Source organism: Anolis sagrei, chromosome 8, assembly GCF_037176765.1.
Source record: "Anolis sagrei isolate rAnoSag1 chromosome 8, rAnoSag1.mat, whole genome shotgun sequence".
Classification (NCBI taxonomy): Eukaryota; Metazoa; Chordata; class Lepidosauria; order Squamata; family Dactyloidae; genus Anolis; species Anolis sagrei.
In genome coordinates, this window is record NC_090028.1 from 9,531,864 (window position 1) to 9,676,042 (window position 144,179).

General features: G+C 41.0%; 1 protein-coding gene across 3 annotated transcripts; it reads right to left on the reverse strand.

The window, feature by feature from the left end:
• Nucleotides 1-9,163: 9,163 nt before the first annotated feature.
• Nucleotides 9,164-95,249, reverse strand: NFATC3 (nuclear factor of activated T cells 3). 3 transcript variants are annotated; one of them, XM_060788498.2, is made up of 10 exons: nt 94,969-95,216; nt 79,373-80,495; nt 62,393-62,555; nt 47,112-47,311; nt 45,018-45,190; nt 42,227-42,367; nt 40,137-40,192; nt 37,114-37,240; nt 31,246-31,935; nt 9,164-19,020 (listed from the first exon to the last, which is right to left on the reverse strand). In XM_060788498.2, the coding sequence occupies exons 1-10, from the start codon at nt 95,123-95,125 to the stop codon at nt 18,896-18,898; spliced, it is 2,955 nt and encodes a 984-aa protein (XP_060644481.2). In that variant the 5' UTR covers nt 95,126-95,216; the 3' UTR covers nt 9,164-18,895. The 3 variants fall into 3 exon arrangements, with proteins under 3 accessions (XP_060644481.2, XP_060644480.2, XP_060644482.2); XM_060788497.2 differs by having other exon boundaries at nt 30,901-31,935; XM_060788499.2 differs by lacking the exon at nt 79,373-80,495 and having other exon boundaries at nt 30,901-31,935; nt 94,969-95,249.
• Nucleotides 95,250-144,179: the final 48,930 nt, after the last annotated feature.

Sequence of the window (144,179 nt, forward strand, 5' to 3'; positions counted from 1 at the left end):
ATGATGAGGCGATCCGGGGTGGGTTTTTGTGATAATTGTGTATTGAGGTTTGTTTAATGCTAGAAATGGAACTGTGTAGTTTAACTGTTTTGATATATTGATTACTGCTGTTTTTACTGTCTTTGTTGTTTGCTTTCTGGAAACCGCTGTGAGTCACCCTCAGGCTTGAGATACAGCGGTATACAAGAATAGTAAATAAATAAATAAATAAAACTCACAACCAGCCAGTGATTCCACTGGCTGGTTGTGAAAGCCTTCCACAACACATTCAAAACTTCAAGATTTTTGCACTCATCCTTGCCCTCCAGTAGGTGGCGCCCTTCACACTCAAATCACCAATAGAAAAAAGAAAGAACTTCACTTTTTGTTCTTCTTCCTTGACTTTTTCGAAGATAAGTATCCTTTGCCTAAATGTTGTATTTTTGCATATGGAGGTAGTTAACATCATCATACACACATATACCTGTTCGTATGGGCAATTCCTTTAAGGGATCATGGATCAGAAAAAAACTACTTTGGTTTTTTCCCCCTTTTTTCCGTGTCAGGAGCGACTTGAGAAACTGCAAGTCGCTTCTGGTGTGAAAGAATTGGCCTTCTGCAGTGATGTTGCCCAGGGGACACCTGGATGTTTTGATGTTTTACCATCCTTGTAGGAGGCTTCTCTTGTGTCCCCGCATGGGAAGCTGGAGCTAACAGCTGGAGCTCTGAGAGTAGTTTGCCATGTTCATTTTTTATAACTTTTTCCAGCTTGTGATCCCACCAGTTCATTTGTCACACGAAGATGGTATTTGTGGCACAAGTTCCAATGAATCATCTGAGCAATGGTGGTGGGTTTTTTTTAATCGTGTCAGGAGTCGCTCCTGTTGTGAGAGAATTGGCCGTCTGCAAGGACGTTGCCCAGGGGACGCCCGGATGATTTGATGTTTTTATCATCCTTGTGGGAGGCTTCTCTCATGTCCCCGCATGAGGAGCTGGAGCTGATAGAGGGAGCTCATCTGCCTCTCCCTGGATTCGAACCTGCGACCTGTCGGTCTTCAATCCTGCCGACACAGGGCTTTAACCCACTGTGCCTCCGGGGGCTCCAGCAATGGTGTTATGCCTCTGCTTATAGTCTGTCTGTGCAATCTTCTTGCAGCAGCTCAGGATGTGATCTATTGTTTCATCTGCTTCCTTGTAGAGTCTACACTTGGGATCTGTCATCGACTTTTCAATTTTGGCTTTGCTGGCATTTCTAATGGCTTGTTCTTGGGCTGCCAGAATCAGGCCCTTTGTCTTCTATTACTTACTTACTTACTTACTTACTTAGGCGATCCCTCGTAGTCCGAGGATGATGGTCCTCAAAGGCCAGTGTTCTATTGGTGGGTCCGTAGGCGACTGTGGAGCCCCATTCTTGACCTGCATCATCTCCCGCAGTGAGGGCATTGGTTTCCAGGTGGAAGGCAGTCCCGGTCGGGGTTGGCTTGACGCGCCTTCCTCTTGGCACGTTTCTCTCTTTCGCCTTCCATTCGTGCCTCTTCAAATTCTACAGCACTGCTGGTCACAGCTGACCTCCAGTTAGAGTGCTCAAGGGCCAGGGCTTCCCAGTTCCCAGTGTCTTTGCCAGAGTTTTTAAGGTTGGCTTTGAGCCCATCTTTAAATCTCTTTTCCTGTCCTCCAACATTCCATTTTTCGTTCTTGAGTTCGGACAATCCACATCAAACCAACGATAAAGTCCGAACAGGAAATTACACATATGTAAGCAATGGCGCCTAAGGAAAACTGATGAAATGTAGCTTTTTGAAATCTTTGGGAAATATTATGTAAGTTTTATAGTTAGGAGCCCCCGGTGGTGCAGTGGGCTACAGCACTGAGCTGCTAAACTTGCTGACCAAAAGGTTGCAGGTTCGAATCCGAGGTGAGCTCCCGCTGTTAGCCCCAGCTTCTGCCAACCTAGCAGTTCGAAAACATGCAAATATGAGTAGATCAATAGGTACTGCTCCAGCGGGAAGATAACTCCATGAAGTCATGACCTTGGAGAAGTCTACAGACAATGCCGTCTCTTCGGCTTAGAAATGGAGATGAGCGCCAACCCCCAGAGTCGGACACGACTAGACTTAAAATCCGGGGAGCAGGGTGAGCTCCCGCTGTTAGCCCCAGCTTCTGCCAACCTAGCAGTTCGAAAACATGCAAATATGAGTAGATCAATAGGTACTGCTCCAGTGGCAAAGTAATGGTGCTCCATGAAGTCATGACCTTGAAGAGTCTATGGACAACGCCGGCTCTTCGGCTTAGAAATGGAGATGAGCACCAACCCCCAGAGTTGGACACGACTAGACTTAAAATCCGCGGAGCAGGGTGAGCTCCCGTTGTTAGCCTCAGCTTCTGCCAACCTAGCAGTTCAAAAACACGCAAACATGAGTAGATCAATAGGTACTGCTCCAGCGGGAAGGTAACAGTGTTCCATGAAGTCATGACCTTGGAGGACTCTACGGACAACGCTGGCTGTTTGGCTTAGAAATGGAGATGAGCACTCCTAGAGTTGGACACAACTGGACTTAATGTCAGGGTAAAACCTTTACACGACTAGACTTAAAATCCGGGGAGCAGGGTGAGCTCCCCCAGCTTCTGCCAGCCTAGCAGTTCAAAAACATGCAAATGTGAGTAGATCAATAGGTACCACTCCGGCGGGAAAGTAATGGTGCTCCATGCAGTTATGCTGGCCACATGACCTTGGAGGAGTCTACGGACAACGCCGGTTCTTCGGCTTAGAAATTGAGATGAGCGCCAACCCTTAGAGTCGGACACGACTGGACTTAATGTCAGGGTAAAACCTTTACCTATAGTTAGGTATACTACACGATGCAAGTAATATAGTTTAACACCACCCAAATTGCCATGATTCAGTGCTACGGCATCCTGAGAGATGCAGTTTGGGGAGGCAGAGAGACAAGAAAAATATGCATTTGGATGCATACTATTTAAAATTCAATGATTGCATTCATTTCCCCCCATTCGCCTCCCACTCCCACCCTGATCAAACCTTTCCTAATCCATCGAGCCTTTCCCCCTCTCTGCCAACCACAGGCGCATAATGCACTCTTTATAGCACAGTAAGCAGGGCATCTTTGCCTAGGTTTTGAGTGCCCTGGTATTTTATTTTATTGTGGGCACCATTTGTCCTAATGCATGTAGAGAAAAGAAGGGGGGCAGCCCTGCATGGCATGCTTGGAAATGTATAAATGGTGCCTCTGGCTCCCTACCTACCTGAAATAGCCATTTAATGGATGTTGCTGGCAGGCAGGAGCGGAGAGGCGTCAAGGGAGGGCGCAGAGGACCAAGGCGGCCCCTCGCTGACTTTTAATAGCTCTTTAATGAAGTCCAAGGCCAGGCCAACGCCTGCGTTTAATGGGGCAAAGAGGAGGTCCGAGGACCAAGAGACCCTTTCTCGGCGCAGCGAGAAAGGAAACGATTCCCACATTTGATCTTAAAGCAGTGAGATTAATTTCACTTCCAGAGCACACCGAGTTCCTGTAGCGAGGATGACATTATTTGGCTCTGTCACAAATACCTGATACGCCCAAATTTGAATACTGGACAAGTTAGAAATTAATTTTGTCATTTGGGAGTTGTAGTTGCTGGGATTTATAGTTCACCTACAATCAAAGAGCATTCTGAACTCCTCCACCACCACCACCACCACCACCAACAACAACAACAACGTATTGTCGAAGGCTTTCATGGCCGGAATCACTGGGTTGTTGTAGGTTTTTTTCGGGCTATATGGCCATGTTCTAGAGGCATTCTCTCCTGATGTTTCGCCTGCATCTATGGCAAGCATCCTCAGAGGTAGTAAGGTCTGTTGGAACTAGGAAAAAGGGTTTATATATCTGTGGAATGACCAGGGTGGGACAAAGGACTCTTGTCTGCTGGAGCTAGATGTGAATGTTTCAACTGACCACTTTGATTAGCATTTGATAGTTTAGCAGTGCCTGCAGCAATCCTTTGTTGAGAGGTGATTAGATGTCCCTGATTGTTTTCCCTCTGCTGTTTTAGACAGAGGTTGTATGGCCATCTGTCGAGAGTGCTTTGATTGTGCTTCTGCTGCCAGGTCTAGAACTTGGATATGATAGCGTTCTCAGCATCCTCAGAATTTATGATCGAAACCCCTTCCTTGAAGGTTTTTAAAAATAGGGTGGATGGCCATCTGTCAGGAGTGCTTTGATTGTGCTTCTGCTGCGGGTCTAGAACTTGGATATGATAGCCTTCCCAGCATCTCCTAAATTTATGATGGAAGCTCCTTCCTTGGAGGCTTTTAGACAGAGGTTGGATGGCCATCTGTTGAGAATGCTTTAATTGTGCTTCTGCTGCCAGGTCTAGAACTTGGATATGATAGCCTTCCCAGCATCCTCAGAATTTATGATCGAAACTCCTTCCTTGAAGGTTTTTAAAAATAGGGTGGATGGCCATCCGACAGGAGTGTTTTGATTGTGCTTGGATATGATAGCCTTCCCAGCATCCCCAGAAGTTATGATGGACGTTCCTTCCTTGGAGGCTTTTAGACAGAGGTTGGATGGCCATCTGTTGAGAGTGCTTTGATTGTGCTTCTGCTGCTGGGTCTAGAACTTGGATATGATAGCCTTCCCAGCATCCCCAGAATTTATGATGGAAGTTCCTTCCTTGGAGGCTTTTAGACAGAGGTTGTATGGCCATCTCTTGGGAGTGCTTTGATTGTGCTTCTGCTGCCAGGTCTAGAACTTGGATATGATAGCCTTCCCAGCATCTCCTGAATTTATGGTGGAAGCTCCATCCTTGGAGGCTTTTAGACAGAGGTTGTATGGCCATCTGTTGAGAGTGCTTTGATTGTGCTTCTGCTGCCAGGTCTAGAACTTGGAGGTTGGATGGCCATGTTTCGAGGGTGCTTTGATTGTGCTTCTGCTGCCAGGTCTAGAACTTGGATATGATAGCCTTCCCAGCATCCCCAGAAGTTATGATGGACGTTCCTTCCTTGGAGGCTTTTAGACAGAGGTTGGATGGCCATCTGTTGAGAGTGCTTTGATTGTGCTTCTGCTGCTGGGTCTAGAACTTGGATATGATAGCCTTCCCAGCATCCCCAGAATTTATGATGGAAGTTCCTTCCTTGGAGGCTTTTAGACAGAGGTTGTATGGCCATCTCTTGGGAGTGCTTTGATTGTGCTTCTGCTGCCAGGTCTAGAACTTGGATATGATAGCCTTCCCAGCATCCCCAGAATTTATGATGGAAGCTCCTTCCTTGGAGCCTTTTAGACTGAGGTTGGATGGCCATCTGTTGAGAGTGCTTTGATTGTGCTTCTGCTGCTGGGTCTAGAACTTGGATATGATAGCCTTCCCAGCATCCCCAGAATTTATGATGGAAGTTCCTTCCTTGGAGGCTTTTAGACAGAGGTTGTATGGCCATCTCTTGGGAGTGCTTTGATTGTGCTTCTGCTGCCAGGTCTAGAACTTGGATATGATAGCCTTCCCAGCATCTCCTGAATTTATGGTGGAAGCTCCATCCTTGGAGGCTTTTAGACAGAGGTTGTATGGCCATCTGTTGAGAGTGCTTTGATTGTGCTTCTGCTGCCAGGTCTAGAACTTGGAGGTTGGATGGCCATGTTTCGAGGGTGCTTTGATTGTGCTTCTGCTGCCAGGTCTAGAACTTGGATATGATAGCCTTCCCAGCATCCCCAGAATTTATGATGGAAGCTCCTTCCTTGGAGCCTTTTAGACTGAGGTTGGATGGCCATCTGTTGAGAGTGCTTTGATTGTGCTTCTGCTGCTGGGTCTAGAACTTGGATATGATAGCCTTCCCAGCATCCCCAGAATTTATGATGGAAGTTCCTTCCTTGGAGGCTTTTAGACAGAGGTTGTATGGCCATCTCTTGGGAGTGCTTTGATTGTGCTTCTGCTGCCAGGTCTAGAACTTGGATATGATAGCCTTCCCAGCATCTCCTGAATTTATGGTGGAAGCTCCATCCTTGGAGGCTTTTAGACAGAGGTTGTATGGCCATCTGTTGAGAGTGCTTTGATTGTGCTTCTGCTGCCAGGTCTAGAACTTGGAGGTTGGATGGCCATGTTTCGAGGGTGCTTTGATTGTGCTTCTGCTGCCAGGTCTAGAACTTGGATATGATAGCCTTCCCAGCATCCCCAGAATTTATGATGGAAGCTCCTTCCTTGGAGCCTTTTAGACTGAGGTTGGATGGCCATGTGTTGGGAGTGCTTTGATTGTGCTTCTGCTGTTGGGTCTAGAACTTGGATATGATAACCTTCCCAGCACCCCCAGAATTTATGATGCAAGCTCCTTCCTTGGAGGCTTTTAGACAGAAGTTGGATGGCCATCTTTCGAGGGTGCTTTGATTGTGCTTCTGCTGTCTGGCTAGAGGCTGGACTGGATGGCCAATGTAATCTATTCCAACTCTATGATTCTAATCTCCACAATGGCCACGGAAATGCATACACATGTACAAAGTGGTCTTATAATAATTATATATAGTAATAATATAAAATAATAATTTAATAGTATTATTAAAATAATAATAAATAATTCAATAATCCAGGTATTATCGTCCTTCCACTCTACCTTAGAATAATATAATAACAATATAATATAAATTATTTCTGTGTGTGCAAGTAACCCAAACGGCAGAGCCAGGCCCGTAGCCAGGATTTCGTTTCGGAGGGGGGCTAAAAAATTTTCAGGGGGGTTTCAGGGGGGGCTGAGTTTCGGGGGGGGGGGCTGAGTCTGAGTGAAAGAGGGTCTAGTCTAGCAAACCTTTTGTACCATTACCCGAATACCCCCATGCATATGGGATATATTGAGTATGGTGATCAGATCATGATATGAATAAACATAACAGTTTAAATAATGCACCAGTAAGGCCTTTTCGCAAACCACCATGAGAATTTCGGGGGGGGGGGGGGCTGAAGCCCCCCGAGCCCCCCCCCCCCTGGCTACATGCCTGGGCAGAGCGACTAGCAAAATCTGGCTTGCAAAGGGCACATGCTGCCCTGTCACAGCGCCCTTCATCTTGAAGGTGCTGCTGACACCCCGGAATAATTTATGGAGTCAATGGCCCCCCGTGACACATGTGCCGTGGGAGGCAGGCGGGGTACACACCACATACATTGAATTCACACACGTACAGAGAGCTCCATCAGTTCAGCTGCTTCCACCAAAAGGAAACACCCGAACCAAACAAGCGAGCCAACTGATCCGTGATCCTGGTATTGCACTCTAGTTACAGCAAGGCAAACACATGGATCAGGGTTCAAGACTCCCCAACTATATTTAGAACGCCTCGGACATTGCTGCTTCCATGTCAAATCCTTGGCTTAGTTGTAACATGCCATGCTGATATGTATGGACCTTGAGAACCCATAGAAATACACAAAATCCCTGGGCTTTAGCATTTATCACTAGCTCAGGGGCACCTTCTACATCAATGTGTCAGGACCCTTGGGGGGTTGCAAGGGTGTTCACATTTGGGCTCATTTGAGTTTGGACCAGATCCATCAGTGTTTGAGTCCACAGTGCTCTCTGGATGTAGGTGAACTACAAGACCAAAACTCAAGATCGGTGCCCACCAAACCCTTTCAGTATTTTGTGTTGTCCATGGGAGTACTGTGTGCCAAGTTTGGTTGAATTCTATCGTTGGTGGATATCAGAATGCTCTTTGATTGTAGGTGAACTATAAATCTATAAATCCCAGCAACCACAATTCCCAAATGACAGAATCAATCCCCCCAACCCATCCAGTATTCAAATTTGGGTGTATTGGGTATTTGTGCCAAATTTGGTCCAGTGAATGAAAATAACATCCTGTATATCAGATATTTACATTACAATTCAAAACAGTAGCAAAATTAGTTATGATGTAACTCAGCTCCTCCTGGCTTTCGGCCATTAAAGTGGTGTCATCTGCATATCTGTTGGTCATGGGAGAGCTATCTATCTATTTATCTGTCTGTCTGTCTCTTTGTCAGGAGGGCTTTGATTACGTTTTCTTGCCCTAGTGAAGGGAGTTGGACTGGATAGCCTTGAGTATTTTCTGTTGGTCCTGGGGGTTCTGTGTGGGAAGTTTGGCTCAATTCTGTCGGTGGGGTTCAGAATGCTCTTTGATTGTAGGTGAACTATAAATCCCAGTAACTACAACTCCCAAATGTCAAGGTCTATTTCCCCCAAACTCTATCTGTGTTCATATGTGAGCATATGGAATATTTGTGCCAAGTTTGGTCCAGATCCATCATTGTTTGAGTCCATGGTAGTCTCTGGATGTAGGTGAACTACAACTCCCAAACTCAAGGTCAATGCTTACCAAACCCTTCTAGTGTTTTCTGTTGGTCATGGGTGTCCTGTATGCCTCGGTTGGTTCAATTATATCATGCTATTTGATTGTAGGTGAACTATAAATCCCAGCAACTACAACTCCCTATCTATCTATCTATCTATCTATCTATCTATCTATCTAGTATTTTCTGATGGTCATGGGGGTTCTGTGTGGGACGTTTGCCCCGATTCTGTCGTTCGTGGGGTTCAGAATGCTTTTTGATTGTTGGTGAACTGTGAATCCCAGTGACTACAAATATCAAGGTCTATTTCCCCCAAGCTCCATCTGTGTGCATACTTGGGCGTATTGAGTGCTTGCGCCAAGTTTGGTCCAGATCCATCATTGTTTGAGTCCACAGTGCTCTCTGGTTGTAGGTGAGCTACAACTCCCAAACTCAAGGTCAATGCTCACCAAACCCTTCCATTTTTTATGTTGGTCATGGGAGCCCTGTGTGCTAAGTTTGGCCCAATTCCATCATTGGTGGAGTTCAGAATGCTCTTTGATTGTCGGTAAACTATAAATCCCAGCAACGACAATTCCCAAATGACAAAATAATTTTTTTTTTTGAGTGGAGGACATAAATTGGACTGTTAAGGTGTCTTGTGTCCAAATTTGGTGCCAATTCCCCCAGTGGTTTTTGAGTTCTGATGGTAGCACGAACTAACATTACATTTTCATATATATATATATATATATATATATAATATTAACACGGTCCCAGTGAATCCTGGAAAGGGCTCCAGTTCCAGCTCAGACACCCCAATGTTCATTGTGAACCAAAATTATAGAGAATTTTACTTACAGCGACCTGCAAACCACTGCGGAGTGATGACTCCTACACATTTATGCATTTTCTCCTTTATTTCAACACTATGATTCAAGAGCCTAAAATGCATGTTTCCCTTTGTATTTCTGCTTGGAGCACTGCAATCATAACTTACAAAATGTTTAATACACAAATGTACATGAAATTACAATACAAGGCTCTGTAAACATCTAGAATGTAACCTTTTTTTAGTCTTTAAAATCATTATTGTCCCACATGGTTAAATATAAAAACGTCAATCTGAACAATCTCCAAACCTCAAGGAATGACATTCATTCTGTGTATCAAAAATAGAGCTTCCCAAGATTTGTTTGCATCCGAACAAAATTTTGCCATTGAATTTCTTTAATCTTTGGTTTATTAAAGGATGGCAGTTCCGTTTTTCTGACGAAGGGTTTCTTACAGATTGTGGCCGAACTCTGGTAAAACCAAGACCACTTTGAGAGCCCATCTCAAATGGGCCATACGCTGCCTCCTCGCTTGATTTACAAAAGCCTCTCTATTCTTTCTATAAAAGAGTTAATTAATGCTTTCTGCAATTTTTTTAATTATTAAAAATGGAGACAATCACAGAAAGCAACTATAGATTTGGAGGCAGAAGAGACTAGTAAGGTAAATGCTGAAAATTGTAAATTGCATAGTCCAATGGAGATTGTGTGCTTTAATATCCACTACAATACACAAAATTAACAGTCTTACCTACGGTATCACACAAGCAAAAAAGGATAAAATTAAGACCCTTGTACTGAAGCTTTTACAAGGCAAATACAACAATTTTTAGTACCCAAAGTCTACTTTTTTTCATTTTAAATAGGAAAGCATTTCTACATCTACAGGCATCAAGGTATTCAAAGGCATCAGAAGGTTCTGTGAACAACCCACCAACTCCACCACTGCGGGATCTTTCTCAAAGGGAGAAAGGCTGAAATGCCGCAGCAGCGCAGGGCAGACTGCGCACTTAGTGCATAGCAACATGGGATTGTCTGGGTTCCCCCATTTTATGTACAGCGTCGATCCAAATTCCTCAGGAGAAAGGGGTGGGACACAAGCATCACTCCAGTCTTGACTGCAAAGCAACTCCCCTCAGCCCTGAAGGACATGGCATGGCCTGCAAAGAAGGACGTTGGGGGCTGCAATGCAGTATCATATGGAAGGGTGCCCGATTCTCACCCCTGACCTCTAGGAGTGAATCATACACAGAAAACAGAAAGCTCTGGACAATGAAAACATTGGTTGCTGGAGACCCATCACAAGCAAGAAACCGGTAATACAGCCACCATCACAAAGGACACATGAAAAGGCGTGAAGTGCTACAAGTGCAACTATCCACATTTCTGGGTTGTTGTAGGTTTTTCCGGGCTATATGGCCATGTTGTAGAGGCATTTTCTCCTGGCGTTTCGCCTGCATCTATGGCAAGCATCCTCAGAGGTAGTGAAGTCTGTTGGAACTAGGAAAATGGGTTTATATATCTGTGGAATGACCAGGGTGGGACAAAGGACTTTTGTCTGCTGGAGCTAGGTGTGAATGTTTCAACTGACCACTTTGATTAGCATTTAATGGCCATAGCAGCAGAGGCGCCCCTAGGTAATTTTCAACGGCAAGCAAACAGTATTTTGTGTCCCCCCCCCCCAACCAATCATTGATATGGAGCAGGAATGAGAGGGGCTAGGTGAGGCTCAAAGGCCCAGCCCCTTCGGGAAGAGGATCGCCCTGCAGTGAGGCAAGGAAGCCAAGGCTCCCCCCGGACTGCTAGGGCTGTTGTGAGCCAAGGGGGCGCTCCTCAAGTCGTGGTCGAAGGGCATTTACATAGGTGCCTCTGCGCCCCTGGCAAAAAAAGTGTACTGCGACCGCTTACTTTGCGTAATGGACGAGCCGCCCCTGCATAGCTGAGCACCTGATGAACCAACCTGGACACAGCATTTTATTTGAGAACACAGAAATGCTGGACCACTCTCACAACCACCATGTCATACCAGACAGAGAAGCCATTGAAATCCACAAGCATGTGGACAATTTAAACAGAAAGGAAGAAACCATGAAAATGAACAAAATCTGGTTACTAGTATTTAAAAAATTATAAATTACAACAGCAAAACAACAGAGAGTAAACAATCAGGCACATCAAATCACCTCTCAAAAAAGATTCCCCCAGGCACTTCCAAGGCATTAAATGCTAATCAAGGTGGTCAGTTGAAACATTCACACCTAGCTCCAGCAGACAAAAGTCCTTTGTCCCACCCTGGTCATTCCACAGATATATAAACCCATTTTCCTACTTCCAACAGACCTCACTACCTCTGAGGATGCTTGCCATAGATGCAGACGAAACGTCAGGAGAAAATGCCTCTAGAACATGGCCATATAGCCTGAAAACACCTACAACAACCCAGTGATTCCGGCCATGAAAGCCTTCGACAATATATCCACATTTCGTTCCGCTTTTTTAAAAAAGACAGATTGGCTTGAAAAGAAATGCTAGAGGGGCTACTTTCTCCAAGTGCCAGAACTGCCCACTGATTTCTAATACGTGTTATTATACTTGGCAATCTAGTAACTGCAAAAGAAGTGAAGAGGCTACAACCCTCAGGGGCAAAGCAGAAGCAGTATTTGGGGAGGTAAGGGGAGTGCTACATCATTTTGGACACCTCTCAGATGCAGACCCACACAACGGCCACAGTCAAAGTAGCCGTTCTTAGGAAGGCAGCATCCTTTCCTCCTCTTAAAATACTGTTGTAAAAAAGAAAACTTCAAAAAAGCTTTATTGAAAGTTAACCATATTTAAAACATAACTCTAAACTTTGCTGTGAAGAAGAGGCATATGATTCTGCTGAAAGCCAATAAAATGTGCTTTAATATTTTATGCTACAAGAAGTGCTAGGGGTAATGGACCAATTTGGTTTGCGATTCCTGCCTCGGAGCTCAAGATCTTCTGGGGAGGCCCTGCTCTTGGCCCTGCCTTTGTCTCAAACACGCTTGGCGGGGACGAGGGACAGGGCCTTCTCGGTGGTGGCCCCCCGCCTGTGGAATTTGCTCCCTGGGGAAATTAGGTCATCGTCATCCCTCTTCACCTTTAGAAAAAAGGTTAAAATGTGGCTGTGGGACCAGGTCTTCAGGCAATCAGATTAAAGTACAATTGATAATGTTTGACTATGGCATGGAAAAGGATTTGGATAAGTTAAGCAGAGTAATCATTAGTAGATGGCTAGCTAAACAGTCACAAGACGGGCGATAGCTAATCAGAGTGTAAGTATACTGTTTTAATCTTTATGTTCATGTTTAATTGTTATATTTGTTATTCTGTATTTTATGATGCGGCATTGAATTATTGCCAATTGTAAGCTGCCCTGAGTCCCCCCAGGGGTTGAGAAGGGCAGGGTAAAAATGTTCGAAATAAATAAATAAAATAAAATTTTGCCTCACCAAAAGGAGACTTAAAGTACCGTATATTCTGGCATATAAGACTACTTTTTAACCCAAGAAAATCTTCTCAAAAGTCAGGCGTCGTCTTATACGTGGGAGTTATCTTATACGCGGGAGTTGTCTTATATGCTGGAGTAGCCTTATGCATGGGAGTCATCTTATACGCCAGGAGTTGTCTTATAGAGCGGGTGCTGAAACTTCCAATCTGGATTGGAGAATCTGTGGTTGCTGCATATGGTGGGGGGAGCTCAAAAATGGCACTGGCCGCCTCCCTGCCGTATGCAGCGACTGTATGAAAGCATTAAGGGCGACTCTGTACAAGAACAGTAGAAGAAAATCAATTCATCAGGATTCGTGGACTTAATGCAGTCCCGATGGTGAAGGGGTGCCTCACTGGGAAGGTGTAAGTGAAGGACCGAGCAAGCTGCAGGCGTCCGGGGCGCCCGGGGTATGGAAAAAAGAGATAGAGTGGCTCTGGGCCCAGAAAAAACACACTTCTTTTACCTATCTGGCCCGCCCTTGTATCCTATTACCGTACCTCCTCCTCTGCCTCTCAGATCTCGCTCCCAAAGAATGCAAGTGCGCATGTGCGAGATCTGAGAGGCAGAGAAGGAGGTACAGGAATAGGAAAATTATCATATTGAAATCAAATCTGATGCTTTTAAAAAAATTATTTGGTGTGTTGGAAATGGGGTAGTCTTATACGGCAAGTATATCCCAAACTCTGTATTTTAACTGGAAAAATTGGGGGTCGTCTTATACACTCAGTCGTCTTATATGCCGGAATATAGGGTAGGTTCTTTATTACAATAAACTCCCTAACGCTCACGGGGTTTCCTAATCAGGTTTTCTGGACAGATGTTACCGCCTCTGACAGCCAGAATCAAAACACTCACCTTGCTGCTAATCACTTTAAAAAGCATCAATATTTTATACACAATTAAGACTTCTCTTGCAATATAATTTTTTTAAAAGATCAACAGCTTTTTCGGAATCCAGTGGCACCCCAAGATCTTGCATTGGGGTCTTCCAGTGTGTTTGGCTAGCCAACATTCAATACACTTGATTTGTCAGATTTCTTAGGGGAAAACATTATCTAAACACAGACTAATGGAAATCAAGTGGGGATTATATGAAGTCCTGCACGTTTCAAATTAGTACGGCTTCTCTAAGTGACAGCTGTATGAAATATTAATATGGAGTGACGTCACTTGGCAGTTTGAGTGCTGGACTTAACTTTTTTTTGCTGTTTCTAACTAAAAACCTGAGATTCTACAAGAATGGTGTGAATGTTATTCCTTGACAGCGTTGGCTGCTGGAAATGCGAGGGGAAGTACAAAAATCACAACAAACACAAATCCACTACAAGTCGTAGTACATAAATCACAAAGGTAAATGTCCCCATTGGGGAGATGGTGGTGGGGTATAAATAAAGATGATGATGATTATTATTCAGCTTATATAATACAATATTAAACGTATAAGCAACTTATATGATGCAGCATTGAGCAATATACAATGAACAAAAAACTGTTGTTTATACAGTGATTTTACATCAGTAAAAAAATCAATTTTTAATAAACATTTTGCTGATTTAAATCATAATGCAGAATCACTCCGGGTGCTGGTTTTAGAGGTTGTCACACACCCCTCTAATTTGGATTTGAGTACTAAATTATTACAGCGTGAAGCCTTTTGGATGTTTACCCTAAAAACTGTACATCCCAATGGTCTAAATGAAACCATTTCATACCAATGTTTCCTGTAAACTATAGTGTATAGCTCTTTAACACTTTCATTACCTGCTCTGGGAGCCCCCGGTGGCGTAGTGGGTTAAACCCCTGTGCCGACAGGACTGAAGACCGACAGGTCGCAGGTTTGAATCCGGGGAGAGGTGGATGAGCTCCCTCTGTAAGCTCCAGCTCCCCAAACGGGGACATGAGAAAAGCCTCCCACAAGGATGATAAAAACATCAAATCATCCAGGCGTCCCCTGGGCAACGTCCTTGCAGACGGTCAATTCTCTCACACCAGAAGCAACTTGCAGTTTCTCAGGTCGCTCCTGACACGAAAAAAAAAATTACCTGCTTTACCTGGTTTGGGCCCCTTTAATTGCTTCACTTCATATACTAGTTTCTACGTGTTGGCCATGTGCTTGCTACAGAATCAAGGCATTGCAGAGCATGGTTTAGGAGAACCTAATAATAATAATAATAATAATAATAATAATAATAATAATATTTATTTCTACCCCGCCACCATTTGCCCGGTGGGGACTCGGAGCGGCTTACATGGGGTCAAGCCCGGACAACATATTACAGCAATAAAATCAGAGCATAAACGACAAATAACAACATCCAAAATTACATAAGAGAAAAAAAAAGCAGTCATAAAATAACATAACAATCACAATAATTATAACAATGGGTGGGCGACATATACAGGATAAAACAATTAAAAAACGAATGAGATAAAATAGGAGCAGGACATTAACAGGGAACTCATAAAACACAGAGTTGTGAGGCTAAACTTCCAATTTGGGGGACGTGAGCTCCAGTGGCAAAAAACGTTGAAGGGTGCAAAATGTCATGATGTGCACCGATTCACCAAAGGCGCAGCGGAAAAGCCAGGTTTTAAGGTTCTTTTTTAACATCTCTAGTGAAGGGGCTTTCCTGATCTCTCCAGGTGATGAGTTCCAAAGTCGAGGAGCCACAGAGGAGAAGGCTCTCTCCCTTGTACCCACAAGACGGGCTTGTGAGATTGGTAGGGGTGAAAGGAGGACCTCCCCCAAGGATCAAAGGGCCCAGGTTGGTACATGGAGAGAGATGCCTCTTTTACTTTGTACGCATTACATGTTAGCAACATATGGAAATATTTATCCCTTTCGGGACATGTTCTAGCCACCTGTGTATATTCCCTTTAGATCCACTGTTTCATTGTACCCTTATCCACCTGAGGAAGAATTATTATTTTGGAGAACTTGATGTCCACTTTATTGTACCCTTCACATTTATCCACCTGAGGAAGACATTAGTCTAAACCAGTCTGGAAATCCTCTACGTGGATATCCTCTTACAAGGGACTGGAAACTCCACTCAAGAGTATCTTTAGAGAAAGAAAAGGATCTTATGCCCTTAAGAGAAGTCTGCTTTACAACAAGAAAGACTCAACTTTTGTTACTGATGTAAAATCACTGTATAAACAACAGTTTTTTGTTCATTGTATATTGCTCCATGCTACATCATATAAGTTGGTTATACGTTTAATATTATATTATATAAGTTGGAAAAAAAAACATTTACCTTTGTGATTTATGTACTACGACTTGTAGTGGATTTGTGTTTGTTGTGATTTTGGGAATCCATTGTCTTTTGTGTGAAGTACAAAAAAACCCTTGGTGCTTGAACAAGAAGAGTTTGTGGAAGTCACTGCCCCTAAAGACTGCCTTTTGCAATATATTGCCTCTATCTAGCAAGAGTGAGCGCATCTTTGATAGCATGAGAACTCAGAATCTGTCAAGATCTACAATGGATTTCGCTGGTTTAATCAGTCTGTTACATGCTCCCTATACTAGACAGTGGGGTTTGTCCGACGTCTTCAGAGACTGGACGAACTTTTCATCACACTAGAGAAAAAAATCCACTTAAAATCAGGTTTCCGCCTCCTGCAGAATTATGGGGTGTATACAGCGGCTTATGATACTGTAAACCACTGCCTCCTCCTGAGAAAAATGTATAATATCACAAAGGACTACCACCTCACCCACCTGGTGAAACCTGCTACAAAACAGGAGCTTTTTTGTTGAGTTCCAGGGACAGAGAAGCAGATGGCGGAAACATAAGAACGGCCTGCCTCAGGGGAGCGTGCTTGCCCCATCCATGTTCAACATTTACACAAATGACCAGCCACTGCCAGAAGGGACAAAGTTTCATCTATGCTGATGATTGTACCATTACGGCTCAAGCAGGGAGCTTTGAGATGGTTGAACAGAAGCTCTCCAAAGCTCTAGGTGCTCTCACTGCCTACTACAGGGAAAAACAGCTGATTCCTAACCCATCTAAAACACAGACATGTGCTTTTCATCTTAAGAACAGACAAGCATCCTGAGCTCTGAGGATTACCTGGGAAGGAATCCCACTGGAGCATTGCAGTGCACCCAAATACCTGGGAGTTACCCTGGACCATTCTCTGCCCTACAAGAAGCACTGCCTGAATATTATGCAAAAAGTGGGTGCTAGAAACAATATCATACGAAAGCTGACTGGCACAACCTGGGGATCACAACCAGACACAGTGAAGACATCTGCTCTTGCACTATGCTACTCTGCTGCTGAGTATGCATGCCCAGTGTGGAACACACCATGCTAAAATAGTGGATGTGGCTCTTAATGAGACATGCCGCATCATCACGGAGTGTCTGCGCCCTACACCACTGGAGAAATTACACTGTCTAGCCGGTATTGCACCACCTGACATCCACCGGGAAGTAGCAGCCAATAGTGAAAGGACCAAGGCAGTGACATCTCCAGCTCATCCCTTGTTTGGGTATCAGCCAGCACGTCAACGACTTAAATCAAGAAACAGTTTTCTTAGATCTACAGAGACGCTTGCTGGAACACCCCAGCAAGCGAGAGTCCAAAAGTGGCAGGCTCAAACCCAGAACCTCAATCAATGGCTGATACCAAATGAGAGACTCCCCCCAGGGCACACAGAAAAATGGGCGACTTGGAAGGCGCTGAACAGACTGCCCTCTGGCACCAAGAGATGCAGAACCAACCTTAAGAAACGGGGCTACAAAGTGGAATCCACGACATGCGAGTGTGGAGAAGAGCAAACCACTGACCACCTGCTGCAATGCAACCTGAGCCCTGCCACATGCACAATGGAGGACCTTCTTGCAGCAACACCAGAGGCACTCCAAGTGGCCAGCCACTGGTCAAAGGACATTTAATCAACTACCAAGCTTGCAAAATCTATGTTTTGTCTATTTGTTTGTTTTGTTAAACATGTAATACAAATGTCTGGTTGCTCCTGACAAGATAAATAAATATGAGGTTTATAGTTTAGTGAGGCTGTTAAAGGCTCCTCCCTAAACTACAAACCCCAGAATTCTACAGAAGGCAGAAGCCAGATTTTAAGTGGATTTTTTCTCTAGTGTGATGAGGCCCAGCTGCAACTTTTAGCAATCTTCGGTGAGCAAAACCAATTGCGAAGTATGTTGACAGCTGCACGTCAACAGTATCTAGAGAGGCATATGACTATTGCCCAATAAACAGGAGAATCACAATGCCATCAAAAATATGCTAACAAGCACATCTGAGTCACAAGAGAGATAAATAATCAATCTAACATAAAAAGACACAGACTGAGTGAAAAACCCTACCTGAGGGATTTCGGAACAGTGGGGGAAACCCTTGCCTCCTTAGAGATTATGGCTTTTTTTTAAAAAAAAATCCAAAAATCTTAATTGTCTCTTTTAAAAAATGTGCATTTGTAGAAACTGTCCCAAAAAAAAGTCCAAGTGTTTTTGTCAGTAGGGGCCTGAACTGGTAAGGGCTATAAAGTTACAAACGTTAGACTTTGGAATGTCATTTTTCTTATCCCAATACTTCCACAACGGAATGGTCTCTTTGCAGCCTACCAAAGATTTTCAGTGTATAAAGAACACAGATTTACATTTGGCTTTGCTTCCTAAAAAACCTAAAGAAAATGCGCATCACCTTTCATACAACAAGACTTCCAAAGGCATTGGCTTAAGATGACAAGGACTTTTGTGCCTCTGAAATAATTCATTATAAAAAAATTCTCTTTCAAACCCTATAAGCTTAAAGGCTCTTCAAAAAGACCCCCCTCCCCAATATATAAATTTATATTACAATCCTAATATCACTCCTAAGGGAAAGCAGCATATAAGATGTGTATTTTTTTTAAAAAAATCCCCACATTCAGTACTGTGCATATTGAGAGCAAAACTATGTTTCTCCATACAATTAAGCACTTAATATAAAATAATTCTATTAAATGCGCAAAACAAAGAAAGCTCATTGGTATCTCTCTCGAAGGTTAAAGTATTTTGTGTCTCGTGTCCATTTTTTACAAAATTAATTTACAGCATCCTAAAAAGGTAGAATTAAATTGCTCCGTCTCTAAGAGAGAAGCATCAACCAAATCTGCCACCCAAATCTCCCAGAACGGCTCTGAAAGGATCCGTGTTCTATGTCATCAAGGCCACAAAGTCGGAAGCACAGAAATTCTAAGGAGGGGACGAAGCATTTGTAGAGGAAAAGTGCGAAGTTTTCTGGACTGCTTAGTTCCTAAGTGTAAATTGCTACTGAACTCCATCCGATAATCCTGCCTCCAAAGTTGCAGAGCATGTATGCGGAGAGTGGATGCTCGCTCCTGCTCCGTGGGACACAGAGATCTGAGACATGTCTCGTCCTATGATTTCATTCACTGGAAAAGAGAAAAGAAGAAAATAATTAATGTATTTCCCCAGTTTTCTGTTCATAGAATCATAGAGATGGAAGAGATCTTGTGGGCCATCCAAGCCAACCCCATTCTGCCAAAAGAAGGAAAATCACATTCAAAGCACCCCCAGTAGATGGCCATGCAGCCTCTGTATAAAGCTACCAAGGAAGAAACCACACTCCGGGGCAGAGAGTCCACTGCTGAACAGCTCTCACAATTAGGAAGTTCTTCCTAATGTTCAGGTAGAATCTCCTTTCCTATAGTTTGAAGCCATTGTTCTATTTCATCCTAGTCTCCAGGGAAGCAAAACAAAAAACAAAAACAAAAAAAACAAGCTTGCTCCCACCTCCCTATGACTTTCCCTCACATCTTGATACATGGCCCTCATCATGTCTCCTCTCGGCCTTCTCTACCGCAGGCTAAATACGCCCAGCTATTTAAGCTGCTCCACATAGGGCTTGTTCTCCAGACCCTTGCTCATTTTAGGTGCCTTCTTCTGGACACATTCCAGTTTGTCAACATATCCTTTCATTTGTGGTGCCCAGAACTGGACACAGTGTGATTCCAAGTGTGGACCTAGACACTATACACCTATTTATGCAAAATCCCATTGGCTTTTTTAGCTGCCGCATGACACTGTTTTCTTATGTTTGCCTTCCTGTCTACGAGGACTTCAAGATCATTTTCACACATACTGCTGTCGAGCCAGGCACCCCCATTCTATTTCTTTGCATTTATTTTTTTCTGCCAATGTATCTTGCATTCATCCCTCTTGAACTTCATTTTGTTGGTTTTGACCCATCTCTCTAATTTATTAAGATCGCTTTGAATTCTGCTCTTGTATTTGGAGTATTGGCTATATTGGTGTCATCTGCAAACTTGATGATCATCTGAGCTCTCTTGCTTTTATTGAAACCTTAGAAACCTTAACCTGTGAATATTTAACGAGGATGTATTTATGAAAGAGGATTAATGGACACAAATCTGACATTAATAGTTATAACCCAAAAACTGAAAAATATTTCACATTTTCTGGACATACTGTTAGCAATTTACATAGTAGTCCTTGAACAGGGAAGATTCCAATCCACTGGCAGAGGCACGGACCAAGATAATGGTTTCATGGCACACTACATAAATTAATTCAAGAGTTTTTGCTATAGCGCATATATAAAAAAGCAATCTTCTCAGCAAAGAAAACTGACATCTGGTAAGCAGACTGATCACTTTGACATATCAACACTAGCAGACCACCATAGGAAGACCTGTATCATTATGTGGCCCTCTGAAAATTTAGGGCAAAGAACATGCACTTTTCTGGATCCTATTCTACCCCACAGTCACAACCATACATTTCCTTTATGCCTGAAGCCTTAATACCATTTGGTACTGCATCCAAAGAAGTAGGTTTACAGTCATGAACCTACATGTAAACATCAAAACCAACCAGTCTTAACACATTTCTATTTTCTCCCTTCTCCTTTCCTTCCTTTTAAACCGACCCAGAAGTCGTTAGAATTGTGGATCTAAAGCGCATCTGATTTTTTAAATCCCTAAAGCCATATTTTGAACTATACTCTGAAGCAGACTGGGGCAAAAGTGCAGCTGATTCAAAGCCAGAGAGGTGGGATCTTTAAGCTCAGCCACAGTTCACAATTAGATGTCATTCTTTTAAACTAACTAGCATTTCCTAATAGCTCACTGCAAGGAGTTATTTCAAAATGTCAACTGCATTTTGCACAAGCCTTTTCTTTTAGATTAGCCTCACTGTGCAAAATAAATATACATCTGAGAAACAGCCCCTCTCTTAAGAGTTGTCCTCTCTCCTCCATAGTAGCAATACCAGATGCCTTCCACCAGCAAAAAGGAGGCACACAGGACTGCACAGGGGGATTTCTGTCTCAAAATAGAGACAGACAACACTCCAGTGGTCTAAGCTACACTTGGGCTCGGATGGATTTGTTCTGAGCTGCAGCACATATTACATTCCCTTCCGGAAAACGCTTCCATATCTGTCCACTTGTCATTGACTCCAAGCACAGCAATTGTGGCAACAGCTCACAGAAAGAGATGCCTTCAGGAGAACCTCAACAGAATGATGGACCTAAGGGTTTTAAGGTTGTCAGAACAAGTTTCTCTTTTCAGTCTCTTATACATGGCCTTCTCTACACTATTTCGAGTTTTAAAAAACCAAATCAAGAACTACAGCAATAGAAACTGCAACCTCCTGGAATGTTTGCTCCAACCCAAAGAAATCCTAACAATAATGTTGTTTAAAAAATCAACCCCCACCCTCTCCAAAATCAAGGTCAATGCCCACCAAACCCTTCCAGTATTTTCTGGTGGTCATGGGAGAACTGTGTGCCAATTTTGGTTCAATTCCATCGTTGGTGGGGTTCAGAATGTTCTTTGATTGTAGGTGAACCATAAATCCCATCAACTACAACTCCCAAATAACAAAAATCAATTTTTGAGTGAAGGACATACATTGGGTTGTTAGGTGTCTTGCGTCCAAATTTGGTGACAATTCATCCAGTGGTTTTTTAGTTTTGTTAATCCCACAAACGAACGTTACATTACATTACATTTATTTATTTATAAAAACAATGCCAAAGTGTTAGAGTTTGGCATTGTTATATATGTGTGTGTGTTTGTGTGTGTAAAGCACTGTGACAATTCATCTAATAAAGAATGCACTAACAGCAGGAGTACTAGTGGGGGGGGGGGGGGCACTGTTAAAAGCCCCTTATATTTTTTAAAGTTCTTGTTCTGGATATAAAAGCAATTCTCAATTTCATAAGCTCCTAAACTGTATGCATTTATGCTTGCTATCCCAAATAGCAAAGGGAGAAAAGCAACGCTACATATGTAGCTTGAGACCTTGGAACTGCAGGCTCCTTCATTACCTGCTGACTATTTAGAAATTATTTTGAGGCAGTTATAGTTGCAAGCTAAACAGGTGGCAACTGTCATTTGATAAAGTTGCTGGAACGCTCTGCTTTCTCTTTTGAACTTTTAACTAGAAGTCTACAGAAACTTGCCTTCAAACTACAGAAACATGACTACATTATAATATAGCCAATGTGCACAATTTTACATAGGATAAGAATTTCTTAGGATTGTTTGTTATATACTCTACTATTGCATGTTTTATTGTGAACCACTTTGGGTATGGGAAAGGCATGCATATCTCTTAGCATAAACGAACTATTTGATAGAGTAATTGTCAGACTATCAATGTATGCAATAATAACAACAAAAAATGAAAAAGTTCCTTCACCAGAATAACAACCAAATCTACTGACTATAAATATATTTTCTAACTAGCCGTCCCCTGCCATGCATTGCTGTGGCCCATCTGTGTGGGAGGTTTGGCCCAATTCTATCGTTGGTGGGGTTCAGAATGCTCTGATTGTAGGTGAACTATAAATCCCAGCTACCACAACCCCCAAATGTCAAGATTCTATTTCCCCCAAACTCCACCAGTGTTCACATTTGGGCATATTGAGTATTCGTGCCAAGTTTGGTCCAGATGTATCATTGTTTGAGTCCACAGTGCTCTCTGGATGTAGGTGAACTACAACTCCCAAACTCAAGTTCAATGCCCACCAGATCCTTCCAGTATTTTCAATTAGTCATGGGAGTTCCGTGTGCCATGTTTGGTTCAATTCCATCATTGGTGGGGTTCAGAATGCTCTTTGATTGTAGGTGAACTATCAATCCCAGCAACTACAACTCCCAAATGACAAAATCATTTTTTTTATTGAAGGACATACATTGGGTTGTTTGGTGTATGCTGTCCAAATTTGGTGTCAATTCGTCCAGTGGTTTTTGAGTTCTGTTAATCCAACAAACGAACATTACATTTTTATTTATATAGATTACTAGCCGTCCCCTGCCACGCGTTGCTGTGGCCCACATGGGGGTTCTGTGTGGGAGGTTTGGCCCAATTCCATCGTTGGTGGAGTTCAGAATGCTCTGTGATTGTAGGTGAACTATAAATCCCAGTAATTACAACTCCCAAATGTCAAGGTCTATTTCCCCCAAACTCCATCTGTGTTCATATTTGGGCATGTGGAATATTCATGTCAAGTTTGGTCCAGATCCTTCACTATTTGATTCCACAGTGCTCTCTGGATGTAGGTAAACAACAACTCCCAAACTCACAGCAAAGTCTGCTGATTTGGAACAAACAGCAGGACTTCAGCACAATTAATTTTATATATTTTCCTACATGAAAATTAGCTGCAACGAATAGATGCTAGCTGGAATTATTTGCAATTCATCTAAATAAAAGAACATTTGTTTCTACTGATTTATTAAAAAAACAGATCAAGATTATTTGAATATCCAATCTGCAATAGTTTAATGATTTTTTCCCCTTGGCCAGATCTAGATCAGATCTAACATTTCTCATATTTGAATAATGAAGACTGTTACACATCTGCAGTGCTCAGGTTATTGGGATCATTGTAGATGGTGCTTTCTATTTTACACATTACTTATTTGTATATGGTACTGATAAATTAGACATTAACGAAAGATGTACCATGCTCATGCACTGGCAAATATTTGTGTTAAAGAATGCTCATTTTAGGATTTCCGAAATGCATATTGTGATAATATCTTTATAAGTTTGCATATTGTGATAATATCTTTATAAGCCAATGAAAAGACCAAACCCTTCTAGTGTTTTCTGTTGGTCACGGGAGTCCTGTATGCACCGGTTGGTTCAATTCTATCATGCTATTTGATTTTAGATTAACTATAAATCCCAGCAACTACAACTCCCAAAAGACAAAATCAATTTTTGGAGTGAAGGACATACATTGGGTTGTTAGGTGTCTTGTAGGGCTGGGCGGTTTCGTTTTGTTAATTTGTAATTCGTTAAAAATTCGTTATTTTTTTGTTAACGAAGCGATAACGAACCATTCTGGAGCAACTTAAAAACGTAACGAATTTTTCAATTCGTTTCGTAAATGCTTCGTATTTCGTTATGTATTCGTTTCGTTATTGGTTTGAGGTCGTTTCGTTATTATTTCCGCATGTCTGGGGCAAGTTTTATAGTTGTTTTTTGTTTAATTAGTGAAAAAAAATTATAATATCACACCAACAGTCAACAACAGAGGGAGAGGGAAGCTTCAGAAGTTTTTTTAGCGTATTGCGCGATCGCGGCCGCCATTAACGAATCGATTCGTTATTGTTTTGTTATTGTTTTGTAATTTTTTTACCATTTACGAAATTTCGTAAATATCGAACTTTTTTTAAGGAAAATTTCGGAATTCTTTTAAATATCGAAATGCAAAAAACCTCAAAAAAACGAATCGATTTTAGAAACAAATTTTTCCGTTGTTACCCAGGCCTAGTGTCTTGTGTCCAAATTTGGTGTCAATTTGTCCAGTGGTTTTTGAGTTATGTTAATCCCACAAACGAACATTACATTTTTATTTATATAGATGAATGTCCATCCATTAAGCAGACTGGCATGAGCAACTGAAATATCCAAAAAAGCACAAAGGCAAAGCAAAATTAAGAGCATTCAAATTTATAAGCAGAGTGAAAGCCATTTAGATCCACTCACAGCAGAGAACACACACTAATTTCTCAGATATTGGTAATGACTGTACTGCAGTTCCTTCCCTAATGTTTGTATCTGTGATACATTAAAAAAGGAACCATATGTATTCGGCCGAACATACGTAAGCTGAATTTGCACACCCCAATTTTGTAGGCTTATGTGTGTCAGGCATATGCATGTAGACATCAATGCAAACAGGCACTCTAACTAGATGCTGGCAGGCACAACATCTGGGGTAAGGGGAGGGCATACAATCCAGATATAGTATCTCACGTATACTTTAAAGGCCACATGGGGTTATGCATTCCAGCCACAGCCTAAAGACTGAAGCAACTGAAGTCAGATGAAATAGACTCTGATTCTCAATGTAATATTTATTTATTTATTTAGGGTATTTTTACACCGCCCTTCTCAACCCCCTAGGAGGGACTCAGGGTGGCTTCCAACCGGCACAAATTTGATGCCTTCAATTCAATACAGTAAAATACAAACAACAGTAATTATAAATAATTAAAACATTAAATTCATATAATAAAATCTAATAGAAAAAAATCTAATAGAAAAAAGCCAGCCTGGTGGCCATCGTTTCTCCGAGTTCTGTAATTAGTGAGTCCATTCATCTTATCATAGTCCATTTCCAAAGCTTTTGTCGTCATTGTCCTTGTCAGTCTGCCAGATTACCCAAAGGCCTGATCCCATATCCATGTTTTTAATTTCCTTCTAAAAGAGAGGAGGGATGACGATGATCTAATTTCCCTGGGGAGTGAATTCGACAGGCAGGGGGCCACCACCGAGAAGGCCCTGTCCCTCGTTCCTGGCAATCTCGTTTGTAACAAGGGTGGAAGGGTGGGGCCAAGAGCAGGTCCCCCTCAGAAGATCTTAAATTCCTAGGCGGGACGTAGAAGGAGATACGTTCGGACAGGTACGCTGTCCTACCAAAAGCCCTCCCTTACTTGATTGGCCAGTCTCTTAGCCAAGGGGAGGGCTGCTTCTGAAACTCTAAACAGGGAGGGGAGAGCAAGCCTGCTCTCCCCTGAATCATTCAATTCCTTCCAGTATTTCCAATTGGTCATGGGGATAAAGTGTGGGAAGTTTGGCCCAATTTTATTGTTGGTGGGGTTCAGAATGCTCTTTGATTGTAAGTGAACTATAAATCTCAGCAACTACAACTCCCACATGTTAAGGTCTATATTCCCCATACTCCACCACTCCATACTCCCATACTCCATCTATGGCAAGCATCCTCAGAGGTAGTGAGGTCTGTTGGAACTAGGAATATTGGGTTTACATATCTGTGAAATGACCACGATGGGGCAAAAGAGTCTTGTCTGTTGGAGCTAGGTGTGAATGTTTCAACTGACCACCTTGATTAGCATTTGATGACCTGGCAGTAGTTTGGTGTGGCTTGTTAGTGCCTGGGGCAATCTTTTATTGAGAGGTGATTAGATGTCCCAGATTGTTTCCTCTCTGTTGTTTTGCTGTTGTAATTTTAGAGTTTTTAAATACTGGTAGCCAGATTTTGTTCATTTTCATGGTTTCCTCCTTTCTGTTGAAATTGTCCACATGCTTGTGGATTTCAATGGCTTTTCTGTGTAGCCTGACATGGTGGTTGTGAGAGTGGTCCAGCATTTCTGTGTTCTCAAATAATATGCTGTGTCCAGGTTGGTTCATCAGGTGCTCTGCTATGGCTGACTTCTCCGGTTGAAGTAGTCTGCAGTGACTTTCATGTCCCTTGATTCATGTTTGGGCAATGCTGCTGTGTTTGGTGGTCCCTATATAGACTTGTCCATAGCTGCATGGTAAACTCCTGCACAAGTGAGAGGATCCCTCTTGTCCTTTGCTGAATGTAGCATTTGTTGGATTTTCTTGGTGGGTCTGTAGGTAGTTTGTATGTTGTGTTTCCTCACCAGCTTCCCTATGCAGCCAGTGGTTCCCTTGATGTATGGCAAGAACACTTTTCCTCTGGGTAGATCTTTGTCTTGACTCTTGTGGCTTGTTCTTGGTCTTGCAGCTCTTCTGATGTCTGAGGTGGAGTCTCCCTTGGCCTGTAGAGCCCAGTTGAGGTGGTTCAGTTCATCTTGGAGGAGGTGAGCTTCGCAGATTCTTTTTGCACGGTCTGCCAAGGCTTTAGTGGTGATTCGTTTTTGACTTGGGTGATGGTTGGAGTTTTTATGTAGATATCTATCTGTGTGTGTGTGTGTGGGGGGGGGGGGAGATTCTGTAAACTGTGTGACCCAATTGTTGATCTGGTTTGCGGGTGACTAGAAAAAGCAGTTTTCCTTCATTTTCCTTTTCCATGGTGAATAGGATGTTTGGGTGGATGCTGTTAAGATGATCCAGGAACCTGTTTAGTTCTTCTTCTCCATGGCTCCAAATATTATTGTTTGAGTCCACAGTGCTCTCTGGATGTAGATGAACTACAGCTCCAAAACTCAAGGTCAATGCCCACCAAACCCTTCCAGTATTTTCTGTTGGTCATTGGAGTTTTGTTTGGTTTTAGTTCCATCATTGGTGGAGTTCAGAATGCTCTTTAATTGTAGGTGAACTATAAATCCCAGCAATTACAACTCCCAAGTGACAAAACCAATCCCCCCCCCCCCCCCCCTAATCCCACTAGTATTCAATTTTGGGCATATTTGGTATTTGTGCTAAATTTAGTCCAGTGAATGAAAATACATCCTGCATATTTACATTATTACTCTTAACAGCAGCAAAAATACAGTTATGAAGTAGCAACAAAAATAATGTTATGGTTAGGGGCCACCAACAACATCCAGAACTGTATTAAGGGTTTGCGGAATTAGGAAGGTTGAGAAACACTGATCTACTTTATAGTATTAAAATACTATTTGCCGTGTGTTGTTCCATAAAAGTATAACTGTGTTTGTTTGGTAGAGAAACTCACAATTACCGAAGGGAATTAGTTAATCCAGATGACTAGCAGGCATCAAGGGATATTAAGATCTTAGCCATCGACTTCCTCAAAACCCAAACAACTGTGATTTTGTTGCAAGCCTTTGCTATTATGAGTTTAGGTAGTGCAATATATTTCTCTTTGTTGCACAAAGACAGCAGATAGCATCATGTCAATCTTCACAATACAGAGCCAAGCCACAACAAAATTAATGCATCCTATTCTGTTCTGTGGTGTAGCCTCTGCAATTCAGCTCATTTGTCATCAAGGAAGATAGATATTTCAGGCTTAGCAAACACTCCCTTGAGAAGTGGCCTGCTTTTTAAATAACTACAGCATGCTGACAGGCACCTCCCAATATCCTATTAATTTCAAAATCAAGTTTTACTTTAAGTTGTCTTGCATTCCCATACAACTGCTCTATAACTTATCAACATTATACTCTGGGGATTTGTGGCACCGGAAAGCAGAATTTATCAGTTCCAATACTGAGTCGTAAGTAGTCACTTTGGATGACACAAAAGTATTTTTCAACCATCCTACCCAATCGGATATCATTTTCTTAATGCAAACCAACTTGGAGTCCTCTGGGACCAGACAGAATCTGGTGATAGGTAGTACTTCCCCTTGCCTTGGGTGGTCCAACTGCCTATTGCATTATGAGAGATCCTGGAGAAGATTCTATAGCTAACACTACAGAACAACATCTTCTTAGTTAGGAAAGAGAAACCAAACTGGAAGAAGCAGGAAAAAGGACTACTCTATGGGAAGGTTGCTAATAACCACGGGGTTATGTGCTAGATGATGAAGACAAAAAAAGTGGTGGTGTTTACCTATAAAGCCCTCTATGCGGTCCCAATTCAAGGTGCAGGTTTTGACCTACAAAGCCCTGTACAGTTTGAGACCCGCCTACCTGCGTGACCGCGACCGCATTTCTGTGTACAAACCCACATGACCTCTTTGATCTTCCGGAGAGGCCCTTCTCTCACCCTTATCGCAAGTGCGAATTGTGGGGACGAGAGAGAGAGGGCCTTCTCTGTGGTAGCCCCTCGGCTCTGGAATTCGCTCCCCAAAGATATTAGGCAAGCTCCCACCCTGGCAATCTTCAGGAGCGTGAAAACTTGGCTGTTCCAATGTGCCTTCAATGATTGAATGTATGATAATCCCTGACCAAACTCTGCATAAAATGCCCTCAGAAGCATTTTATTTTCTGGTCTATGCAATTAAATCCTACCTTATCCCCCAGATCCCCTTCCTGATATTTTACACTGCCCTATCTCCCAGTGTTTTAAAATCTTTATCTTGAATTTGGCCCTGCCCACTGTGATCATTTTTAGTGTTTTAATGTTTTGATTTTATATTGTCGTGCTGCTTATTTACATTGATTTTGTATTTTATGTTATCTTATTTTCTGATTTTCTGTTGTGTTTTTGTGTTATATTGTGTTTACTGTATTGATGGGCATGGCCTCATGTAAGCCACTCCCGAGTCCCCTCAGGGAGATAGTGGCGGGGTATAAATAAAGTATTATTATTATTATTATTATTATTATTATTGGGACAGGTTAGTTGAAGGACTGTATCTCTCTCTGTGAGCCTGCTAGAGTTCTGCCAAAAACTGGGGAGGATCTTCTCTCTGTCCCACCCTGTCCCACTTAAGCTTTGTTGATAGGAGTAAAGGCGAAAGCCTTCTCGGTGACTACCACCAGACCTTGGACCCCCCCCCCCCCCCCAAAGAGAACTGGATGGCTCCCAGATTGAAGTTTGCAGGCGAGGGAAACATATTTCTGCCTTCAAGCCTTTGGGAGAAGATAAATGCTGCTAGGGAAGTTGTGAGTGGGACTTCTGAGAGGATGTTTATTTTTTAAATATAATTTTTAATTGTATTTTAACTGTACTTTAATCTGTATTTTATCTTTTGTATCCTTCACACATTTTTTTTAACTTTTATGTTAGCCTTCCTTTAAAATTTTATTGGATTGTGTCATGTGGTCATTAGCTGCCCCGAGTCTCTAGAACTTCATATGGCCATGCAGGAATCACACTGAAATAAAGAGAATATAGCTGGCAGGAAAATGAATTCAGATCTTATTATGTGCTCATGGACTAGTCTCCAAGCAGATTCTTATTCTGTTGAGAAATCCAACAAGCAAGCTGGCTTTGATCTAGAATGAATGCCCAGCCCTATTATTTGGCTTTCTAATCCACCGCTTTATGTAACGGGAAATACAACGGATAAGGAAGTAAAAGAAGATTAGCAAAAGGTCATCATAATCTGATAGTGAACATAATTCAAGGTTAATGTAACTTCAAGATGATTAACAAGCTGGTCATTATTATAAAAAGAAATTTCAAACAAAAAATTTAAAAAGCTACATAATCGTGCTATTCATTCTATTATTTAAAAACCTTTTAGGAGTTAAGAGACATATTTATTTACTTCAGTGGCTCCCAACCTTTTTTTTTTTTTTTTTTTTTGACCAGGGACCACTCTCTAACATTAGTACCAAAAGGGTTATGAATGAGTTATCGGTCAAATTTAGATTCAGTTTGGTTATTTGGGGCACTGATTCAGAAAACTCTCACAACCACCATGTCAGACTACACAGGGAAGCCATTGAAATTCACAAGCATGTGGACAATTTCAACAGAAAGGAGGAAACCATGAAGATGAACAAAATCTGGCTACCAGTATTAAAAAACTCAAAAATTACAACAGCAAAACAACAGTCCACAGTGTTCTCTGGATGTAGGAGAACTACAACTCCAAAAACTCAAGGTCCACCAGACCTTCCCAGTATTTTCTCTTGGTCATGGGAATTCTGTGTGCCATGTTTGATTCAATTCCATCATTGATGGAGTTCAGAAGGCTAAGGTGAACTATAAATCCCAGCAACTCCAGAATTACCAAATGACAAAATCAATCACCCCCAATCCCACCAGTATTCCAATTTCAGTATTCAAATTTTGGACATATCGGATATTTGTGCTAAATTTGGTCCAGTGAATGAAAATACATCCTGCATATTTACATTATGACTCTTAACAGTAGCAAAATTACAGTTATGAAGTAGCAACGAAAATAACGTTATGGTTGGGGGTCAACACAATATGAGGACCTGTACTAAGGGGTCCTTAGGAAGGTTGAGAACCACTGATCTACATCTATTTGATGGAACAGCAATGCCCACAAATGGAAGCAAAAATTCCTTAACAGCATTTACTGCAGCCCCAATGATTGCAATGATAGGAAAGACCCTACCAATCTGAAAAGTGATGTGTGCAGAGTAATCAATGATAATGCTCTATTATATTATCTTTTTGAAAGAAACCTGCTATTCAAACCTTTCACTCTGGATGCAATTATCACTTACCATCATCTAGAGTGATGTCTTGCAGCCCCATTGTCTGAAAATTCAACTCTCGATCCTCTGGTTCAGGCTTAACGTTAACAGCTGACCCCTCTGATGAAAATGGAGATGTATCACAAATGGGATGGTGCATTAAAGATGACGCTGCGGCAATTCCTCCCAAACCTGGGCTATGTGCCTGTGGGGACTGCTGTCCAGAGTGACCAACAGCATTTGGAGGTGGAGATGAGGCAGGTCCTGAGCTAGGAGTCTGGTAAGGCATGGGTTGCAACTGTGGTGAAGATGGCCCAGACCGTGGTGAATGGACCAAAGAATGAGAAGAGTTTGGTGATGGTGATGGAGTATTACCTTGGTTTGAAGCACTGTAAGTGACCTGCTGCAACTGTGAAGAAGGGTGCCCAAGGGATGGAGTCATTGCGGATGAAGAGACTGAGCCTTGCTGAGAGTTTGGACAATGGTACCCCACTGGTTGAAGGTGGGGTGGGGGCTGCCTGGACTGGGCTGTCGCAGCCGGCGTTGACACGGACCCTGAAGAATGATACGGCATTGGTGGCAGAGATTGGCAGCTAAGGTTCATCAATGGAGATACAGTTGCATCTTGCTGAAATGGAATTGCATCATATCCTTGGCTGGAGGAGGCAGAGTTCATGGGAAGACCAGGCTGTCCATTGTATATAACGTTAGATTGCATAGGCTGGTAGGAAGGCCTCGTAGAAGGGGTTGCCGTGACCTGAAAAGACTGGTGAACTCCAGCTGGGGACAAAACAGAATGCTCTTCGCCTGGACTGATACTTCTACCCTGAATGTGGGACAACTGGGACACTGCTGAGGACACCATGGGGGTGTATGTCTGCTGAGCAGGGCATACAAGGCTCCTGGGTGAGGTTGAAAGTAAAGTCTCATGTGAGAGCCCTGGATCGGGGGAAGGCAGCTGAGTTTGGAGAGAAGAGAGTCCTTTCACACCTGGGCAATGAGTCAGGGATAGGGATGGAAGTGACGACAAATCCATTTCATCTCTGTTCTCTTGCTTCAGTACAACTGTGTAATAGAAGAGAAGCCAACTTAAATGTACTGATAGAACAACAAATATTAAAACGAATCACAGATGCGACATTATTTCAGATACGACATTATAAATATACTGATAGAACAACAAATATTAAAACGAATCACAGATGTGACATTATATGCTGTCAGAAGCATGGACAACTATAGAGGTTTGGAGAAGTGCAGAGAAAAGCCTGGAAATGGCTGTATCAACACTTGCGGGGATTAGAAATCCTGGCCTAAATCCAGCTAGAGCAGAACCACAAATCAATGGGAACGACGTGTCAAATTTACTATTTGGTCTTTCCTACTTTATTATCTAACCACATATTCTATTTTTATTTACTGCATTTTACCCTGCTCTATCCCAACCCTGAAGGGGAGTCAGAGCAGCTTCCAGACCGGCAATATTCAATGCCACATTAAATATAAAAACATACAAATACAAACTAGAATATACATTAAAATCATTGAAAAGTTACAAAAACAATGGCATATAAATATATTACATATATATATATATATATATCTCATATATAAATATATTAAATATATTTCAAATATATTACATATACTGTTAAACATTGCATGTAGACGCGAAATCTTAGTCATCATCATAATCATCTCATACTTTGTTGTACTTTGTTGACATCTGCCCTTGCGCTATGCTACTCTGCTGCTGAGTACGCATGCCCAGTGTGGAACACATCTCACTACACTAAAACAGGGGATGTGGCTGTTAATGAGACATGCCGCATTATCACGGGGTGTCTGCGCCCTGCCCCACTGGAGAAGTTACACTGTTTAGCCGGTATTGCACAACCTGACATCCGCCGGGAAGTAGCAGCCAATAGTGAAAAGACCAAGGCAGAGACATCTCCAGCTTAAATCTAGAAATAGTTTTCTAAGATCTACGGAGACACTCGCTGGAACACCTCAGCAAGCAAGAGTCCAAAAGTGGCAGGCTCAAACCCAGAACCTCAACCAATGGCTGATACCAAATGAGAGACTCCCCCCTGGGCACACAGAAGATGGGGCAACTTGGAAGGTGCTGAACAGACTGCGCTCTGGCACCACAAGATGCAGAGCCAACCTTGGGAAATGGGGCTACAAAGTGGAATCCACGACATGCGAGTGTGGAGAAGAGCAAACCACTGACCACCTGCTGCAATGCAACCTGAGCCCTGCCACATGCACCATGGAGGACCTTCTTGCGGCAACACCAGAGGCACTCCAAATAGCCAGCTACTAGTCAAAGGACATTTAATCAACTACCAAACTCACAAATTTTGTATTTTGCCTGTTTGTTTGCTTTGTTCTGTTAGAAATGTAATATAATTGACTGGTTGCCCTGACACGACAAATAAATAACTTTGTTGCTGTCTCATACTCTATGGCAGTGTTTCTCAACCTGGTGGTTGGGACCACTGGGAGGGCCATGAGGGGTTGTTAGAGGGGTCACCAAAGACAATCAGAAAAGACAGTATTTTCTGTTAGTCGTGGGGGTTCTGTGGGGGAAGTTTGGTCCAATTCTATCATTGGTGGGGTTCAGAATTTGATTGTAGGTGGACTATAAATCCCAGCAACTGCAACTCTATTTTCCCCCAAACTCCATCAGTGATCACATTTAGGCATATTGAGTATTCGTGCCCAATTTGGTCCAGATCCATCACTGTTTAAGTCCACTGTGCTCTCTGGGTATAGATGAACTACAACTCCAAAACTCAAGGTCAATGCCCATCCAATCCTTCCAGTATTCTCTGTTGGTCGTGGGAGTTCTGTGTGCCAAGTTTGGTTCAATTGTTGGTGGAGTTCCAATTGCTCTTTGATTGTAGGTTAACTATAAATCCCAGCAACTACAACTCCCAAATGATAAAATAAATCCCCTCAACCCCACCAGTATTCAAATTTGGGTGTATTGGGTATTTGTGCAAAATTTGGTTCAGTGAGTGAAAATACATCCTGCCTATCAGATATTTACATTACGATTCATAACAGTAGCAAAATGATAGTTATGAAGTAGAAACAAAAATAATGTTGTGGTTGGGGGTCACCACAACATGAGGAACTGTATTAAGGGATCGTGGCATTAGGAAGTTGAAAAACACTGCTCTTTGGCTTGCTCTTTGAGGTTGAAAATATATCATGTTGTTACCTGGAAACCGCTCTGAGTCCCCTCAGGGAGATGGAGCAGTATATAAATAACCATTATTATTATTATTATTAGTAGTAGTAGTAGTAGTAGTAGTAACAACAACAACAACAATAATAAAATTTAATAACGACAATACATTTATCTTGTTCTCTGATTTGTCTACACCCCCTATTCTACTGTAACTCTATAAGGGTTCTAACTGTAGAAAATATATAATAATTCAGTTATAGATCATATCCATTTCCTTTATCCAGTCAAGGGTTGCCTCCATCACAATTACTGGAATTATTGAAACACAAATAAAACCTTTGAAGACATTTTAAGGAAATCCAACCAACTAATAAAGGCAGAACAATTTCAATATTTCGTAACATAACATGGACCCACAACTGTTAAATAGATAACATACAGGAGTTAACAATGTCAATTCAAGATTAAGTTTGGGAACCCAAACTTTTTAATCAGGTTTAAGTTCAAGTTGTTTATTTATTGTGTGATTCTGCACATTTTACAGCAAAGATCATGATATTGTTGTTCATTCGTTCAGTCGTCTCCGACTCTTCGTGACCTCATGGACCAGCCCACGCCAGAGCTCCCTGTCGGCCGTTACCACCCCCAGCTCCTTCAAGGTCAGTCCAGTCACTTCAAGGATGCCATCCATCCATCTTGCCCTTGGTCGGCCCCTCTTCCTTTTGCCTTCCACTTTCCCCAGCATAATTGTCTTCTCTAGGCTTTCCTGTCTCCTCATGATGTGGCCAAAGTACTTCAACTTTGTCTCTAGTATCCTTCCCTCCAGTGAGCAGTCGGGCTTTATTTCCTGGAGGATGGACTGGTTGGATCTTCTCGCAGTCCAAGGCACTCTCAGAACTTTCCTCCAACACCACAGCTCAAAAGCATCGATCTTCCTTCGCTCAGCCTTCCCTAAGGTCCAGCTCTCACATCCGTAGGTGACTACAGGGAATACCATGGCTTTGACTAGGCGGATCTTTGTTGCCAGTCTGATGTCTCTACTCTTTACTATTTTATCGAGATTGGACATTGCTCTCCTCCCAAGAAGTAAGCGTCTTCTGATTTCCTGGCTACAGTCTGCATCTGCAGTAATCTTTGCACCTAGAAATACAAAGTCTGTCACGGCCTCCACGGTTTCTCCCTCTATTTTCCAGTTGTCAGTCATTCTTGTTGCCATAATCTTGTTTTTTTTGATGTTTAGCTGCAACCCGGCTTTTGCGCTGGAGCTTGAGCACCTTTGCCTTGTCGGGGCGCTGGAGCTTGAGCACCTCAATGATGTCATGAGCGAAACCGTGAAGGGACACCCAAGACGGGACGGTTGTGGCAGAGAGGTCAGACCAAGCGTGATCCCTGGGGAAGGCAATGGCAAACCACTCCAGTATCCTTGCCAAGAAAACTAAATGGACCAGTACAACCAGAGATATGTCGGTATGCCATTGGAAGATGGGACTCCCAGGTCGGAAGATGGCCAAAATGCTACTGGGGAGGAGCAGAGGATATGTTCAACTAGCCCCAGATGTGATGACGCAGCTAGCTCAAAGCCGAAAGGAAGGCTAGCGGCCGACGGTACTGGAGGTGAACGACGAATCCAATGCTCTAAAGATCAACACACCATAGGAACCTGGAATGTAAGATCTATGAGCCAGGGCAAATTGGATGTTGTTATTGGTGAGATGTCAAGACTAAAGATAGACATTCTGGGGGTCAGCGAACTGAAATGGACTGGAATGGGCCACTTCACATCAGATGACCACCAGATCTACTACTGCGGACAAGAGGAACATCGAAGAAATGGAGTAGCCTTCATAATTAATAAGAAATTCGCTAAAGCGGTGCTTGGATACAACCCAAAAAATGACAGAATGATCTCAATTCGAGTGCAAGGAAAGCCTTTCAACATTACAGTGATCCAAATATACGCCCCAACCACAGCTGCTGAAGAAGCAGAAGTAGATCAGTTCTATGAGGATCTGCAGGACCTACTGGATAATACAAGATCATGATAAGGTGGGCAAAAAATAATTCTCAAACTTTATTAAGCCTCAGTATATCGAAATATTATTTTACACGTTATACTTCTGGCAGGGCCCACTGGTGGAGCAGTGAGTTAAGCCATTGAGCTGTTAAACTTGCTGACCGAAAGGTCGGCAGTTTGAATCAGGGAGTGAGGTGAGATCCCACTGTTAGACCCAGCTTCTGCCAACCTTGCAGTTCGAAAACATGCAAATGTGAGTAGATCAATAGGTACCGCTTCTGCGGGAAGGTCAGGGCGCTCCATGCAGTCATGCCGGCCAAATGACCTTGGAGGTGTCTACGGACAATGCTGTCTCTTCGGCTTAGAAATGGAGATGAGCACCACCTCCCAGAGTCAGACATGAGTAGACAATGTCAAGGGAAAACCTTTACCTTTACTTATACTACTGGCATTACTATGCAACATTTTGAAATGTTTTTTTTTCTCACTACAATAACATAAACACCTAAGTAGAGCATATATTACTGGTGCCCTATGACATTCAAGGTAATTCTCTTACTCCTTCCAATGACTAGAGACGTGATTGTAGGCATCCATGATGCAGGATAGAAAGAAGCTTGCATGTAGCCAGACACAAATGCTTTTACTGTATCATCCATCAATAGATAAACAATAAACAATTTCTCCTTTAAGACCACCTTGCCTTCTCTCCTGAAGCTTAAATATTCGAATGTCTTCCTTTTCCTTTTGATGCAACTGATTAATAATAATAATAATAATAATAATAATAATAATCCTTTATTTATACCCCGCTAACATATCCCGAAGGACACGGTGCGGCTTACAAGAGGCCGAGGCCCAACACATCAATAAAACAAATTGTAGCATCTGGGCAAACACTCAAAATCCCATTCAAGCAGTTTCAAAAAAAATTCCCCTCACCCAAAACAATAGTGAAGAGCCATAGTAATGTGAAACTGAGTACATTTTTAACATCATCCATAATTCACACTCAGCAGATCATACATACCTGGAGTGTACGTAAAACGCTGAGACTGGCTTTTTTTCCTCTTGCCGTTGCAAACATAAAACTGCACCTGGACCGCAGCTGAAATCGATTTGTTGTGATACGGAGGAACTTCAAGAACAATTGTAGCCTGGAAAAAAATGAATGAAGTTACATATTAAAGGCAAAGTGTACCTTATAAACTCCTTCCACACAAGGTCACCTGATGAAGGATATGTTCTCTCTTCTAAAGTAAGATTTATTAAGATTGTGGCACTGATCCTCTAAAGTTTATTTATTTAGGGTGTCAGAAGTGAATTGAGGGTACAGTTATAATGTATTTTAAAACACAAACAAAGTTGCCATTATACTAAATGTCCTTTGACCAGAAGCTGGCCACTTGGAGTGCCTCTGGCGTCTCTGTTGGAAGGTCCTCTATCGTGCATGTGGCAAGGCTCAGGTTGCATTGTACTAAGTGGTTTGTGGTTTGCTCTTCTCCACTTTGTAGCCCCGTTTCTTAAAACTGGCTCTGCACCTTGCGGTGCCAGAGTGCAGTCTGTTCAACACCCTCCAAGTTGCCCAGTCTTCTGTGTGCCCAGAGGCGAGGCTCATCAGGGCATGCCCTGGGCAATGTCTTTGTAGATGGCTGATTCTCTCACACCAGAAGCAACTTGCAGCATGCAACCCTCTGAAGTAATAGTGTCTTCTTACAGAATAGCATTCTTACAGAGCACCACTTCCATGGTTATATAAAAACACAAGCAGAAGGTGGTTATAATACTTCCACCCATATTTGCTGCTGTGCCACTACCTTGGATTCCTCTTTCTACACAATTATCTATTTTGTCAGGAGCCCTCAGTGGCACAATGGGTTAAACCAGCGGTTCTCAACCTGGGGGTTGCGACCCCTGGGGGTTGCCTGGCTATTTCGGAGGGGTCGCGAGGTGAACTAAGCAGTTACAACTCCCAAATGGCAAAATCAATCCCCTGCAACTCCACCAGTGCTCAACTTTGAGTATATTGAGTATTTGTGCCAAATTTGGTTCAGATCCAGGGTTGTTTGGGTTCAGAGTGCTCTCCAAATGTAGGTGAACTATATCTCCCCTAACTCACTTTCAATTCCTCCCAAACTGCTCCAGTATTTTCTGTTGGTCATGGGAGTTCTGTATACCAAGTTTGGTCCAGATCTGTCATCCATGGGGGTCTCAGCTGTGGAAGTCAGAGCTGAATTGATTGAAGGTACTGCAAATACCATCATCTGTTGTCCATACTCCCCCAAACATATTGTTTTTGTGATTAATCACTATGCATTAATTATGTTCAATTTATGACAATGAAATTTATGACATCCTGCATACTGGATATTTACGTGACAATTCATAGCAGTAGCAAAAATACAGTTATGAAATAGCAACAAAAATAATTTTATGGTCGGGGGTCACCACAACATGAAGAACTGTATTTAGGGGCCATGGCATTAGAAAGGTTGAGAACCACTGCGTTAAACCCTTGAGCCGGCAGGACTGAAGACCAACAGGTCGGAGGTTTGAATTCGGGGAGAGCGCGGATGAGCTCCCTCTGTCAGCTCCAGCTCCCCATGTGAGGACTAACCTTCCACAAGGATAGTAAAACAGCAAAACATTCGGGTGTACCCTGGGCAACGGCCTTGTAGACGGCCAGTTCTCTTACACCAGAAGCAACTTGCAGCTTTTATTAAGTTGCTCCTGACATGAACAAAAACTATTTTGTCTACTTCTTTCATCTTCCTGAAGTCTCTCCACACATTTCTGTCCTTCTTATATTCCGCGGCCTCCAGATACATATAACGTAATATAAACCTGGCTTCTACAAGGTTTTATGTCAGAACTCTTTCAACCAGAAGCTCAGTTCTCACATATACTAGAGCAGTAAGGAGCAGTAGTCTTTCCCCACATCAGGAGGAATATAGGAAGTTGTCACATATACACTCAGACTGCTGATCTTAATACTATCAATATGGACTAGCAATATCGTTTCAACTTTTCATATCAGAAATATTTTTTCAGATCTACCTGCAGATGTTAAAAATTGAACCTCATACGATTTGTATACCCTGAGCTACAGATTTTCCTGAGTAACTGAAGGAATGGCATTGTATCAGAAATTACGATTTCCAGAAAAAAGAAAAGAAACTGACAGGAGTTCTCTGTCCCACTCTGGACATTATTCCACAGACATATAAACCTCACTTGCCTAGTTTCTAACAGGCCTCACAACCTCTAGATGTGGGCAAAATGTCAGGAGAGAATGCTTCTGGAACATGGCCATACAGCCTGGAAAACTCACAGCAACCTAAATTTGAAAAATATTATCTCAAATGTGACGACTAAGAATTTGCAAACTGATACACATATACGTTAAATATGAGGTTAAGGTGGTTACTGTGGTCAAACCCCTCATGCAAGAGAAACGGTGTACTAGATGGATAAAGATATATAGTAGACACAATAGATTTTTGGTTATGGAAAATATTACCATATATATAGGAAATGGCAGGCAAATCCTGCCGGGAGGGGAACCTCCACGGATAGCCCTTTAACTTGCTGAGGGGCAGAAAGGAGGAGGAGGAGGAAGAAGAAGATTAATTGGCTGAATTGTGGTTTTTGTGACCCTCAGAAACGGCCGAACAACGCATATGCTCTGTGTCGTCTTCCAACTTTATTGTCTTTGTTTTTTTTAATTTTCTGATTGTTGGTCACACCTTGGACTGTTTGGCCTTTTATGGCCAAATTTGGTGTGTTTTCGTTCAGTGTTTTTTGTGTGTTTGTTTGTTTTTAGCCTTCTCACAACGCACAGGTTTTTTATATATTAAAATATATGTTAGCGGAATGGAAAGTTTGATTTTGTATACACACACACATACACACACACACCAGGAAAATGAGAATCAAAAGAGTTGGAGATGGAAAATATAATTACTAATATGTTGTATGTGTATACTTGGGTTTAGTACAAAACACCCAAGACTGATTTTATTTTTTAAAAAATAGCTTTAAAAGGCTTCTTACCTCTTGACTTCTCTCCCTACTTATTTTTCCTTCCACCTCCCACTGAGGCCGTCCATCTATAAAAAGAAAAGTTTCAGTTCAAATCAGATTATTCAAACATAATTCAACTATTAAGGGTGGTTGCAACACAGACTAAAATCCTTAACAGCAGTTATGACTTGTGAACGAAGTGCCTCCTTAAAATACATTCTCAACATCATTGCCATGCACAGCACTGAAGTGAAGTTGCCTTGATTAACGATGCTTAGGAGCAGAATCTACCGGCTAGGGGAAAAGTCTATAAATGAAAATGCTGTGCAGACAAAGCTGGGATCAAGGAGAAATCTGAAAGAAGGGAAATCAGGTGATGTCTTGGCACAGGACCCATTCAAAATTAATTTGTGGAATAGACTGATATAATTGCAAAAAGAACAAACAGGACAAAGAGAAGGTGGATTCAGATATACATAGATAGAAATGGTGACTACATCAGGAGGAGAAAAATAGTGGCGAAGTGCTGACACAACTTCTTATTGTGAGAAAATCCTGCACTCATCTAAGCACCTCATGGACATGTGCCACATGAATTAGATATTGTGCCACTTTGGTTTTGTGGGATTTTCAGGCTCTGTTAATGCCAACAGAATGTAGTGGAAATGAAATATCTGAAGATGATACTAGTAATAGTTTATCTTCACTGTATACATAAATGCCTTAGACCAGAAAAAGAACTAAGATTCTCCCTAAAATTACCATATATACTCGAGTATAAGCAGACCCAAATGTAAGCCAAGGCACCTAATTTTACCACAAAAAACTGGGGAAACGTATTGACTTGAGTATAAGCCGAGGGTGAGAAATCCAGCAGCTACTGGTATATTTCAAAATAAAAATAAATACCCATAAAATTACATCAATTGAGGCATCAGTAGGTTCAATGTTTTTGAATGTTTACATAAAACTGTAGTTTAAGATAAGACTGTCCAACTCTGATTAAACCATTCTTCGATGTAAATGTGCTTACGTATCCTTCCAATAATAAGAGAGTAAAATAATAAATGTAATAATAATAATAATAATAATAATAATAGAGTAAAATAATGGAAATATAACGATAACAGTAATAACAGAGTAAAATAATAAATGTAATAAAATAATAATAATAATAATAATAATAATAATAACAGAATAAAATAATAAATAACCTTGACTCGAGTATAAGCCAAGGGGAACTTTTTCAGCCTAAAAAAGGGGCTGAAAAACTAGGCTTATACTCGAGTATATACAACAACAACAACAATAATAATAATAATAATAATAATAATAATAATAGTTAAATAATAAATGTAATAAAATAACAATAATAACAGAATAAAAAAATAAATAACCTTGACTCGAGTATAGGCCAAGGGGAACCTTTTCAGTCTAACTAGGCTTATACTCGAGTATATACAATAATAATAATAATAATAATAATAATAATAATAATAATAACAATAACAATAATTAAATAATAAATGTAATAAAATAACAATAATACCAGAGTAAAATAATAAATAACCTTGACTCGAGTATAAGCCAAGGGGAACGTTTTCAGCCTAAAAAGGAGCTGAAAAATTAGTCTTATACTCGAGTATATACAATAATAATAATAATAATAATAATAATAATAAAATAATAATAAATGCAATAAAATAACAATAATAACAGAGTAAAAAAATAAATAACCTTGACTCGAGTATAAGCCAAGGGGAACCTTTTCAGCCTAACTAGGCTTATACTCGAGTATATACAATAATAATAATAATAATAATAATAATAATAATAATAATAATAACAATAGTTAAATAATAAATGTAATTAAAAAATAATAACAGAGTAAAAAAGTAAATAACCTTGACTCGAGTATAAGCCAATGGGAACTTTTTCAGCCTAAAAAAGGGGCTGAAAAACTAGGCTTATACTCAAGTATATACAGTATGTTTCAGTTTAAAACCTCAATATGATCTTCTTAAACACCTGACAAGACCACATTTATTTACAATACACGCATCTTCGCTTTAGTTCTAAAATAAAACACTTTCCACGATGTCTAATGAAGAGTAACTTACCTTGCCCCTTTTCAAGAAAGATCACTTTTGATTCTGGAAGGAAGTTAGATCCACTTATAACCAGTTCGTGACCTCCATTTACTGAGGAACTGTTGATGCTGTATTTCTCAATCTGAGGAAGTTCTTGGGCTGATCTCTGGGCTTTGTGAAAAAGATATACAAAAATATGTCAGTATGTTGGAACTAGGAAAGTACAATACTAGGAACTAGGAAAGTACAATACTAAACGCCTTAGCGTATGAAGTACAACATATATTTTATGCATGCAGTCCCCAAGTTACAGGCTGTTTTCTTGACCTGATGAAGGGAGTTGGACTGAATGGCCTTTAGTATTTTCTGTTGGTCATGGGGGTTCTGAATGGTAAGTTTGCCCCAATTTTGTCATTGGTGGGGTTCAGAATGCTCTTTGATTGTAGGTGAACTATAAATCCCAGCAACTATAACTCCTAAATGTCAAGGTCTATGTCCCCCAAACTCCATTTGTGTGCATATTTGGGCATATAGAATATTTGTGCCAAGCTTGGTCCAGATCCATCATAGAATCATAGAATCAAAGAGTTGGAAGAGACCTCATGGGCCATCCAGTCCAACCCCCTGCCAAGAAGTCCAAAGTGCTCTCTGGATGTCGGTAAACTACAACACTTTGAGTCCAAAATGCTCTCTGGATGTAGGTAAACTACAACTCTCAAGGTCAATGCCCACCAAACCCTTCTAGTGTTTTCTGTTAGTCATGGAAGTCCTGAGTGCCACGTTTGGTTCAACTCCATCATTGGTGGAATTCAGAATGTTCTTTGATTGTAGGTGAACTATAAATCCCAGCAACTACAACTCCCAAATGACAGAATCAATTTTTTTGAGTGGTGGTCACTCTTTGGGTTAGTAGGTGTCTTGTGGTCAAATTTGGTGTCAATTCTCCCAGTGGTTTTTGAGTTCTGTTAAACCCACAAACAAACACTACATTTTTATTATATAGATATGGAAGTCACATGACTGTAACTTGGGGACTGCCTCTATGTGGATACTGTGGATTAGTTGTTACTGTGCAACTTTGAGTTATTTTTGAGTTATGGCAAACCTATCATGAGCAAGATTTGTTCGGAAGAGGTTTGCCTGATAAGTGCTGGTAATCACTCTCATTGTTCACTTACTGCTCAAGGAAGCTATTTCTCCAACACACGCTCATGTACGAGTAGCATCTAGTCCTTCTGTATTTCATATTAAAGCATGCATATATGTACACATGAACACACAAACACCTCTTGCTCCATATCAGCAAAGTAATAATAATAATTACTATTCATATTTAGGAATTACTTAGGGTGAACTAAGTTAGAAGGTAAATATGTTGTGATCCTGTTTTCCAAACAATGTGGCATATAAAAAACACATTAACTATAGACTTCATGACTCTTCTAAATCCTTACTAAACAATGCTAGCATTTACAAAGCAATATTTTAGAGTAAATAATTGTGCTTTCCTAAATGTTTTCTCTAAAGAAGCTGCATTTTAAAATACTACATTTAGCTATATTTTATTTTCAAACTGCAGTTTTCACATAGTAAGTAGTATGAACATTTTCTGTGAGTATTTACGTTTGGCTTTTCCAAGGCAGCTGACAAGAACAAAATAATAATAATAATAATAATAATAATAATAATAATGCTTTCCTAAATGTTTTCTCTAAAGAAGCAGTATCTTAAAATATTGCATTTAGCTATATTTTGTTTTTGAATTGCAGTTTTCATGTAGTAAGTAATATAAACATTTTCTATGGGTATTTACATTTGGCTTTTTCAAGATAGCTAACAAGAACAAAATAGGGTTGTTGTAGGTTTTTTCGGGCTATATGGCCATGGTCTAGAGGCATTCTCTCCTGACGTTTCGCCTGCATCTATGGCAAGCATCCTCAGAGTTAGTGAGGTCTGTTGGAACTAGGAAAAAGGGTTTATATATCTTTATATTCACTACCTCTGAGGATGCTTACCATAGATGCAGGCGAAACATCAGGAGAGAATGCCTCTAGACCATGGCCATATAGCCCGAAAAAACCTACAACAACCCAGTGATTCCGGCCATGAAAGCCTTCGACAATACAAGAACAAAATAATAATAATAATAATAATAATAATAATAATAACTATTATCATCACTTCTTTCAGATCAAAATATCAGCATTACATTAATATAGTAAACAATTCAACAACATCCCAAAGTTATAATGTCTAAGCTAACAAGAAGCATTTCAAAATGATGATGACAACAATATCAAATCTAATTTACTAATCTAATGCAATTCCAACAACCTACATCTTCTGACTGGAATTACCTTAGGGCCACATGCACAAGTAAGTTATTCTATGCAAGCGAGGCCCAAAAGTCATTGTGCAACAGGTGTATTCTGCCCACAGTGACAGAAGCAGAGTTGTACAGAAAGCATATACACGTGTTCCTTGCCTTAGTAAGTTGCATATTATGCATTGTGGTTATGCAAACTACATTTAGCATTCTGGCTGTGTGTTGTGCATTATGCAATGGCACACAGTCAGAGATATGTGTTGCTCAATATTGCTATCCTGCACAGGAGTTGTAAAGTGTTGTTGTGGCATGTAGGTATTTATTTAAAGGGGATGTTGAATTGAAGTCTCTATAACTAAAATCCATAAAAGAGGTCCTCCCAGAGCTGCAGCTCTAGGAAAGCCTTGCTTGAATTTTAAATCTGTAAGCATATGAGTTAACAGCACAGACTACTTTAGATAAAAAAAAACAATAATGAAAAAAGAAAGAACTTACAGCATTCAACAGGTATTGATGCAACTTGAAGGGACAAGACCTTTCCGCTAGGCTGGGGAATGTGTACTCGAAATACAAGCCGCACTCTGGTGTTTTTTCTTCCAATATCCGTCTCCCCCTTACGAAGTTCTATGTCTGAATTGCGAAGCTTCAAAATACCTGCGCAATCAATACTGTGGAGGAGAAGAGAGTTGAATGCAAACAAGAGGTAGCTATACATTATTTACTAAATAATTCAAATATATAGACTGCTTGGTCACTTATCTAAAATGGAAGCAACATCTGTAATACTAATAATAATAATAATAATTATTATTATTATTTAATTATTATTATTTTAAAATTATTTAAAAATTGAACTGCAAAGACTCTGGCACAAGCCAGTAAAGGTGGTCCCTGTGGTGATCGGCACACTGGGTACAGTGCCTAAAGACCTTGGCCTGCACTTAAACACAATCGGCACTGACAAAATTACCACCTGCCAGCTGCAAAAGGCCACCCTACTGGGATCTGTACGCATTATTCGCCAATACATCTTGTGAAGACAGGGGAGGCCAGGAGACAGTTCCACCTTGTCTCCTGTGCTATGCTAATTTATAATATAATATAATATAATATAATATAATATAATATAATATTATAATGTAATACAGTCTAATACTACTAATAATAATAATATATTATAATTCTATATTTTATATTACATGTAATATTACTAATAATATTACAATATAACTGTATAGTACAATGTAGTGATGTATAGCGCTGATATTGTACTGTGGTCATGGTATAATATATTGTATGTGTGTGTGTGTGTGTGTGTATATGTATATATATGCATACACACACACACACACACACACACACCGTATATACTTGAGTATAAGCCGATCCAAATATAAACCGAGACACCTAATTTTACCACAAAAACTGGGAAAATGTATTGACTCAAGTATAAACCGAGGGTGGAAAATGTAGCAGCGACTGGTAAATTTCAAAATAAAAACAGATACCAATAAAATTACATTAACTGAGTCATCAGAAGGTTAAATGTTTTGAATGTTTACATAACACTGTAATTTAAGATAAGACTGTCTAACTCTGATTCTAAGCATCTTCAATGTGCTTATGTATCCTTCCAATAATAATAAAGAGCGTAACATAATAAATATAATAAATATAATAATAATAATAATAATAAGAGTAAAATAATGGAAATGTAATAATAACAGTAATAATACAGTAAAATAATAAATGTAATAATAGCAATAATAAATATTGTAAAATAATACATGTAATAATAACATTAATAAAGTAAAATAACAATGGAATAATAATAGAGTAAAATGATAAATGTAATAATAATAGAGTAAAATACATGTAATAAAAATAATAATAACAGAGTAAAATAATAAATAACCTTGACTTGAGTATAAGCCGAGAGGAACATTTTCAGCCTATAAAGAGGGCTGAAAAACTAGGTTTATACTCGAGTATATACAGTATATATCTTGTAAGCCACTCTGAGTCCCCTTTGGGGTGAGAAGGGCAGCATATAAATGTTGCAAATAAATAAATCACACAGTCCTAGACACTTGGGAAGTGTCCGACGTGTAATCCAATACAACAGCCAGCATAGTGATCTTGTTTGCTGTGTACTAATCTTCTTGTGTTTCTAATAATAATAATAATAATAATAATAATAATAATAATAATAATCACAATACTCCTGGACCTCATGATCGTATGAAAGGACTCAGGGCAGTTTACAACAAAAGTAACAGAGTGACAAAGATTCAATGCTAAAATGAACAAAGAACAAATCAACTGGAGCTGCAACAGCCTGGTGGAGGGCGATGACAAGGCCCTCCTGGGTCTGGCTTGGAAGATGATGACGACATATCCTGACTAGCTCATAGCAGATTGTAGGCACCATATCATCTCCCACTATCATAAAAACAAGTTGCTGAACTGTTAACGAGTCTTTTGCTCTTGTCATCTATACACTCATGAAATCGGGATTCAACATATGAGCTCCCCCCCCCCCCCCCGCCCATGGATCTATAGCATACATAGGGCAATCATTTGACATACCTGGCTGTCATATTATTTTCAGGAAGAAGTGGAATTTCCAAAACCTTTGTGCTAGTAATTATTATTTCTTGACTAGCAGTAGCAACTGTTTTTCCTGTGATCCTGTGCACCTGGTAAAAGGCGTGAGGTCGTAAATAACGATCGTCTGCTGTTCCAATGAACATCTGTAGGTTTACTGGTTTTTCACTGTAACCCAAGAGCTGTCAGGAAGAGAGAGAAGAGGTACAATCCTCTAGAGTTAGCCTGCTTTAAATGATATTTCTACAAAGCCAACTTCTTTTCTATAGATGTGATTCTGAGGGCAAGTCACAGAAATTAATGCTTATCTACAGCGGCATAAAAGTCACACAGCCATTTACTTATTACTATTTATTTATTTTATTTATTTACAGGATTTATATTCTGTCCTTCCCACCCCAAAGGGGACTCAGGGCAGATTACAATGCGCATATACATGGCAAACATTCAATGCCAATTAGACATACAACATATATAAACAGAAACAGGGGCAATTTAACTTTCCAGCTATTCTGGCTTCATGAGGGTATGCTCAGTTCTGACTCGATTCCAGCCACAGGGGAAGCTGCCACTTCACCATTCATTTTTTGACACGCGAGACCTTTGATGGAGTACTTCCTCATTCTTCTGCATGCCGCTGGAGGGTTTTACAGCATCATAAATTAGTTATTTATTTATTTAGAACTTTTGTATACCGGTCTTCTCACCTCCGTAGAGGGACTCAGGCCGGTTTCCAACTACAGTATCACAAAGAATCGTTTAAAAACATCACATTCCATAAAACATTAAAATACAAAAATACAGTCGTATAATTACAATGGCCAAGTCGTCACAATAAAATCGAAGTTCATCGCCATCCGTCCATACAGTCACGAGTTATTAACTCACTGGTCAAATGCCAGTTTTCAGAGCCAGGTTTAAATTAGCCTCCCTGCACAAAGCGGCACCTAAATTTCCTACTTGGCAGATGCAACTGTCTTTCAGTCTGCAAAGTTCAATAGCAAGCTAGACTAATGGCCAGAAGCTCACTCCGACTCAGGTTGGCCTCGAACTCATGACCTCTCGGTTAGTAGTGATTTAATGCAGCTATCTATCAGCTAGTTGCGCCACAGCCCAGTATTATAAAATCTATAACTGGAATTAGCCATTCCAGTTGTAATATACATCACTGAGAACAACTGCAAATTGCAAAACAAAGCTAAAACTATTTTTCTATATATGTTATTAGTTACCTCCACAGACCATTTGTTTCAAATTGTAATTGCCACATGGTAGAGAACTATACAGAAGATATATATAGCAAAATGTGCATGAAAAGATGCTACTATTGAAACTACAGTCAGTCCTCCATATACACAGATTCTGTATCCACAGTTTGAAAACATCCTTCAAAAAATCCCATTTTGCCGCTTTACGTAGAAGATATCATCCTACGATGCCATTATATATAATGGGACTTGAGCAGCCTCAAACTTCGAAATCTATGCAGTCTCAAACCAAACCTTAGCGGATACCAGGAGCCATTGTATTTTAAAATCACACACATACAAACAAAATCTTGACGTTCCTTTTGAATGTGAATTGATCTTCATTCCTTTGCAAGTAGTTTATACAGAACATAAATAGCAGATCTTGGAGCAGGTATTTAGGCTTGTATGCATAAAACCTTGAATATTTATCTGGGCCAACTTGCATAAATGCCTATGTAAGCAGACCCTTTCCAGTGCAAGAAACTCTCCTGGCTCTTTGTCACATGTAGATTCCTCCTTCTGGAACTCATAAAACAGCTCAGCTTTCAGCTCACCATATTTAGAGGATATTTAGTAAAGAGGACAGCAGCTCCTGTCTGCTCCTTTTGTTTCCTATTTTAGTTTCTTAGCTGAAAAGAACAATTTTGCTATGTGATTTCAATTATTTTCTAGGGACTGAACCGACCGAAAAGGAGAAGTTTTCAAGAATATAAATATTAGTGCTTCTGAGACACAGAAAAGCTATAAATAAAATGAAGCAATGCTGTTTAAATAATCGTCTTGCCATTGCTTCGATGGTAATGCAACTTTGAAGTTATTTTTAAAATTATCTCACACTACTAACAAATATTTTTGTTAGGAAATCACTTTGCCCAAGACATTTTGGACTCTTTATCACCAATAAAATAGAGGACTCATAAAATAGAGGTTTCATTTAAAAATAGACTGCCAATGTGGGGGCTGAAAAAGCCCCCCTCAGCTTATACTTGAGTCAAAGTTATTTCTTATTTTAATCTGTTATTAGTATTAGTATTTTATTACATTTATTATTTTATTCTATTTACTATGATTATATATGCATTATTTCACTCTATTATTTTTATTACATTTGTTATTTTACTATTTATTATTATTACATTTATTAGTTTATCCTATTATTACTGTTAGTATTACATTTCCATTGTTTTAGTCTATTATTTTATTACATTTATTATTTATTCTCTTTATTATTATTGGTAGGATACGTAAGCACATTTACATTGAAGGAGGTTAGAATAATGGTTTAATCAGTTTTAGATGACAGTTTTATGTAAAGATTCAAAAACATTTAACCTGCTGATGCCTCAATTAAAGTAATTTTTTTGGTATCTATTTTTATTTTGAATTTTTTACCCAGGTCAGAGTAAGCTTCCAACCATTAATAGTCTAGTTTGCTGTTGACCTATGCAGCCCGAAAGACAGTTGCATCTGTCAAGTAGGAAATTTAGGTACCACTTTATGCGGGGAGACTAAATTAACTAATTTATGGTGCCATAAAACCTTCCAGCAGCATGCAAAAGAATGAGGAAATACTCCATCAAAGGACCCGGTGTCACAAGTGGACAGTGAAGCAGCAGCTGCCTCTGTGTCCTGAACCAAGAATACCCTCATGAAGCCGGAAAAGCTGGAATGTTAAATTGGCTCTATGTCTGTCTATATATGTTGTATGTCTAAATAGCATTGCATGTTTGCCATGTATATGTGCATTGTAAACCCCTATGTGTCCCCTGCAGGGTGAGAAGGGCGGAATATTAATACTGTAAATAAATAAATAAATAAATGCCGGTAGTGGCTGCATTTTCCACCCTCAGCTTATACTCAAGCCAATACGTTTTCCCAGATTTTTGTGGTAAAATTAGGGGCTTTGGCTTATATTATTATATTATGGCTTATAATATTATATTATATTCGGGTATATACTGTAAATAGGAAATGGTGTGCCTTCGTTTATAGGTCTTCCAAAGTTATTAAAATTACCAGTTTTAATACAACATGAAGCAGACTAAAGATATTGTGATCTAAACAGAAAAAAAATCCTTTGCATGAAAAATGGATACAACCCCCCTCCCAACTAAAGTGTACAGAGCTCTTTTAAATATCTGTAATTGGGGTGTAAACAGGGGCTCGTTTTTTTCTGCCCAATTTTCATATCTGTAGGAAGACTTTTTCTGGAAAAGCAAAACAGCACCTTTCTCCCTTCAGCATTTTAGAACTTCAAACAACTTCAAACAAAATCCGCATACAGATCTGGCTTTACTGTACGGATGTCTTTCATTGAGGAGGATATGCCTATTTTTCTTGGCAAAATAACTCCTTTCTTGGCTAATAACTGCATGAATCTGAAATAGAATCATACGTTGAAGTTCCATCACCACCTAGTCATAAATAACTACACCAAAATAGGTAACCTATAATTTCCATAATTGCAATGGCCATGGCAGGACTGAGAACACCAAGCATTTTGAAGATATCAAGGTGGCTGCTGCAATTTACATGGATGCAGAGGTCCAAAGAAACTCTATCAAACTGAGAAAGAGATTTAGTAGACATGAACGCGAACTGTTTATTCTGAGAAACCAGCATAAACTTGGTAGGAAATCTGTCATTCCTGCACAGTTAGCAATCAAATACACAAGGAGTTTTCAAACTAAGTGTAGTACTTCTTTATCTGTTCAATATCATACAAAAGCTGACTGGCACAACCTGGGGATCACAACCAGACACAGTGAAGACATCTGCCCTTGCGCTATGCTACTCTGCTGCTGAGTATGCATGCACAGTGTGGAACACATCTCACCAAGCTAAAACAGTAGATGTGACTCTTAATGAGACATGCTGCATTATTATCACGGGGTGTCTGTGCCCTACACCACTGGAGAAATTACACTGTTTAGCCGGTATTGCACCACCTGACATCCGCCGGGAAGTATCAGCCAATAGTGAAAGGACCAAGGCAGTGGTATCTTCAGCGTGGGTATCAGCCATCACGTCAACAACTTAAATCAAGAAATAGTTTTCTAAGATCTACAGAGACACTCGTAGGAACACCTCAGCAAGCGAGAGTCCAAAAGTGGCAGGCTCAAACCCAGAACCTCTATCAATGGTTGATACCAAATGAGAGACTCCCCCCTGGGCACACAGAAAACTGGGCGACTTGGAAGGCGCTGAACAGACTGTGCTCTGGCACCACAAGATGCAGAGCTAACCTTAAGAAATTGGGCTACAAAGTGGAATCCACGACATGTGAGCATGGAGAAGAGTAAACTACAGACCACATGCTGCAATGCAACCTGAGCCCTGCATTGAATGTCCTGGCATTGAATGTTTGCCGTGTATATACTGTGCTCCGCCCTGAGTCCCCTTCGGGGTGAGAAGGGCAGAATATAAATGTTTTTTAAAATAAATAAATAAATAAATAAATAAATACATGCACCATGAAGGACCTTCTTATAGTAACACCAGAGGCACTCCAAGTGGCCAGCTACTGGTCAAAGGACATTTAATCAACTGCCAAGCTTTGTGCTTCGTTTGTTTGTTTGTTTGTTTGTTTAAAAAAATGCAATACAACTGTTTGGTTTGCTCCTGACATGATAAATAAATAAATTTGTTCAATTCTGTCCTGTTATATTAGTCAACAAGCAGTGGTGTTTCCAATCTGATATAATTTCAACAAGGCAAAATCCGTATCTGCCAATTTACGGTTTAAGCCAGCAAATTATCTATATATGTATGTATGTGGCTGGAGGAAGGAAAGGAGGGTGTTTGGGTATGATTGTTGTCAGTTGGGTACTCTGAGCAATATAACACTACTTGGTGGAGAGGTGTGATCCATTCAAATTCCATCTCATCAGACACTCAATCCAAAAATAAAAAAGTTTCTTTCACAAAAATAAATTATATGCAAAATCTACACAGAGATTTATAGGGAGGAAGAATTGCTAATGACAAAGGTGAACAGGCCAAATAAGGCAAAGGCAAGAGGCCAAAATACCCTAAAGGTGCCAGATCCCATCTGATCTTGGAAGCTAAGAAGGATCAACCCTTGGGAGAATGCCACATCTTAAGTGCTACAGGCTACATATTCAGAGGAAGGAAATGGCAAAATGGATTCCGTACCTAAGAAAACCCTATGAAATTCATGAGGTTGATGTAAGACTTAAAGGCACATAGAAATACGCCACTTTGGCTGTTACCTCTCGAAGCTTTTAACCGGAAAGAACTAGGATGGCAGTACTGGCCTACATACAAAGATATTCTGAAGAAACAAAAAGGTAAATATGAACTAAAAGGAGAAAAAGAAGTAAGAGAAAATTTTAAGAATCTAACATGGCTTAACGATAGACAATTGATAGATTGCTATAGAAAAGACAGAGCTAGACTTTGTTGACACCAACAGCTTCTGGGACGGGATCATGAAAACAGAAAACAAAACAATCACAAAATTGTATAAAAAAACAGAAAAAGAACAGATAAAAAATTTAATGACCAAATGGGCACAAAATATAGGACACCAAATTCAACTATGTCAATGGGAAAAAAAATTGGAACCAAAAAATATACTTATTCCTACAACCTTAAAGAAAATTTATTAAAAATGATACACAGATGGTATATAACCCCCCAACAGATATCAAAATGTTACAAAAATGCATCTAACAAATGTTGGAAGTGAGACCAGCAAATAGGCACATTCTATCACACTTGGTGGACTTGCCCTAAAGCTAAAGACTTTTGGAATAACATACAAAAAACATTCAAACGATCCTTAAAATACACATTAAAAAAGAACTGCAATACTTTCTGTTAGGAATGTTTGATGTTGAAGGAGATAAAAATAAAAACATATTATTTACATGTCTAACCACGGCAGCTAGAATTGTATATGCAAAGAGGTGGCGATCAAAAGAAGTTCCTCAAAGAGAAGAATGGCAAAACAAAATCCTAGAGATAATGAACATGGATGAACTTACATATTGGCTAACATTGAACCAAGGAATACCAAAGAAACAAACAGATTGGGATCCAGTAAAAGACTATTTCAGACAATGGAAAATAGACATTATTATTTTAAAAAGAAAAGAAAAGAGCGAACCATAAATGAAGAATATAACCGCGGAGGATTCAATTATTCTGAAAAATACGGATAAAGACATAAAAGACCAAGAAAGATCAGATGGAAGTCAACACATTTTTTTCTTTTTTCCTGTTTTTGGACACTTTTTATTTTTTATTTTTAAAAAGTTTTAACCTTTTAATCCTATCTTCTCCTTTCCCTCGTTTTTCTTTTTTTCCTACTACTTTCCTATCCATAAAATGTTCTCCCACTTTCAGTGTAATCACTATATTTGTGTTACTTCTCCTTCTTTCTATTTTTATGAATATTCTGAAAACCTCACAAATAAAACATTATATAAAAAATTTAAAAATATATACACACAAGGCAAAGTTGTTTAAACCATGTCTCACTATTCCTGTGCTACACAGTGTAGCAGAAACAAGGAGTTTTTAAAGGTTATTCCCACAAAGATGTCACAATGGCAATAAATCAGAATTCAGGAAAATAATATTAGATGTCCCACTAATACTTTAAATATATAAGTTCTCAATTCTAATTCACTCTGAAATTTTAATGTTTATGTGCATTTATATGTACACACACCCTCACTCTAAGAGCACTGACAGCAGAAGGATGACATCCAGAACAGTCAGCCCTTTCACCCCAATGAAGGGCATAAAGTAGCAAAGTAGATTGGAAAACTTTATTTTTTAATATTCTCCTGGGACACAAAGCCAAATATTATTGTTCCCTGTCCCAACTCTGTCATATTGCTCACTAGATTTCTATATGTATATAGGTCCTCGCAGAAACAGAGTTCTGAAAATCAGATCTATTCCAGAACACATACATAAATTCACCCAGGCTTTAAGACATCGGAGTCTGTAATATCACTATTAAGAAAAATGTGACCACAGTTCAGTACAACGTATATAAAAAGGTAAAGGTTTCCCCTGACATTAAGTCTTCAGAAGAGAAGGTTGAGAGGAGACCTGATGGCCATGTATAAGTATGTGAGAGGAAGTCATAGGGAGGAGGGACAAGCTGGTTTTCTGCTTCCCTGGAGACTAGGACGTGGCGCAATGGCTTCAAACTACAGTAAAGGAGATTCCACCTGAACATTAGGAAGAACTTCTTTACTGTGAGAGCTGTTCAGCAGTGGAACTCTCTTCGCTAGACTGTGGTAGGTCTCCTTCTTTGGAGGATTTTAAGCAGAGGCCAGATGGCCAGCTTTGAATGCGATTTTCCTGCTTCTTGGCAGAAGGGGATTGGACTGGATGGCCCACCAGGTCTCTTCCAACTCAATGATTCTATGATTTAAATCTAGTCATGTCTGACACTGGCAGGTGGTACTCATCTCCATTTCTAAGCCAAAGAGCCAGTATTGTCCATAGACACCTTCAAGGTCATGTGGCCAGCATGACTGCACGGAGTGCCATTACCTTCCTGCAAAAGCAGTACCTATTAATCTACTTACATTTGCAAGTTTTCGAACGGCTAGGTTGGCAGAAGCTGGCCTAACAGCAGAAGCTCACCGCAATCCACGGATTCGAATCACCAACCTTTCAGTCAGCAAGTTCAGCAGCTCAGCGTTTTAACCTCCTGCGCCACCATACATACCAGCCTTTAAATGACAGTTTATTCATGGGTTTTTATATGACCCATGAATAAACTGAGGATCATTCTGCGAAGAGGACAAAGCACTCATAGCACCCTCAGGGATTCAGAGACCAGAATCAGCACCATGGCAAAGCGAATAGAGGTGGCCAGTGATTATTTTAGATTCTCCTAGAATGAAGAATTCTATTCTGAAAAGGGGTATTTTTCCTCCCCATAAGATGCTGACCAGAGAATAAGTTACTAAAATTTCTCAATTTACACATGAGTTTATATAACATATACACAAGGTCGTGTGTGTGTGTGTGTGTGTGTGTGTGTGTGTATGGATTACCATATATACTCAAGTAGAAGCCGACCCGAATATAAGCCGAGGCACCTAATTTTACCACAAAAAACTGGTAAAATGTATTGACTCGAGGATAAGCCGAGGGCAAGAAATGCAGCAGCTATTGGTAAGTTTTAAAATTGAAAGAGATACCAATAAAATTACATTAATTGAGGCATCAGTAGAGTAAATATTCAAAAGATTTACATTAAATTGTAATTTAAGATAAAGCTGTCCAACTCTGATTAAACCATTATTCTAACCTTCTTCAATGTAAATGTGCTTACTTAGCCTTCCAATAATAATAAAGGGAGTAAAATACATGTAATAAAAATAATAATAGAGTAAAATAATGGAAATATAATAACAGTAATAAGAGAGTAAAATAATAAATGTAATAATAACAATAATAGAGTAAAATAATAAATGTAATAACAATAGAGTAAAATAATAAATGTAATAATAATAATAGAGTAAAATAATAAATGCAATAAAAATAATACTAATAACAGAGTAAAATAGTAAATAACATTGACTCGATTATAAGCCGAGGGGAGATTTTTCAGCCTAAAAAAGGGGCTGAAAACCTAGGCTTATACTCAAGTATATACAGTATTTACTTTTTCCTTTGAGAATTGAAAAGACACCGCCATACAGAGTATACAATACTAGACCAACACAACACTTGGCTCATAGAAGTTTCCTGTTACAGTTCTATTCCTTACAATCTTTTCCCATTAAAATACATTCAAGTAGAAGTGTTTGGTGGAATTTTGCACGGCTTTTATATACAGTATACACACACACCCTACTTAAAATGACAAATAGCAGCTGCATTTTTAGTTGTCTGCTTCTAAATTTCAAAATACTTATACAAGCAAGACACTGATAAATCACCCCAAGAATATTAAGTTATATTGCATTACTGACATTAATGCCAGTGTAGTGAATATGCAACCACATGTCTTCTACACAAACATAATAAATTACACTGATCTTTAGTAGAGAGGAGTCAGGGGTATAATATTACATAAAGGAACAAAACTTACTTAAAATATATTTACTATCAGTATCTCTTCTAGCTAAAACAAACATTAATGTGCAGCAGAATTATTTTTGCACATCTAATTTATACTTTGCATAAGACATCATACAGAATGTTGTAAATAATGAAAAAGTGATGGTACACTTGTCACTACTGACCTCTAAAAACCCTCCACTAGTAACTGTATACTGTGACACACAACCCATTGCTTTGTGCAGGAAACTCTGCCAAGCTGTTTGTGTATTTCTGTATCGTTTCCATAGCAAAGGTCAGTGTATGCGTAAGTTAAACTAAAGCTGGAAGGCTAAAGAGAGAGAAGGTCACCACAGGATAAGCTACAATAGCTCCAACTGTATGAGTGCATTGCAGGTGGATCACTTTGGTGGCATGAAAAGATCTCTAAAATGTAATGTAAAACAACCAAGACAATTAAAAAAATTAGAAAATTCTTTGACAGATACATGCATTTACTTAAGCTTGGTGGAAGAGGAAAATGAAATATAAATCAGGAAAAAGAACTAAATCAATGGGTTTATGCAGAATCTAAAAACTCTATTTTATGCTCAGTGGAGGAACTCTATTTTTATATTTTCCTCAAAGGAGGAAACTGCACTACAGGGTACTTACACATAGAAAACAGAATAAGAATTCAACCCTATTTCTCCTATATGTTGTTGATCCAAACTTCCCCAACACATAGATACACAGATGATAATAATAATAATAATAATAATAATAATAATAATAATGATGATGATAATAATACTTTATTTATACCCCGCTACCATTTCCCCAAGGGACTCGGAGAGGCTTACATGAGGCCAAGCCCAACAACACATCAATAAAAATTCTGGTCAAAGAGAAAGGGCAATGGATTCTTAAAAGCAGAGAAGAATCTGGGTTAAAAGATTGGTTCAGTTTTTTCCAACTACACGGCAGATTTAGAAAGGATGCAAAAGTAAGATTTGCCTCTAATAAATCGGAGTTAGAAAGTATCTTTGAGAAGGGCAACTAAGGCCTAATATCCAGGCTCTACAAATATATTTTAGAATACAATTTAGTAGACAACCAAATAAAAACTGTGATGATCACGTGGGCCAAAGATGTAGGCAGAAATATTGATTTGGAAGAGTAAGAACTTTGGAAAAAGGGGTTTAGATTTTCAGTGGCCAGCTCAATTAGAGAAAATATGTTTAAAATGTTTTACAGAACCTACATAACTCTAGAGTTACTAGCAAAAATAGAGAAAACAGGACGAGGGGCTTGCTGGAGATGCAGGAATCATAGAATCATAGAATCAAAGAGTTGGAAAAGACCTCATAGGCCATCCAGTCCAACCCCCTGCCAAGAAGCAGGAATATTGCATTCAAAGGGATCCTTTTTCCACACATGGTGGACCTGCAACATAGTCAAAGAATTCTGGAAAAAAGTGGCGAAAGAAACAAACAAAATGATTAGCATAAAAATCAAGAAAAACCCAGAAATGTGCTTATTGGAAATATTTAGAAGGCGTATTAGCGCAAGAGATAAAGAAATTTGTCAGTATTGTTTTGTCGCTGCAAGACTAACAATAGTTAAGACATGAAAGGGGGGGGAAGAGTTAACTATTAAGGATTTGAGAGATAAATTAGTAGATTATATCCAAATGACCAAACTGACAAATAGCAGCAGAGGAGGAAATTATTAAGAATTTGTTAAAAAATGGAGGTTGGCAATTGGATATCTCGAAAAGAAGACAAAAGTAGATTTGAAGATCGCCATAAAGGGGATTTAGTGAAAGAAGACATGTGGGTAGTTGTTGGTTAGTTATGTGATCCATACAGAGTGGTGTCAGAGGTCATGGGGGTTGGGTTCACGGGTGTGGGGTTAGAGGGACAATAAATGTTAAGGTATAATAACTGTTCAGTCAAAGTTGATTTTTCATATGTTTAACGAGCGCTGACTGTATACCATTCCGTAAACTTGTATACTCTTTTGTATATATTTTCTTCTTCTTTTCTGTTTTTTTTTTGGGGGGGGGGTTGGTTTTCCCCCCCTCTGGTGTCAATTTTGTTTTCTGTATGCACCATAAACCAATAAAAATTATTTTTAAAAAAATCAATAAAAACAGAAAGCAATAAACAACACAATAAAATAAAATAAAATAAAATAAAATAAAATAAAATAAAATAAATAAAATAAATATTAACCACATATAAACAATAACCAATAAACAGTAACATACAAGAATTTAAAAACGTATGGACGGGCCAAAAGTAATAGTTTAAAATTTAAAAATAAACGCAACCGCTTAAAAATCTGAAGAGACAAAATATGTATTAATGAGTTTCTCACATCCCACCCAATTTTGTCCTCTCACAAAATGTACCATTGATTGAGTGCTCAGAGCTCTCCAGAGAAAGAAGAAACCTCTTTGTTACCCATTTAGTTTCGTTGTGCATGGACCATTTCAGTTCCTAGTGCCACACACTTTCTGTGCTTAAATAAAGCAACAGGTTCTAATAACATTTATTTTCATTGATTATATACAGATTCCCAAATGAGCCAACTTATTTCAAGAATAATACTGTAAATGATCTGTTTTCATGCCTCCAGTTCAAATGCTGCTCTATAAAAGGCTTTGTGTATGAATCTAGCATAACATTTAACTTGCTCTTACAGCCATTATAAAACAAGAAAATCCTTGTGTATTGTCACTTTATGCAAAGTCAGTTCAACAGTCCACGTTGAACATAAACTACTCTTTTGGCAGGAAGTATCGGGTTCGTTTACAAAGGATGCTTCTGAAGACCAAAACCCTTGCAAAACTGGCATGACAGCACAATCAGATACAAAAACAGAGAATTAATCATTTGGGCTCATTAATATATGTTTGCAAATAAAGCAAACAATACAACAGTGAGTTTTTCAAGCTGCATGGCCATGTTTCAGCAGTATTCTCAGAATGAAGCCCGAAAAAAATATTTATTTATTTAAAACTTTTATATCCCGATCTTCTCTACCTCCGTAGAGGAACTCAGACCGGCTAACAACAGAAAATACACAAATACAACTAAAAACATAATAAAATCGTAATAAGTTAAAATACAAACAAAATAAATACATAAAAGCCAAATCACCAAGATAAAATCACGTTCATCTCAATCCGCCAGTGTGATCAGTAGTTATTAGGTTATTGCTGAACTCAACCAATTATTCTGGGAATGCTATGTCCCAGAGCCAGGATTTCACTAGCTTTCTGAAGGTCAGGAGGGAAGGGGCAGTTCTAATCTCCATCGGGAGAGAGTTCCACAGCCGAGGGGCCACCACCGAGAAGGCCCTGTCTCTCGTCCCCACCAGACGCCATTGCGAATGTGGTGGAACCGAGAGCAGGGCCCCTCCAGAAGATCTTAGCAACCTTGGTGGTTCATAGGGGAGAATCCATTTGGATGGGTAAACTGGGCTGGAACCGTTTAGGGTTTTGTAGGTCAACACCAGCACTCTGAATTGTGCTCGGAAGCTAATTGGCAGCCAGTGCAGTTGACATAACAAAGGAGTTGTGTGCTCCCTGTACCCCGCTCCTGTCAGTAATCTGGCTGCTGTACGTTGGACTAGTTGCAGCTTCCGGGCAGTCTTCAGAGGCAACTCCACGTAGAGAGTATGGCAGTAGTCTGTACAGGATGTAACCAGAGCGTGGACCACCGTGGCCAAGTGAGACTTCCCAAGGTACTGACAGCAACCCAGTGATTCCAGCCATGAAAGCCTTCGACAATACAACAGTACTAATGCAAGTTTCTCATGATATCAGCATTGTCCACAATGGGAATGGGGAATGCTTTGTGTGCATAGCACCAAGTGATGAGCACAAATTCAAGTATGTTCTGGCCTGTGCAATTACAAACAGGGCTCCCAGAACTGTTTATGGTGGGGGAAAGGGCAATCTACAACTATACAGGACTCCTGTATAGTTCCGATCCTTGATCATTTCAGTCAGCTCAAACCTCACCCACCTCAGCCTATCCGAGATCCTTGGTTACAGCTGCCTAATCTTAAAGACAGAGGTTTTCAAACGGTGTGTTGGGACACAGTAGTGTGTCGTCTGTAATCCCTAGGTGTGCCACCTAAAAAATGCTCCCTTCCTCAAACAAAGGCAGTGCCATGGAGAGTGAGGAGGAAGGGTCCCCCAAAGGGCATGTAGTCCACCTCCTCTCAGCCAGGAAGGAAGACACAGTCAAAGTCCTCCTAACTGACGGCCATCCTGCCTCCATTTAAAAATCTCCAGAGAAGTTTCATCACTACAGAAGTTGAATGCTAGTGCTGTTCAAGTGTACGTACTGTTATAACATTTATAATCTGTACAATTTATTGATTGACTTGCAATAATGACCACTAAAATGAATCGGTTTCTAATAAAAGAAAACCTGTTGACAATAATGTTTGTGATTAACCCTATGGGACAGGTATAGAGAAAACAACACAGAAATCAACCAAAGGATACAAGAAGTGTGAAGGAAAAAATCCAAACTTCATTTAAACTGTAAAGATTATATGAAACTTTGTGTGTGTGTGTGTATTGTATGAAACTCTTATAAGGGGTTGGTTTAACCTCCAGCTAGTAAAACTGAATTCCCATGTCGCGAAAGGATGCATGTCTACAAAGTGTGACAGCAACACGAAAAGTTTGGAAACTCTGTCTAAATGTCAAGAGAATACAATCAACTCAGTGATTCTGTTACAAGACAATTGGTTTATGAAAATAAGCAAACTTCCCAAAATGGATAAGCTTACTACACTGATAAAGGAAAAATCTCTTACTAACTTTAAGAAAGACTGGGGCCCATTTATTGTGCTCCTCCAGCAAAGATGGAGCCAAATCTCCAACATTGTTTTTTTTGGACTAGAAGAGTGTTACTGTATAAGAAAGGATGTACCAATAGTTTCCTTTTACTAAATAGTTGTAGAAAATTGAGAGAATATAACCACCAGACAGAAAATGTAAAGCCCTTAGAATAGATAACATAGACTATTTGTAGCTATTAGGTTTTTTATGTTTAGAATGTAGCAGTATTCTAGAAAAATACTGCAGCATCGGGATTGTGGCGCAGCTGGCTGAGTGTCAGCTGCATTAAGATCACTCTGACCAAAAGGTCATGAGTTCGAAACCAGCCCGGGTTGGAGTGGGTGTCCAGCCATTGTGTAGCCTGTTGTCGACCTTTGCAACCCGAAAGACAGTTGCATCTGTCAAGTAGGAAAATAAGGTACCACCTTAAAGTGTGGGGAGACTAAATTAACTAATTTATGAGGCCATAAAGAAAAGATTCCGGGGAATGTGGAATGCGGAAGAACTTCATCGGTGTCGCTGGTGGATGATGAAAGCAGCAGCTCCCCTGGCGGCCAGAAAAAAAGTTAAATAGCCTCTGTGTATTGTCTGTATATGTTGTTTGTCAAACTGGCATTGAATGTTTGCCATATATGTGTATACTGTAATCTGCCCTGAGTCCCCTGCGGGGTGAGAAGGGCGGAATATAAAAACTGTAAATAAATAATAATAAATAAATAAAAAGTATTTTTAATCTTCTGTTTTTGTTGAACTTACTTTTTTGTTTTTGTATGTTTGCATGTAGGTTTTGTTTTGTCTAAATAAAATAAATAATTATATAAAAAGAAGACAATACAATCCACATCCCTTGCCTTTAAATTGTTTACTGCCTCCTTTCAGTTATCCTTCACCATTACAAGCTAGAGGAGTGAGAAATCAGGCATTTATTTTAATTAATAAAATAACTTGTAATTATTTAAAGACAGAAAGCAAGGCCTTCTCTTTTTTACCACCTGCAGACAGTCACTTTTTCCCAAGAAAGGGAAATAAAGGTGATGCTGAGGATATGTATCACACTACTTGCACAGTGGTTGTTAGGGAATCAGTGGAGATGTATAACAACGTCTTACCTTCACTACAGGATGCCCACCAGTGGATGCTTTCACGGCTCCTCTACTGCCTTCTGTTTCATAATGTGCTCTATGGTGTGTTTTTGGTTGGACTTCTATTTTCAATTCACACTGTCCGTATTGCGTAGGCAAAGGCCAGTCCAGGGGAGGCAACGAGGATGTGCTAAAAAGAAAAATATATACAGATTTCAGTATCTATTTATTTCATCATTTTATATCCAGTACGTTCAAGAATTTTGTAGGTGGCAAGCAATGCAAATATACTAACACAAATATGAAACATAAAGCCATGAACACATCTCCCTTTTGTATATTTTGATTGCCTAATTTCATCTTCAAGAACTATATTTTATCCTTCTCCAACTACTTCATCACACTAGAGAATGAAACCACTTTAATCTGATTTCTGCCTCCTGCAGAATTCTGGATTTTGTAGTTTAGTGAGGTTGTTAAATGCTCCTCCCTGAACTACAAACCCCAGAATTCTTCAGGAGGCAGAAACCGAATTTAAAGTGGATTCATTTTCTAGTGTGATGAGGTCCCGAGTGAACGTAACCACCAATGAGCATGAAATTTCTATAAAAATACAAAACTGTTAATGTTGAAAGAAATATATTGCATGTTGGCCATGCAACAAAATACAAAACCCAGAAGTAGTAATATTTTATTGGGTCTACTCCAAAGAATTATGCAAGCGTCTGAAGTTTCTTTGCCTTCATCATCAAGAAGGCATGATTTTAAACTTCTGATAAAGAAGCTAGTGAAGCTTCAAACATTTGTATAATCCATTTTATGTTTTGGAGTTGGCCCAATAACAGTATCATGGATTTGGGGGGGGGGGGGGTTCAGAATGACGAAAGAGAATCAGAATAAACTAATAATCTAGTTGTTGTTTTTGTTTGGGAGGAAGGGGTAACTATTACATCAGAATTGCCACTTGTTACATTTTAATCAGTATGTGCAGACATGGGCACTAGCATCCATTGCAAAATATAACTTGCAAAATCAATCATTTCCCAAACACCATGTGTCTTTTATCCACGGGGAACACTTCCTCTGATATGAATCACTTTGCCCAATGACAACTCTGCTGCAGAATGAGCTCACGTCTTGGGTAGATCATAATAGTAGGGACTAGAGATTTTCCCACACGCCTACGGAATACGTCACCCAAGCACTATCCTTCCAAGTGAGTCAGACAACAACATGCAAATGGCAGACATGTTAGTTGTAGATGATGGAAACTGCCATCCAATACATATGGAGGGAATGAAGTTGGGGGAAGCTTTTTTAGAGGAATGTAATAGGTATTGATCCATGTAATGTCATTAAAACTATTAAAGCACTACTGTGCTTTAAAACTATTTTTTTGGATCATTCATGTTAGCAGCCTCCCAGAGGTTTTTATTATGGGAAAGGTGTAAATCTTACAAATGAAAAAGATAAGCTAACAAAACAGAATTTAGATATATTGTCGAAGGCTTTCATGGCTGGAATCACTAGGTTCTTGTAGGTTTTTTCGGGCTATAGGGCCATGTTCTAGAGGCATTTCTCCTGCATCTACGGCAAGCATCCTCAGAGGTAGTGAGGTCTGTTGGAAATAGGAAAATGGGTTTATATATCTGTGGAATGACTGGGGTGGGGCAAAGAGCTCTCTGCTGAAGCTAGGTGTGAATGTTTCAGCTGACCACCTTCATTAGCATTTGAAGGCCTGGCTGAGCCTCGGAAAATGTTCTGTTGAGAGGTGTTAAGATGTGCCTGGTTGTTTCCTCTCTGCTGTTTTGCTGTAGTAATTTTAGAGTTTTTTAATACTGGTAGCCAGATTTTGTTCATTTTCATGGTCTCCTCCTTTCTGTTGAAATTGTCCACATGCTTGTGGATTTCAATGGCTTCTCTGTGTAGTCTGACATGGTGGTTGTTGGAGTGGTCCAGCATTTCTGTGTTCTCAAATAATATGCTGTGTCCAGGCTGGTTCATCAGGCGCTCTGCTATGGCTGACTTCTCTGGTTGAAGTAGTCTGCAGTGCCTTTCATGTTCCTTGATTCGTGTTTGGGCGCTGCGTTTGGTGGTCCCTATGTAGACTTGTCCACAGCTGCATGGTATACGGTAGACACCTAGCTTCAGCAGAGAGCTCTTTGCCCCACCCCAGTCATTCCACAGATATATATACCCATTTTCCTATTTCCAACAGACCTCACTACCTCTGAGGATGCTTGCCATAGATGCAGGTGAAACGTCAGAAGAAATGCTTCTAGAACATGGCCCTATAGCCCTATAGCCCGAAAAAACCTACAAGAACCTAGAATTTAGTTCTTGTCAAAACAAGAAGGAAGTCTAGCAAAAGCAGTCTAACCGCATTGACTCGCCTGTTTGGGCTGAAAAATGCGGTATAGAAATAAAGCAAATAAATAAATAAATAAATAAACATCACAGACACAATTGAAAAATGAAAAATTGAAAATTGAAAAATGGTTGAAATACAAAACAGCAGTCATGCACAGCAAAGTCTATACCCAGATTCATAATTTTGATTACTTAATTTGAGTTGCAAATCAATCTAAAACTGATTATTTACAGAGTTATCAGGCTACAATATACCAGAGATATACTGGAGCTGTTTGTCTGTAGTAAACAGCTGCAATATTCCAAAATACTTATTATTATCATGACACTGTAGGATTTATGTAGTCATGGAAAGACAGCAGCTTTTAATACAATGAATACCTAAGTCCACCTTGAGAATTTAAGCATAGTTGCAATCAATAAGCTACCGAACCTGCAAGAGACTGGCTATTTCCCATGTGACCTCAGGACAGGGCTCTTTTGTGGATATCTGGATTACTAAAGCTCACTTTCCAAGAATTAAGTGCTGTCCTCCTAATTTAACACAATCACTGCTGAGCTTTTCCAGATTAAGCAGAGCCAGGTTTTTAGAACCACTACGTGATCTCCTAGTAAATCAAAGGACTAAGTCATCTGCCAGTCTCCCCTTTTCCATCCTTCAGAAGATTAAAAGCTAAGGAGGAATGCATGAACTTCTGAGAAAATTACAGCAAATTTGTTTATCAGGACAGGAAATTAAATATATAAAAAGAATAATGTTAAATGCGGATTTCTGATCAACCTTGATAGAAATCCTGGCAGGTCTTACTAGAAAGAAACGCATTATCCATTCACTACTGCTCTGTCATTGTAAAGGTAAAGATAAAGGTTTCCCCTGACATTATGTCTAGTTGTGCCCGACACTGGGGGGTGGTGCTCATCTCAATTTCTAAGTCAAAGAGATGGCATTGTCCATAGGCATTGCCTCCAAGGTGATGTGGCAAGCATGACTGCATAGAATGCTGTTACCTTCCCGCAGAAACAGTACCTATTGATCAACTCACATTTGCATATTTTCAAACTGTTAGGTTGGCAGAAGCTGGGGCTAACAACAGGAACTCACCCCACTCCCCAGATTCGAACCGCTGACCTTTCAGTCAGCATGTTCAGCAGCTCAGCAGTTTAACCCACCACACCACCAGGGGGCCAAGGGTTATCCAGGACATCTTAATGCCATCATCAGAGCATCCAAAGTTCCACGCACCACTCTGCTGGCAGACAAATCTGTGCCCAGAGACAACAGATTGATCTGACCCTTGACATTAACTAATTTCAATCAAAACTGTAAAAAAAATATTGGCAATTCATAAGGGACATACCAGGTTGTGAAAAACCTCCTATGATAGCACACAAAAGAACACAAAACTTGAGAAGCATGTTGGTACACTCAGATATCAACCATGAATCTCAAATGATGAGGACTAGACCCAATTTACAAGGAAATTTTCCTCGTTATCATTGCACCATATGTCTGCAATTTATTCAAACGAAGATTTTTCAAAATACTCAAACTAATAGTATTTACCAACTGCATCATTTTACTACATGCACCACTAAAGATGTCATTTATGTCATTTTATGTCCCTGTTCCCTGATGTATGTTGGGCAGACCAGCAGACAAATTAAACTCCGTGTAATCGAACACAAGAGTAAAATTAGAAATCAGGCTGTTGATTCAAGCCTATATAAACATTTCAATGTCATGAAACATAATTCAGTATCATTCAAAGTCCTAGTTTTAGAGGTGGTTACATCCTCCTCAAATATGGATTTATCTACTAGACTACAACAACGTGAAGCCTTCTGGATTTTTACTCTTAAAACTGTGCATCCTAAGGGTCTAAATGATTCCATTTCATTTCAATGTTTTATGTGAGCCGGTACATGCCCCTTTAAACAGGTTTTTCTTATGAGTAACTTACTATTGATGACTTGGATACACCCACACCGATAGTTATCACTGGCTCCTTTAAATTTCTCTTCATACACTTTAAGTTTCTCTCTATATACTGGAGTTTCCACCTGCTTCTCCTGGGCTTGCCATAGAATCATACTAATAGCAGAGCACCTTTGTAGGAGAACCTACGTGAGTATTTTTGGTTCCTGTTCTATATGCTTTCACTACATTTGGTAATTGTTTTCCTAAACTATGTTCAGCCACTCAAATGTGTTCCCTTAAGGTCCACATCATTGTTGACAATCATATATTGACTTTACTTGAAGAATTCTCCACTTTGCAAAACTTACCATTTGTGGATTTCTACACCTGTATCAACTACCACCTGAAGAAGACTCCACGTAGTCGAAACTGGTTGTGGTTTATAAATTATGGATTCTAAAAAAGGACTGATATATTGTGTTTTGCTGTTGACAAACTTTGGTCTAAAATAAGGACTTACAAACTTGTACATTCAGCTGGAGGAATCAGACTTGTACCCACATCAAGAAGCTCTGGATTAAGAGACTTGCAAAAAAGACTTGCAAACTTTGATTTGTTATTGTCAAACATTTGGTTTTCAAAAAGAACCTACAAACCTGTGCATTTGGCTGTAAGGATTAGCTGTTTATCCCATATAAGGAAATCTTTTGGTTTAGAGAACTGCATGTAGTATACATTGTAGTAGATGCCAGGATATTTAATGTTTTAGTATTATAAGCATAGATATGAGATACATTATTGTGAGTATATAACTGCATTACTTTTTGGTCTATAATGTATCTATATGCAAATACGGGTATTCCAAAAATTTTGGAGGAATGATACTCAAACCTTTCCATGTTTTATTACTACATATATTACTATACTACTATTATCAAACAATTTTTATTAAAAGAAAGAATGTAATCCGCTTTATCATAAGAGAAATGAAGGTTCGCAATACAATAATGTTCTCCACGTTTTAGTATTTATATTCATCACCTCCTACATTAAGAGTAATATGTTGTGATGAATAAACAGGAAAATGGATATACTTCATTGATCACATCAATAATGTAAAAAATATGCAACCATCCATAGATACCTGTGTGAGTCTTCTGAATGTTCTACTCATAGGCTATCCAATCAAAAATCAAGGGTAACTATTTTGGAATAAAAGGCAATGCAGACACAGCATATGAATGCAGAACTGTACAACTTTGCCAGACATACTTCAGTTATTAGTACTGAAAAAAGCTCCTTGCCTGGCCACAGAACAATTGCTAGGAAGGAACAGCTGTGGCAGAACTGTCTGAAGGAGTACAAGGGGAAAAAAACAGAGCACTTCAAGACTACCACAGCAAATGCGCACTGCTCCAACCACCCAAACGGTGGAATGATCAACCACAAAATTCCTTCCAGTTGAGGGCTCCAGTCTTGAGCAATGGGGCTTCCTGCTCCAAGAGGCCAGGTTGCCAAACATGAAAGAGCTTTATCATGCCTGCTAAACCTGAGCTCATGTCTCAAATTGCCTGTCAGGATAGCAGACCAGCTGCTCCAAATGGTATCAGCTGCCCAAGTTTTCAAATATTGCCTTAGTTATGTAGTTCTCAATCTTTTGGGGAAGGATGAGCCCCTTTTAGAACATGATAAGAACTATGGACTTATTCTCTTCTCAAAGTCTAAAAGGAAAAATTGCAAAGAAACAGCAGGGATATAAAAAACACAGTTATCTCTACATTTAAGAACGCAGGACAATAGTTGGAACAACACCTTTTTAATTAGATCTGAAATGTTTATATAGAAATACAAAGTTTGTGTAATAAATCGACCCCACACCTAAAAAGATTTTGAAATTTGATGATTTAACACCTCTTAAATAGATTAGAAATAAGTACACAGAAATATATAACCACTGTGTAATATTAAAAGGAGAAGAATGGTAGTTATAATGATATATAGCAAATTTTGTTTATACAGTACTTACAGACTATCTTGAATTTTTAGATTCTTTAGGTAATAATTAGAATTAGATAAAGGTCTAGAAGAAACAATCTGAAAAGAATAATCAAGATACATTTTTACAGAAGAAGGCTGGAAAAGAAGACCAATATGAGAAAACACAAGAAGACATTAGAAGATGCGACTTTCAGATTTAAAACTAATTGATAATATCACTCCTCTCTTTGCTATATAATTTTTAAATACTTTTAAAACACCTTAAGTAATGAAAATAAGTGTAATGGGAACAAAGAATTGGATGTAATAACCATAACTATGTACATTGCCTTTCACCTAATTCCACACCCCTCCCTTGCGAAATATTAGATACTGGTCAACACTTAATTTACTAACAATAACTCCATTATCCCCACCTCCCCTCTTTCTTTTTTCCCAACCTTCATACCCTTCCCCCTTGTATGTGAGTGAAAAAATGGAAGTGTCTAATATATATACACACACAAAGAAAAAAGCACAGAATCATATTTTTTCATAAACCCTCAAAGATCATTTGTGGATCACCCAGCATCCAAGGATCACAACTTTTACGTTAGTCAGTCACACTGCAGCCTAATAATAATAATAATAATAATAATAATAATAATAATTTATTTATACCCTGCCACCATCTCCCCAAGGGGACTCGGGGCGGCTTACATGAGGCCAAGCCCAACAACACATCAGTAAAAACAAAACAGCAAGCAAATAAAACAGTACAATTAATATTTATTTATTTATTTATTTATTACTTGCACTTATTGACCGCCACTCTCAGCCCTAGGGCGACTCGTGGCGGTGAACAACAACATAGAAAAGACAGTGTACAATAAATCACGACAATACATACAAACTACCACTACATAACATATACTTATGCTAAAAATCCGCTTCGTCAAATCCTGGGGTCATAGTCAATTTCATAGTCATAGTCCATTCCAGTATCGTTCCAATGATAAACACTCAGTTGAAGGCCTGCTCGAAGAGCCAAGTTTTCAGGCTCCTACGAAAGGCCATCAAGGAGGGCGCCTGTCTAACTTCAACAGGGAGGGTGTTCCACAGCCGGGGGGCCACCACCGAGAAGGCCCGCTCTCTCGTCCCCGCCAGACGTGCCTGTGAGGCGGGCGGGACCGAGAGAAGGGTCTCCCCGGATGATCTCAAGGTCCTCGTGGGCTCGTAGGCCGAGATGCGGTCTGCAAGGTATTTTGGGCCGGAACCGTTTAGGGCTTTGTAGGATAACACCAGCACCTTAAATTGGGCCCGGTAGCAAATCGGCAGCCAGTGGAGCTGGGACAGCAGGGGCGTTGTATGCTCTCTGCGCCCTGCTCCTGTTAACAACATGGCTGCCGCGCGTTGGACTAGCTGAAGCTTCCGGGCCGTCTTCAAGGGCAGCCCCACATAGAGAGCGTTGCAGTAGTCGAGGCGGGAAGTGACCAAAGCGTGTACCACCGTGGCCAAGTCAGACTTCCCAAGAATATAATATAACTTACATATAAACAATAACACACAGAGTTTAAAAACTTGTGGCCGGGCCAGATGTAATAAATTAAAATTTTTAAAATAAACACTGGTATAAACAGAGATAGGATGTATCTAAGCAGGAGGGTTTTAATTCTGAAGAGCCCAATAATTAACATATAAACATCTATATATATATCATTAACCATCCCCTGCCACGCGTTGCTGTAGCCCAGTCTGGTGATCTGGAAAATAAAGTAATGGTTTCTAATATATGTAATTCCTTTATGCTTGTTGGTAAACAGTATTGTTGTTTCTATGTTAGTGTTGATGTGGAGATTGTCTGTTTTGCCTACACTGGAACATGCAACATATAATTGTCCTTCTTTAGGTGTCCCTTTCAAATCTATGATACTATATCTGTGTGTGTGTGAATTATATATATCTATCTATATCTATGGCTGGATGGCTCTTTGTCAGGAGGGCTTTGATTATGTTTTCTTGCCCTGGTGAAGGGAGTTGGACTGGATGGCATTAAGTATGAGGGCTGTGTGTGGGAAGTTTGCCTCAATTCGGTCGTTGGTGGGGTTCAGCATGCTCTTTGGTTGTAGGTGTACTATAAATCTCAGAAACTACAACTCTCAAATGTCAGGGTCTATTTCCCCCAAACTCCACCAGTATTCACATTAGGGCAAATTGAGGATTTGTGCCAAGTTTGGTCCAGATTCATCATTGTTTGAGTACAAAGTGCTCTCTGGATGTAGGTGAACTACAACTCCCAAACTCAAGGTCCATGACCACTAAACCCTTCCAGTATTTTCTGTTGGTCATGCGAGTTCTGTGTCCCAAGATTGGTTCAATTCCATCATTGGTGGAGTTCAGAATGCTCTTTGATTGTAGATGTACTATAAATCTCAGGAACTACAACTCCCAAATGACAAAATCAATTTTTTGAGTGAAGGACATACATTGGGTTGTTAGGTGTATGCTGTCCAAATTTGGTGTCAATTCGTCCAATGGTTTTTGAGTTCTATTAATCCCACAAACGAACATTACATTTTTATTTATATAGATGTGTTTTGCAGGGTTGTGCGCTATTTAAATTTCAGTGCCATGTACGTTTATTAAGTCTGCAGATAACCTTCTCCAACAAGGAACCATTCAGATGTTTTGAACTCCATAAACCCCAGCCCGAATAGTCAAGGCTGGCCTGATTATCTGTAAAGCATCAGGCTGAGAAAATTAATAGGACTGTAAAAAGACTATAAAAAGAGTATTTCTCCGATACTAGCTTTAGTTTCATACATGCCTAGGAAAACACAAGATAACAATGGTTTCGGAATCAGATAGCAATGCCTAATGGCACTCAAATTTATTTAAATGTTGAGTCTAATAATGTTTGCCACTGCTAAAGCAAAGAAAATCAGAATGCAGGCAAACACATACTGTATCTAAGTGTTTTAACTCCTAAGATTTAATCTGCAGTTTAAAAGATACACTAAACAGTATGTAAACTTTGAAATATTTGTTTTTCTAACACATAATGACTTCAAAAGTATTGGCTTAATTTATGTAGATACTTATCTCAGGTCAACAAATATATTTCTTCAACATAACCTGACTAATTTTATATCCCTTATTATTGAACACAGCACCATCAAAGTATTCCAGATATGAAATTATTTCAAAACATGAACACTAACAGCTCTGAATGTTAACCCAACAAAGATTAAAGTATTGTGGGCCTGCTAATTCAAAATTAGGGTTAATCTTGAGAACGTGTTCTACTTTTAGGCATCTGGCTAGCAACCAATACCCAACCCCTTGCACTAAACTGATAAAAAGAGAAAAAAAAGTAGTAAGCCTTACTTAAAGAACTCTCCCTTTTCTATCCTGAAGAGCAAGAGGGAAAACATTTAGTTTGACATAATCAAAGGAATCTGCATTTCAGGAAGAAGGCTCTATGAAAGGAGAGCTCTGACATTTCTGATGGAAGAAGAAACCAGGTCTCTCAACCAAAGCAGCAAACTTGTGAACATTGAGATCTGTTTCAACAGGCTCTTGAACAGAACTGTATAGCCTCCAACACGTAAGACTAACTGTAGCAGGATGTTAAACATACCGTACATTCAGATTTACTCAACTCTATCACCTCTTCCCCTACCCAGTGTTTTAAGTAGTCTCAAACCTACAGGTACTATCAAAAAACAAAAATAAACAATCTACATCAGTGTTTCTCACCCTGGGGGTCGGGATCTCTTGTGGGGGTCGCCAAAAACCATCAAAAAATGTAGTATTTTCTGTGGTCATAGGGGTTCTGTGTGGGAAGTTTGGTCCAATTCTATCGTTGGTGTGGTTCAGAATGTTATTTCATTGTGGGTGAACTATAAATCCCAGCAACTACAACTCCCAAATGTTAACGTCTATTTTCCTCAAACTCCTCCAATGTTCACATTTGGGCATATTGAGTATTTGTGCCAAGTTTGGTCGAGATCCATCATTGTTTGAGCCCACAGCGTTCTCTTACGTGAACTACAATTCCAAAAAATTCAAGGTCAATGTCCACCAGATCCTCCCAGTATTTTCTCTTGGTCATGGGAGTTCTGTGTGCCAAGTTTGATTCAATTTCATCATTGGTGGTGTTCAGAATGCTCTTTGATTGTAGATCCCAGCAACTACAGCTCCCAAATGACAAAATCAATCCTACCCCCCAACCCTACCTGTATTCAAATGTGGGCATATTGGGTATTTGGGGTTTGAAAATACATCCTGCATATCAGATATTTACATTACGATTCATAACACTAGCAAAATTACAGTTATGAAGTAGCAATGAAAATAATGTTATGGTTGGGGGTCACCACAACATGAGGAACTGTACACGTTCACTTCGGTCATCTGGTGAGGCCCTGCTCGTGATTCCGCCTGCGTCACAAGCGCGGCTGGTGGGGACACGAGACAGGGCCTTTTCTGTGGTGGCCCCCTGACTCTGGAACACCCTCCCAAAAGATCTTAGACAGGCCCCTACATTGGCAGTCTTTAGAAAGAACTTGAAGACCTGGCTGTTCCGATGTGCCTTTCCAGAATAGGAAATCTCCAATAACAAGTCCTCGAAGCACTTTTAGTAGAACTAAGATTATTGCACACCGCACACTGCACTTGCCCTATAATCCTCGAATACCACCTGCCACATCAGCACTTTTAATCCTGTAGCCATTACTCTGGCCCGGCCCAGTTTTTATTGTGTCTTGATATACTGTTTATTGCATGTCGTCAATATTGCTTTAACTGTTTTTAATTTTGCTTTTGGTGTTATATTGTTTGTGTTGTGTTTTGTGGCCTTGGCCTTTGTAAGCCGCATCGAGTCCTTCGGGAGATGCTAGCGGGGTACAAATAAAGTTAGTAGTAATAATAATAATAATAATAATAATAATAATAATACTAAGGGACATTAGGAAGGTTGAGAAACACTGATCTACAACCTGAACACAAAGTTGCATTGAACATTTGATTTTAAAATCTGATGGAACCCATTCCAGTGCAAAGAACTCTGGGATATATTAAAGGGCACACATCTATCACATTCCCTCATTGCAAGCTTCTGATTACCATTCAAAGCATCACTTTTAATTTTTAATGCCCTCAACAGTTGGAACCCAGGTATAAGGGCTGTCTTCTGTATGACCCTGCTCTCATATTGTTGGTATTCTTAAAACCCTTTCCCCGCCATCCAAGCACAGGTTGTTTTGGGCCACAGCTCTCTAAACTGGAACTCTTCCACACTGATGGCGCTCTGCCTGTCAAGGAATTCATTTAATTTAGGAACATGTTTCCATTACCAGGTCTTTTTAGATCATGTTCATATTTTATTGGAATTATTCACTTTACTTGTTGTTTACTTGATGTATTGTTAATTTTATATATATCCATTGGGGGAAAATGGTATTGAAAATGCTGAAAAGTATTTAAAATAAATTTTGGCATCAATTCAAATTACACAAGCACCCTATTCTGAGCAAGGGTGGGAAATATGAGTATGAGTTCAACATCTGGAGTCACACTTTCCTCTTCCCGAGTATGGAAATTCAACTTTGCTTTTCTTAACTTGAGCAGACTATTATTATTATTATTATTATTATTATTATTATTATTATTATTATTATGTCGTGTCAGGAGCGACTTGAGAAAGTGCAAGTCGTTTCTGGTGTGAGAGAATTGGCTGTCTGCAAGGACATTGCCCAGGGGACGCCCGGATGTTTTGATGTTTTATCATCCTTGTGGGAGGCTTCTCTCATGTCCCCGCATGAGGAGCTGGAGCTGAAAGAGGGAGCTCATCCGCGCTCTCCCGGATTCGAACCTGTGACCTGTCGGTCTTCAGTCCTGCCAGTACAGGGGTTTAACCCACTGCGCCACTAGGGGCTCCTCAATAATAATTATAATAAAATAAAATAAAACCAAGGCATAAGACAACAACACAATAAAATACATAAAACATGAGAATACAGTAAACAATATACAATAGAGTAAGAGTCAATCACAATCCTAGTGACAATAAGCAGGCCATATGTACAGAATAAAATACTAAAAACTCAGGGTGAGATACAAAAGGAGAGGATTATTTGTAAGGGAGAGCACATAAAAACGGGGGCATGGAAACAGGCCTTCATACAAGCATGGGAAAGTGTACTGTAGGAATAAACGTTGAGGAGTAGCAGCAATGTCTAGTTGTGCAGTTACTCTCCGAAGGCGCAGCGGAAGAGCCAGGTTTTGAGGTCCTTCTTAAAGGTATCTAAGGAGGGGGCTTGCCTAACCTCACCGGGCAATGAGTTTCAAAGTCTCTCACCCCACAGGAGACTCAGGGCAGATTACAGGGCAGATTACATATATGGCAAACATTCAATGCCAATTTTTTTTGACATACAAACATATACAGACATACACAGAGGCTATTTAACTTTTCTGGCCGCAGGAAGCTGTCGCTTTCATCGTCCATCTGCAACGCTGATGAAGCACTTCCGCATTCCCCGCATGCTTCCCCGCTGGAATGCTTTGCTGGAGTCTTCTTTATGGCCTCATAAATCAGTTAATTTAGCTTCCCCACACTTTAAGGTGGTACCTTATTTTCCTACTTGACAGATGCAACTGTCTTTCGGGTTGCAAAGGTCGACAACAGGCTACACACAATTGGTTGGAAACCCACTCCAACCCAGGCTGGCTTCGAACTCATGACCTTTTGGTCAGAGTGATCTTAATGCAGCTGACACTCAGCCAGCTGCGCCACAATCCCTTGTTCCCACAAGACAAGTCTATGAAAGCGGCAGAGGTGAAAAGGAGAGCCTCCCCTGAGGATCGAAGAGATTATTACACAAACAAATATTACACAAACAAATAGCAAGTATATCTGGATGTCTTATATCGCAATACCAACATCCCTATTTAATCCTAACATATGTTTCCCTTTTCTATGTCAAAATGACCAATCTCAACAAAATTTTATAGTCTTGGACTGTGAAAACAACAACTAGCATGGTATAAATTCAGTTCCAAAATATATGGAATGGAAACAAAGTATTATAAATTGACTTTAAAAGTGGGAGAGAAAAGAGGGAACTAGTTACTTGAAGAGAATACAAAGTACTTCAGGAACAGATTGATTAGGTTAGAAGATCCTGAACACAGATAAAAAAAGAGGTCTGGGTGTGATATTATGACATGAAATTGTAGTCTGTGTCTGCTAAATATCCGTACAATTTCTATTAAAGATACAAAGTACAATATGTTAACAGTGCCTGCAGTCTTTATTTATTTATTTATGCAGCTTAACCACTGCAGACTGACTCTACCTCTCAGATCAGAAATAGTAGTAGCAATCTATATAAATAAAAATGTAATGTTCGTTTGTGGGATTAGCATAACTCAAAAACTACACCACACCCCACTCTCTATAAATGTAATATTTATTTGTGGGATTAACATAACTCAAAAACCACTGGACGAATAGCTGCCAAATTTGACCACAAGACACCTGTCACATCAGCACTTTTAACTCTTATACTCTGGCCCGGCCCAGTTTTATTGTGTCTTAGTGGATTGTTCATTGCTTGTTGTCTTAGATTGCTTTAATTGTTTTTAATTTGCCTAGGGTTTGTATTGTTGTATTGTGTGTTGAGGCCTTGGCCTTTGTAAGCCGCATCGAGTCCTGCGGGAGATGTTAGCGGGGTACAAATAAAGTTTAATTTTTAAAAAAAGGAGTGACCATCACTCAAAAAATTGATTCTGTCATTTGGGAGTTGTAGTTGCTGGGATTTATAGCTCACCTACAATCAAAGAGCATTCTGAACTCCACCAATGATGGAGTTGAACCAAACGTAGCACTCAGGACTTCCATGACCAACAGAAAATACTAGAAGGGTTTGGTGGCATTGACCTTGAGTTTGGAAGATATAGTACACCTACATCCAGAGAGCACTGTGGACTCAAACAATGATGGATCTGGACCAAACTTGGTACGAATATTCCATATGCCCAACTAGGGACACCGATGGAGTTTGGGGGAAATAGGCCTTGACATTTGGGAGTTGTAGTTACTGGGATTTATAGTTCACCTGCAATCAAAGAGTATTCTGAACCCCACAAATGATAGAATTGGGGCAAACTTCCCACACAGAACCCCTATGACCAATAGAAAATACTTATGGCCATCTGGTCCAACTCCCTTCACCAGGGCAAGAAAACGTAATCAAAATACTGTTTACCCACAAGCAGAAAGAAATTTCATATATTAGAAACCAACACTTTCTCATTACTTTATTTTCCAGATCACCAGACTGGGCCACAGCAATGTGTGGCAGGGGGACGGCTAGTGATCTAATAAAAGGAAGCCAGTCAAACAAACAATGTCAACAGTGATTTGGGGATGGTGGAATAAATACATGAGCGGTCAACCAACAGGAATTAGGATGTAGATTGATAGGTCTAATATGCCTCACCTCTCCCCAAAAAAAACAAACATTTTTTCTGTTTTTCTTTCTTTTCTTTTTTTTTAATCCCAGCCGTTCACTGTGTTCTACAGACCTGTATAATTAAGCAGTCCCACTGGCTGTTTTTCTACTTCTGGTGCTTTTAGCAAAAAATAGTTTCTAGTCAATTCCATGGTTAGCAATTTTTTTTCTTCAAATGGCTTCATGATTTGTCAAAGAACAGACATAAGGAAAATATGGGCTGCATGAAACTCCTGTGTCCCAGTGATACATCCCATGAAGCACCCTTGCAGCCCACCAAACCCACCCAAAGCACTTTTACATTTTCTGCGTTATCTTCAGCTGATTCTGCATTTGAAAACTATCTGTGCAAACTCAGAGATCTAGATCCCGAACCCTCGCCGCAAAGCCTTTTTAAATCCATATATGAGTGGGAAATTGTGAGTGGAAGTAATATGATTTGGTATTATGTGCACAAACATGGTTTTAAAGGGAGGTGGGTAGCACAACAGCAAAAAAACAAAACAAAACAAACGGTCCTTGTCCCCTGCACAGTTCAATTTTTTTCTTTTGTAGCATTCTTGATTATATTCATGATTCATGTTAATATTCCAAGTATTCTGCTCTCTTTTTTTAGTCTAAACATCCACAGAACCTCTACAGGACAGATTAATTTTTAAATTCTCAATCTACTTCTCCCACTGTTATTATAAGTTACAAAATAGGTAGAATGTTAATCATTACATGATCTTAATATATTTTCACGCCAAAATATGACATTTGATTTCAAAAAGGATCAATTTTTAAGAAGCTTCCATATACAGTACTATTTTTGGATGGGAGTGATTGATCCAATAAATCCTAGTGAGAGCTAGCAAACACATTTAATCTGATTTAAGTTCCAACTGCTACTTATTCTATCTCACACCTAGACTTATGTGGGACAAGAGTAATGTAAAAGGTTGAGAAAATTGGCTTCACTGCAACTAATTGGAACTAAACAGGTTCATACCTTGAAAAATGTTTCCTGGCTTTGGGTCAAGTTATTTACTCAAATTCAATCAAATTATAATTTGGGGTACTGATGAAAGGACAGACTTTCAAATTAAGATTGCTTAAGTAACTGGATGTTTTCCAGAACAACCATATCCAGGAATATTGCCCTTATGGCTCCTCCTGACAGATTATTGACCACACATTTCAAATATCAATAAATTAAAAAATATCTGTAACAACCTTCCTACAGAAACTCGTTAGCCTTTAGGATTGCAAACAGCTCCCAAGACAATAAGAAGTTACGTAGCTCCACAAAATGCAAAGAAGTGTCACCATGTTCATTATGGAATCTGTATATCTTGGAATGTTTTTATTGAAATACAATTAGAGCAAAACTATAATAATTCTCTACCATCAGACACAGCATGCAGTTTGCACATCATACTAAAATAGTGTTACATGCAGCAGTTTCAAGATCATTTACACCACCTTCCCTTCCATAACACTCTCTAACAAACAACTATAGGGAAAGTCTAGATTTTCAAATTTTGCATCAGAGGTCCAAAAAGCGATTAACCTTAACTGTGGTTCAAACAATAACCCAGTCCCTTTCCTTACCACAGCTAAGTCCACCCATTCTGACCACTTCTGAACTTGATCCTAACCTATGACTTGTTAAAGTGGGAGATCTCTTCCATTCCACAGAATAAAATGCTGAACAAAACTGGGATGTTGCAATGCTCACTTGTGCACCAAATTATATTTGAATTCAAGTATTATGCCAAACAATATTAGAGAAAACAGCCTCCAATAGTGTTATAGTTTCAGCTATAACACACCCACAAACTTCATTTTCATTCAAGGAATCAGCACTAATGAAATGTTATTAATAATTAATTAAGTCACAGACTATTCACAAATAATCTGCAGAACAGTAAGACGAGTGTGGAATCACTGGCCCTACAAAACCGACCTACAAACTCCATCAGCTTTAGCTAGCATGGCTAATCGTCATGCATGGGAAGTACAATTCAATATCTGGCAAGCCAAAGGTTCTCCAACATTGTTAGATAATTGTTTGAAATTTAGCAGGAACTAGATGCCAGAAAGTGTTAACAATAAAAAGGTTTAAATAGAATGAATATATTTCATCAGAGTATATGAATAATCTCCCGCTCAAGATAAAAGAACATCTACTTAATATCGCAAAATAAAGAAAACCTATTGCATTATCATAAAATTACTTACCGAAAAATAGGAGTATGGCCAGGCTTTGGTTTATTCCAGGTAAAGTGTGAAGGAACAGAAAGAAATTGGTCACCAGGCAGGTCTTTTTTTAATGTATGCTGGGATCCTGAGCTATCATCTATGGCAGTTTCAAGGGATGGTGATAAACTGCCCTGTTCTTCAGAACAAAGGTCTATTTTCCCTGATAAAATGGCAGTCTGGTCATCAGAGGTCTTTCTTGTTTTAAGTGGGATGTCAGTCTCTGCACAACACTGGAAAGGTGAGAGGCCAGGAGTCAAACCATGGAGAGAAGAATTTAGCCATGTGTCTTCTGTTATACTTCCCCTAGGGGAGTGTCCTGGTGATGGGGTTGGAGAATGGTGAGGAGAAAGGGAGCCAATGTAACAGATCTCAGCACTAGAATGTCGCCGTTTCCCACATGGTGAGGTAGGCCTTGAGGATGGTCTTGAAGTTGGCCTGGGGCTAAGCCAATTTTCATCTGTGATACTAGTCCTAGGAGAATGACACGGGGATTGCCTAGGTGATAAGACCTGCCCATATCCATAAGATGGTTGCCAAGATTCATCCACTGGACAGCCCCTTGGAGAACCTCCAGGAGACGCCAATGGTGAGCCAAGGGTAAATCGAGCAGCAGCTTCGTTCAGTTCTGAATCCACATCATCATAAATATGAGAGATTGATTCGCAAGAGGAGGCATCTGAGAACCAGCTCCGAGAAGAAATGCTGCTAGCAGGACTTGGGCTAAGGGAGGATTCCCGGTAAGATGGCTCAAGAGGAAGATACAAGTGGTCCCTTGAAGGCCTTTCCATATATTCATTTTGAGGGCCATTTGTGTGCATCTCATTTTCACTGACTTCTATTCCTTGATGACAATTAGGAGAAATAGAAGTAATTTGAATACTAGGACATTCAAAAGGCTTAGGACCACCTAGTGGACTGTATTTGGATTCTGAAACTTCACAGCTTCCTTCGTAGCTTTTATGACCTTGCAGTCTATTAGGAGAAGACAAGGGAGATGGGTGTGACTGAAATCCATGACAAGGGATACAAATAGGATGGTTTACAGACGATGAGTGGTCTACATTGAAGATGCACACAGATGCACAATTGTCAGGTTCAAAATCTGAGGAAAAAACCAAGATATAGTTTAAAATTTGGTTACTATTAAATCAAGGTAATTTATTGAAACATTTTCTCTTACATAATTCTAATTTTTATGTTAGATGTTACTATCATATCTGAAACCTAAACCATTTATTTGTTAGCCTGTTTTAAAAATATTTATAATTTAGCTTCTAGAAAGTGTATGGGTATCATAAAAACATTTCATAATATTCAAATAATCGAGATATAGAGGCAGCAAGAAGTAGACAGCAGATATAGATCTGCATATAAAATTCAAGTAGCAAGTCTCATAAAATACAAAGTCATCTAAAATGTTAGCATTGCCTACAGATCACATTCAATAGTTTTATTCTTGACTTATCAACAGGTCATATCAGAATACATAGTTTTAGCCCCCCAAAACAAGCTCTCAACTTATAAATGAGGTCAATGTATATGTATAGTATATATATTTGCCAACTCAAAATGGCATTCCTTGCACTTTGAGAAATACACTCCATGAAAGCTTATTTAATAATTTCTGTTTTAATCTTTCGGGTGTCACAGTGCAGAATTTTTATAAACTCAATCTTAGGCGTACCACACCAGCGTGTGCTTGATACAAGTTGTCTCTGTTTTTGTTTATATATATACACACACACACACACACACATATATATATAAAACCAATGCATGAAACACAAAGAACTTAAACAGTAACAATCTCAGGGGGGAAATCCTTTTCTCTATTTATTTGAGGCATTACAAGCAATTGAGAGGAAATTGAGAAGAGTGGGGTATAAATACTGTAAATAAATAAATAAACACTATAAACAATTAAATTTTGAAAGGCTCTGATAGAGTGCTTGACTGTTCATAGTCATGTTTTGTTTTCTACACTTATTTATGATATAAAATATTTTAGACAGTAACGCAAGACAAGTAGCTGAAATCTTCCAATCTTGTTCAAAACTTCAGTCGTATCTCTCTCCCTCTCTACATTTAAGCCTACTGGACTATAAAAACAGTTCTTCAAAGAGGATTTTTTTCCACTCTTACATTTACTCATTTTTTCCAGCTCTAAACTTTTCACAGTGTCCTGGTTATCTTAAATAAACTTGTTCAGCATAGCAAAATACAGCTATGTGTGTTATCAGATAACATCATATAGCACAAGTTCCCTTTGGAATGCGCCCCATCTAACATGTCAGGTTTTTTGTTTGTTTTTTATGATCAGTCCAGCTTATTTCACTTAGCAACGGCTTTACCCTAAATACCCTGCAAAAACCAGATCCTATCTGATGTTGTAGACTAACCAGGATCAGTCCTAGTTAGTAATTGGATGGGATACCACCAAGGAATCCCAGGTACTGTAAGCATTTCAGTGGAAGAAACTGGCAACACCATCTCTGAGTATTCCTTGCCTTTAAAAAGGCAAGGAATACTATGAAATTCATGGGATCACCATAAGTCAACAGGCAGCTTGAAAGCACATGCATACACACACAAGACAACAGTGTGTAATCTCTATTCTGGCGGCTCCCCAAGAAGGGAATTAAAAATGTACTCAAGGATGATAAGGTAATTGTAGAGAAGCTGGATTAATTCTCTATGTCTGTCTTCACTGTGAAAGACAGATAATATATATGCCTGAACTGATTTATTTCCTAAAAGGTTTGAAAAGGTTAGCCTATAAAGCCCTAAACAGTTCTGGCCCTGCTTATCTGTCTGAACGTATCTCTCCTTATGAACCATCCATGAATTTAAGATCTTCTGGAGAGGCCCTCATCACAGGTTCGGTTGGCAGGGACGAGAGATAGGGCCTTTTCAGTGGTGGCCCCTCGGCTATGGAGTGCCCTTCCCAGAGATATTATATCGGCTCCCACTCTCCTAACATTCCGAAAAAAAGTCAAAACCTGGTTTTGTGAGCAGGCTTTCTCAAATGCAATGTAGCAAATAATTACTTGACCTCGGAACGGCTGGACAATTCCAATCAGATAAAGATTCTGGAAATTAGATACGGAGGATTTGTGTTTTTTGTTTTATTGATTTTATTGTTTATGGAATTTTATGGAAGTTTATATGCTTTTAACTGTATATATTATTGTGGCATCGAATTGTGCCGGATTTGTAAACCGCCCTGAGTCGCCCTCGGGCTGAGAAGGGCGGTATAGAAATATAGTAAGTAAATAAATAAATAACTGAATTCAACAACAAAGAGATGGAACTGAGTGTCACCAGGTCTTGAGAGCACTTATTCATTGGTTGCTAAGTGCAAATATGACCACTCTAACATTGTCCTCAACACAATGGCATTTTTTCAAAAGGGGGGGGGGGTGGATAAAAGAAATTACAGGCAAGGTAGCTAACATCTGTTCCTAGATGGTTCAAAAGTGTTAAAGATAAAATTGCCAAGCATAAAGGATATCTTAGTGAAATGTGTCAACAAGGTTTTCACAAAAATTATGTTTCTGAGCAGAAGTAGGAACTGTGCAGGCCTTCACCTAACTGAACTGCAGCTCTCAGCATACCTCACCACTACCTAAGTTGATTAGGGAAGATGGGAGCTGCAGTTCAACAACATCTGGAAAGCTATAGTGTTTCTACGAATGCTTAAGAGTTCTTTAAGAGTATCAGTGACCATGTGGGCGCAATGTTAAAATTCCATACATTTTTGAGAAAATCCTTTTTTATGAAAACCTGTATAAATTTTGAGTCTATGACAAGATCCCTTATAAGATCAGAAACTATTTAAAAAACAAGAGTAGACTATGAAAAAAAAATGGATGTGTTTTCTGAATGGAGGGATGTATTTCCCAAGGTTCTGTAATGTTCTGTAATCACTGGGTGATATTGGGCAAGTCTCACTCTGACTAGAGCAATGAAGTTTACAGATGACAAAAAATTATTCAGGGACAGCAAAATGCTGCAGAAGGTTATCTCTAATCTGTAGAAACAGGCAACTAAATAGTAAAGTGTGATCCTATGCATTCTCTTCCCATACACCGTTTTTCAATCAGCATTTCAGTTTATGGATATTACATTGCCAACAATCATATGCTTTTAGGAAAATATTTTGAAAACCCAAAGTAACTGCTAGGATTGGACGGCCCCTGAAAAAATATATTGGTATGGTTCTGAGATCAAAAGTTTGTAAATCAATAGAAGGGTTGATTCCATAGGTTTATTTATCAGTCTCATGCTGAGGCCATGTGTAACTACTTCTTTTCTTAACCTCTTGGGAGATGAGCCTGAAACCTATTGACTATAGTATTAATGTATACCCCTGCCACACTCCTCTAAGCTATACATAAACAATGTCCCTAATTACTCTTTACCTCCATATGCATTTGATTGCATTCTAAACTTTCCAGATGTTTGGGTCTTGCACCTTTTCTTTATTGGTTTCCTGATTTCCACTATTTTCACAAGTGTTTTTCCACTGCATAGCATCATGTCTACACATTTGGTACTCAACTATAGGAGGGTGAAAATCTGGAGCCTGAAACTAATAAAGCAAAATGAAACAGTAAAATAATCTATCACTGCAAAAGGAGAAACTACTTCAGGAGCTGCACCTGAACCTCCTATTTGAGGAATATCATCTCTAATTTAATTCTGTGCCATCCTGGGATTTGTAGTTTGGTGAGGCAGCAACCTTTTTTGGCAGTCCCCATAACCCCATAGCACTCAGTCAGTGTAGTTAAAGTGGATTCATTCTACAGCATAGATTCCCCACAAAAATGTATTTGCCATTGCTGAAAGCTTTGGTGTTCTAACACTTTTGTTTTTAAAGAAGGAATTATAAGCATGCAACCACTGTAATTCACACCTTTTTTGGCCAAATTACAAAGAGGACACTTTTTGTCACTGTGCAAAAAATTATTATTATTATTATTATCATCATCATCATCATCATCATCATTATTTCAGGGTTTTGAAAATTGAGGTGCGCATTAGACTCGAGTAAATATGGGTATGTTCCAATGCAAAGGGACCATAGAGTTGCACTGGAGGACCTACAAACGTGTTCCCTCAGATTAAAATTGCTTTTTCTTGATATTTCCCTCTTTTATGAGATCATGTGTCCCTAAGCCCTACAAAAGTAGAGCACCTTCTGTAGTGCAAATGTGAAAAGGTGAGTGAATTACACAACTGGCTGTTACTTAAATTTCAGACAACTACCAACAGATAACTGTTGCTTGGTGCAAATCAGTATCAGACAAGGGTTACAGAAGGTCCAATTTTCAATCAGGTATTAATAAATGGTAAGATCCCTGCTGAAGAGCAAAGAAGTATTGCCATGGACATTAGATGAGAAACAAATATGCAAGTGGGGAACAAGAAATCAATTATGCAGCAAAATGGAAAAAATACATTATACTCGCACCATATATATTTCATATATTCCACTAAACCCACTCTACATATAAACTCCAATGACATAGGTTACATATTAAAAGATAAATAGAATTTACTTCTACAAATTTTTGAACATAATCATAATATTCAGGATTTTTTTTTCATGTGAGGAGCAACTTGAGAAACTGCAAGTCGCTTCTGGTGTGAGAGAACTGACCATCTGCAACGACCTTGCCCAGGGGTCACCCAGATGTTTTACCATACTGTGGGAGGCTTCCCTAATGTCCCCGCATGGGAAGCTGGAGTTGACAGATGGGGGCTCACCCTGGCCCCCAGGTCCGAAGTGCCAGCCTTTTGGTCAGCAGTCCTGTCAGCACAAGGGTTTAACCCATTGTGCCACTGGGGGCTCCAACATTCAGAATGAAACATATGTTTAAAATGAAAATATTATTACTATTAAACATTAAGATTAATCATTTAAAACATGCCTGAACCAAGGTTATTCCTAATGCCATGTGATCTTGGTTTAAATGAATTTTAAAAGTTTCCAATACTCATAGACAGCCTTGCAATTAAGAGGAAAAGAAATATCACTCCCATCTTTTACTTGCTACTTGTCTATACGTGTTAGCAATTTGTACTACATCAGTCCAAATAGCAGAGTCAGCTTGAGATGACTTCCGTGTTGCACTGTTATGTGTTTCTGTGTCTTTAAATCATCTGTCAACTTATTACAACCCTATGAATTTCATAGGGTTTCTAAACAAATAATATTCAGAGACAGTTTTGCCAGTTCCTTCCTCTGACAGTCTCCTATCCAAATACTTACCAGGGCTGCCCCTGCTTAGTTCCAGAATTAGACATGATCTGGTGTCATTAGGCTTTTTATCTGAGGAGTTTTACTAATAGGCAGCCAGATAAGTGGCTATGTGTAAGCCTACTTAAGCTTAAATAGCACAGAAATGGGAGGATAGGGTGGAGCCTGCCCGGTTTGCCATGCTGAACCAGTTAATCTGAAAAAACAGAACACTTGTCAACAAAAGTTTCAGTGTTCACTTCTGATATTTATTTTTAATTGAAATAAAATTATTTTCTGAGTTGGTATTTTAGAATCACACATTATTCAAGCTCCGGAGAAAATTGCTAAAAAAAAAAAGCAAACAAAGGTGGTATTTAATTTTTAAACACAAATTGTTATAAGGTTCTAACATGATCCCATATATGCCTGATCAGAAATAAGTCCCACTAAATTCTAATAGTTTCACTTCAAGATAATGTTGAAACAGAATTTCAGCCTAATAGATGCACTAATAAGTGAACTATATTATCCTTTTGATCGAGATATGTAATAAAAAGCTTTGAATTCCTGTACACAACAGAGGAAATTCCATTTAACTAACAGGTTGCAATTTTTAAAAGTTGCTTCTTTTGTTGTTAACTATTAACATTTGTGCAATAAACATGTAACTAATTTGTGTCACTGAAGAAGTATGAATAAAGTTTGAGGTAGGACTTCCTAACAGTACTAGCACCTTACATGTTTTAGGACCCTAAATTTTTAATGGTTCCTGTTCAAATATGGCTTTTTTCGTGCAGAAATTCAGTTAAAATAGATAAATGCAAAGATGAATGGAAATGACTACTCTGATTACATAAGGAAAGTACAGAAACAAGAACTTGCAAGTATTTCTATATGTTTCGATTTTTAAACATTACTTAAGAAAAACAAGTGCTGTACTTGTTTTTCCAGGGAAGAGCAAGGTCTGTTGCTGTACATTTTGAGTTCTGGGTAAACACTTGATTCAGGAACACAGATCAACTTTCAATTTTACATCAAGTCATTTACTGAGGTGAAACAATCTGAAATTATTTTAATTCAAGATCAACAGTAAGACAAAAACCCAATATATTTGCATCTGCTTTCCCAGTATTCATCCAAAACTATTTAGTATTTATCAGAATCTGAAACAGAATCAAACATTTTATAAAGTCCTTCTGTGACCTTTATTTAAAGCTGCACTGCAGAAAGTGGTAGAATATTCTGCCACTCTCATATTATTTGCCTGAAACAACATTTTGGTGCAGATTACACAAACTATCCAAAATACTTTATAGTAAGACAACTTCATTAAAAGTGGTAGAAATTTGTGTACTACCAGAACAAAACAAAGTTGATTTAAGAAATATTTTATTTGTATTCAGAACTATCAACCAAGTTGTCTCAAAGGCACATCATCTTAAAGAAATTCTCTAATAAAATATTGAAAATTACAGTTCTTTCCCTCGCTCTTTCCCGATAGAAAACACACTGCTATGCTGTCTTTCTTACTAAGAGGTAGGACTACAACAAACAATATGCTGAATTTGTTTATCTTATTATTATTATTATTATTATATTTATATCCCACTTTTTCTCTCTTTACGGACACTCAAAGCAGTTCACAACTAAAGCATTGCAATACAACTTCAAATATACAAGTATTAAAACAGTATTCAATATCATTAAAACCATATAAAATCACAGCAGCCCCTGACGATCATAAAAACCTAATGCACTTCAGGATTGCTCTTTTCAGGATATGTAACATCTAGACCAGGGGTCCTCAAACTAAGGCCCGGGGGCCAGATATGGTCCTCCAAGGTCAATTACCTGGTCCTCGCTCATGGTCAACCTAAGTCTGAAATGAGTTGAAAGCACACAACAACAACAACAATCTTATCTCATCAGCCAAAAGCAGGCCCAAACTTCCCATTGAAATACCAATAACATTGTATTTGTTTAAATTGTTCTTCATTTTAATTATTGTATTGTTTTTAAGTGGGGTTTTTTTTGCACTACAAATAAGATATGTGCAGTGTACATATTAATTCATTCATGCTTTTTTCAAATTATAATCTGGCCCTCTAACAGTTTGAGGGACTGTGACCTGGCCCTCTCTTTAAAAAGTTTGAGGACCCCTGATCTAGACTGTTATGGGGGAAAACTATTAATTGGGGGCCATAGATTAATTTGGCATCTATATAATTTTAATTCACATCCCTGTCAACATTACTTTCTCAAAAGCCACCCCCCCCCAAATCCTCACAAATCATTTAGTCCCAAAAAGACAAATTAAAACCCACCACTCCATTTCTACAATGCAGCGAGGTTATTTGGCAACAGTCAATATGTGTTCAGTTTCTCTAGTAGAAAATGCTGCTGCTTTGTTGTTTTTGTACAGAAAAGCACATATACTGATTTTAAAAAGACAGTCCTCCTATCCAATACTTTTCATTAGTTATATCCACCTCCAGGCATGTAGCCGAGGGGGGGGGGGGAGCTTGAGGGGCTTCAGCCCACCCCCACCCCCGAAATTCTCATGGTGGTCTGCGAAAAGGCCTTACTGGTACATTATTTAAACTGTTATGTTTATCCATATGATGATCTGATCACCATGCTCAATATATCTCATATGCATGGGGGTATTGGGGTAACGATACAAAAGGTTTGCTAGGGTAGACCGTCTTTCACTCAGACTCAGCCCCCCCCCCCCCAATCAAAATCCTGGCTACGGGCCTGTCCACCTCTGACAAACTAACTAAATAACATCAGCACCCCGTCTGTTACCTCTGTCCTTAAAAACCCCCAAAAATAAATGCCTTCAGTCACAACCAAGTAATCAATACTTCAGAAATGTATCTATCACACAAGAAAATGACAGCCTGAATGCAAGTAAGTTCCTAATTTTGAGGCATCCATTTCCATATATGATCTGACATCAGTCTACAAAAGTACTGTCATAATACATACATGTGGGGCAAGGAGAGCCAGCTAAGTTTACTAGAGCAATGAAGCCTTATGCTGGACACTTTGCTTCAACACTGCAAGATCCCTCACAACACCCCTTGTGCCAGGGTAGTTCAGATGCAGCACCCAAGCAGAGTGCTATTCTTATCACCTTTCTCGGGTTCAGCCTGCCACCTGACTGTCATTAAATAAGCTAGCAACCTCCATTCAACACTGAGAACTCATACAGCGTAGTAGTAAATGGTGTTTTACATGCACAAAGGTGCTAAATTCAATCCTGCTCAGCTAAACGGATCTCAGATGACAAGGCTGAAAAAAAAACCTGGTCTGAGATTTTGGACAGTCATTAAGAGTCAGAGTTGAACCAGTGCTTTGACAGAGTATATATGAAAGTTATCTCCCTATGTTAAGACCAAGACATTGACTAACAAGTTCAAAGATCGTTCTTAGCAACATCCACATTCTCCATATTATGAAAAGTTCAGAAATCCCATTTATCCTCTCTTTTTTTGGTGTGAATCAAGAATACTCTCCACTCAACTTGTGCAATCATTACACATATTGCAAGCAAGTTTATTTCCCCCTATCTGTCACAAACCATTTGTGGAAAAGGAGAGCAGGAGTGTGGAGGAGGACACTCAGAAATTTAAAAATAATTGTACTTGGTACTATAGTTGCCACAACAGCATAAATGCATGACTTTCTTGGGAATATTTTTAAACCCATAAACAAGTTAACTAAACCCAGCCTCAGGGGAACTATAAAACATATGGTGAGTATTTTAATCATAGCAGTGCTTCCAATGGAGGATATATATAGCATTCCAAGCTGCCATATGTCCCAATCCATGCAAGATTATGAAACAGGGTCCTTCTAGGTGCAATGGGATATATTCCCGTGCAAACATGCTAACACGTACCACAACCACAGAGTATGTTTCCCTGCATGTAAGTCAACAAACCAAACCTCTCTGGGTATTGCAGGCACGTCACCATACAGCCAAATGCTACTACCCACATTCACCCTAGAAGAAAATCTACCAGGAACTGACACACTCACATCTAAATGGGAAACAAGGCAGTGAAACAAATGGGATTTAACTGGCCAGCAAAACATCTTCCAGCGCTTCTGTAACAGAGCAGCATGAGGTTTACACCAGTGGATACTGTCTTGAATCTGGGTTCAGTAACTACTGAATTTAAGCACAGATTGAGTATCCCTTACTTGGGACCAGAAGGGATTTGGATTTCAGGTCCCGTCCCCCCCCCCCCCCCACCTCAAGATTTTGGAATACAGACAGACCCAGAGTTATAAATATCCAACTTACAAACTAGTCCTGGTTAAGAACGCAAGTGAGACAATAGATAGTGAAAGAAATCTACCTCTCGGAAGAGAAATTCACTCCTGAAGGAGTTCTTTATCATGGAGAAAAGAAATTTCCACTGCAGCTTTAGCACCAATCCTTGTTTCCACAAGAAGCCACTTTTTTCAGAATCCAATTCTCACAGGGACAGAAAGTGAAGGAAAATCTCCTGAAGAGGGGCGCAGACAGCAAAGCAAACACCCCAGGGGTGTTAACTCAAACCTATGCTATTCAAAGCTTAAAAAGATATATTGGCTCAAGATAGACTTTTAAAATGCACCCGTTATGACTTACAAACAAATTAAAAACAAACCTACAGAACTGATCTTGTTCATAACCTGGGGACTGCCTGTACCTATATTTGTCCATACAAGCATCTTGGCAACTGGACCCAAGTTTAAAGATGAAATTCATTTACATTTCATATATACCTAACATATCTATCATGAAGGTACTTTTATACAATTATTTTAAATAATTTTGTGCACAAAACAAAGTTTGGGTGCACTGAACCCTCAGAAAATAAAGTTGGTACTATCTTAGCCATTTGGGCAATTCAGGATTTCCTGATAAAGGATGCTCAAACTGTGTCATAATTGGGTATTTGGGTTTGCTTACCATTTATTAAACTGATACAATTCCTTATGGTAATTTCTTCCTAGAGGATGTTTTTGTTATTTATTTATTTATTTTATTTATTTATTTACGATACTTATATCCTGCCTTTCTCAACCCCGATGGCGACTCAAGGCAACCATACAAAGGCAACTAATCAATGCCGCATGTGTACATACATCAAAGAATCAACAAAACATTAAAATCAACTAATTAAAACATAATATTAAAACAACCATTAAAATCACATCGTCCAGGTCATATTCCAAGGCCAGTTCGGGTCATCATTAAAATCAATTTACAACCTCTTACTGCCTCGCTCCCATTATTGACCAAAAGCCGGATCCCAGAGCCAAGTTTTTAGGGTTTTTTTCTGAAGACCTGGAGGGAGGAGGCTAATATAATTTTACTGGGGAGGGAGTTCCATAGATGAGGGGCCACCATTGAGAAGACCCTGTCTCTCGTCCCCACCTCTCGCGTTTGCGAAAGGGGTGGGACTGAGAGCAGGGCCTCCCCTGACAATCTTAGCTCTGAGGTGGATAATAGAGGGAGATACATTTGTTGGATAATAGAGAGGATACATTCGGACAGGTAAGCTGGGCTGAAACCGTTTAGGACTTTATATACTAAAGCAGTGGTTCTCAACCTGGGGTCCCCAGATGTTTTTGGCCTACAACTCCCAGAAATCCCAGCCAGTTTACCAGCTTTTAGGATTTCTGGGAGTTGAAGGCCAAAAACATCTGGGAACCCCAGGTTGAGAACCACTGTATTAAAGCCAGCACTTTGAATTGTGCTCGGTAGCAGACTGGCAGCCAGTGGAGCTGACGCAACAGGAGGGATGTCCTCTTTGTGTACACTGCTCTGGTGAACAGCCTGGCTGCTGCCTGTTGAACCATTTGAAGCTTCCAAACAGTCTTCAAAAGCAACACCATGTAGAGTTATCCAATTAAACATCTAAATCTAGCACTGTTTAATTATGCTGGCCTATTGACTATAGCTTGATAAGCATTGTTTAACATTTACTGTTAGCCGCCTAGAGTCCCTATAGTAGAAGAAAGGTAGGATAAAAATAAAAGTCAACTAATAAATCGCAAATAATAAAAATTTAAAAACCCAATTTTATCTTCCAATAACAACATGACTCTCCTACTACCAACCTGATCCCTACAACAAGCCTGCAAAGTAGTGGGCTACGAAAGGTGCATCTACACTGTAGAATGAAGAAGAGCAAACTACAGACCACCTATTACAATGCATCCTAAGCCTTGCCACATGCACAACCTTCTTATAGCAACACCAGAGGCACTCCAAGACGAACTTTATTTTTCTACCCTGCCTCCATCTCCCCGAAAAGACTTGGGGCGGCTTACATGAGGCCAAGCCCAAGGCAGAGTACAATTAAAAGCAAAGCAAAACAAATTAGAATTTAAAAAGCATAAAACGGCATAACAATAATAGACAAGCAACAAAAGACTAAGTTTAAAGGGGGGGGGGGGAGTCCAATATACAAACTCATTAAGGCATAATTGGTTCAGTAGGGTGAATGGAAACATATAACAGTATAGGAAATATGAAAACAGAGTGATTCAAGAAGATCACAGTCAATTCAGTTTAACTTACAAGATCTAAATAGTAATGTAATATAGGAATTCAGTCTGACTGATGATTCAGGTCATGATACAAGTAGTATGTCATAGGAGTTATCAGTTGAAGGCATGACAAAACATCCATGTCTTTAATTCCTTATGGCAAAGCTACTAATCAAAGGATATTTAGTATAATGCAAAGTGTTTTAACCTTGTTTGTGTTTTTAAATACATTACAATTGTACCTTCGTTTCGTTTTTGATACAATAAATAAATACAAATACTCCAGAATGAATACTATTTATATACCGAGGAATCCTGGGAGCTGTAGATTGATGAGGGACCAGTCCTTTTTGGGCAGAAAAGGCCAAAAGAAGCCTTGAAAAAACTACAACTCCCAGGATTCCAAAGCATTCTGTCACAGCAGGAATGAGTAGCATCAAAACCCCATTCATTCTACAGTGTAGGTGCACCTACTGTCATTAAGGAATACAGTTCAACGCCTTTTTAACTGGCTTCTTCTGGGTGGGAGATGCACTTTGATGCTACAGATCACAACAGAGTGCTTAGAAAGCAGCTTATATTATATTGATCCAACTTACAGTGACTCACAAGCACTAAAGCAAGCGTTGGGCAAGCTTGGGCCCTCCAGGTGTTTTGGACATCAACTCTCATAATTCCTAACAGCCGCATTAGTATTATATTGCATTACATTATAATATGAGAAATATATGTATGTACAATATATTATATTACATTATATTATTAGCATAGCACAGGAGACAAGTATAAAGCAGGCGTTGGGCAAGCTTGGGCCCTCCAGGTGTTTTGGACTTCAATTGTGGGAGTTGAAGTCCAAAACGTCTGGAGGGCCGAACTTTGCCCATTAGTGGTGTAGACGCACCCTATATTGGGATTTTACTTCCATCCCCAGAAGGCATTGTACATACATATATTTATATTATAATGTAATGCAATATAATATTAATATGACACTATAATTATATATTTATATTACATGTAACATTACTAATAATATTACAACATAATGGTATAGTACAATATAGTAATATTTAATACTGATATTGTACTATAATAATAATATAATATATTGTACGTATATAGTGTATATCTTGTAAGATGCCCTGAGTCCCTTTCTAAATAAATTATTTATTTAACATTACTAATAATATTACAATATAATAGTATAGTACAATATAGTAATATTTAATACTGATATTGTACTATAATAATAATATAATATAGTGTACGTATATATATATATCTTGTAAGCGGCTCTGAGTCGCCTTTAAATAAATTATTTATTTAACATTACTAATAATATTACAATATAATAGTATAGTATAATATAGTAATATTTACTACTGATATTGTACTATAATAATAATAATAATAATAATAATATAATATATTGTAAAGGTAAAGGTAAAGGTTATCCCCTGACATTAAGTCCAGTCATGTCTGACTCTGGGGTGTGGTGCTCATCTCAATTTCTAAGCCAAAGAGCCAGCGTTGTCCATAGACACCTCCAGGGTCATGTGGCTAGCATGACCGCATGGAGCGCCGTTACCTTCCCGCCAGAGCGGTACCTATTGATCTACTCACATTTGCATGTTTTGGAACTGCTAGGTTGGCAGAAGCTAGGGCTGACAGCGGAAGCTCACGCCGCTCCCTGGAATCGAACCTGCGACCTTTTGGTCAACAAGCTCAGCAGCTCAGTGCTTTAACCCACTGCGCCACCGGGAGGGGGGGGGGCTATAATATATTGTACGTATATATATATCTTTTAAGCTGCTCTGAGTCCCCTTCTAAATAAATTTATTTAACATTACTAACATTACTAATAATATTACAATATAATGGTATAGTACAATATAGTAATATTTAATACTGACATTGTACTATAATATAATATATTGTATGTATATATATCTTGTAAGCCGCTCTAAGTTGCCTTTTCATAAATTATTTATTTAACATTACTGATAATATAATATATTGTATGTATATATATCTTGTAAGCTGCTCTGAGTCCCCTTCTAAATAAATTATTTATTTAACATTACTAATAATATTACAATATAATGGTATAGTACAATATAGTAATATTTAATACTGATATTGTACTATAATAATAATATAATGTATTATATGTATATATATCTTGTAAGCCGCTCTGAGTCGCCTTCTAAATAAATTATTTATTTAACATTACTAATAATATTACTATATAATGGTATAGTACAATATAGTAATATTTAATACTAATATTGTATATATATATATCTTGTAAGCTGCTGTGAGTCCCCTTCTAAATAAATTATTTAACATTACAACATAATCGTATAGTACAATAGAGTAATATTTAATACTGATACTGTACAATAATAATAATAATATAATATATTGTACGTATATAGATTTTGTAAGCCGCTGAGTCGCCTTCTAAATGATTTATTTATTTAACATTACTAAGTCACCTTTAAATATTTATTTAACATTACTAATAATATAATATATTGTATGTATATATATCTTGTAAGCCGCTCTGAGTCCCCTTCTAAATAAATAATTTATTTATTTATAAATAAGTAAATCAATAAATAGTTTGGCCCTACTTTTAAAGTTTGGGCGCCCCCTTCACTGCTGTGACTCTGGAGTCCTTGGGAGTTGTAGTCCTTCAAGGACTTCCCCCCAAACTACAAGTCCCAGGGGCGCTAAGGCCACCGGACAGGCGAGCTGCCCCTTCCAGGCGCACCTGCTGCTGCTGTGGCTGAGGTAGGCCCAAGCGGCGTGGTGGTGGTGCTGGGAGGCGGTCCCGGCTGCTGCTGCTGCCGCCCGCCGTCCTCCTCCCCGAAGATGAGCCTGAAGTCGAGCTCGTCGTTGGCGCCGCTTTCGCAGTTTGCCGCCGTCATCGGTGGGGGAAGCCCGGGACCCCGCCTGAGGCGAGGCGAGGCGGCGGAGACGGCGCGGGAGGGGAAGAGAGAACCTTCTCCGTCGCCGCCGTCGTCGCCGTCTCCTCAGCGCCTCAGCCGCCGCCTGTCACTCACAGGCGACGCCACGCCCCTTTCCCCGGCGAGCCCTCATTGGACCCTGCTGGCCCCGCCCCGTTTTGAGAAGAACGCCCCGCCCAGAATTCTCCTCCTCCCGCTAGAAGTAAAAGTAAGGACGCTCTCAGAGCGCATGTGCGTCCCTGCTGGCTCCGCCCCCTTTGGGGATTTACGCCCCGCCTACAAATCTCTCGCGGGAGGGAGTAGAGGTAAGGATTGAGCCTAGTGGCCCCGCCTCGTTTTGAGAATTCTCCCGTTGAAGAGAGTAATAGGACGCTCTCAGGGCGCATGCGCTTAGTGGCCACGCCCCGTTTTGAGAATTACGCCCCGCCCAGAATTCTCTCGCTGGAGGAATAAAAGTCCGCACTAAGAGCGCATGCGCTTAGTGGCCACGCCCCTTTTTGAGAATTACGCCCCGCCCAGAATTCTCTCGCTGAACGGAGAGGACGCTCTCAGGACGCATGCGCATACTGGCCCCGTTTTGGGAGTTAATGCCCCGCCCAGAATTCTACTCCCGCTGGAGGGGAAAAACGTTCTCAAAGCGCATGCGCATGCTGGCCACACCCCGTTTTGAGAATTACGCCCCGCCCAGAATTCTCTCGCTGAAGAGTAAAGGGACGCTCTCAAGGCGCATGCGTGTAGTGGCCCCGCCCCATTTTAAGAATTAACGCCCCGCCCAGAATTCTACTCCCGCTGGAGGGGAACAACGTTCTCAAAGCGCATGCGCACGGTGGCCACGCCCCATTTTCGGAGTTAACACCCCTGAAGAGAGTAAAAGGACGCTCTCAGGGCGCATGCGTGTAGTGGCCCCGCCCCATTTTCGGAGTTAACACCCCGCCCACAATTCTACTGCTGGAGGGAGAACGTTCTCAAAGCGCATGCGCATAGTGGCCACGCCCCATTTTCGGAGTTAACACCCCGCCCAGAATTCTATTCCCGCTGGACGGAAAAGCACGTTCTCAAAGCGCATGCGCACAGTGGCCCCGCCTCGTTTTGGAATTACGCCCCGTCCAGAATTCTCCCGCTGAAGAGAGTAAAAGGCCGCTCTCAGGGCGCATGCGCTTAGTGGCCACGCCCCGTTTTGAGAATTACGCCCCGCTCAGAATTCTCTCGCTGGAAGGAATAAAAGGACGCTCTCAGGGCGCATGCGTATAGTGGCCCCGCCCCATTTTCGGAGTTAACACCCCGCCCAGAATTCCACTCCCGCTGGAGGGAGAAGAACGTTCTCAAATCGCATGCGCACTGTGGCCCCGCACCAATTTCGGAGCTCAGAATTCTCATCGCGCTGGAGGTGTAAGCGAGGGCGCTCTCAGGGCGCATGCGCGTACTCTATATTAGGAAGTGACACTAAATAGTACATATAATAACAGAAAATAATAATTTATTTTTATATTATTTCTTACCCGCCTCTCCTGGTAAGTTGAGGCGGGAGAACAACAAAAACAAATGAACATAAAAATACAATACATTAGTAAATTACATAGATACACATATATGTATAAGGAAAACTTATACTATAACACAACTTCAGAATGGACATATAGTGGTAATGGAATGCAAATCATATGTATTTGTATCGAAATCACATCACACAGAGAAAATAAACACATCCAGAAAAAGCAAAGTGCATTCTTATCGCCTATTCCAATTTTTATTGTATTTTATTATATTTTAATATAATATTAATATTTTAATATTAATATAATATAATATTTTCTGGAATGTTCATATTTCCTAACTTTAATACTATTGTATTTGTATGCACTCTGAACTCTACCAACGATGGAACTAACTTGGCACACACAGAACAAAAAATACTGGAGGTCTTTGGAGGGATGTATAGGAGTTGTAGTTCACCTACATCCAGAGCGCACTATGAACCCAAACAAGGATGGATCCGGACCAAACTTGACATGCATGCCCGATATGCCCAAATTTGAATACTTGTGGGTTTTGCGGGTAATTGGCCTGGACGTTTTGAAGTTGTAAGTACTGGGATTTATAGTTCACCTGCAATGAATGAGCACTCTGAACTCCACCAAAGATGGAATTGGACCTAACTTGGCATATATGAAGTCGAACATGACCCCCCCCCCACCCAATAAGAGATAGTAACTTATAGTTTTGCTAAGGACAAGGACATCAGGCTGGATAATAGGGGTCAAGTATTGGTCAATTTGCAAAGACACTAACAACAGGGACCCTTCCCATGTCAGATAGTGTGTACATTTAATCAATGTTTTATGCCCTATATTTCATATATAGCAGAAGGTAACAATGTATTGTCGAAGGCTTTCATGGCCGGAATCACTGTGTTGTTGTATGTTTTTTCGGGCTATATGGCCATGGTCTAGAGGCATTCTCTCCTGACGTTTCGCCTGCATCTATGGCAAGCATCCTCACTACCTCTGAGGATGCTTGCCATAGATGCAGGCAAAATGGTAGGAGAGAATGCCTCTAGACCATGGCCATATAGCCCGAAAAAACCTACAACAACCCAGAAGGTAACAAATTTATTACTGAAAACCATGCCACAAAAGTTATTTGACTTTTTCGATCTAAGACACAACTGGGCTAGAGAATTAACGGCTCTCCAGTTGGTTTCCCATTTCAGTCAACAACTCACAAACAAAAGGGACTCCCTTTTGAGCTGAGAAACATTTACACAGCCAGGCTAAAGGTTAGCCAAGAAAAACATTATGCACTCCATACTTTATGAGATGGACTCTGGGTGGGGAGGGTTGATATGATTTCTTTTCCCTCTTTATGAATGTATGTCTTATGAACCCCATATATGTGTCTGTATAAAATATGAAATGCCACCTCTTCGTGACCCCAGCACACCAAAGATCTCAGGAAAATCTTCTCATTTCCTGGGATAGATAATCCCCTGACTGAAAGGACTCAACAGAAACCTCTTGCATGGACAATACAATAATAATAATAATAATAATAATAATAATCTTTATTTATACCCCGCCACCATCTTCCCGGTGGGGACTCAGAGCGGCTTGGGTCCAAGCCCTGAAAACATAATACAGCAACAAAATAGAAACATAAACAACAGACAACTTCAACATCATCAGAATTACATAAAAGAAGGAAAAAAAGGCAATCATAAAATAACATTCTAATAAAGACAATCACAGTAACGATAACAATGGGAGGGCCACATATATTTATTTATTTATTTATTATTTGAACTTATATGCCGCCACGCCCTTGGGGCTCGGAGCGGCTTACAAGAATGGCTAAAATCTAACAAAATTTAAAAGCAATTTAAAACAATTAAAAAACAGCAATATCAAACATTAAAAGCCTGTCGAAACAGGTATGTCTTACATGCCCTGGGGAAAGGTGGTAATCCCGCAAGGCACGGACTTCAGGTGGCAGAGTATTCCAAAGCGACGGTGCCACTGCTGTGAAGGCTCTGCGTCTGGTTGCTATTAGGTGCAAGGTCTTGACACTGGGGACTTCCAATAGATTTTGGTCCTCGGAACGGAGGGATCTCTGGGGTTGGTAGGGGGTGAGGCGGTCCCTCAGATACATCGGCCCCAGACCATGCAAGGCCTTAAAGGTGAGTACCATCACTTTGAAAGTGATCCGGTGCTCAATTGGTAACCAATGCAGCTGTAGTAAGATTGGGGTTATGTGGCATCTCATCGGAATTCCCGCAAGAAGCCGAGCAGCTGCATTTTGTACCAACTTGAGCTTCTGGATCACTGACAGAGGAAGGCCAATGTAGTCCAGTCTTGAGTTACAGTTGTCCAGATGACCGTAGCCTGGATAAACCAATTAAAAGACTTTAATGAGATAAAATAGGAGCAGGACATTACAAATTCATAAAAATACAGAGTTGTTAGGCTAAACTTCCCATTTGGAGGGTGCGCGATCCAGTAGCAGAAAACATTGGAGGGTGCAAAATGTCAAGGTGTGCACCTACTCACCAAAGGCACAGCGGAAGAGCCAGATTTTAAGGTTCTTTTTATTTATTTATTTACTTACTTACTTACTTACTTTATTTGTATACCGCTGTTCTCAGCCCTTAGGCGACTCACAGCGGTTAACAACAAGAACAGCAAAAATTCAATACTACCATAACACAGTATAAAAAACAGTTAAACATTATAACATATTATAGAAAAGTATACAATTAACAACAATATACAATTAACACCAATAGCCATTCACTAGCGTCTCATCACTAAAAACATGATCCATGAACGTTTCTAGTGAAGTGTTGCATCCCAGTTCAAGAAACAAGACCATAAGATTAAATCCGCCACTCTGGACTGTAGGAAAAGCAATCCTTGTTTATTGATGAAAAATTGGTTACAAAAGAAAGGTAAATGCAGAGTAAAAAAGCCACAGAAAAACACAGTAGTCAATAGGATCTCTGAACTTGAGCAAAACTTCAAAAGCCACAAAACAATAACCAGGAGTCTGTTAGCCTTTTACTAACCATGAACTTGGAAACTAGAAGCCTCTGGGATTACTGGCCATGGAACACAGGAATTCTGCCAAGACCAGCCACAGTCCCAAACGTTGCTTGACCTAAAGAAGCACCCGGCAGGGATGCTCTTAAACCAAAGAAGCTATTCTTAGAAACGCCCCTTGACTTTTCTGTTTGGGCCTCTTTCTGCTGGATATGCTGCGACCTTCGTACAGACTGGGAAACAAATCTATCTCTCACTATCTGTTCTCTTCGGACCTCATTATCAAGCCCAGGTGGGGAGATATCACGGCTAACTTCCAAAACATTGTCTTCTAACTGCTGGGTTTCGTTTTCATTCCCACTGACCTCTGCATCAACAACAGATTCCACACTGTCAGAGTCAGGGAGAGCTTGCTCAGTTTGAAAAACTATCAGAGAATCCTGTTCACACAGATCAGGATCAGACTGAACCCCAACATGAAGGAGTGTTCTAATCTCAGCAGGTAAAGAGTTCCAAATTCGGGGAGCCACAGAGGAGAAGGCTCTCTCCCTTGTACCCACAATAGGGACACACCTTCAGGCTTCGGAGCATGGCCACCTGAGGGATGTGCCCCATGGTGATATAATCATTCTTCACAAAGGGGACATCCTGCCTTCTAGAGGATTTGGGTGCCCCAACTGTCTCACCCATTGTCTTCACCTCCTTGGCCGAAACCAGAGACAAGATATTATCAATTGATCCCATATCCAGGACTGAGGATTACTGGGGTCTGGCATCCACACCAGACCAAGATTACATTTCATACACATGGGACAATACAAAAGGCTAGCTTGAGGACTCTTGGAGTTATCACCAGCAATTGGACAACAATTAAGCCATTTAAATCCATTCATTTCTTTCATCCTGGTTCTTTGTTTCCCGCCTGGACCACCTCCTTATTCCTCATTGGCCGAAAGGCAAAAGCGGTGCTGGCTCCCTGATTGGCCGAGGCGCGGTTATTTGGACTTGTTCAAATAACGCAGGCAATGCCAGGTATGCAAGCTAGTATGATAATAAAAAATAAAAATGCAATTCAATATTTGTGCCAGGAGCGTAAAAATTAAAATCCAATTAAAATTACATTTTAAAACTAGACAAAATCCAACCATTGTTTTCTGAATCCCAAAGGGGCCAAACAATATATAATTTATATTTTACTTTTATTGGAAGGATGATTTTTTTAAAAGAAAAGATCTATTATTCAGTTGGGAAAGTGTAAATATCCCATTGTTGACACTGCGATAACTTAGATATGACTTGCAAGAACAGCTGCCAGATCTTTTAACAGCAGAAGTATTGGGTTAATTAAAATCTAGCCGCTTTGGCTGCTGAATGACACACAACGAAAAGATCTGGTGGCACTGTTACTAGGGGTTAACCAAACTGGAGCTCCATAGAGTAGTTGTGCTATTGCCTTTGCTTGAAAAACTTGCAGAACTTGGGGGGATATATTGGTTGCTCCTGGAGTGGAAAAACCTCCTTTTTAAAAAAAAAAATCTTTATTGAGGTTTTTACATACAAGTATGCTTATAGTTTAAAAAGACAAAAAAGAAAGAAAGAAAGAAAGAAAGAATATATATATATTAGGCCTGGGTAACAACGCAAAAAATTGTTTCTAAAATCGATTTGTATTTGGGGGGTTTTTTTGTTTCGATATTTAAAATAATTACAAAATTTTCCTTTTAAAAAGTTCGATATTTACGAAATTTCGTAAATGGTAAAAAAATAACGAATCGATTTCCGAAACAATAACGAATCGATTCGTTAATGGCGGACGCAACCGCGAAATACGCTAAAAAACCTCCAAAAACTTCTGAAGCTTCCCTCTCCCTCTGTTGTTGACTGTTGGTGTGATATTATAATTTTTTTTCACTAATTAAACCATAAAACTGGCCCAGACATGCGGAAATAATAACGAAACGATCTCTGAACAATAACGAAACGAATACAATAACGAAATACGAAGCATTAAAAATTCGTTTTTTTTAATGATTGCTCCAGAATGGTTCGTTATCGTTTTGTAATTGGAAAAATTAACGAATTATTAACGAATTACGAATTAACGAAATGAAACCGCCCAGGCCTAATATATATATATATATATATATATATATATGGGGGGGGGGGAGGAAGTGGGGTTAAGTGTAGATGTGGGGAAGAAATAGAAAAAGTGGGTAAAGGGAGGGGGACAAAAAAAAAAGATTAAAATAAAAAGCCCAAAAGTAGGAGTATCTCGACCTCCTGGTGTCTTCCGAAAATCTTCTGTTCATTTTGTTTAATCTTATCCTAAAGTAGAAGATAAAAATAAAAAAAGAATAGTTCTTTATTTTTCTTCATTTCTTTCCCCTCTTCTTTGGTTTTCATCCTTGATTTCTCCTTTCTCCTCTAAATCATTGTCTCTTTCTTCTTTCCCCTTAAGTATTCGATGACGTCTTTCCAGTCTGTTTCTTTTCTTCCGGTTTCCTTGTTTTTCAGTAGCAGAAAAGTAAGTCTGTCTAAGTTACTAATGTCCAACATTTTTATTCTCCAATCATCTTCTGGTATTTCTGTTTGCCTCCATTTTTTTGCATAGTACATCCTTACTACAGTGATAAGGGGAGATATGCCCAGTTAAATGCGCAATTCCAGAGGTTAGCCAGAAGAGATAAGGAACTATTTTTAAATAAGCAATGCATGGAAGTGGAAGAAGACAACAGAATAGGAAGGACAAGAGACCTCTTCCAGAAAATTAGAAACATTGGAGGTAAATTTCAGGCAAAAATTGGTATGATAAGAAACAAAGATGGCAGGGACCTAACAGAAGCTGAAGAGATCAAGAGAAGGTGGCGAGACTATACAGAAGATCTGTATAGGAAGGATAATAATATCGAGGATAGTTATGATGGTGTGGTGAATGAATTAGAACCAGACATCCTGAGGAGTGAGGTTGAATGGGCCTTAAGAAGCATTGCTAACAACAAGGCAGCAGGAGACGGCGTGATCCCAGCTGAACTGTTTAAAATCTTAAAAGATGATGCTGTCAAGGTGATGCATGCCATTTGCCAGCAAATATGGAAAACACAAGAATGGCCATCAGACTGGAAAAAATCAACTTATATCCCCATACCAAAAAAGGGAAATGTGAAAGACTGTTCAAACTTCCGTACAGTGGCCCTTATTTCTCATGCCAGCAAGGTAATGCTCAAGATCCTGCAAGGAAGACTCCAACAATACATGGAGCGAGAGTTGCCAGATGTTCAAGCTGGGTTTAGAAAAGGCAGAGGAACGAGAGACCAGATTGCCAATATCCGCTGGAGAATGGAGAAAGGCAGGGAGTTTCAGAAAAACATATATTTCTGCTTCATTGACTATTCTAAAGCCTTTGACTGTGTGGATCATAAGAAATGGTGGCAAGTTCTTGGTGGGATGGGCATCCCAAGCCACCTTGTCTCTCTCCTGAGGAATCTGTACAAGGACCAAGTAGCAACAGTCAGAACTGACCACAGAACAACAGACTGGTTCAAGATTGGGAAAGGCGTACGGCAAGGCTGCATACTCTCACCCAACCTTTTTAACTTGTATGCAGAACACATCATGCGATGTGCGGGGCTTGAGGAATGCAAAGCTGGGGTGAAAATGGCTGGAAGAAACATTAACAACCTCAGATATGCAGATGACACCACCCTGATGGCCGAAAGTGAGGAGGAGCTGAGGAGCCTTCTAATCAAGGTGAAAGAAGAAAGCGCAAAAGCCGGGTTGCAGCTAAACGTCAGAAAAACCAAGATTATGGCAACAAGAATGATTGACAACTGGAAAATAGAGGGAGAAACCGTGGAGGCCGTGACAGACTTTGTATTTCTAGGTGCAAAGATGACTGCAGATGCAGACTGTGGCCAGGAAATCAGAAGACGCTTCCTTCTTGGGAGGAGAGCAATGTCCAGTCTCGATAAAATAGCAAAGAGTAGAGACATCAGACTGGCAACAAAGATCCGCCTAGTCAAAGCCATGGTATTCCCTGTAGTCACCTACGGATGTGAGAGCTGGACCTTAGGGAAGGCTGAGCGAAGGAAGATCGATGCTTTTGAGCTGTGGTGTTGGAGGAAAGTTCTGAGAGTGCCTTGGACTGCGAGAAGATCCAACCAGTCCATCCTCCAGGAAATAAAGCCCGAGTGCTCATTGGAGGGAAGGAGACTAGAGACAAAGCTGAAGTACTTTGGCCACATCATGAGGAGACAGCAAAGCCTAGAGAAGACAATGATGCTGGGGAAAGTGGAAGGCAAAAGGAAGAGGGGCCGACCAAGGGCAAGATGGATGGATGGCATCCTTGAAGTGACTGGACTGACCTTGAGGGAGCTGGGGGTGGTAACGGCCGACAGGGAGCTCTGGCGTGGGCTGGTCCATGAGGTCACGAAGAGTCGGAGACGACTGAACGAATGAACAACAACACATCCTTGCAGCCATTAAAGCTAAAAATAATACTTTATCTTTATTTTTTTCTATATTGTTATCGTACATTCCCAGTAGGAACAGCTCTGGTTTCATTGGTAATTTTATTTTTAACATATTTTGTATTTCTTTTTCTATCTTCTTCCAATAGTCTTTCGCTTTTTCACAGGTCCACCACATATGAAAGTAGGAACCTTCTTTCTTCTTACATTTCCAACAGGTCGAACTTGTATTATTATATATTTTCCCTAGCTTTTTTGGAGTTAGATACCATCTTAGTGACATTTTGATCCAATTTTCCCTAAGTTCGGTGGCGTATGTATATTTTAGTCTTTTCCTCCAGATTTCCTTCCTGGAGTGGAAAAACCTCCTGATGGCACTGTTGTTTGATTGAGCCCACTCAAAATTTCTCCACGCAGATGATAGTAAATAACAGAAAGTTTACTCTTTAAAATGCAGTGCAACATATATACAGTCACGTGAACAGTTCTGAAGTTGAGGAGGAATTTGGAAGGGTCTCGCCCTGAAGGAGAGACCCTGTGGACCCAACAAAGAGGGCTCGCTTTTTCTTTCTATCTTTTTTTCCTATCCTCAATGATTCATGCCTTTCCACCCCATGCAATACATCTGTTTACAAAACACATTTCGTATTGTCTCTTTCCTTCACTAAACCCAGTCATCTAACTTTGAATCAGTTGGTACTAACCCATAATACACAGCCCATTGTTGCATTTTTGTTTTCGATAGCTGTGCAGGCTATTTGGGACTAGCTTCAGGAAGAATGTGATTTTCTTTTGTCTCTCTCTATCTTTCTATCTATATCTACACACGCACACACACACACAAAGTGAAGTTCAACAGCTAGTGGAGTTTTCCATTTTGGGGTGCATCTCTACCACTGTTTCTCAACCTGCGGGTCGCCAAGGACCATCAGAAAATGCAGTATTTTCTGTTGGTCATTGGAGCTCTGTGTAGAAGGTTTGGCCCAATTCTATCATTGGTGAGGTTCAGAATACTCTTTGGTTGTAGGTGAACTATAAATCCCAGCAACTACAACTCATAAATGTCAAGGTCTATTTTTCCCAAACCCCACCAGTGTCCACATTTGGGCATATTGAGTATTCATGCCAATTTTGGTCCAGATCCATCACTGTTTGAGTCCACAATGCTCTCTGAATTTAGGTGAACTACAACTCCCAAACTCAAGGTCAGTGCCCACCAAATTTTCTGTTGGTCATGGGAGTCTTGTATGCCAAGTTGAGTTCAATTCCATCATTGGTGGAGATCAGAATGCTCTTTGGTTGTAGGCAAACTATACATTTCCGCAACGACAACTCCCAAATGCCAAGATCTGTTTTCCTCAAATTCCATCAGTGTTCATATTTGGGCATATTGAGTATTTATTTCAAGTTTGGTCCAGATCCAGCGGGAATTCATGAGGCTTGGGGGAAAAGTTTCCCAAAAGTTTTTAAAAGTTCCTCAGAAGTTGATCAAAGTCCAATAAAAGTTTGCAGAATCCATGAGGGCAAAAGGGGAAGGTTCCCAGAGTACCTTGCGAACCGCATCTCGGCCTACGAGCCCACGAGGACCTTGAGATCATCTGGGGAGGCCCTTCTCTCGGTCCCGCCTGCCTCACAGGCACGCCTGGCGGGGACAAGAGAGCGGGCCTTCTCGGTGGTGGCCCCCCGGCTATGGAACTCCCTCCCTGCTGAAATCAGACAGGCGCCTTCCCTCATGGCCTTCCGCAAGGGCCTGAAAACCTGGCTCTTCGAAGAGGCCTTCAACTAAGTGCTATGTTTTTGGAATGACCACCGGAATGGACTATGACTATGAGATTGATTATGACCCCAACAAGACGAAGCGGATTTTTAGTTAATTAGTTGTTGTATTAGTAAGATGTTGTGTTATGGTCTTGATCTATTGTAAACTGTTGTCTTTTCTATGTTCTGTACACCGCCACGAGTCGCCCTCGGGCTGAGAGTGGCAGTTAACAAGTGCAAATAATAAATAAATAATAATAAATTGAGTTCCTATGCAAGCGCTGGAGGTAGGGATCCATGTCTGGGAGTGGAGAAAACTACAGATCCCATCTCGCCAAGGACCAGGATGTCTGTCTATTCCGCGGGGGTCCCAAGGGGTTCCCCAGGTCAACAGGCTCTTTGACATCAACGAGACAGCAGCAGCAACGTGGTGGCAGCAGGGAGCCAGCTGAGCTCCATGTTGAGTTTTAGGGTGCAAAAAGGTTATTCCAGGGGCGAAGAGGTTAATAGGGCAAAGGCGAGATAGCCATTTGTCTTGAAATTAGTCTAAGACAGTGGTTCTCAACCCGGGGTCTCCAGATGTTTTTAGCCTACAAGTCCCAGAAATCCTAGCCAGTTTACCAGCTGTTAGGATTTCTGGGAATTGAAGGCCTGAAACATCTGGGGACCCCAGGATGAGAACCACTGGTCTAGGAGAAGAATGGCACCAAATTTGGAGCGATACGTTGACCCGTGGATACGGGGATCTGATGGGTTTCCGTATCCATGGTTCAGAGGAACGCAATTTCGACCTCCCTGGAATGCTGGAATCACATCCCAGGCGGGCCAGCAGCTGTCTGTGGCCCGGCAGAGAGGAAATTCATGCTTGAAAGAGTTTGAAGGTAGTAAAGGACACAAAATATCACTAAGGATACTTTATTGGGGGATTTGTTACAATAATGGTCAAGGGGAAAGTAGCAAAGCAGGACAAAGGAAAAGGAGGTATTGAAGTTGAAGCTGCTGCTGTGGCCACATTCTCATCTATGTTGGCCCAGTTGGACAACCAGGAACTGCGGAACTCCCTGCTGCAGGTCATATCGGCTTCAAGGCAGGGGCTGCTGGGTGGCTCGCCATTATCCAGAGCCGGAAATGAAAGGAGAAGCCTTTGCCTTTGTCTGTGTATTTGTGTCATTGTATTTCATTGTAACAAGACATTGAGTGTGACTTAAGTGGAGACTCAGAATTGTTAATTAATGTATTGTCGAAGGCTTTCATAGCTGGAATCACTCAGTTCTTGTGGGTTTTTTCGGGCTATATGGCCATGTTCTAGAGGCATTTCTCCTGATGTTTCGCCTGCATCTATGACAAGCATCCTCAGAGGTGAGGTCATCTCTGAGGATTCTTGCCATAGATGCAGGCGAAACGTCAGGAGAAATGCCTCTAGAACATGGCCATATAGCCCGAAAAAACCCACAAGAACTGATTGTTAATTAAGTCTGCCAATCCTCCAGCTTGCTGGGAAAGAAACTTACAGGCCTTCAAGGGACTGAGGCTGTTAGGAATTATGGGAGTTGAAGTCCAAAACATCTGGAGGGCCGAAGTTTGCTCATGCCTGGTGTAGATGCACCCTAAAAAGGTTGAAAGAGTATTGCAGCAGCCATTCTGTCCAGGATATTGCTGCAATTATGTCCTCCTATCCTTAGAAAAGAGAATGCTGGATTTCTGATCAATGGGGCATTTGTCCCATACCAATAAACGCCTGAAAGAAAATATCCAGATTGCATCTCACATTTAAAAAAAAAAACTTATAAAGGCACAGAGTCTCTCGTAAGCCCTTTAATGGCCTTCCTTGGAGAGTTTAAAGGGCTCCTTCGAAATTACAGGGGTAACATTAACCTCTGTGGGTGTTGTTTTATTTTTTTCGGGACGTTGCCGATAGGAAACAAACGCTGCCTTTCTTTATTGTTCGTCCACGCTATCAGACATGACTCCATAAAGCCCGCCACCAGGATTTCTGAAGTTATTAAAGGAAAACCCCAAATCTCTGCTTCCTACCGGGCTGGTCTCTCTGCGTGGGTCAATTGGAGCATTTAGGAACAATTGGCTGATTTCATGCCACTGACTTGCATTTTCCCCACGAAAAAACTCGAGAGTTACTATACCATACTATTAGAGCAGTCACAATCACAGCACCTGCGAAGTTTTCTAGGAGTGGACAGGACGACCCCAGCTGCTGCAGTAAGAGTGGAACTGGGAGTATATACAGTGGACGGCTTATCTAAAATCAGGGCCTACAACTACTGGGCAAAACTGATTGCCATGGCAAATGATAGACTTCCAAAATTGTGCCTGTTGGAGCAGAAAGAAAATCAACATCAGACCTCTTGGCTAGTTCTCCTGACAAAATATATTAGGAGCTGTGGACTCCCGACTCGGTATCCGAACCTCTTAGAAGAGCTAGACCCAAAAATAGTTGGTCAACGAGTATTGGATATAGAAGGCCAAAAAGACATTGCTACCCTCAGTAAAGCTGGCTCATTGAAATGGTTAAGCCGCTTTAAACACACTTTCCAAACAGCTCGATATCTAAAAACAGATATGCCAAAACACCTTAGGAGGGTATTTACCAGAGCTCGTTTTGAGCAGCTAGATTCAAAGGTCAAGCACGGAAGGTTCTGCAAATTCAATCACAGGCCAGGAGAAGTGACAGAGATCTTCTGAAGAGACAACCTCCGCTAAGAACTGCACTGCATTGTTGTACAGCTCTATTATAGCACTGGAGTCCTGGGCACACAAGCCTGCTATGTATCTTTCCTTCATGTCTGGATAGAACTGCTGACTGAACAGAAGGTCCAGGCCATCTTCCCACATACTGCCTGAGTGTCTGACAGCAAAGGTTGATGGAGCATGGGTATTGAGCAACCAGCCACTGCACTGCTTCAGAGAGCTTTCTGGTGCCTTGTAAGTCACTCACAGAATCTGGTATTTCAACAACCTTGTAGCCTGAAATAAGGTTAGCCGAAATCAAATCTGGCAGCATCAACCCTTCCTCTACTTCTTTCTCTGCAGCCTCATCTCCACGACTTGGGACAAGAACCACCAGAGGTACTATTGGCTGGTAAGGTTTTGCTTGAAGTAGTCGTTTCAGCTGAAGTAAGGCTGAAAGCCAATAAATGTCTTCCTCTGCCACATCACTTCTCACTCGAGGAGAGAGCAACAGAATAAGCCCACTCATTCCAAGAAGCTTTTTCTGGATCCCTGGGTCTTCAACCTCGGAGGTACTGAGTGTCCCATGGGTTGTCTTAATACACACACTGACATAGATATCCCGATCCCTTTGAGTACAAAGAGAGGTATGTAGTGCAATTGTTTTAATTCCATCGTTTTCCACCGATGTTGTTTCCTCCAAATTTTTATCGATTCCAAATTTAACTTTCAACCAATCTGCTAAAATTCTGCTGGGATCCTTAGCTGGATATTCCCCATAGCTTGGCAACATCAAAAGTGCTTTCCAGAAGACCTTTTCTTGTTGCACTGGAATCTTTTCAGCAACCAAGGATGGCAGATCCAGTGGAGTCCACACTGTATCCCGTAACAACTGCTGGTAAAAATGCTGTACTTTCATTTGATGGACTGTATTGCTCCGGAGCCATCCAAGCCAAAGATAGGAGGTACCAAGGTTTCCTGCATGAAATACGAACGAGTTTGTATTTGCGGAGCATCAGAGGTGGAGGATATCACACATGTTCTGTTCAACTGTGAGCTGTATAAGAAAGAGAGAGACCATTGCCTTGGACCATACATTATTCACAAAACACACTGGGATCCGCATATTAAAACTTCATTTTTGTTGGCCGGCCAGAATCCTAAAATAACGCACAAAACAGCCCTTTTTCTATTCAAAGCAACACAGCTGAGAATTGCACATTTAGAATCGATTGGGGTAAACTGTGGAGGTGACACAGATATTTGATCTGAACGAGATCTGCCAACAGTTTGTTTATTTTAACCTCTTTTATTTTAACCTTTCTTATACCGAGGGTTGTATGTTGTATGACTATGTGTTAAATGTGTTATGTGTTAAATGTTTTGATATGACCAATAGGCCAATCAATAAAACGTATCTATCTATCTACTATGCCATACTAGTGCAATGCCAGGCATTGAAAGTTTGCCTTTTTGTAATTGGAATCCGCCACGAGTCCCTTTGGGGAGGTAGAGCGTAATATAAATATTTATTTATTTATTTACTTACTTACTTCATTTGTATACCGCTCTCTCTCAGCCCGTAGGCGACTCAGACTTTATTACTATCTATCTATCTATCTATCTATCTATCTATCTATTAGGGCTGGGCAACCATGGAAAAATTTGTTTCTAAACTCAATTCGTTTTTTGGGGTTTTTTGCATTTCAATATTTAAAAGAATTCCGAAATTTTTCTTTAAAAAAGTTCGATATTTACGAAATTTCGTAAAATTACGAAACAATACGAAACGAATACGAAACGAATACGAATTGATTTGTTAATGGCGGACGCGACCGCGCAATACGCTAAAAAACCTCCAAATGGGACAGGGGGAACTTCTGAAGCTTCCCTCTCCCTCTGTTGTTGACTGTTGGTGTGATATTTATAATTTTTTTTCACTGATTAAACAAACAACAGCTATAAAACTTGCCCCAGACATGGGGAAATAATAACGAAACGATTTCGAAACGAATACGAAACGAATACAAAGCAATTACGAAACAAATTGAAAAATTCGTTTCGTTTTTTATATGCTCCTGAATGGTTCGTTATCGCTTCGTAACCAAAAAACATAACGAATTTTTAACGAATTACGAAATTAGGAAACGAAACCGCCCAGCCCTACTATCTATCTATCTATCCATCCATCCATATCTATCCTTTGATGCACTTTCTCCCACCCTAAACTGAAAGCCTAACCCCACTGTTCATCCTTTTGGGCTCGTCTCAAATGCAATTTTTCTACTCTTACCTCACCCAGGGTCTTATCATTTTACCTTGTCCATTTGGCCTGTCCATTGTGTTTGATTTTATATTATGTTATTTTGCTTTGTTTACTCTATTCTGCTTCTGTATGTATTTTATTGTGATGTAATTTTTGTTGTTTTTTGTTGTTTGCATTTTATATTTTACTAGCCATTCCCTGCCACGCGTTGCTGTGGCCCAGTCTGTTGATCTGGAAAATAAAGTAATGCAAAAGTGTAGGTTTCTAATATATGTAATTTCTTTATGCTTGAGGGTAAACAGTATTTGATTACGTTTTCTTGCCCTGGTGAAGGGAGTTGGACTGGGTGGCCTTAAGTATTTTCTATTGCTCATAGGGGTTCTGTGTGGGTAGTTTGCCCCAATTCTATTGCTTGTAGGGTTCAGAATGCTCTTTGATTGTAGGTGAACTATAAATCCCAGTAACTACAACTTCCAAATGTCAAGGTCTATTTCCCCTAAACTCCATCTTTGTTTCTAGTTGGGCATATGGAATATTTGTGTCAAGTTTGGTCCAGATCCACCATTGTTTGAGTCCACAGTGCTCTCAGGATGTAAGTGAACTACAACTCCCAAACTCAAGGTCAATGGCTACTGTGGACAAACAATGAAGGATCTAGATCAAACTTGGCACGGATACTCCATATGCCCAAATATGAACACAGATGGAATTTGGGGGAAATAGACCTTGACATTTGGGAGTTGTAGTTACTGGGATTTATAGTTCATCTACAATCAAAGAGCATTCTGAACCCCACCAAAGTTCCCACACAGAACCCCCATAACCAACAGAAAATACTGTGTTTTCTGGTAGTCTTTGGCAACCCTTCTGACACCGCAATACCCCCAGATGTCCCGACCCCCAGGTTTAGAAATGCTGATTTAAGGCCATCCAGTCCTTCACCAGGGCAAGAAAAGCCATCCAGATGCAGATATAGATAGATATATATGATTCACACATGCATATATATGTATAGGATAGATTGAGTTCCTTGCTTGAGTGGTGATGGCACGATCGTCAGCATAGATTAAACTCTCTGTCCCTTCTGGCAGTGGCTGATCATTTCTGTAAATTTACACAAATGGACTAGATGACATTTGGGGTCTCTTCTTGCTCTAAGATTCTATAATTCTATGGATACACTCACTCTGGAAAAAGTTATTAATAAAGAAGAACATACAAGCCAAGAAAAACTGGCTCCATTAGCTTTTTCCTGAATCCAGGTTTTTCTGGAACCCTGGGAGTTGTAGTTTTATACGTTCTTTACATGGCACTAAGGGTGCATCTACAGTGCAGATTTAATGCAGTTTGCCACCACTTTGATTGCCCAGGCTCAATGCTATGGAATCCTGGAAATTGTAGTTTTCCAAGTTCCTCACCAAACTACAACTCTTCGCATTGAGTCATGGCAGTTCAAGTGGGGTCAAAACTGCATTAAGTCCATATATTTTGAGACTTACCCTTCGTGTGATAATCCCACCTTTGCTTTCAAATGAGGCCTATTCTCCTTTCATCTTTGAGTCTTGACTCCCTTATCTCTAATTACTTCATACGTCGAGATAGGGTTTTAAGTTCTCTGTTGTTTTTCTCCTTTGACCCTCTCAAGGTCCCAAACGTTTTATCTTCGCCTGGTGTAAACTTTGTGGCTGGCACCGATACAAACGATCAGAGTGGATGGTTGTGTTGACGAGAGGCATTGAGAGCAATTAAGTAGTAAGGTATGTTTGATGTGTTGTCAAAGGCTTTCATAGAATCATAGAATCAAAGAGTTGGAAGAGACCTCATGGGCCATCCAGTCCAACCCCCTGCCAAGAAGCAGGGATCACTGGGTTGCTGTGAGTTTTCCGGGCTGTAGGACCATTTTCCGGAAGCATTCTCTCCTGACGTTTTCCCACATCTATTGCAGGCATCCTCAGAGGTTGTGAGGTCTGTTGGAAACTAGGCAAGTGGGGTTTATATTTATTTATTTATTTATGACATTTATATGCCGCCCTTCTCACGCCGAAGAGGACTCAGAGCGACTTACAAGATAGGGTATACAAGATATATATAACTATATACGGTAAATAAAAATGTAATATTTAAAAATGTAATGTATGCTGTCCAAATTTGGTATCAATTCGTTCAGTGGTTTTTGAGTTATGTTAATCCCACAAACGTGGGATTAACATAACTCAAAAACCACTGGACGAATTGATACCAAATTTGAACAGCATACACCTAACCACCTAATGTTTGTCCTTCACTCAAAAATATTTGATTTTGTCATTTGGGAGTTGCAGTTGCTGATAGGTGTCTTGTGTCCAAATTTGGTGTCAATTCCCCCAGTGGTTTTTGAGTTCTGTTAATCCCACAAATGAACATTACATTTTTATTTATATAGACTAGCCGTCCCCTGCCACACGTTGCTGTGGCTCACATGGGGGTTCTGTGTGGGAGGTTTGGCCCAATTCTATCGTTGGTGGGGTTCAGAATGCTCTTTGACTGTAGGTGAACTATAAATCCCAGCAACTACAACTCCCAAATGTCAATGTCTATTTCCCCCAAACTCCACCAGTGTTCACATTTGGGCATGTTGAGTATTCATGTAGAGTTTGGTCCAGATCCATCATTTCTTGAGTCCGCAGTGCTCTGGATATAGGTGAACTACAGCTCCCAAACTCAAGGTCAATGCCCACCAAACCCTTCTAGTGTTTTCTATTGGTCATGTGTACCACATTTGGTTCAATTCCATTGTTGGTGGGGTTCAGAATGTTCTTTGATTGTAGATGAACTATAAATCCCAGCAACTACAACTCCCAAATGACAAAAATCAATTTTTTTGAGTGAAGGACATACATTGGTTTGTTAGGTGTCTTGTGTCCAAATGTGGTGTCAATTCCCCCAGTGGTTTTTGAGTTCTGTTAATCCCACAAACGAACATTACATTTTTATTTATATAGTTATTGTACCATACCATTATATTGTAAAAGTAATACTACGTGCAATATAAAATATATAATTATAATATCATATTATATCTTTCCTGGCTGCTCCCTAAAACACTTGCGTAGAAGGGTCACTGGAAATGCGTCAGTGTTGGTTTATTGTGTGGGGTTCGGTGTGTGCTTTTGCCCTTTGCATCCATAAAACACATCATATAGGGATGGGAGAGAGGATAATGGGGCTGAAGTCTGACACATCTGGGAAGCGCAGGACTGGGAAAGACAGATGCTGGAAACAACGGAGAGCGGTTCGTAACTGGTTCCTGCCCAACTTGTGTGTAGGTTTAAGAAAGGCCGCATCTACACTGCCACACATAATAATAATAATAATAAATACTTTACCTGTCCAGAAAATCAGGAGGCAGAGTGATCTGGTACAGCTGTACCAGGAGCTCCAATTTTGTTTGCTTTGCATTGAATGTTTGTTTGCAGTCCTAAGTTTCAGAGACTCTGCAGATAGGTGGCTTCTATCTAGGGCTAGAAGGCATGATCATCAAGTTTGCAGACGACACCAAATTGGGAGGGATAGCCAATAGTCCAGAGGACAGGAGCAGGATTCAAAAGGATCTTGACAGATTAGAGAGATGGGCCAAAACTAACAAAATGAAGTTCAACAGTGACAAATGCAAGATACTCCACTTTGGCAGAAAAAATGAAATGCAAAGATACAGAATGGGTGACGCCTGGCTCGAGAGCAGTACGTGTGAAAAAGATCTTGGAGTCCTCGTGGACAACAAGTTAAACATGAGCCAACAATGTGATGTGGCGGCAAAAAAAGCCAATGGGATTTTGGCCTGCATCAAGAGGAGCATAGTGTCTAGATCTAAGGAAGTAATGCTAACCCTCTATTCTGCTTTGGTTAGACCACATCTGGAATATTGTGTCCAATTCTGGGCACCACAATTCAAGAGAGATATTGACAAGCTGGAATGTGTCCAGAGGAGGGCGACTAAAATGATCAAGGGTCTGGAGAACAAGCCCTATGAGGAGCGGCTTAGGGAACTGGGCATGTTTAGCCTGAAGAAGAGAAGGCTGAGAGGAGATATGATAGCCATGTATAAATATGTGAGAGGAAGCCACAGGGAGGAGGGAGCAAGCTTGTTTTCTGCTTCCTTGGAGACTAGGACGTGGAACAATGGCTTCAAACTACAAGAGAGGAGATTCCATCTGAACATGAGGAAGAACTTCCTGACTGTGAGAGCCGTTCAGCAGTGGAACTCTCTGCCCCAGAGTGTGGTGGAGGCTCCTTCTTTGGAAGCTTTTAAGCAGAGGCTGGATTGCCATTTGTCAGGGGTGATTTGAATGCAATATTCCTGCTTCTTGGCAGGGGGTTGGACTGGATGGCCCATGAGGTCTCTTCCAACTCTTTGATTCTATGATTCTTTTGGTTGCAGTTATAGGACAAGCCACCTGTCCATCACTGTTGAGTTTGGTCTCGCCCCTTGCTCGGGGCAATTGGGAAGGGAAGGGGGCCATTCTTCAGTTAGTCTCAGCTAGGAAGTCAATGTACAGGATGTGTACAGACTTTCTCCTGTACAAAGGCTTCAACCCTTAAGACTTCCCCGGGGAGAAGAAGTCTTAAGAGCATCTAAAGATTCCCAAAGGTTCCAGGGAAACAGCCTTACAGCCCTGAGGAATTTCGGAGGGAATAACAGCTTTAAACATTAAGAACTCCAGCTAAGTAATTACAGGCCTACTGGTAGGTCCACTTGGTTTTGAGACGCAGTTCAGCCTGGTAGTGGATCCACATCAGTCAGGTTTAGGTTCACAGTTAGCCTGGGAGAAGCTAGAAAGGGATTTTCCTTGAAAGTAAAGCAAAGAAACATTTAGAAGCCACCAGTTGTTTGAAGCCTGGAAGCATTTGTTTAATCTTTGAAGACAAAAGAAGTTTCTGTTTAATTGTTCATCAATAAAAGACTTTGTTGTATTTAAGCTCAAGCTTTCTAAAGACTGTTTAATGGGGGGAAATTCTCTAAGGGCTTCTCTTCGGGGCCCCTGGCTTCCCGTTGGGCTAAAGTTGCACGTCCTCTTTTAAAGGCACTTCGTTTCAAGCCCAGCGGCGACAGAAGACAGAGAGAGGGCTTCTGCAGGTGAAACAAATGGTAGAAGAAGAGAAACATGCGTAGGCAGATTACGTGAAAGGCAGTCAAGAACCAACATTGAGGGAAGTCAATAGCAGTAAACTGCTTTAAGTGCAAAAGACAAAGAGTGAATACCGTAAAAACACAATCCAGAGCAGAAGAGAAAACTGGCAAAAGAAGGCTCTCCATGGACAGTTCCTGGGAAAAATTGAGAGCTAAATTGACAAAGAAAAAGCATGGCTGTGGCTCAAAAATGAAACTTTGAAAAAGGAGACAAAGGAGGGCCTGATTCTGGCAATTCAAGAAGAAGCCATTCGAACCAAGGCCATCAAAGCCAGAATTGAAAAGTCGACAACAGATCCCAAATGTAGACTCTGCAAGGAAGCAGATGAAACAATAGATCCCATCCTCAGCTGCTGCAAGAAGATCGCGCGCAGACAGACTACAAGCAGAGGCACAACACCGTTGCTCAGATGATTCGTTGGAACCTGTGCCACAAATACCATCTGCCTGCGACAAAGAACTGGTGGGATCACAAGCCGGAAAAGGTTACGGAAAATGAACACGTCAAACTCCTCTGGGACTTCTGAATTCAGATTGACAGAGTTTTGGAGCACAAGACTCCTGACGTCATGTTAGAAAACCAAGTATGGATCGTTTATGTTGCAATCCCATGTGCAGGGGCGGCTCAACACATTACGCAAAGTAAGCATTTGCAGTATAGTTGATTTTGCCCAGGGGCGCTCTTGAGGTGCTCTTGGGGGGAAACAGACCTTGACATATGCAAGTTGTAGCTACTGGGATGTATAGTTCACCTACAATCAAAGAGCATTCTGAACTCCACCAATGATGGAATTGAACCAAATATGGCACACAGAACTCCCACGATGAACAGAAAATATATATCAGTGATTGGTTGGGGGGGGGGGGGTGCCAAAATACTGTTTGCTTACTGTTGAAAATTACCTAGGGCCGCCTCTGCCCATGTGACAGCAAAATTGACAAGAATCAACTGGAAAAGCTGACACAATATGAGGATTAAAGATAGAACTGCAAAGACTCTGGCACAAGCTAGACAAGGGGGTCCCAGTGGTGATTGGCACACTGGGTGCAGTGCCTAAAGACCTTGGCCTTGCACTTAAACACAATCGGCGCTGACAAAATTACCACCTGCCAGCTGCAGAAGCCACCTTACTCAGATCTGAATGTATTATTCGCCAATACATCACATAATCCTAGACACTTGGGAAATGTCCAATGTGTGATCCAATACAACAGCCAGCAGAGTGTCTGCTGTGGACTCATCTTGTTGTGTTTCAAATTATTATTATTATTATTATTATTATTATTAATAATACCCCGCCACCATCTCCCCAAGGGGACTCGGGGCGGCTTACATGAGGCCAAGCCCAGGAATACAACAATGCAAATATAAAACATAAGGATACAACAATATAATAGGTTCTTGTGGGTTTTTTCGGGCTATAGGGCCATGTTCTAGAGGCATTTCTCCTGACGTTTCGCCTGCATCTATGGCAAGCATCCTCAGAGGTAGTGAGGTCTGTTGGAATTAGGACAATGGGTTTATATATCTGTGGAATGGCTGGGGTGGGGCAAAGAGCTCTTCTCTGCTGGAGCTAGGTGTGAATGTTTCAACTGACCACCTTCATTAGCATTTGAAGGCCTGGCCGAGCCTGGGAAAATCTTTTGTTGAGAGGTGTTAAGATGTGCCTGGTTGTTTCCTCTCTGCTGTTTTGCTGTTGTAATTTTAGAGTTTTTTTAATACTGGTAGCCAGATTTTGTTCATTTTCATGGTCTCTTCCTTTCTGTTGAATATAATATAATATAATACTAAAAACAGTAAAAATAAACACATCAGACAATATAAAATCACAATATTTGAACACAGTGGGCATGGCCGGTTGCAGAGATTAAACAGGGTGGTTGACCGCTCCCTGTAATTTGCACCAGTTAGTAGTCTGGCTTCCGCACGTTGGACCAGTTGAAATTTCCGGGCCGTCTTCAAGGGCGGCCCCATGTAGAGCACATTGCAATAGTCCAGTCTATAGGTAACTAAGGCATGGACCAAATCCGACCATGGCCAAATCCGACTTCATGAGATACGGTAGCAGCTGGCGCACGAGCTTAAATTGTGCGAAGGCCCGCCCAGCCACCTCTGACGCCCGATTATCTGCTTTGAACTGGATTATATTAGTCTACACAGCCTAGTTTCCAACAGACCTCACAACCTCTGAGGATGCCTGCCACAGATGTGGGAAAACGTCAGGAGAGAATGCTTCTGGAACATGGCCATACAGGCTGGAAAACTCACAGCAACCCAGTGATTCCGGCCATGAGAGCCTTCGACAACACATACCACACCACTGTATATGCAATTCTGTTTTTGCCACCGTCAGCCGGATGTTGCGCTATGGCAAATATTTCTCAGACAGAATATGGGGCAAATGGCGCAGGAAGGAAGGGCGCTGGGAGCCCAGATCTCCCCTTGTTGTCATAGTTTCCCTAATCAGTGCCTCTTTCCCTTTCCCATGCCTTTAATCTTGGTCCAACAACTGTGTAAACCCGGCGGATTAGGGTCTGCGGGAGGCCGGCCGCACGCGGGGCAGCTGTCGCTGTCTCTGGCATGTTCCCTGCCAAGTAGAGGCATGCCATTGCTGGGAATCATCCGATGCCAATGCCTTGGCGGAATCCAGGGGTACATACAGTTCTGCCGGGCAGGCCTCCCACCCTCGGGCCGGCTTCCTTTTTAGAACAAACCCCAGTTGCCCTTTCCCCGTGGGACGGATCCAGGCCAGATCGAAATCTTGGGTCCTGCGGGAGAAGCAGAAGAGAGGAGGTTTCAGCAGGCCTTTCGCCAAGGGAGTCACTGGAAGTGGCCCAAAAGGAGGAAGGATTTGGCTCACACTCTGATAATATTTCTTGAAAATGTTAGTATTGCAAAGAGTGCAACACCTTACATTTCATCTTTGTTGGGAGGTGTCATGCCGACCACATGGAAGTGTTTACGGGCAAAGCCAGCTCTTTGGCTTAGAAATGGAGATGAGCACCAATAATAATAATAATAATAATAATAATAACAATAATAATAACAGTCAACTGCAAAAGTCCATCTTACTTGGATCTGCGCACAGCATTCGAAAATACATCACACAGTCCTAGACACTTGGGAAGTGTTCAACTTGTGATTTTGTGATACGAAATCCAGCATATAGATCTCGTTTGCTGTGACATACTGTGCTTTTGTGTCAATAATAATAATAATAATAATAATATTTTGTCATATCAGGTGTGACTTCAGAAACTGCAAGTCGCTTCTAGTGTGAGAGAATTGGCCATCTGCAAGGACGTTGCCCAGGAGATGCCCGGATGTTTTGATGTGTTACCATCCTTGTGGGAGGTTTCACTCATGTCTCCGCATGAGGAGCTGGAGCTGATAGAGGGAGCTCATCCGTGCTCTCCCCGGATTCGAACCTGTGACCTATCGGACTTCGGTCCTGCCAGCGCAAGGGTTTAACCCTCTGCGCCACTGGGGGCTCCTTTATTATATAATTAGTATAATGCTGTTGTTATATAATAATAATAATAACAACAACAACAACAACAACAAGTGTAGGCTCTGCAAGGAAGCAGGAGAAATGATGGATCCCATCCTCAGCTGCTGCAAGAAGATCGCACAGACAGACTACAAGCAGAGGCACAACACCATTGTTCAGATGATTCATTGGAACTTGTGCCACAAATACCATCTGCCTGTGACAAAGAACTGGTAGGATCACAAGCCAGAAAAAGTTACAGAGAATGAACACGTCAAGCTACTCTGGGACTTCCGGATTCAGACTGACAGAGTTTTGGAGCATACTACTCCTGACTTCACGATCGTGTTAAAAAACAAAGTATGGACTGTCAATGTTGCCATCCCAGGTAACAGCAGGATTGGAGAGAAACAACTGGAAAAGCTGACATGATCTGAAGATTTAAAGATCGAACTGCAAAAACTCTGGCACAAACCAGTAAAGGTGGTCCCAGTGGTGATCGGCACACTGGGTGCAGTGCCTAAAGACCTTGGCCTGCACTTAAACACAATCGGCGCTGACAAGATTAACATCTGCCATCAGCGAAAGGCCACCTACTGTGATCTGCACATATTATTTGCCAATACATCACACAGTTCTAGACACTTGGGAAGTGTCTGATGTGTGATCCAATACAACAGCCAGCAGAGTGATCTTGTCTGCTGTGGACTCATCTTGTTGTTTTTCCTAATAATAATAATAATAATAATAATAATAATAATAATAATTGATTTTGTGATATGAAATCACAGCAATCCTTTGCTGTGACATACTGTTTTTTTGTGTCAGTAAAATAATAATAATAATAATAATAATAATAATAATAATAACAACAACAACAACAACAATAATAATAATTTGTTTATATTCTGCTCTATCTCCCCGGAGGGACTCAGGGCAGATTCCAAACATAAAAGGCAAACATTCAATGCCCGAATACAACAACAATACATCCATACTAACAAAATTTAAACAACCCGACATATAAACACGAAATTATGACTTTACAACTAAAATTAACTAAAAAAACACAGCCTGTTACAACAGACATAAGACATTTGGGGCAAATGGATTGATCATAGCTCAAGATATCCATTGAGCTGGTGGGGCGAGCAGGGCATGGATATAGATGGTAACTATTAATCAGAGGTATAATGGTAGTATTACCACCAGATACGATTGGACTTAATGTCAGGGGAAAATCTTTACCTTTTTAATGGGAGGTGTTTGTTCGCCCTGATTGTTTCTTGTCTGGAATTCCCCTGTTTTTGAGTGTTACTCTTTATTTCCTGTCCTGATTTTAGAGGTTTTTTTAAAATACTGGTAGCCAGATTGTGTTCATTTTCATGGTTTCCTCCTTTCTGTTGAAATTGTCCACATGCTTGTGGATTTCAATGGTTTCTCTGTGTAGTCTGACATAATGGTTCAGCATTTCTGTGTTCTCAAATTCAGTAAAAAAAAAACTAGATAAGAATCTAGGTTCTTGTGGGTTTTTTCAGGCTATATGGCCATGTTCTAGAGGCATTTCTCCTGACGTTTCGCTTGCATCTATGGCAAGCATCCTCACCTCTGAGGATGCTTGCCATAGATGCAGGCGAAACTTCAGGAGAAATGCCTCTAGAACATGGCCATATAGCCTGAAAAAACCCACAAGAACCTAGTGATTCCAGCCATGAAAGCCTTCGACAATACGTAGATAAGAATCTATCAGGGCCAGCTAACACCTCCCAACAAAGAATCCCCCAGTCACCAACCAGCCAGTCATTGAAGCTACAAGGCCATTCAATGCTAATGAAGGTGGCCAATTACAATATTCACACTTGCCTCAAACAGACAGGAGTTCTTTCTCCCACCCTGGACATGCCGCAGATACATAAACCCCACTTGCCTAGTTTCCAACAGACCTCACAACCTCTGAGGATGCCTGCCATAGATGTGGGCGAAACGTCAGGAGAGAATGCTTCTGGAACATGGCCATACAGCCTGGAAAACTCACAGCAACCCAGTGATTCTGGCCATGAACGCCTTTGACAACACATTGTATTAGAAATATTTGCAATATCGCAACATAGGCTGACAGTAGCAAAACAGGATTGCACGTGCAATGCTGTTGTGTTTCTGTGCTGTGGTTGTACGTAGTGGTTGCACACTTCCCTTTGGGGTTGCACAATGCAAAATAGCAGCCAAGTATTTGCATGTGCTGTGCAATATACAAAGATAGTAAATAAATAGTAAAGTAGTCCCCTGACATTAAGTCCAGTCATGTCTGACTCTGGGGTGTGGTGCTCATCTCCATTTCTAAGCCGAAGAGCCAGCATTGTCCATAGACACCTCCAAGGTCATGTGGCCGGCATGACTGCATGGAGCGCCGTTACCTTCCCGCCGGAGCGGTACCTATTGATCTACTCACATTTGCATGTTTTCGAACTGCTAGGTTGGCAGAAGCTAGGGCTGACAGCGGAAGCTCACGCCGCTCCCCGGAATCGAACCTGCGACCTTTCGATCAACAAGCTCAACAGCTCAGTGCTTTAACCCACTGCGCCTAAATAATAAAAAATAAATATTGGGATTCTATCTGCGAATTGCATCATGGTGGTGCAATGTATCTCCACCGGCAGATACTTACAAAGAGATCATGCAGTCATAGAGTTGGAAGAGACCCCAAGCAGTGATGTCCATCCCCCTGGCATGCAGGAAAATACAATCAAAGCCCTCCCAAGAGATGCCCACTCAGCTTCTACCTGAAAACTTCTAGAGAAGGAGACTCCGTCAGACTCAGAGGGCAGCACATTCCACAAGTTGTGTTAGAAATTAGAGATGCATTAGACATATTTGGAAAGCTTGCTTTTCTTATTTTGTGAAAGTCAACATTTCGGGCAACTTAGAATCAGGAAGGAAGGAAACAGCCCATGCACAGAAAACATGCTCCCTTGTTGGGTTGCTGTGCGTGTTCTGGGCTTTATGGCGCCAGCTATGCCCGTACCTTGGGAAGTCTGATCTGGCCACAGTGGTCCACGCTCTTGTCACATCCCGAATAGATTACTGCAACGCACTCTACGTGGGGTTGCCTTTGAAGATTGTTCGGAAACTGCAATTAGTCCAACAGGCAGCAGCTAGATTACTCACCGGAGCATCATACAGGGAGCAAACCACCGCTCTATTGTGCCAGCTCCACTGGCTGCCAATCCAATTCCGAGCACAATTCAAAATGCTGGTTTTGAACTATAAAACCCTATACGGCTATGGTCCAGCCTAGCTGTCCGAATGTATCTCCTTCTACGTCCCACCTCAAAGTTTAAGATCTTCTGGGGCCTGCTCTTGGCTCCGCCTCTGTCTCAAACACATATGGCGGGGACGAGGGACAGGGCCTTCTCGGTGGTGGCCCCCACCTCTGGAATTCACTTCCCAGGGAAATTAGGTCATCATCAACCCTCCTCACCTTTAGAAGGAAGGTAAAAACGTGGATGTGGGACCAGGCCTTCGGGTAATTAGGTTAAAGAACAATGGATAATGTTTGACTATGGCTTGGAAGTGGATTTGAATAAGTTAAGCGGAGTACTCAATAGTATAATATAATAATTTATATTATAGTATAAATAATATAAATAATAAATAAATGTTCCAGAAGCATTCTCTCCTGACGTTTCGCCCACATCTATGGCAGGCGTCCTCAGAGGTTGTGAGTTCTGTTGGAAACTAGGCAAGTGAGGTTATATATCTGTGGAATAATCTGTGGCTGGATAAATAGCCACCAGACTGGTAATAGCTCAATGGACTGTAAATATAACATTTTAATTTTATGTCTTAATATTTATGGGTTGTTGTAGATTTTTTCGGGCTATATGGCCATGGTCTAGAGGCATTCTCTCCTGACGTTTCGCCTGCATCTATGGCAAGCATTCTCATCCTCACTACCTCTAAGGATGCTTGCCATAGATGCAGGCGAAACGTCAGGAGAGAATGCCTCTAGACCATGGCCATATAGCCCGAAAAAATCTACAACAACCCAGTGATTCCGGCCATGAAAGCCTTCAACAATACTTAATATTCATGTTTTTAATTGTTATAATTACTGTTTTGTATTTTATGATGCGGCATTGAATTGTTGCCAATTGGAAGCCACCCTGAGTCCCCTTGGGGTTGAGAAGGGTGGGGTAAAAATGTTCAAAATAAATAAATAAATAATAAATGTTCCAGAAACATTCTCTCCTGACGTTTCGCACACATCTATGGCAGGCATCCTCAGAGGTTGTGAGTTCTGTTGGAAACTAGGCAAGTGAGGTTATATACCTGTGGAATAATGACCAGGGTGGGGGAAAAGAACTCTTGTCTGTTTGAGGCAAGTGTGAACGTTGCATTTGGCCGCCTTGATTAGCATTGAATGGCCTTGCAGCTTCAAAGCCTGGCTGCTTCCTGCCTGGGGGAATCTTTTGTTGGGAGGTGTTAGCTGGACCTGATTCCATCTACACTGTGGAAGGAATGCAGCTTGGTAACACTCTCGCTGCCACGATGCGCAATATCGACTTAGGATGTTTGGCGAAGCATCTGCCAGAAGGGACAGAGGGCTTCATCTATGCTAATGACTGTGCATAGCAGGGAGCTTTGAGATGGTTGAACAGAAGCTCTCCGAAGCTCTAGGTGCTCTTACTGCCTATTACAGGGGAAACCAGCTGATCCCTAAATCCATCTAAAACACAGACATGTGCTTTTCGTCTCAGGAACAGACAAGCATCCCAAGCTCTGAGGATGACCTGGGAAGGAATCCCACTGGAGCATTGCAGCGCACCCAAATACCTGGGAGTGACTCTGGACTGTGTGCTGACCTACAAGAAGCACTGCCTGAATATCAAGCAAAAAGTGGGCGCTAGAAACAATATCATACGAAAGCAGACTAGCACAACCTGGGGATCACAACCAGACACAGTGAAGACATCTGTCCTTGCGCTATGCTACTCTGCTGCTCAGTATGCATGCCCAGTGTGGAACACATCTCACCATGCTAAAACAGGGGGTGTGGCTCTTAATGAGACGTGCCGCATCACCACGGGGTGTCTGCGCCCTACACCACTGGAGAAATTACACTGTTTAGCCGGTATTGCACCACCTGACATCCACCGGGAATTAGCAGCCAATAGTGAAAGGACCAAGGCAGTGACATCTCCAGCTCATCCCTTGTTTGGATATCAGCCAGCACGCCAACAACTTAAATCAAGAAATAGTTTTCTAAGATCTACAGAGACACTCGCTGGAACACCTTAGCAAGTGAGAGTCCAAAAGTGGCAAGCTCAAACCCAGAACCTCAATCAATGGCTGATACCAAATGGAAGACTCCCCCTGATATCGAGCTCTTTTGGGGGGTCTTCCCAGCGGGGAGATCCCTGAGGACCGCGAAGTGGGTCCTTGGCCTTGGTGAGCAGCCAGCAAATGCCAATCCAAAAAGACGCAAAAGTGTTAAAAATCAATCTCACCAGGCTGAAGAGGTATCAGAGAACGAGGCGTTTATTCTGCGATTCAGCTGAAAAGGATGCGTTACAGGGATAATTCCACCATAAGCATAACCTTACAGTGATTTTTTGGCATATTTATACAGACAGAACAAAGGAAAAACAGTTTGAAACTTCCGCCCACTTTCCTTCAGCTGGCTTTGCCCTGATTGGCTGGCCCTGGAACAGCTGGGAGGAGGCTTGGCTGCATGTCCCGCCTCTCAACCAACCAGCGGGTGCTGCTGCCTCCAGGGGGCCAATCGGAGCCTCCCTAGCGCCTCCGAAGATGGTCCAATCAGCAGCCAGGAGGCGGGACATGGCTAGACAGCTCAGAGGGGGCGGAATGCCCGGGAGGCATCCTGCCAGCTGATTTCCGAGCCTTTGTGTCTGTCAAGGGGTGGCAGACAGGAGAAACAAAGGATTTCCTGATTTCTTGATTGCAGATGTGTATAGACATGAAAAGGGGCTATTGGTGGCATTTGGATCTCAAAACTCTGTGGACAGGGGGACCCTTAATCACAAAGGAGCTTGCACAAATACCATGATTGAGTTAATCAATCTCTTTTCCAGGTTTTGGTTGACTTATCTCTGGGTCATTGTCTGAACTCTGAAAATGAGCCCCCAGATAAGTATCAACCCCGGCCCATGCAAAATGTCAATATGAATGGGTTTTTTCTGAGGAAATTGGATTTCCCCCAACTGTAACCTCAGGTCACATTCCATCTTAGTGGGGCAAAGTTCAGAGGGACAAAAGTAGGGAAAAGGACAGGGGTACATTCCATAGACTTCATCTTATACATATTATATACATTCTTCATATATTTCATCCGAGGTTTGAGTCCAAAAGTGTGGCTGAAAACAGTCCGGGATGTGGAGCAGAAAGTCAATAGGAGAGGGCAAGCAAGAGAGTTCAAAAGGGGGGCTTCCAGGTAGCGATCTGTGAAGCAGTGTCCTTTGGGAAACTACATTCCCCTGATCAGGGGCCAGGGTCCAGTGCACAAGCCAGAGAATTCACAGAGAGGAAACAGGAACCCAGTTATGTGTGCTGGGTCAGGAAGCGGCAGAATCCATCGTCCGGCCCTTGGCGAACTACAAATACTTGGGGGGGGATGCTCCGCATCACCCCCTGGGCACACAGAAAACTGGGCAACTTGGAAGGTGCTCTGGCATCACAAGATGCAAAGCCAACCTTAAGAAATGGGGCCACAAAGTGGAATCCTCGACATGTGATTGTGGAGAAGAGCAAACCACTGACCACCTGCTGCAATGCACCCTGAGCCCTGCCACATGCACAATGGAGAACCTCCTTGCGGCAACACCAGAAGCACTCCAAGTGGCCAGATACAGGTCAGAGGACATTTAATCAACTTCCAAGCTTGCAAACTTTGTGTTTTGTCTGTCTGTCTGTTTGTCTTGTTAAAAATGTAATACAATTGTCTGGTTGCTCCTGACATGATAAATCATAAAAAAGGACTCTTTGGCAGAGTGCAAAACGAGGTCTCCCAGGAATAAATTGATGTCAATCAGCATGCCTTCTACAGGGTAGATGCACCCTTTTTCTTGGGGACACATCCCGAGCGATTGCTGACCCCATCCGCAGGGCAGCTGCCAACCAACATCATCCTGCGTGTGGTAGTTCTTTTTTTAAATAGGGTTTAAATAGGCTCAGGATGTTATTAGCCTGGCAAGCTCGACCGCCATGAATGGAAGGGGGAGATATATATATATATATATATATATATATATATATATATATATGACCCAAACAACCGACTGTTTGTTGTGACTTGGGAGGAATGCAGAAGGTGCCACCGCAGTCATAAATTATGTGGCTAGTTACCGTGTTTACAAGGTAAATGGGGAATGCTCACATTTTATTCACCTCTTGCCAAGACCTCCTACCGGTTCCTTTCAGGGCTTGTAAAAATACACATTTGTTTCTTGAATAATCAGAAACATACACTCCATTTCTGGTTAGTTGGTTCGTTCGTGTGTTCATTGTTTTTAAATGTACGAGGGTTGAATGAAAAGTAATGCCTCCGCTTTCGTCACTTGGGTTTGGATGGGAATATTTTAATAAATCCAATGCAGAAATAATCCTTAGAATGTGCTCTTTACCACTATGCACTTTTCTACACAATCACCAGACAATTTGATACATTTCTGCCAATGATGAACAAGTTTTCTGAAGCCGTCACAGAAGAAGTCGACACACTGTTTCCGCAACCAGCGTCCCACAGTTCTCTCATCCTGGGTACCCATCGTGCACAGATCTTCGATAGCCACGCAAAGCAATAATGTGACCCACACATAATCACCAGACAATTGGATACATTTCTGCCAATGGTGAACAAGTTTTCTGAAGCCATCACGGAAGAAGTCAACACTCTGTTTCCGCAACCAGCATCTCACAGTTCTCTCATCCTGGGTACCCATCGTGCACAGATCTTCCGATAGCCACGCAAAGCAATAATGTGACCCACACATAATCACCAGACAATTGGATACATTTCTGCCAACAATGAACAAGTTTTCTGAAGCCGTCATGGAAGAAGTTGACACTCTGTTTCCGCAACCAGCGTCTCACAGTTCTCTCAACGTCTTCATCAGAAGCATAACGATGTCCCCACAGATCTTCTTTGGACGTCCTGTGACAACAACCAATGAGTTTCACAAGCAAAATGTTGACAAATTGATTCAGGATGATCGTCATATCACTCAGAGAAAAAATTCAAGCATAATCAGCATTTCACAAGAACGTGTGGGTCCCATGATTGCTTTGCTTGGCTATCGGAAGATCTGTGCACGATGGGTACCCAGGATGCTGACGCCTGAAATGAAAGCACACAGACTTGAAACTACAGAGACTGGATCTCACCACCGTACGGCATCCTCCATACAGTCCAGATTTAGCACTGTCTGACTTCCATCTGTTCCTGATAATGAAAGAAGATCTGCGGGGACATCGTTATACTTCTGATGAAGACGTTGAGAGAACTGTGAGATGCTGGTTGCGGAAACAGTGTCGACTTCTTCCGTGGCGGCTTCAGAAAACTTGTTCATCGTTGGCAGAAATGTATCCAATTGTCTGGTGAGTATGTGTGGGTCACATTATTGCTTTGCGTGGCTATTGGAAGATCTGTGCACGATGGGTACCCAGGATGAGAGAACTGTGAGACGCTGGTTGCGGAAACAGAGTGTCGACTTCTTCCGTGATGGCTTCAGAAAACTTGTTCATTGTTGGCAGAAATGTATCCAATTGTTTGGCGATTATGTGGAAAGGTGAATACTGGTAATTAAAGAGCACATTCTAAGGTATATTTCTGTGTTTTATTTATTGAAATATCCCCATCCAAACCCAAGTTACGAAGGTGGAGGAATTACTTTTCATTCAGCCCTCATTGATGCACCGCCAGTCTAATTGTTGGTCCAGACAAGAATAGACCCTCTGAATTGGTGAGTCCCATGTAAGTGCTGCCTTACATATTTCCCATTTATTTCATGGCACGGTGGGAATAGCACAGCCTTCCAGATATTGGGCTGCAACCACCAGAATTTCTCACCATTAGTGTCTCAACCCAGGCTGTTGGGACATGCATTGTTGGAGAGTGCCTCGATCCCCACCTCTGATTGTATAATCTAGTTGGAACTAAAACATGGATGTGGGCCCTGGAAATCCATGAGCATTATTGCACAGCAAAAAGAAAGAGCCGCATGTATGTGTGTTCCTTCCTCTTGACCAAAGCGGTTTGCAAACTGCGGTAGATGAGGGAAGCAAATTGGTATTCTATTTTTAGCACGGCTTCTTTCTGCTTCGGCTTCTGCAAGCCCCAGGAGAGAAGTTGGCCGTTCTCACAATATTCCAGCTGGGATTGGGATGTGGAGCCAAGGCCAGGCACTGCTTGCGCAAACAAGCCCCGCTATCTCAAGGGCCTTCCAGACGGACGTTTGGCACCCAAGGGATGCGGCTCCTTCAGATGGATGGCATTGCCCAGCGCTCCAAAGGCTTGCCATCTATAATCCACCAGGACCGCAAAACCATCTACACCAGGCATGGGCAAACTTGGGCCCTCACTCTAGGTGTTTTGGACTTCAACTCCCACAAATTCCATCTGTGAGTGAAGTCGAACATGACCCCCCCCCCCCCAAATAAAAGATAGTTTTGCTAAGGACAAGGACAACAGACTGGATAATAAGGGTTAAGCCTTGGTTAATTTGCCAAGACACTAACAACAAGGAACCTTCCCATGTTAGTGAGTGACCTAGCTAAAAGTCTCAAGTTTGGGATGTGTAGTCAGATGAAGCATCGTTTAGAATCGCGCTAAGTTCCTGTCCTTGTTTCATGGAAACCTTGCTTTGAAGATTCATGCTAAGATACTCCTTGTTTCATAGTTTTGATTCCTGGATTTATTAATTGCTCACCCAAGCCTTGGATCAATGTGTTCCTGATTTTCTGGATTATATTAGAGATATGTGGACTTTGCTTTTATGGACTTTGCTGAACTCTACCTTGGACTAATTTGTTCCGGCTTATCTTCTTACCTAATTGGACTTACTTATTTCTTTAAAGTGCTTTTTTACTTATCTTCAGTAAAAAGATTGCTTTTCCTATTCAACGTGTGGTGTTTAAAGTCAGAGGATTATTCCTGTCCTGGAGTGCAACAGAAGAGAGGAAAGAGAAGGTGAAGGGATTGAGTGAGTGAGAGAGAGGGGGAGAGAGAGGAGTGGACGGAGCCACTCCTAGGAGGGGGCAGTGCTATTCCTCATCCCTACTTTGCGGATTTTCACTTATTGCGGGTTAAACCCTTGTGCCAACAGGACCAAAGACTGACAGGTCTGAGGTTCGAATCCAGGGAGAGTGAGGATGAGCTCCCTCTGTCAGCTCCAGCTCCCCATTGCAGAACCACTCCTAGGAGGGGGCAGTCCTACGCCTCGTCCATAATTCGTGGATTTTCACTTATCGCGGGTGATCCTGGAACAGAACACCCACGATAAGTGAGGGAACACTGTAATATAATATATATATATTGTGTGTGTGTGTGTGTGTGTGTGTGTGTGTATATATATATATATATATATATATATATATATATATATATATTGTAAGCCTCTCTGAGTCCCCTTTGGGGTGAGAAGGACGGCATATAAATGTCGTAAATAAATAAATTCCTAACAGCCTCAGGCCCTTTCCTTTTCCCCCTCAGCTGCTTAAGCTGAGGGTGTGCCGCCAGTGGCACAATGGGTTAAACCCTTGTGCCAGCAGGACTGAAGACCGACAGGGCTGATGTTCGAATCTGGGGAGAGTGTGGATGAGCTCCCTCTGTCAGTTCCAGCTCCCGATTGCAGAGCCACTCCTAGGAGGTGGCATTCCTATGCCTCGTCCCTACTTCGTGGATTTTCACTTATCGCGGATGATCCTGGAACGGAACACCCACGATAAGTGAGGGAACACTGTAATATAATATATTGTATGTATATATATATTTTGTAAGCCTCTACTAGTCCCCTTTGGGGTGAGAAATAAATAAATTCCTAACAGCCTCAGGCCCTTTCCTTTCACCCCTCAGCTGCTTAAGCTCAGGGTGTGCCACCAGTGGCACAATGGGTTAAACCCTTGTGCCAGCAGGACTGGACCGACAGGTCTGAGGTTCGAATCCGGGGAGAGTGTAGATGAGCTCCCTCTGTCAGCTCCAGCTCCCCATTGCGGAGCCACTCCTAGGAGGGGGCAGTCCTATGTCTCGTCCCTACTTCGTCCCTACTTCAGCAGGACTGAAGACCGACAGGGCTGAGGTTCGAATCTGAGGAGAGTGTGGATGAGCTCCCTATGTCAGCTCCAGCTCCCCATTGTGGAGCCACTCCTAGGAGGGGGTAGTCCTATGTCTCGTCCCTACTTCATGGATTTTCACTTATCGCGGGTCATCCTGGAACAGAACACCCGCGATTAGTGAGGGAACACTGTAATATAATATATTGTATGTATATGTATATTGTAAGCCATTCCGAGTCCCCTTCAGGGTGAGAAATAAATAAATTCCTAACAGCTTCAGGCCCTTTCCTTTCCCCCCTCAGCTACTTAAGCTGAGGTTGTGCCACCAATGGCACCAATGACCCTTGTGCCAGCAGGACTGGACCGACAGGGCTGAGGTTCGAATCCGGGGAGAGTGAGGATGAGCTCCCTCTGTCAGCTCCAGCTCCCCATTGCGAAGCCACTCCTAGGAGGTGGCAGTCCTATGCCTCATCCCTACTTCGTGGATTTTCACTTATCGCGGGTCATCCTGGAACGGAACACCCGCGATTAGTGAGGGAACACTGTAATATAATATATTGTATGTATATATATTTTGTAAGCCATTCCGAGTCCCCTTCAGGGTGAGAAATAAATAAATTCCTAACAGCTTCAGGCCCTTTCCTTTCCCCCCTCAGCTACTTAAGCTGAGGGTGTGCCACCAATGGCACAATGGGTTAAACCCTTGTGCCAGCAGGACTGAAGACCGACAGGTCTGAGGTTCGAATCCGGGGAGAGTGTGGATGAGCTCCATTTGTCAGCTCCAGCTCCCCATTGCGGGGACATGAGAGAAGCCTCCCACAAGGATGGTAAAACATCAAAACATCCAGGCGTCCCCTGGGCAACATCCTTGCAGACGGCCAATTTTCTCACACCAGAAGCGACTTGCAGTTTCTCCTGACACGAAAACACCCTCCCAGTTGCATACTTTGGGACATTAAAATGATTACTATGTGGACGCAGATTTTAAAAGTTCTTTAGGAAGGAGTGGCCCTTTTCTTCATTGGAGAGGAGTACGGCTTAAATGCATATTTTCCATCCGTTCATTGAGGTCTAGCAAACTTGTCATTGACAATGTGAGCCTTTGATGAGCAGATCTTCCTTCTCTTTACAGCTCCAGACAACAGAGTCCTGGAATCTCACTGTTTGCCTTTATGGTCGCCGGCACACAAAGGAAGGCTCCTAAAACAATCATATCAAAGTGTGCCTTCCTTTGTCCTTTGCAACAAACCCATCTATTTGCGCTCCAGGATTTGGCGCATCTCGAAGTTTCGCCTTCGATTGGCGCTCTCTGGGATTTCTTTCAAGCGCCTTCCCAGAGGGGCAATTATTAGAGTATTTCGCTTTAGTAAACAGCTCCTGGCAACACAATTCTCAATAGACCGCTCTGCGACAAGCGAATGTGGTTGCCAATGCCGTCCGCTCCATAAAATTTACTTTGCAGTTCCTTAGAGCAGTAGTTCTCAATCTTCCTCATGCCGCGACCCCTTAATACAGCGTTTCTCAACCTGGGGGTCGGGACCCCTTGGGGGGTCGCAAGGAGGTATAAGAGGGGTCTCCAAAGACCATCAGAAAACACAATATTTTCTGTTAGTCATGGGGGTTCTGTGTGGGAAGTTTGACCCAATGCTATTGTAGGTGAGGTTCAGAATGCTCTTTGATTGGAGGTGAACTATAAATCCCAGCAATTACAACTCCCTAATGCCAAGCTCTAGTTTCTCCGAACTCCACCAGTATTCACATTTGGGCATATTGAGTATTTGTGCCAAGTTTGGTCCAGATCCATCATTGTTTGAGTCCACACTGCTCTCTGGATGTAGGTGAACTACAACTTCCAAACTCAAGCTCAATGCCCACCAAGCCCTTTCAGTATTTTCTGTTGATCATGGGAGTTCTGTGTGCCAAATTTGGTTCAATTCCATTGTCGGTGGAATTCAGAATGCTCTTTGATGGTAGGTGAACTATACATCCCAGCAACTAAAACTCCCAAATGACAACAACATCCATCCCCGAGCCCCACCAATATTCAAAATTTGGGCGTATCAGGTATTTGTGCCAAATTTAGTCCAGTGAATGAAACTATAACCTGCATATCAGATATTTACGTTACGATTCATAAGGGTAAAGGTAGTCCCCTGACATTAAGTCCAGTCATGTCTGACTCTGGGATGTGGTGCTCATCTCCATTTCTAAGCCGAAGAGCCAGCGTTGTCCGTAGACACCTCCAAGGTCATGTGGCCGGCATGACTGCATGGAACGCCGTTACCTTCCCGCCAGACCTATTGATCTACTTACATTTGCATGTTTTCAAACTGCTAGGTTGGCAGAAGCTAGGGCTGACAGCGGAAGCTCACGCCGCTCCCCGGAATCGAACCTGCGACCTTTTGATCAACAAGCTCAGCAGCTCAGTGCTTTAACCCACTGCGCCACCGGGGGCTCCTACGATTCATAACATTAGTAAAATTACAGTTATGAAGTAGCAACGAAAATAATGTTATAGTTGGGGGTCACCACAACATGAGGAATTGTATTGAGGGGTCGCGGCATTAGGAAGGTTGAGAAACACTGCCTTAATACAATTCCTCATGTTGTGGTGACCCCCAACCATAACATTACTTTTGTTGCTACTTCATAACTGTCATTTTGCTACTGTTATGAATCGTAATGTAAATATCTGATATGCAGGATGGATTTTCATTCACTCGATCAACTTTAGCGCAAATACCCAATACGTCCAAATTTGAATACTGGTGGAGGTTGGCGGGAGAGATTGATTTTCTCATTTGGGAGTTGTAGTTGCTGGGATATATAGTCCACCTGCAATCAAAGAGCATTCTGAACTCTACCAACGATGGAATTGAACCAGACTTGGCACAAAGAACTCCCATAACCAACAGAAAATACTGGGTTTGGTGGGTATTGACCTTGAGTTTTGGAGTTGTAGTTCACCTACATCCAGAGAGCACTATGGACTCAAACAATGATAGATCTAGACCAAACTTGGCATGAATATGGAATATGCCCAAATGTGAACACTGGTGGAGTTTGGGGAAAATAGATCTTGACATTTGGGAGTTGTAGTTGCTGGGATTTATAGTCCATCTACAATCAAAGAGCATTCTGAACTCCACCAACGACGGAATTGAACTAAACTTGGCACAAAGAATTCACATGACCAACAGAAAATACTGGAAGGGTTTGCTGGACAGTAACCTTGAGTTTTGGTCCAAATTTGAATACTGGCAGGAGAGATTGATTTTCTCATTTGAGAGTTGTAGTTGTTGGGATATATAGTCCACCTACAATCAAAGAGCATTCTGAACTCATCAACAATGGAATTGAACCAGACTTGGCACACGGAACTCCCACAACCAACAGAAAATACTGGAAGAGTTTGGTGGGCACTGACATTGAGTTTTGGAGTTGTAGTGCACCTACATGCAGAGAGCACTGAGGACCCAAACACTGATGGATCTGGACCAAACTTTTCACAAATACTCAATATATCGAAATGTGAACACTGATGGAGTTTGGTGGAAATAGCCTTGAGATTTGGGAATTGTGGTTGCTGGGATTTATAGTCCACCTACAATCAAAGAACATTCTGAACTCCACCAACGATGGAAATGAACCAAAGTTGGCACACGGAACTCCCACGACCAGCAGAAAATACTGGAAGAGTTTAGTGGGCACTGATATTGAGTTTTGGAGTTGTAGTGCACCTATATGCAGAGAGCACTGAGGACTCAAACACTGATGGATCTGGATGAAACTTTTCACAAATACTAAATTTATCGAAATGTGAACACTGGTGGAGTTTGGTGGAAATAGCCTTGAGATTTGGGAGTTGTAGTTGCTGGGATTTATAGTCCACCTATAATCAAAGAGCATTCTGAACTCCACCAACGATGGAATTGAACCAAAGTTGGCACACAGAACTCCCATGACCAACAGAAAGTACTAGGTTTGGTAAGCATTGACCTTGAGTTTTGGAGTTGTAGTTCACCTTCATCCAGAGAGCACTGTGGACTCAAACAATGATGGATCTGGGCCAAACTTAGCACACAGGGCTCCCATGACCAACAGAAAAAACTGGAAGGGTTTGGTGGACGTTGACCTTGAGTTTGGGAATTGTGGTTCACCCACATCCAGAGAGCACTGTGGACTCAAACAATGATGGATCTGGACCAAACTTGGCATGAATACACAATATGCCTAAATGTGAACACTGGTGGAGTTTGGGGAAAATAGACCTTGACATTTGGGAGTTGTAGTTACCTACAATCAAAGAATATTCTGAACTCTACCAGTGATGGAATTGAACGAAACTCAGCACACAGAACTCCCATGACCAACAGAAAATACTGGAAGAGTTTGGTGGGCATCGACCTTGAGTTTGGGAGTTGTAGTTCACCTACATCCAGTTGTAGTTCACCTACATCCAGAGTTTGGGAGTTGTAGTTCACCTACATGTGGACTCAAACAATGATGGATCTGGACCAAACATGGCATAAATATGCAATATGCCCAAATGTGAACACTGGTGGAGTTTGGGGGGAGGGGAGACCTTGAGATTTGGGAGTTGTAGTTACTGGGATTTACAGTTCACCTACAATCAAAGAACATTCTGAACCAGTGATGGAATTGAACCAAACTCAGCACAGAACTCCCATGACCAACAGAAAACACCAGAATGGTTTGGTGGGCATCGACCTTGAGTTTGGGAGTTGTAGTTCACCTACATCCAGAGACCACTGCGGACTCAAACAATGATCGATCTGGACCAAAGGGGACTTATGTACGTCTGCAGGAATTAAAATTGTGCAGTTTTGTAATATCAATATTCCAGTGTGGCGGCTGCATTACTACTCTGACTGTGAACCAACTCTTTTGTTCTCAAATTCTTGCAAGTTTATGGGGAAATGAAACAAACTTTTATATATATATATTAGTCTGATTCTTTTATAACAGGATGTCATATAAATACCCACAGCCTGCCACCTATTTTCCTGTGCCTAAACATGCATCGTGATACAATGCAAGCATATATAGCAGAAAATTCTTAGGGGGGAGTTTATAGGCAACAGAATGTTCGGAATAGACGCTTATTATGAAGCGATGAATGCTCCATGCGCCCTGGGAGAGCAGGAATCGGACACAATGCAACACAAAAGGCTGAGTGTGTTTTATAGTCCAACTAGCTTGGGTCCCTGGGTTATTTGGAAAAAAAATCTATTTTTAATTGCACAAAATGCATAAGGTTGTGGGTGAACTACAATTTCCATCATGCCAAATCAAGGTGAATTTCCCCCAAAGACCTCCATTATTATTATTATTATTATTATTATTATTATTATTATTATTTGCTAGTCATAGGGGCTCTGTGTGCCAAGTTTGGTCCAATTCCATCTTTGGTGAAGTTCAGAGTGCACATTGATTGCAGATGAACTATACATCCCAGTACCTACAACTCCAAAATATCCAGGTCAGTTCCCCTCAATACCCAGCAGTATGCATATTGGGTATGCATGCTAACTTTGGTCCAGATCCACCATTGTTTGGTTTCATAGTCTGCTCTGGATGTAGGTTGTGGATGGACTACAACTCCCAAAAAGGAAGGTCAGTTCCCCCAAAACACCTCCAGTAATTAAATTTCAGCATATCGGGTGTGTGTGTGCCAAGTTTGGTCCAGATCCATCGGTGTTTGGGTTCACGGTGCTCTTTGGATGTAGGCGAACTACAGCTCCCCCAAATCAAGGTGAATTTCCTCCAAAGACCTCCAGTATCTTTTGCTGGTCATGGGGGCTCTGTGTGCCAAGTTTGGTCCAATTCCATCTTTGGTGAAGTTCAAAGTGCGCATTGATTATAGGTGAACTATACATCCCAGTACCTACAACTCCAAAATATCCAGGTCAGTTCCCCTCAAAACCCACCAGTATTCAAACTTGGGCATATCTGGTATGCACGCCAACTTTGGCCCAGATCCACCATTGTTTGGTTTCATAGTCTGCTCTGGGTGTAGGTTGTGGATGAACTACAACTCCTAGAAAGGAAGGTCAGTTCCCCCAAAACCCCTCCAGTAATCAAATTTCAGCATATCGGGTATGTGTGCCAGGTTTGGTCCAGATCCATCAGTGTTTGGGTTCACAGTGCTCTCTGGATGTGGGTGAACTACAACTCCCCCAAATCAAGGTGAATTTTATCCAAGGACCTCCAGTATCTTTTGCTGGTCATGGGGGCTCTGTGTCCCCAAGTTATTTGGGAAAAAAATCAATTTTAATTGTACAAAATGCATAAGTTTGTGGGTAAACTACAACTCCCATCATGCCAAATCAAGGTGAATTTCTCCCAAAGACCTCTATTATCATTATTATTATTATTATTATTATTATTATTATTATTATTATTTGCTAGTCATGGGGGCTTTGTGTGCCAAGTTTGGTCCAATTCCATCTTCGGTGGAGTTCAGAGTGCTCATTGATTGCAGGTGAACTATACATCCCAGTACCTACAACTCCAAAATATCCAAGTCAGTTTCCCTCAATACCCACCAGTATTCAAACTTGGGCATATTGGGTATGCATGCCAACTTTGATCCAGATCCACCATTGTTTGGTTTCATAGTCTGCTCTGGGTGTAGGTTGTGGATGAATTTCAATTCCCAAAAAGGAAGGTCAATTCATAGTGTGCTCTGGATGTAGGTGAAGTTCAACTCCTATAAATCCCTCCAAAGACCTCCAGTATGTTTTGTTGGTCATGGGAGTTCTGTGTGCCCAGATTGGTTCAATTCCATCGTTGGTGGAGTTCTTAGTGCTCTTTGATTGTAGGTGAACTATAAATTCCAGCAACTACAACTCCCAAATGTCAAGTTCTATTTCCCCCAAACTCCATCTGTGTTCATATTTAGGCATATGGAATATTCGTGTCAAGTTTGATCCAGATCCATCATTGTTTGAGTCCACAGTGCTCTCTGGATGTAGAGGAACTACAACTCCCAAACTCAAGGTCAACGCCCACCAAATCCTTCCAGTATTTTCTCTTGGTCATGGGAGTTCTGTGTGCCAAGTTGGTTCAATCCTATCATTTGTGGGGTTCAGAATGCTCTTTGATTGTAGGTGAACTATAAATCCCAGCAACTACAACTCCCAAATGTAAAGTTCTATTTCCCCCAAACTCCATCTGTGTTCATATTTAGGCATTTGGAGTATTCGTGCCATGTTTGATCCAGATCCATCATTGTTTGAGTCCACAGTGCTCTCTGAATGTAGGTGAACTACAACTCCCAAACTCAAGATCAATGCCCACCAAATCCTTCCAGTATTTTCTCTTGATCATGGGAGTTCTGTGTGCTAAGTTGGTTCAATCCCATCATTTGTGAGGTTCCAAATGCTCTTTGATTGTAGGTGAACTATAAATCCCAGCAACTACAACTCCCAAATGACAAAAACCAATTCCTCCCTCCTAACTCCACTTGGACGTATTGGGTATTTGTCCCAAATTTGGGGCATTTGATTCTATGGGGCATTTGGGGCATTTGATTCTATGATTTGGCTAGACGGCCTCGGTGCCTCACTAAACTACAATTCCCAGGTATCCATGGGATGTAACTATGGTTGTTAAAGTGGAATTGGAGCACTATAATTGTGTCGTGTGTAACGATGCGAGAGACCAACAATTATCTCTCTGTTGACCGGGTAGGCAGAGTGTGGGTTGTTTTTAGTCGCAACGATTTGATTGAAAGCTGAGTTGTTTTGATCATCTGACATTGTGGTTGCCCTCCTTTTGCAAAAAAAGAAGTTCTATTTTGGTGTCAAACCCAAGAGTTTGTGCATGCATGTGCAAAGATCTGAAAGCGAGATGACCTTTTCAAGCCAATCGAGCTGAAGGCTGACAGGCCCGTTGGTTGGCGTGGGTGGCCTCAGATGTGGTTGCAGATACTTTGGCGTAGGAAGGAGCTAATGGGGCTCGGCAGCTTCCTTGCCCATCAGGTGTGGAACCTCCCCGAGCCAAGGTTTCACAAAATAATTGCATTCTTGAAGACTACGCACTGTTGACTTTCCAAGTGTGTATCACCTCTAGTCCACAGGTATTTATTTATTTATTTGTCGTGTCAGGGGCAACCAATTGTATTACATTTTTAACAAAACAAACAACAAACACACAAAGTTTGCAAGCTTGGCAGTTGATTAAATGTCCTTTGACCAGTATCTGGCCACTTGAGTGCCTCTGGTGTTGCCGCAAGAAGGTCCTCCATTGTGCATGTGCCAGGGCTCAGGGTGCATTGCAGCAGGTGGTCAGTGTTTTGCTCTTCTCCACACTCGCATGTTGAGGATTCCACTTTGTGGCCCCATTTCTTAAGATTGGCTCTGCATCTCGTGGTGCCAGAGCGCAGTCTGTTCAGCGCCTTCCAAGTCGCCCAGTCTTCTCTGTGCCCAGTGGGGTGTCTCTCATTTGGTATCAGCCATTAATTGAAGTGGTAGAGGTAGACTACCACCTCACCCACCTCATAGGAAACCTGCTACAAAACAGGAGCTTTTTTGTTGAGTTCCAGGGCCAGAGAAGCAGATGGCGGAAACAGAAGAACGGCCTGCCTCAGGGGAGCGTGCTTGCTCCATCCATGTTCAACATTTACACAAATGACTAGCCAGAAGGGACAGAGAGTTTCATCTATGCTGATGATCGTGCCATTACCGCTCAAGCAGGGAGCTTTGAGATGGTAGAACAGAAGCTTTCCGAAGCTCTAGGTGCTCTCACTGCCTATTACAGGGAAAACCAGCTGATCCCCAACCCATCTAAAACACAGACATGTGCCTTTCACCTTAAGAACAGACAAGCATCCCGAGCTCTGAGGATGACCTGAGAAGGAATCCCACTGGAGCATTGCAGCACACCCAAATACCTGGGGGTCACTCTGGACCGTGCTCTGACCTACAAGAAGCACTGCCTGAATATCAAGCAAAAAGTGGGTGCTAGAAACAATATCATACGAAAGCGGACTGGCACAACCTGGAGATCACAACCAGACACAGTGAAGACATCTGCCCTTGCGCTGTGCTATTCTGCTGCTGAGTATGCATGTCCAGTGTGGAACACATCTCACCACGCTAAAACAGTGGATGTGGCTCTTAATGAGACATGTCGCATTATCACGGGGTGTCTGCGCCCCACACCACTGGAGAAATTACACTGCTTAGCCGGTATTGCACCACCTGACATCCGCCGGGAAGTAGCAGCCAATAGTGAAAGGACCAAGGCAGAGACATCTCCAGCTCATTCCTTGTTTGGGTATCAGCCAGCATGTCAACGACTTAAATGAAGAAATAGTTTTCTAAGATCTACAGAGACACTCGCTGGAACACCCCAGCAAGCGAGAGTCCAAAAGTGGCAGGCTCAAACCCAGAACCTCAATCAATGGCTGATACCAAATGAGAGACTCTCCCCTGGGCTCACAGAGGACTGGACGACTTGGAAGGCCTGAACAGACACAACAATATGCGGAGCCAACCTTAGGAAATGGGGCCACAAAGTGGAATCCACGACATGCGAGTTTGGAAAAGAGCAAACCACTGACCACTTGCTGCAATGCACCCTGAGCCCTGCCACATGCACAAGGGAGGACCTTCTTGCAGCAACACCAGAGGCACTCCAAGTGGCCAGATACTGGTCAAAGGACATTTAATCAACTACCAAGCTTGCAAATTTTGTGTTTTGTTTGTTAAAAAATGCAATACAACGGTTTGTCTTGCTCCTGACACAATAAATTAATTAATATTATTAGATGCATCCTGCACATGTTTTGGTTGCATTGGATTCCAGGCCAGGAGAGCAAAGAAACCTCCTTGCTCCAACTTCTCAGAACTGCAAAATGAAAAGAGAGTTTGCAGAAAGGCACCTGCAGGGATGGCGAAAGGATTAAACTAATCCAAGGGAGAGAAGGATTAGCCGCAGCAGAAGAAGGAGATGTGCGAGAGAGGCTGTCAGATCCTGTCATGTCTCTCCTCCTTGGGCTTAGAATAGCCCAGTGACTCAGCTGGGAAGCCCAAAACACCATCCGCTTGCCAGCATTGCCTCATCTCCCAAAGGGAGGGGCTCAAAATCCCAACTCAAGGAGGGCTGGGCTCCGCTGCTGCATAATTCACAATCTATATAAATAAAAATGTAATGTTCGTTTGTGGGGTGAACATAACTCAAAAAACACTGGACAAATTGATGATGGAATTGGACCAAACATGGCACACAGGACTCCTATGACCAAGCGAAAACACTACAAGGGTTTGGTGGGCATTGACCTTGGGTTTGGGAGTTGTAGTTCACCTACAACCTGAGAGCAGTGTGGACTCAAACAATGATGGATCTGGACCAAACTTGGCACGAATATTCCATATGCCCAACTAGGCACACAGATGGAGTTTGGGGAAAATAGACTTTGAGATTTGGGTGTTGTAGTAATTGGGATTCATAGTTCACCTACAATCAAAGAGCATTCTGAACTCCACCAACGATGGAACTGAACCAAACATGGCACACAGAACTCCCATGACCAACAGAAAATACTTGAAGGGTTTGGTGGGCATTGACCTTGAGTTTGGGAGTTGTGGTACACCTACAACCTGAGAGCAGTGTGGACTCAAACAATGATGGATCTGGACCAAACGTGGCACGAATATTCCATATGCCCAACTAGGAACACAGATGGAGTTTGGGGGAAATAGACCTTGACATTTGGAAGTTGTAGTTACTGGGATTTATAGTTCACCTATAATCAAAGACCATTCTGAACCCCACAAGCGATAGAATTGGGGCAAACCTTCCACACAGGACCCCCTGACCAATAGAAAATACTTATAGCTATCCAGTCCAGGGCAAGAAAAGATAATCAAATACTGTTTACCCACAAGCATAAAGAAATTGCATATATTGGCAACCAACACTTTCACATTATTTTCCAGATCACCAGAGTGGGCCACAGCAACACGTGGCAGGGGATGGCTAATCTATATAAATAAAAATGTAATGTTCGTTTGTGGGGTGAACATAACTCAAAAACCATTGGATGAATTGACACTAAATTTGGACACTATACCCCTAACAGACCAACGAGTGACTATCACTCATCTCTCCTCCTCCAAAAAGCAGGGGAAATTACTTTAAAAACACCAAAAACTAAATGACGAAAAGCTAAATGATAATACAGAAAAAAGGGAAGGAAGAGAGAGGGAAGTAAGGAGAGAAAGAAAGAAAGAAAGAGAGAGAGAGAGAGAGAGAAAAAGAAAGAAAGAAAGAGAGGGAGGGAGGGAGGGAGGGAGAAAGAAGGAAAGAGAGAAGGAAGGAAATAGGTAGAGAAGGAAGGAAGGAAGGAAGGAAGGAAGGAAAGAAGGAAGGAAGGAGAGAAAGGAGAAGGAAAAGAAAAAAGGGGAAGGAAGGAAAGAGGTAGAGAAGGAAGGACGGAGAGAAAGAAAGAAAAAAGGGAAGGAAAGAGAGCGAAGGAAGGAGGGGGGAAGGAGAGAAAGAGGGAGGGGAGGCAAGAGAGAAGGAAGGATGCAAAAAGCGAAGGAAGAAAGGAAAGATGTTGAGAAGGAAGAAAGGAGAGAAAGAAAAAGATAATAGAAAAGGGGGTGGAAGGAAAGAGATAGAGAAGAAAGGAGGGAAGGAAAGAAATAAGGGAAGGAAGGAAGGAAGGAAGGAAGGAAGGAAGGAAGGAAGGAAGGAGGGAGGGAGGGAGGGAGGGAGGGAGGGAGGGAGGGAGTGAAGGAAGGAGGGAAAGAAGGAGAGAAAGAAAGAGGATTCCGAAGTCCACCAATCAGGGGCAGCTCAACCATTACGCAAAGTAAGCATTCACAGTATAGTTGATTTTGCCCAGGTGCACTCTTGAAGCGCTCTTGGGGGAAAATAGACCTTGACATATGCGAGTTGTAGTTTCTGGGATTTATAGTTCACCTACAATCAAAGAGCATTCTGAACTCCACCAATGATGGAGTTGAACCACACTTGGCACACAGAACTCCCATGACCAACAGAAAATACTGGAAGGGTTTGGTAGGCTTTGTCTTTGAGTTTTGGATTTGTAGTTCTCCTATATGACATCTGGGAGTTGTAGTTTCAAGGATTTATAGTTCTCCTACAATCAAAGAACATTCCGAACTCCACCAATGATAGAATTGAATCAAACTTGGCAGACAAAATTCCCATGACTAACAGAAAATACTGGAAGGGTTTGGTGGGCATTGACCATGAGCTTTGGAGTTGTAGTTCACCTACATCCAGAAAGCACTGTGGGCTCAAACAATGATGGATCTGCACCAAACCTGGCAAGAATATTCAATATGCCCAAATGTGAACACTGGTGGAGTTTGGGGGAAATACACCTTGGCATTTGGGAGTTGTAGTTTCTGGGATTTATAGTTCTCCTGCAATCAAAGAGCATTCTGAACTCCACCGACGATGGAATTGAACCAAAATTGGCACACAGAACCCCCATGACCAACAGAAAATATATATCAGTGATTGGTTTGGGGGGGGGGGGGGCAAAATACTGTTTGCTTACCATTGAAAATTACCTAGGGCCGCCTCTAGTTATTGGGATGTATAGTTCACCTACAATCAAAGAACATTCTGAACTCCACCAACAATGGGGTTGGACCAAATTTGGCACAAAGAATTCCCACAACCAACAGAAAATACTGGGTTTGTCGGGCATTGACCTTGAGTTTGGGAATTGTAGTTCACCTACATCCAGTGAGCACTCGGAACTCAAACATAGATGGATCTGGACCAAACTTGGCACAAATACTCAATATGCCCAAATCAGCATAGAAGGCGGTGCAACTTCAAAACACGACTCCACAGAATGAAGTTATGCTAGAACAACGGCACAGAGAACTCTCTCTCTGGCGTTTTGATTCAACAGATTTTTGAATAGAATCAAATAAACCCCGAGGCCACTGCCATGCGTACACACCACTGAAAGGGAGCCTATTAATAGGCTAAGCTACATCTGCGTGTTCGACTTTAACTCTGCCTCTGCTTTAGCCTGCAAAAACTCAACTGCAACTGAATCCTGTCGACTTATGGCAACCTCGTGCATTCCATAGTGTTTTCTCTGACAAGGGATACTCAGTGGTGGTTTGGTTTGGCCAGTGATTTCCTCTGAAATGCAGCCATCAGGACCTTGTATTAGTTGGTGGTAGGTCAGTACCAGCCTTAAGCATTTTGGGACTTTGGAAATGAGCACCAACATCACCACTTGTGCCAAAAAGCAGAAACCTGTGCGTGTGATCAGAGGCGGCCCTAGGTAATTTTCAACGGCAAGCAAACAGTATTTTGGCGCCCCCCCCCCCCAACCA

What these genes read in the sequence shown, in the direction of transcription:
- NFATC3 (XM_060788497.2), bottom strand. Translation starts at nt 95,125, where the DNA reads ATGACGGCGGCAAACTGCGAAAGCGGCGCCAACGACGAGCTCGACTTC. An exon ending in CTCAGCCACAGCAGCAGCAG is followed by an intron (nt 80,496 to 94,968) that starts GTGCGCCTGGAA and finishes TTTTTTCCTCAG; the next exon opens with ATTTTGAACCTGACAATTGT. An exon ending in CTTTCTTGAAAAGGGGCAAG is followed by an intron (nt 40,193 to 42,226) that starts GTAAGTTACTCT and finishes TTCTTTTTATAG; the next exon opens with ATGGACGGCCTCAGTGGGAG.